This window comes from Schistocerca piceifrons, chromosome 3 (assembly GCF_021461385.2).
Source record: "Schistocerca piceifrons isolate TAMUIC-IGC-003096 chromosome 3, iqSchPice1.1, whole genome shotgun sequence".
NCBI classification, from domain to species: Eukaryota; Metazoa; Arthropoda; class Insecta; order Orthoptera; family Acrididae; genus Schistocerca; species Schistocerca piceifrons.
In genome coordinates, this window is record NC_060140.1 from 703635799 (window position 1) to 703779977 (window position 144179).

General features: G+C 40.6%; 1 protein-coding gene across 1 annotated transcript; it reads left to right on the forward strand.

Annotated features, from left to right (window-relative positions):
- The first annotated feature begins 1407 nt into the window (after nucleotides 1–1407).
- LOC124788237 (E3 ubiquitin-protein ligase parkin) lies at nucleotides 1408–65905 on the forward strand. The gene is made up of 10 exons (XM_047255420.1): nucleotides 1408–1708; nucleotides 19936–20107; nucleotides 21180–21370; nucleotides 21483–21631; nucleotides 26971–27169; nucleotides 42946–43083; nucleotides 57851–57976; nucleotides 64765–64849; nucleotides 65215–65335; nucleotides 65498–65905. Exons 1-9 carry the CDS (start codon nucleotides 1451–1453, stop codon nucleotides 65322–65324), a joined length of 1428 nt encoding a protein of 475 aa, XP_047111376.1. The 5' UTR covers nucleotides 1408–1450; the 3' UTR covers nucleotides 65325–65335; nucleotides 65498–65905.
- The last annotated feature ends 78274 nt before the right edge of the window (nucleotides 65906–144179 follow it).

Consider the following 144179-nt stretch of genomic DNA (forward strand, 5'->3'; position numbering starts at 1 on the left):
CAAAGTAAGAGACATTCCATCTACTTCCAAGGTAGAGCGAATTGATCTAGTGACAAAAAATTAAATAACATAATTTGTGTCACGAGACATAGACGATACTTCCAGTGTAGAAGCGTGGTTTTACGAGATCAACACTGTCAACAACCCATGTAAGTCACAAAATGTGAGCAATCTACGGAATTCACTCCTGAGAAAATAGAATTTGTTCCCATTCAAATGAGTATTGCTCAATGTGAAGTCCGCCCGCTCGCTTCCCATGCAAGTGGGCCCGGATTCGATTCCCGGCCGGGTTGGAGATTTTCTCCGCTCGAGGCTGAGTGCAGTGTTGTCCTCATCACCATTTCATCCTCATCACCGGCAATGGCGCGCAAGTCACCCAATGCAGTGTCGACTGAAATAAGACTTGCATTTGGCGGCCGAACTTCTCCGGATAGGGCATCCTGGCCAACGATGCCATACGCTCATTTCCATTTCTTTTTTCTCAAGGTGAAAAATAAGCCCTGAAGTAGATAAAATGAGACCCCTTGTGTGTATGTCAAATTTAGCTGAAACATTTTTCGATGCTTGGTTTTAACAGATGGAAGAACCAGATAGGACATTGTATTGTTCATCGCACAAAGACAAGGCAGAGAGAGAAAGAGAGAAATAATATATGTACGAAAATTAAATCGGAGGAAAGCTCAAGTGTATATGGTAGTGAGTGGTGCGATGCAAGAGGTACAAGCTATTTCTTTTGTAGAACTTGAATTTATTCTTTGCTCTATGTGGCGCAGAGCTGGGTTTTTCTCTTTTTTTAAAAAAAATCTTTTTTCTGCTAACCTCAGTAAAAAACATCTTTGGTATTTCGAGAGCCAGTAATATGCAATAAAAAGAGAATTCGTGTTACTCAATTTTGAAATAAGCTTTCTCACTAGCAGGGAACAAGTATTTAATGTATTATACGTAATAGGAGAGTCCCTTTTTTAAAATGCGTTTAATTTTACTGCGTTTATATATTCTTCTAATGACAATGCAGTGTAGTAGTCGGGTATAAAAATCCTGCATGTTGGCCGCCACTCAAAGATTCGTATTTCCCGGGCAAGTTCTATCGCTTCTTGAGCCGTAGTTGCACACACACGAGCTAGACACAAGTGTTATCTTAATCTGCATAAACATCTCTGTGACATCATGATGCATTGCAGTCGTGTTAAACAGTGCTTTTTCCGTAGATTCCTTCGCAGTTTTAGAAACACAATTACAACATTTGTACATTTCTGCGGTGTGTTAAGTACTCATTTTCCGTAATTACTATGTGTTCATGTGATATAGCTGCAACCAAAGAGTTTTTCCCCGGTTTATCATTTAAATTTTTTTGAAAGACGTGTGATGTGAGGTTGTATGCGCGATCTTTGTATCCGGACGCCAACAGCAATAACAATATCTTTGCCGTGTTATTGTTTTTCTCTTTACTATGAGTTTTATATTTGCTTTTTTAAAACGTATTTTGCAAAGCATGATACAGCTTCTGACTTTTGGCAAGCGTGCAGTAACAAACACGCTAAATATATATATTAAAACAAATACTGGAAACACGCTGTCAATCGATTTGGACCCGAAATGGGAAATAAAGAACGTGAAAGAAATTGTTGCAACCGAGTTAGGACTGACACCAGAAGAAGTAAAGATAATATTTGCTGGGAAGGAACTGGATGATTCTATTGTAATAGAGGTATGTTCCCAATAATATATTTTCAAAAGAACCGTTGATTATACTGATGATGTGAGAGACCTTTAATTCATAATATTATTGTTTGTGTGTCATCAGAGGGCATTGTCAGTACATGTGTAAGGCAGTATGTCAGTTGAGTGCCGTGTTTTTTATATACAAGTGACTCATATAGTGCAATCCCTGTCATCACCCACAGTATCAGTGTGGTTTTTCTTTGTGTTTCGGTACTGATGTGACTGAGTTGTGGAATGATGGAATATTTACAAATGCAAATTTTTTACTTTGGACGCAGATTTCAGTACTTGTTAAAGAATTGCATCTCTTTGTGATCATTGTTGTGATAGGCAACAGTAATGCTTAGCTGTCAGTTGTGTTGGTTTGTTGCCATCGTTAACAAGTAACAAAATTCTATAGAAAGCGTCTTACTGGCTCTTATAGTATAACAAGTATAAACTATGATGGATGTATAGTTTAAGATTAGTAAATTTAATTTGTAAAATACCCATTGTTGGTAACCAATCTTTATTAAAGAGTACAGCCTCCCACATACTTGTCTAATCGTAGTTAGTGTTCAGTATCTTAAGAACACCTTGTAACATGACATTACATTCTAACTTACATTCTTTCGTCTGAAGCTTGTCACTGGTCCATCTTCAGCTCTTCCAAATTTCGCAGAAGTCTTCCCCCCTTTTACATATAGATTAAAGAAACAGCAGAGACTTTGATTTTGTGGTAAATTCAAGATTAATACTATAATGACATGACTTACGGTTTGACAGAGCAGTCTATTTGATGTGTTTAACGTATGTTACTAAATTGTAAGTTGGTCTGTTTGTGTTTCTCTGGAAGTGTTAAAAACAGCACAAGGGAGGGAGAAAGACATAGTGAATTGTTACCTTTATTTCTTTCACTATTTGTTTACGTTAAATAACATGTCAAGTACAACAGACAGTTAAAAATAAAGTTATGACATAGGTACACTGAGTGAAATGACAGAAACTAAACTTACTTACAGGCCAAATACATTATCTCACTGAAATATTTGCTCCATATAATTAGTAATGTCAGTGGAAACAGTTATAGTAGGAAATAGTAATCCTAACTTTGAAATTCAGTAGTTGTTCCTCAGAGAGGAAAGAGAGATTTGATGGGGAATGTTGGAAAGGGATTCAGACCTTCGACTTAGAGTGGCCACAGTTGTAAAGAAAAAAGGGAAGATCACATGAAAGAGAAGATTGCAGTGACAGTAAAAAGTTAAAACTATTACACTTGTAAACACTTTATCAGCTTCAGGTCACAAATGATCAAGAGTAAAACAGTGCAAGGTATATGGTTCAAAGAAAGAGAAATGGAAAATGCAGAGAATAATGAAATTAAGTAATAGGAGAAAAGCTAAAGAGGAATGTAAATAAATAATTAAATTCTACCATGTACCAAAGAGAGGAAAGTAGAGGATGATTGTTAACAGACTGTATTTCCAGGAGGGTAACAAGGTAATGCAATATGTTGGAGAGCAAATTCCCATCTCAGGGTTCAAGCAAGCTAGTAATGGGAGAGGAATCTTAACTGCCTTTGTGGACAGCAACCATTCAGTTCTGTTGATGTAGATCATGATCTGCAGCTTAGTTCCAGATGTTCCTCTTGTGTAGCCACTGATTTACACCCTCTACTTGACTCCAGACCAAAAAGCCCCAGCGAGTTCCCAGAACGTTCTAGAAATTACCATCTGAGTTGCGATTCTACAAATGAGCCTAGTGGTCTTAATCACTTCTGACATTCCCTGGAAGCATGTGAGAAGAGTCTTGGATCCCAGGTGATAGATATTGTCAATGTCATTCTGAGTAATGATTTGCAACTGATTATGAGCTTTGCTTTCGATTGCTCCTGGGATGGTGCCCTCCACCTGGCAGACAGTTTCTCTCAGAATACATTCAAAGTGCATGTTCAGTCCTTCCTGTCTGTTTACATAACAGGGTTTACTGCATTCTTAAAGATTGAATCATCCATAGGTAGTAACCTCTTTCCTCTCAATTTCTGCCCAGTGTTGATAGAAGAGAGTTTGTAGCTGAAGCAGGGAAACTTTTAATCATTAAAAATGTGTGGCTGGTTGCTGTCCTAACACCATCAGCATTAAAAAGTGTACTTTAGGGATCCTATGCAGTGGCTTATTTTAACATAATTTCTGGAATGAAACCCTCTTGGAACATTTTTCCATCACAAAGTGTCTAACCTGAGGAAGGTAAAGAGGTACAAATTGGGTTGCAAAACCACACGTTCTTTGAAACACTACATTGACCCTGTACTACTCTGCCGCAGAATATGCGTCTTCTGTGTAGAATAGATCAACCAATGGTAAGAATGTGAATGAAGCTTGCATGTTAATCACTGGATGCCTAAAACCCGCACATGTTGATAATGTGTCCTGTCTTGCTGGCTATGCACCTCCAATTACTCTTCAAGAAGTTACTGGTGATACAGAATCACTGAAATTTGGAAACACTGAAGATCGTCCACAGCTTGGCCATCGATAGTCTCAATCTAGATTGAAATCGAGGAAAACTTTCCTCCAGGCACCAAAGCCTTTGGAAGCACCCCTGGATAAGGCAAGACTTTCATTATATAAATCTAAGCACCAAAACTGCATGGATCCATGTGAACATCTACCATACGCTACAGTGTGGACTACGGTGTTTGGAGGTGACTTAACTGAATGAGAATTAATGTTGGCAGGGCTAAGTCATTGCTTAAGTCAAGGGGCTTCACAACAGAGGACAGCAAGTGCAAGTGTTTCTAAGAACAAATAGTCAGCCAGAAGAATAATGCCCTCTCTGTCCGGTTTCATGCTCAGAACAAGATTTATTGCTTACCAGTGACAGTGCACTAAGTTTAGCTCTGTTTTGGAGAGGTTTGACCTGAATGTAGGTTTGATCAGTTACTTTATCTCGTTAATTTTTTTAAATCTGGGTACAATAACTATGATCGTTATGTAATCATGTATGTATTTAGTTATTTATATATTTAGCATTCTTGTGATGCAGTGGGAAAAAACATGCACTCCAGGGAAGTTGTTCAGCAGTATCCTTCTCCAGATTTAATCATTTGACAGTGACACTTATGCCAAACTGAAACTACCTGCTATGATAGAAAAGCTCATGTGAATAAGTTTTCTGCAACCTCATAAACTTATAAAGAATTTTTAAAAAATAGTAGTTGGCACTAAAAAAAATTCAATCTCCATAGCCATACACATTATGAAGTAACTAAGTAACGGTGTTGAGAGCTGATAAACATAGTGGGATCTGCGCATTTGAGACTTTGTGAACATGTTCTACTATTTGCTACAAATAATGATAATATTGATTAGGTTTATTATCAGAAGGAATGTGAAAAAAGCTTATGCATTCAAGTTGTAAAACAGACAGATAATCCCAAGGGTTCAAAACTCGAAAACGCTTATACCTGTATACAGTTGTACTTTTTTCTTGCATTATTACTCCTGTTCTGAATTATTACTCCTGTCCTGAATTCTAATTTCACTTCCTTCATTACATCTTCAGCTTGAAACTAAATCCATAAAGACAAGAAAATCCTGTTTTTCTTCATTCACTTTGTTGTACCTATTTTTCTTTAGTGACCTTACATTCCCAATGTCCTCCCATAGTTGCTTGTGGCATTCCAAATAATTTTGTTGCCTAATACGTTAGATTTTTATTTTTTCTGTCTTGTATTGTTTACCCAACATTTTAAACAAAAGAGGGTGGCGAACTGGTCCCGCGTTTACAAAGTGTCAAGCTCAAATCCCATCCTGCCATCCAGAAATAGGTTTAATGACATTTTTGTAAATTGATTAAGGTTAATGTTGGGATGGTTCCTTTAGAAAAAAATGTAGTTGCTGTCTTTGTCCGATCAGAGTTCGTATTACACCATGAATGACCTTGTCAACAACACATGAAACCCTAATCTATTGCCATCACTGTTTTTGAGTGTGGTATCAACTTGATAATGTAAAACAGTTTATCTGCTCACTCCGTCTTTGGCAATATTAGAAAAATTAATTTCTAGTAGTTCAGTTTGCACATATGTTATAAATGGACATCAAGTTCAGTTGATCTATCCTGAATCCTTCAACAATTACAGTGACCCTAAATATATCTTCTTATTTTAGTTTTTTCCTCGTTCAGTGGAAAATATGCATGTTGTCTCAACGTGATGCAGCACGTGCTGAGTTAATATGTAAGCTACTTCTTTTACGCATTTCTGTGGTTACATAGTGCTCTTTTATATAGATGTCTTAAAAGTTTTTTGCTGTATGATTAATATAAAAGCCCTTAGTTATTGGCTTAACAGTGCAAAATGGAGTGGGAGGGAACCAGAGACAGAGACTCTTATATGCAGTAATATATGTGATAGATTTTGATGTTTAAGGAGTCATATGTTGATTTGTTGCCCCTTAGACTCTTCACATCATTCGGCAAATTATCAAAAATTTTTGTAGCCCCGCAGTTCTTTTTTTCCGCCTGTATCATTGTTAAGGTTGGTTAATGGACACTGCATCTTCCATTACTGTATTTAGCAAAGTTAATGTTTTTAAACTGTAAATTACTATAGTGGGTACTAGGATTGAAATCACAGATATAGCTTGTTGATTTACACTTTACTTGCTTTCCTTGAACTACTAGAGGTGAATGCAGGAATAATTACATAGATCAGGCCATAGCTGACTTCCTTTGTATTCTTGTGAAATCCAAGATTGTGGTCTGTCTGTAAAGGCCACATCATAAACAGGATGGATCTTATTGCCTTGTTGAAGTGTACGTCAATCAGTAGTCTGTCAAATGCAAGGGCTTTAGGTTGATTTCATTTTTATGTAGTCTTTATAATTTTCTCTTTTTGTTGTTTTTTTGTTCATCCTTGTATTCTTTTTTCCATTTATTTAGTATAACTTTATTTGCCCCACCCCTTTACAACCATCCGATTTATTGTAATATGTCCCATTCTTCTTCAGATGAACATCTTATTCAAGAGCTTTTGTTGGTCATGGCATGAAATATGTTTATGTAGTACTTTCTATGTATGTTGTCTCTTCATAGTTACTACAGTGAACTTAGTTACATTCTTTATCATGAGTGGATCATGATTCATGCTGATATGTGGGCTTGATAAAGTGTTATTTGTAATTTAGTTAACATTCACTGCAATGCTGCTGCATGATCATTGAACAAGTCTCAATATTAAATGGATAATAAGTCAATTCATTGAATATGTAAATGGATTAATAATAATAATAGTATTGCTGCTATTGGGCTATCAGATATTCAGGAACTTGCAGAAATTCCACTATATATGGATGACTTCAAAGTGTACAAAAACTAATGCATGTTAAAAGCAGTTTTGTTGACAGAACTATCTCCGCATACCGCCAAGGGGGCTAAGGGAGAAACGTTTGTTGACTTGTGCAGATTTGCCCAAGAGTAATACAGGGTGATTATAATTAAACTTTCAAAACGCTGTAGAAATAACACCACTGGTCAGAATGATGACAAATTGCAACAGAATATTATCAGAGAAGAGGGAAAATGTATGGCAGAAGAAGAAAAAAGTGTGAAAATTGATCAATAGATGTTGCTGTATCTGTCAGAATACATCAATGAAAACACTTTTTATGCGCACGACCTGTTGAAGTTAGTATAAACATGCCGGGTACATGGTTTTTCCTCCTTTTGCGTCTGTAACTTTCGCCATTACTTTCTCAATGCAGGATCGTGCTCTGTTTGTAAATCTGGTGATTGTGCACATGTTGCAGAAGTTCCAGACACTGAAGGGTTCGAAAAAAAGGCGTTGGTCCGATGACTGCCGTGGGTCTGGAGAAAATGATTTGGAAATTCTAAAAGACTGATTCTTTTAGTGTGCAACCTGGTAGAGGGAGGAAACAAATTGATTCAATGTCAGTGGAAACAGTGGCAGCAGCAGTGCAGGAGGCGAGTGGTGGTGTGCAAATGTATAGTGCACGGAGAAGTGCCCAAACATTGCACATACCCATGAGCAGAGTTCGTAAAATCCTACAAAACATCCCTCTTCGCTATCCATTAAAAATTACTCATGTACACAAGTTGCTTCCTGTTCACCTGCCAGCAAGAGAGACCTTTGCTTCAGAATTTCTTGCGCGCGTGGAAGTGGACAATGATGGGCTGTGGAAGATTTTGTGGATAGACAAAGCCCACTTCCATCTGACAGGAAATGTCAATACACAAAATTGATGAATATGAGTAATGGAAAATCCACAGGCAAATTGACCAGTACCACTTCATCCTGAAAAGGTCACTGTGTGATGCAAGTTTACAGCATCATTTATCGTAGGGCCGTATTTTTTCAAAGAGACAAATGCTTCTGGCCCTGTTACCTGTACTGTCACTGATAATCGCCGTGACTGTCTTATGTGCAACCATGTTATTCCAGCTCTCCAACAGTGTGGATGTGTGGATTGGATCATTTTTATGCATGCACAGTGCAGATCCGGTTAAGCAGCTGCTGAAGTGCCATTTTGGAAATAATAGAATTATCAGTCGCCATTTCCCTACAGCCTGGCCATCCCTATCACCTGATCTTAATTCGTGTGACTCCTGGCTGTGGGGCTGTCTGAAAGAGTCTGTGTTCAGTGTTCTGATTGCAAACTTAGCTGCATTGAAAGCTCACATTGCGCAACACATTCTGAACATGATGCCGGAAACACTTCGATCAGTTGTGGAACATGCTGTTTCTCAATTTTAACTTGTTGCAGTGATTGATGCTTTTTATGCGGATTTGACCTCAAGACAATTAAAAACTGATTTTTCCCATCCAATGGGATATGACCTTGCCATGGTGAATGGGCTTACGTAAGTAACAGTATGACACCTGTACACCCATGCACACTGAGTTGTACAGTTTGTTTAACATCTAACATACACCTTAGGCATTGTTGTATGATTCTTTTCTCGTTTGTAATCGAGTGCTATTAAATAATGATGCTTACAGTGCCATCTATTGCTACATTTTGTAACTATTTATTTTTCTTCTGCTGTATGTTTTCCCCATTCTTCGATAATATTCTGTTACAATTTGACATCATTCTGACCAGTGGTGTTATTTCTATAGCGGTTTGAAAGTTTAATTATAATCACCCTGTATTATAACAGCTGAAAGAGCTGCTGTACTTTCACCCAGGCAGGATACTGATAATGTTATCTTACGGGGACATGAGCAATGTAATGATTGTGTGGACAAGCAGAATTAAATTCAAAAGAATCTGCGTTTACTGTCTGATCCACCATATCGCACACTCGTTGCTGAGCCAGCAAAAAGGGGTTGAGAGGAAAACTAACTACCTCCTGAAGAAAAATGCTGCATTGCAGGAGAATATCGAGATCCTTAACACTTGACGTGCTGTCCCTTCTAGTTGTGTGGCATTCTATAGATCCACAAGGCTTATGGTCAGTAACATTTTGGCATATTGTGTTGCAAAATACCCAGTTACCGGTACTCTGTTGAACCCACTAGTAGATCAGTGTGTATATCACATTAGAAACTCTGTGAATTTCTTACATCATTTAGAATTATTCGATTTGAATGACTGATGTTTTAGTAAGTTTTGATCTGATCTCTCTCTTCACTTGCTTTCATCTGTCGGATTTGTTTTGGTTAATTTAGATTAGCTTTGGTGTTGAATTAACTAATCTGTTTTGACACATGTTGACTTCCATTTATTTTTTATTAAGAGATTAGCTGTATGGGCAGATACATGGAATTGTGATGGGGAACCCTTTGTCACCTACTGTATTACTGTCAATCTGTTTATGGAAGATTCTGTTGAATGTTCCCTGGAATTGGTGGCATTTAAACCTGCCTGCTTTATCAGATATGTGGACGGTACTGTTGTTTGGCCTCATGGCAGTGAAAATTTGTGTAGCATTTTAGAATACCTGAAGTCATTCCACCCAAATATTCCCATCCTTATAGAGGTGAAAAAGGATGGCTATCTTCCCTTCTTTGATGTATTTGTTAGAAGGCAGGTTGATGGTATGTTTGGACGGCTCAAGAGGAATATTTGATACTATTTGTTCGCTTTGACCAGTGATGTAATGTTAATGGCTGCTGTGACATCACTGTTCAGAGCCAATGATTACCATCAAATATTCCTCATTGTCTGAGAGTTGCCACCATCTGGCTCAGCATAAAGGGGTACTGTAAACTTTAGTTCATAGTGCCATGTCACCTCAGACATTGAAAGTTTGTCAGCTGAGTTAACCTACCCAAAATCACCTTTGCCAGAATGATTATGGTGAAAAACAGATGAGAAGTGTGTTGTGCTGTCAGCTAACTGTGAACCTGGTGAATGATGAAAATAACTTGGTGGTACCTATGTCAGCGGCCTTTTTGACATCAGCAGATAGTATTTCCAACAGGATTGGTCACATTCTGCAGAAACACTGCGTGAAGTATGTTTTTCGGCAACCACTTAAGGTTACAGCCCTTTTAGGGTCTGTAAATGGTCTTGGTTTGTGTAAAGTGATTGTTTACTGTTTCCCTTATCCCATGCAGTTGAGGTCTGTCGTACATTGATCAGAACATCAAGGCTGTGGAAGACTGTTGTATAGAACACAAGTATCACACACGCTTACTACAGCCAAATGAATCTGTTGTTTCAGAACATTACCTTGATACCAGTCATCACCTGGAATATAAGAGCACAGAGATTCTCATGCACACTTCTAAGTGTTAGGATGTGTTATTAAGGAAACAAGTAAGTGATCTTATAAGAAGGGATGGAGATTTTTGCTTAAATTCTGTGTGGAATTCTACTTCTTCCTTGGTTAAACAGCAGAGAGACAGAGTTAATGCTACTTACTTACACTCTGGTAATTAATAAGCACTATTGATAGCTTCTCACATTGATCATCTTTCATTGTTTGGTGGCATTAGTGTTATGGTGTTTGTGTGTTTTTTTCTGAATATGCTATATTATAGTTCTTGATCAGTGTAGCCCTCTCCCTACCCACTCCTCCAAACCAAGGGTTTAAATTTCCTCACGCACCACTCTCTTGTTGCATTTGTGCCTTGAAAATGGCGAGGTGTTCACCTTATGAAATGTTGGTGGTTGTCAGAGATGTCACCCAGCTACATTCTCGCAACGGAGTGAGGAGGTGCAGTGGTTAGCATACTGGACTTGCAGGACTTGCCGTCGTGATGACGATGGTTCAAACTTGCATCCAGCCATCCTGATATAGGTTTTCCATGATTTCTCTAAATCGCTTCAGACAAATACCAGGATGGTACCTTTGAAAGGACACAGCCGATTTCCTTTCCCCATCCTTCCCTAATCCGAGTTTGTGCTCTGTCTCTAATGACCTCACTGTTGATGGGACATTAAACACTAATCTCCACAGGGGACTGATGACCTCAGAAGTTCAGTCCCATAGTTCTCAGAGCCATTTGAACTAATCTCCACATTCTTGTAAGTTGTTTGAACATTTTATGCACCAGTAGAAACTCCAGTTTGACGCCATCCACAGAGTTGGATCGAGTTTTAAAGGCATTGTGAAAGACGACAGCATCATCTAGACCATGAATACCTTGGCTATACCTTAGGTCAGATAGACTGTTAAAATTGAGAAGCTTGACATAAGCAGAGCTTGTGTAGGAGAACATGAAAACTCATTTTGATTTACCATTGATGTAGATATGTTGCATTTGCCCAGAAAACATGGTCAGAGAGAACTTTTGGCAGGCAGATGAAGAAGGAAAAACACACATTAGCAGACTATTAAAGAAAGTGAGTAACCTCTCTGATGGAAGTCAACACCCAAAAGCTGTTGAAAATACAACTAAGCATCAGTATCAGAAAACAGCTACACAAACTTAATAGAACGATGAAACAGGAATGAGAAGCACAAGAATTAGCCATTACATCAACTGCTATCAAAGCCAGAGAAATCAGCAGAAGATCTCAGGTATGGACTTTGTAAGCAACATGTCCAGAGCTGTTTTATAAAGAATGCAATTGCAAATTACAAGCAGGGACAGTGATAGACTTCAAATGATACATTAGAACTAATGCCAGAAATACTATCTGTCATTAGCAAAGATCTGGTGGGATCATAAGCCAGAAAAAATAGACAACACCGAAGAAGCCAAACTGATCTGAGATTTCCAAATTCGCACTCACAGAACACTGGAGAGTACCATCATGGCATGCATTTTTTATTTATTTATTTATTTTATTGCTTTCGCAGTATTATTCTGACCACAGGAAATCACTACCGTGAAAGGAATAACTATTTGCTCTGTCATCGCTCCTAATAAAAATACTACTTTCTTCCTTCTCTTACCTAAACTATATACAGTATATACAGGGTGATTATAATTAAAGTTAATCTTTCAAACCACTGTAGAAGTAGAAATAACACCACTGGTCAGAATGACATCAAATTGCAATGGAATATTGTCGGAGAAGGGGGAAAACAAGGCAGAAGAAATATAGTTACAAAATGTAGCAATAGATGGCACTGTACGCATCATAATGTAATAGTGGTCTGCAACAAATGACAAATGAATCAAACAACATTGTCTAAGGCGTACGTTTGACATTAAGCAAACTCTACAACTCAGTGTGCATGGGTGTACAAGTGTGATACTGTTAGTTACGTAAGCCCATTCACCAAGCCAAGGTCATATCACATTCAATGGTAAAAATCAGTTTTTAATTGTCCTGAGGCCAAAAACCGCATAAAAAGCACCAATCAAAATCAAATCGGATTATTAATTTCCATGTAACTGGTGCAAAACATGTTCATTATGCTGCCCACCATTTTCTGCAACAACTTGAAATCGAGAAACATCATGTTCCACAATTGATTGAAGTGTTTCGAGGGTCATGTACAGAATGTGTTGCGCAATGCATGCCTTCAATGCAGCTAAGTTTGCAATCGGAATACTGAACACGACATCTTTCACGTAGTCCCACAGCCAGAAGCCACATGGATTACAATCAGGTGATCGGGACGGCGAGGCTGTAGGGAAATGGTGGCTGATAATTCTAGCATTTTCGAAATGGCACTTCAGCAGCTGCTTAACTGGATTTGCAATATGCAGAGGTGCACCATCTTGCATAAAAATGATTCCATCCACACTGTTGTGAGCTGAAATGACATGGTTGCTCAAAAGACAATCATAGTGCTTACCAGTGATGGTACAGGTAACAGGACTGGAAGCACCTGTCTCTTTGAAAAAATGTGGCCCTATGATAAATGATGTTGTAAACCTGCATCACACAGTCATCTTTTAAGGATAAAGTGGTATCAGTTGAATAGAGTGTGGATTTTCCGTTGTCCATGTTCGACAATTCTGTGTATTGATCTATCCTGTCAGATGGAAGTGGGCTTTGTCCACAAAATCTTCCATGGCCAATCATTGTACTTCCATGTGGGCAAGAAATTCTAAAGCAAAGGTCTCTCTTGCTGGCAGGTCAACAGGAAGCAACTGGTGCACATGGGTAATTTTGAATGGATAACAAAGAAGGATGTTTTGTAGGATGTTCAGGCAATTCTCCATGCACTATGCATCTGCACACCACCACTCATCTCCTCCCACCCTGCTGTGGCCACTGCTTCCACTGACATTTAATCAATTTGTTTCCTCCCTCTACCAGGTTGCACACCAAAAGAACCCGTCTTTTCGAATTTCCGAATAATTTTCTCCAGACCCACAGCAGTCATCAGATCAATGCCTTTTTTCAAACCCTTCAGTGTCCAGAACTTCTGCAGAGCAACATGTGCACAGTCATCATTCTTGTAATACTGCTTTACAAGCAGAGCGCAGTCCTGCATTGAGACACTCATGGCGAACGTCGCAGACGTGAAAGGAAGAAAAGCTGTGTACCTGGTGTGTTTATACTTACTTCAGTGGGTTGTGCGCATGACAGGTGTTTTCATTTACGTATTCTGACAGATACAGCGCCATCTATTGATCAATTTTCACACTTTTTTATTTTTCTTCTGCCGTACGTTTTCCTCATCTTCTGATAATATTCCATTGCAATTTGGCGTCATTCTGACAAGTGGTGTTATTTCTACACCGTTTTGTGAGTTTAACTTTAATTATCACCCTGTACATTGAACATGAAAATTCTTATACAGTATGCATATTTTTAATCCTTGTTATTTCAAGTGAACTGAAGTGTGACTGTGGACATGTTATAAATACTGTGAATAAAAACATATCAGTTACATAAATAATCAAAATTTGCAAATCTAAAACTGCAACTCTGTTAATAACTGTGTGGTAGACCTTTCAAAAATCCAATATACCACGTTGTATCACTGCTTTTTCACTGTCTAACAACGTATTCTATTACTGAGAAAATAAGTTATTTAATGAACTATTTGACACCCAGGATTTTTGTTTCTGCAGTAATCTTAGTGGGCTTTAATGGAACATAGGGGAGATCAGTTGTCCTAAAAAATCTGATCATAAAATTAGAACTCAATGTCAAAGCCATTTAAAGAATGCACACCCTACAGTTAATCAAAATAACTTAATTTACCAGTGTGTGTAAGTATTATTGCAATTCCAGTATTTTATGTCACTATTCAATGTGTGATTTATGTATGTTGTAATGTTTTACAAGAACTTTCCTAAGCGAGTCTTTAGGTAGGTTCTTTGGGTAAGGCCAGAGTCAGTCGCTGTTAGGCCACAGTCAGAGTACGTCACCAGAAGGCAATAATCATTTAGTATGAAACATTTACAGTTAGTCAGCACTATGCCACAATCAAGCTAGATCTTCGATGAGATTCATTGATTCGTGTTCAGAATTACTGGTAAGTTACTGTCAGAGTTAGTCTCCACTTCCTCTTCATATTGTTAATAGTGGGAACCACAGCCATTAGTTTTTTGAATGAAGGCAATGTTTTCCCTCATAGGCTGAATATTTGTTGAAGCTCTTCTTAGTTACACAATCATTCTCAAGTGTTTACCGAGAGCAAGGTGTCATAGACAAACGTCAGCGATCCCACACGAAATCCTTCTGTTCGTATTGGTTTACAAACTATAGTAGAAGTGCTAATGAACATATTGTTAAGAAACTGAGCACCACAGCCATTAGTTTGTTGAATGAAGGCAACATTTCCCCACATAGGCTGAATATATGTTGGAGCTCTTCTTAGTTACATAACCATTCTCAAACGTTTACCCAGAGCAAGATGCCATAGACATGAAAATGGCAGTGAACTCATATGAAATGCTTCTGTTTGTGTTGGTTTACAAACTGTAGTAGAAATGCAGTTGGACATATTGTTAAGAAAGCCAGTGTTAATACTACCACTTGTATAAGTAGAGTAGATTCAGTGGAGTGTATGTAAACTAAAGACCTTATTTTGAATAAGCAGTGGATCTTGAGAAATGCAAACTAAGCATCATGAGTATATGTGTAGGGAAATGAATGTAAATTAACTGCAATTTAAATATTTTCAGTGCTTCCTTGTTCTTTGAAAGTCATTGCCATTCTCTGTTTGTACACTGAAGTAGAGAAGGTATTCTACAAGGCACTTAAAGGACATTAATTTTGCAACCTGGGTAACAGAGTTAGAAATGAACATGAATGCTTGGTACAGATGAGTAGAGTGCACTGTGTTTCTAATTGTATATGGGATGGTGCAGCTTTGGTATACTGTTGACTTTGTCAACATGCCATGAAGGATCATTTCAAGCTTAGACCGTATAAGCATTGTCACTTCATGGCTAGAAGGATTGTCTGCATGGGAAGCTTCCCATTGAGTAGGTGCAGCAGTTAATGACTGCTGTGTGCAATTTACGCATGAGATGGAGCAACACAGTATTGAATATTACTCAACAGCAGATTTTGATTTCACATAAGTGCACCTTCGAATAGACTGCCATTGTTTGGGTTATTGTTTCATTTTTGTTTCACAGCTAGTTGAGTACCCAGCATTGCCCAGGTATGTATTTATTTCAATTCTAGTTGTCCATCTCCTCCTTCCTCCTCTCTGCCCATCTTCTTCTCCTCCTTCTCTCTGTCAACCTCTTCCACCCCCCACCCTCCACACTCTGTCCATCTCCTCCTATCCCTCTCTCTCCATCTGCTGTTTCCTCCTCCCCTCTTTGTCCATCTTGTCATCTTCCTCTCTTTGTCTCTCTCCTCCTATCACTCTCTCTGTCCATCTCCTCTTTCCTTTCTCCGTCCATCTCCAGTCCCCTTCCGATCCATCTCCTCCTATTCCCTTTCTCTGTTCATACATTCACCGGTATATGTGGGTACTATCTGTTTTATGTGTTGCCAGTAGAGCTAATAGTAAAGAAGTAAAAAATTTAAACATCGTGACAATCATGCATAATGTGACAGTTTTACTGCATAAATAGTGAAAATGTAGTAGGCAATAACTTTTTTTTTTTGGGGGGGGGGGGGGGGGTTGTAAGTGAGAGAATATTTTGTAAAAGTTTTAAGTCATGTAAAGTTTGTTGCACGTCACTAAGTGCTCCCAGTCTCAGATACTGGATAGTGCACATAGTAGCTACACATTATGCATTGTGCACATTATAGAGCAAATAATTTGGAAATATGGATTAAACACATTGAAAATTGTATAAGAATTGTATTCATTACTTTGAATCATATGAAGTACCAAATATCAACCAATAAAAGCATTTACACAAATATGATAAGTTCAAAAGCCAAAGAGTAAACAGCTGTTTCAAAGAGTAAATATTTTCCCTGATTTTCATAATATTCTCCACATCAATAAATATCTTGTACGACCCACTTTCTAAAGTAGCCTGTGTTCTTATTGAAGCCGTGTCATTACCAAATTCCATTGAATTTGGTTCAGAGAGTTAGTAATAAACTGTGGGAGTCACAAGAAGGATGTCTGTGAATGCACAGTAAAGCACAGGATTATTTTGTGGCAACAAGTGCACAGACAGGCTGCATTACTCTTTGATTTTTATGAGTATTCTTTGTACTGACTTAGATTTTTCAGTGGATTCGTGTGTGAGCTTAAAGAAATAAAATGTTATTGCCTGACTGCTTCGTTGGATCTCTGTAGCAGACAGAGATAAGCTGTAGTTGGCCAAAAATCAGTTTAAATATTGTACCTGTTGTAGCAGTTTTTCATGCATCTCAATACTTATGATGTCATATACACTTAACTGTGTGTTGTACATTGATATATATTTTTGCAGGTACATTTAGTGGTATAAGGGAACACTGTCTGCAAAATGAGTCACAAATACAGTCAGTAATAAAGAAGTCATAAATTAAAACGTCATGCCTGATGTGAAAATGAACAGCAAAAATGTAGTATGCAGAAAACTTTTTTCATTTTTTCCTTTTTCATTTGTGTTGGGTGTCAGTGAGAAATAGTTTTGTTAAGGTTTGAAATTATATGTAAAGTCTGTTGTATGTCACTAAGTGCTCGCATTCTCGAATACTGGATGAATAAAATCTGGGTATTCAGGTGTTGTGGCCTACATGCCTTTTTACTTGTACCCAAACCCTTTGACAGCAATTCTTTCCAACCCTCCAACCCTACAGCAATTCCTTTCAGACAGTGAGTGATATGTGTACCAAGGTTGCTTGAAATCAGTGCAGTGGTTCCGGAGGAAATGCAGACTATACATAGATACATTTTTATTATATGTAAGGACACTTTTTTCACGATCTGATTTTGATGAAATAAGGTCTGTACAGTGCCAAGAAGCTGTACTCAAATTATCTGCGAAATCCCCAAGAAAGTTTGGCCAGTAGTTTTGTAGATTAGCATTTTCAGACAGACAGACAAGAAAATTTTAGTACAACTTTAAATTACGATATCTTTTTTTCTGTGATCCTATTTTTATGAAGCGCTGAAGTTAGCAGTGAGAATCCCAAAGAAATCTGTCCAATAGTTTTGGCAATTAAGGTTTTCAAAGACAGACAACAGTTTTACAGTTTTATTATTAGAACAGATAAAGTATTTTTAAGATGTATTCATTCAGTTCCTCCTCCTCCTCCTCCTCTTAAATCCACGCACAACTTCAGCTTAGCAGTCAATGCAGCACTTATTTTTGAGCAGTTCATAAATTACAGTCAGTGCTTTCTGCTTGCTGATAAATTTTGTAAAGAAATTGACTTTCATACCAATTTCTAAGCTTCCTCTTAACTCTTTGGAAATTTCTGTGTGTTTTATTGGCTGGTGGCAAATGTAGTGTTTGAGAAATTAACAAACTTTGACATGCTTATTAGACAATAGGCCATGGCATAATTCCCGAGTGCTGAGGTGACACTTATGAAAGGCTGAATATTGGTTTCAGGGATGCTACAGTAAATATTAGCACAGTTTAGATGCTTGCTTTGATGTTGATAGTTACAGTTACACTGTCTTTGCTGACTGTAGAGGGAAAGTTGACAAAGTTATTGCGAGCATTTTAGTCCTTAAGACAGTGGGGGTTACTATTGTTGTTAAATGGTTTATGTAAAAGCTGTTGTAACGTGGATACTGTAAGAACAGATTGACCATAGTAGAAACATATGGTAAACAATAGCCACCAACCACTGCACAGAATTAAAAAAACAGAAAAGGTAAACATTTTGAAATATAGGTTCACTTCTTTGAACCTGAATTGAAAAGGGAAAAAATCTTAAAAACAAGCAGTATGCAGGAAATGTGATTGCAAGCATATTTTGGGATCATTTGGATGTGATCCTCTCGAATATTAACAAAAAAAAAGAAGAAGAAGAGTCAGTTTCGTGCAGTATGCCAGCATCCTGAAGAAACTTAAAGCTCATCTTCACCCACCAAAACTGCTGCAAACTACTAGCAAGAGTGCAAAACTTAGATGGGAATTCTCGATTCAGTCACCATACAGGTCACTCTGAAAGTACTATTTTTTCACAGTATTAAACATGATTTATATGTTTTGATGTATTCTGTAACCATGAATTTCTGACTTTTAACATTCCCTTGTAAATTAATATATTTCAGTGAAAATTACGAGTGTAAGTCAATAAATAAGTCATAAAATGGCATAGAGGCAGTAGTAATAATCATAAGTTCCCGAAATTTATTTCACTTTTTTACATATTCACTTGTACATTCAGATGTGTGTTGCAGTCAACATGTAACGTCTTTGGTCATGAAAAATGAGATTTTATAGGCCCAAACAGATGAAAGTCACTGGAGGCTAAGTCAAGACTGTAAGGACAGGTGTTCCAAGCATTCTCAATGAAATATTCATAAAAACACCTTGTGTTTTTGTGTGTAAGGACGGGCATTGTTGACTGAAAGACCACTTCCTTTGTCAAGAGGTCACATCATTTGTGGTGAATGGCCTGTTAAAGTTCCTGCAGAGTGGTGCAGTACAATGAGAGGCATTCACTATCTCACTGTGAGGCTGGAATTTGGTTACTATGTCCCCTTGCATGACACAAAACATGATGAGAAGAACCTTGCAGGTGGAATGGTCTTGGACCTTTTCATTGTTGGGGACATGGAATGTTTCCATCCTGTGGACAATCATTTGGTTTCTATTTGAAAGTATTGAACCCAAGACTCATCCCTGGTAACAATTCATGCCATGAAATCCTTTCCTTCTTCAGAGAACCAAATGAGGTTCTGGAAAGACAGACTCATTCTCTTCATTTTATGTTCATCGGTCAACATGCAGGGCATTCACCATGCACAGACGTTCCCACTGCCACAAGACAAAAAGGATGTTCTTGATCTCTGAGGTATGCCTTTCCTTGTTAACTCCTGGATCCAGTTGGATACAGCTTTCAATGATAAACAGGTGTCACCATACATGGGGCACATTTCTTGACACACTTCTTGTGCAGAGTCCTTTGGCCCACAAAAACTACACAATCACATACTGTTCTACTTGGGTACACTCATTGAGCACAACTGCCATCTCACACTGGCTGCCATGTGATGTCCTGCAGACTCTTCTACGGACATACATATGCTGCTATCTGCTGGCAGAATATGCATGTGGAGTTTAAACATTCTAATAGAGAAACTGTTGTGTGCAACTTATTTATTGACTTACCCATGTATCTCTACATTTCTAGGAGTTTTTGTAGCTATTTGTGGAAAACCTGATTTGCCCTCAACACCTTAGCATACATGATATTGCCCGAAACATCCTGCATTCGTCCTCCTGTTGTAAATAAAGTATGTAATATGGTCTTTCATTTCTTGAAGGAATGTGATTTGGGAGAACAAAGCATCTTGCATGCTGTGAAAGTACAACCATCTCCCAGAGCTGATGGTAGCAAAGGAAGGTCGCACAGCTTGGCAGCTAAGCCGCTAAACGAAACTTTAGTGGATCTTCAACTTAGTGGCAAAGACCGCCAAGAAATGGTGTCTGAAGAAGGTATCAATAATAATAATAGTAATAATAATAAAATTAATATTTATCCTTCACCCAGGTGATTTCTATACTTCCTAGATAGATTATTTTCGTTCAGTTTGAGCTACATGAATAATGTAGAGTTGTAGTATTAAAAATTATCTTGTTGGAAAATAGATCACGGTAGTTCCAAAGGACAGAAAGTGAACAAATACTTTTCCACCTCAGGAAATCTCTTTTTTCAGTTTTTGATGTACAATATTTAAAAAATGACCAGTACAGTATTTTTATCTTTCTTTATTTCTAATTCTCTGTATTTGTAAAAATGGCTCTGCTTCATGAATCATATTTAATTGTTTCTCACCATATAGAGGAGGCATTGAGTCACAGATAGGCATATTGCAAAAAACTGCCTCAGCTCCCAGAGAGAGAGAGAGAGAGAGAGAGAGAGAGAGAGCATATGTGTGTGTGTGTGTGTGTGTGTGTGTGTGTGTGTGTGTGTGTGTATGTGTGTGTGTGTGTGTGTGTGCGCTCGTATGTGTGACGAGAGAGAGAGAGAGCTTAATTTAAAGGACCGCTATTCTTTTCCCCCTCCTGGCATCTTATCTTCCTTTAGCAGCTTCTTGATTGTAACTAGTTCACTGACCCAAAACTTAAGGTTGCTAATCAACTTAGAGTTTTTAATGTGCAGGAGGAATGAAGAAACTTACTCAGTGCAACCAGGTGATGAGCATACTAAAAAATCAAAAACCAGATTATGCTTCATCTGATATTACAGCACATTATTGCATGAATCCCTCAAATGGAGATCCCCCCTCCTTTCCACAAAACGTTCCATCTAATAATCACCTAGATAGTTTCTTTTATAGTTATAACACCTCCATTCCTGTTAATGTTGATGTCAACAGGATGTGAAATACCAAAGAAAAGGAAGGAAAAAAGAAGAGGGAAAAAAATGAGGATCTTGTTACTAACTGTTCCTGTGATTTATGTAGATTTGTGTCTAATCTACAACTGTAACAGACATTTATAGATAAAATCAATGCTAATACTATTTTTTATCCATTCAATTATTTATATATGTTTCTGTTTATAGATCATGAAAAGAGACGAGCACATTTCTATGTGTATTGTTCATCTCCTTGTAAAATGATGAAACCCGGGAAATTGCGGGTGCGCTGTGCATCATGTAAAGGTGGAGCTTTCACTGTGGACAGAGATCCTCAGTGCTGGCAGGATGTACTGGATAAAAATAGGATAACAGGCATTTGTGAAACTGATGGCTGTGTGAGTAATTAATTGAAAGAGGGAATATCATATGAATGTGGAAGAAATAGCTATAATGATAAATTTTGATCTTCATAGATAACGCAGTTGCTAATGTATATTTATTTTTCAGACAGGTGGTGATGAAGGGCTCACATTTGCACAGTTCTATTTCAAGTGTGCTGAACATCCATCTCAAGGTGAAGATGATGAGGCTGTTCCTTTGTATCTTATCAAATCAAACATACATGACGTTCCATGCCTAGCTTGCACCGATGTTAAGTATGTATTTCTCCAGGGAATTAAACACTTTTCTTAACTGCCATGTTATTATACAGATGATGCATTTTCTTTTCTTTCTTTCATTACTATCACGTAGGAAATGCGCTGTTTGGTTTTATGCTTACTTCATGATTTTTATTCTTCATTTTGCTCTTATTCATCCCATGTACAACATTATTACATGTGTTGATGTAAAGGTAATTGTAAACAGTATTATTTTGAAATGTTTGGAAACATTGTTAACATTATAATCTCCAAAAAAATACGAATATGAGAGTATTTCATTGTTAGTATGAAGATTATTATTATTATTATTATTATATTATTGCTACTTTTTATTTCTTCTACTGTCTATCTAATCATTGTCTTCAATCACCATAAGTACAGAAACACATTACCTTATGCCGTGACGTCATTGTTAATTTCTTCTTCGTTTGCTGTTGAAGTTTTATACACCTGAGGCAAAAATTACATCATCATCAGCAGCAGAAAAACAATGGTATCCCATTGACACACATTCCTTCACCGCAAACAAAGTGGTAAAATCATATTCATTAGCCTGTTCTGTAATTTCTTTGAGATCTAGTAAATGGTCAGGTGTGGAATATGTGCTTCAAAAGTCACCTTTTTCCTTACTGAATTAAAATTCAATGTTTCTTCTGTAGAGTCGGTGGTAATTTTTGTGCGTATCTTGTATATTAAAGAGAAAAGACTGATAGTTCTGTAGTTGCATATTTCTTGTCTGTTTCCTTTATTCTGAAGTATAGTAATTAGAATATTATTCCAGTGTTGGGGAATTGTCTTTCTGCATAGACATTCTGCAAACAATTTAGCAAGTTCCTTTTGCATTATTTATTTCTTGACTTGTACAATCATACTTCTGCAGTTTTCTCTGTTGTTGGTTGCTATGCCCTCTTAACTGATGAGGTGTGATGTACCTCCAAGGCCTGGACTGCCACTGTATATTTCTCCAGCAAGGCTATGACTTTCAAAATTGAAGCCCTGAAATCAGATCCTCATTCCCTGATATCCTACACACACACACACACACACACACACACACACACACACACACACACACACACACCATCTGCTGCCACCTGCAGTTGCCCTCCTAACCTCTGCAACATTCTTGTCAAACCATATTTCTACCTTTAGGTTCCTATTCCAAAATCATGCATACTCTGTATACCTGCCTTACGCACCCACTCACTGTCATCTACTCCAGCCCCAAAATTGGTAAATCCTACAGTATCAAAGTCAGAGCAACTTCAAAAATCATATATGTGTTTTATCAAATAATGATCATAATTTAGCTGTCAAAGTACATGAATGGGTGTAGAAGAACTGTCTGCCTTGAGACACCCATTATCCAGTTGCTGAACACAATCTGTAGCATGACCCAAAGGACGTGAGTGCATTCTATGCCAAACAGGCTATTTATAATCTCACACCTGATACTAGTTTCCCTGAACTCCAGAGGTGTGAACTTGACATCCAACATACCCTCCTGGACTTCACCTCCATTTACTCATTCCCCCCCCCCCCCCCTTTCTCTTTCATAATGTTTTTTTAAAATTTATTATCAGATTTCATTATTTTTATTATTATGTTTACTTTTTAGAGTTCTGTGCCTCAGTTGTTAAAAATGGAACCCTTATAGGATCACTTTCTTGTCAGTCTGTCTGGGTGTCTGTCTGATCGTTAAAAATCATTGTTCTCAGAAACAGGTAGGCGTATTAAGTTGAAATTTATGTCACATACTGAGGTCTATATTCCTTTGATGGTATAACAAACATTAGATCCAAATCAATGCAGTCAAAAGATAAGGCTATTTATGACACATATTTTGATAACTCATCAAAACCTATATGATACTTTAGTTTATCACTTTGATGAAACTTGGCAAGAAGCAAGATTTCACAGTACAAGTAAAGGAAAGAAATCTGAAAATTGTTAATTTGTAATTATATCCCACGAGAAAGTATTTCTTTTTTCATTTGTTACATGACGTCAAACTTGAAATTAAAACAATCGGTAGTTCTGCACTCAGGCTGATTTTGTCGCAATGGTAAGAATCAAATCTCAGGTGAGAAATGACTTAATTGTGCGTGTGACACATTTCGGAATTTATCCACCATCATGTAGCCAGGAGCTGTTACTGCACATAAATATGACACAGAATAGTCTTCAAATGTTTGTTTCACATACAACTTGATGCTTCACAGACAACTTGAAATGCCATATCTATGTCCAGTATTTGCTCCTGGATATTTGATGATGGATTAATTCCAAAACATGTCATATGAGCAATAAAATCATTACTTGCCTGATGTTTAACTTTTGCCTTTGTGACCCTGTCAGCCACAATGGATAACTGCTGACTACAAAATAGTGGTCAGCTGCCTCCTGCATGACTTTAATGTGACATTTATATTATTGAAATTCAAACATTCTCTAAAAGCTTGGAATCCCCAGAACCAGTGCCTTGCCAGTATCAGTGTTGATAACCGGTTAAGATGCTCGAGATTGTCAATTCCCAGAATGGATGAACTGTCAGTATACATAATTAAGTTTGTATGAAACCCTCAGTGTGCAAGTCCTTCTCGCATCTAGTCAATTTTTTACCTTCCTTCTCTTCCCTCCCTTCTCTCTTCTTATACTTGTGTTGATACAACCTTCATTTTTTAATATGGTAAACTAGTTTTGTGATTTAATATGGTGTACCCTTATTCATCGTGTTCATAAATACTAGGGCTGCTGAAAAGCAATGCCTCTGCATTTTTTATGCTGTTCTCCATACTAGGTGAGGTATTGCATGTCATTATTATATGTCTGCTACTTGGTCAGTATTCCCCGTTCAATGACCCAAGTTGCAACCCTCGGCTGCTGTAAGGCTCCAAATTGTAGCATGTAACATGGCAGTGTTTGATGTAATTATTTTGGTGTGTGAGAAACAGCATGCTATAATTGAGTTTTTAACTTGTAAAATCTTGCCTCCAACTGAAACCCATAGAAGTTTGAAGGCTTTTTACGGTGATGATTGTTTTGACATCAGTACTGTACGACATTGAGTTATTCATGCTGATAATGAAGGAAACGGTGGTACTAACCTCAATGTGCATGAACAACTCAGAATGGACGACTGCTTATGGTAGCCAACAAGACTCATTGTAACGGTGTTGATGAACTCATCAGAGAATGTCATTGATCATTCTCCATACAGTCTTGACTTGGTCCCATCAAATTTTCGTCTGTTTCAAAAGTTAAAGAATGCCTTTGATGACATCACTTTGCCATTGATGAAGCACTTTGAACAGAATTAAGGTTGTGGCTCCATCAACAAAGTCAAACATTCTACAGTGACAGTTTCAACAAATTATGTTGAGAAGTAAGTATTTAGACATGAAGAATAAAGATGTAGAATCTTAATAAAGTTCATTTTATTTTGAGTGTTTTTGCATAAAAAATTTGGAGCCATTACTTTTCAACATATGCTCATAAATTCATTCTTATCATCTACATTTCAGATTTCAGTTTTTGAGTCTCTTTTAGTTTCACGTGTATTTTTACTTTGCATGCTACAAGTACATGAGCACTTAAAACTTCATACTGTTGTAATATGTCTCACCCTGCACCATTTCTTTATTGTTTGATAAAATGTTTCAGTTTCGCTTTTAGTTCCATTTGGCTTGCCTTCCATGCAACGACAGTTCTATGCCAGAAATTTGATTCCGGATCTGTTGGTCATAGATTCTCAATTCCAGACCACACAGTGTTCTGCTATACATCTCACTCCAAAGGAATCTCGTTGATCACTGATGATTTATTGATCCTTACTATATATTTTTCACTTTTCAATATATTATGGGAGTAACAGTGATCAAAGTGTTAAAAATATTTATTATCAAATAATGTGAAAGGAAAAATATATATTTATTATCAAAAACAGTCTTGATCACAATTTATTTATTACGGTGACCGGTTTCGACCACTACTGTGGTCATCTTCAGACCATATCTACTTCTCTTTTACTGTGGAACAACATATAGGACTTCATAGCATTCACTACAAAACTGCCAATCACAATATTGATTCATTTTTACAGATGAAGCATGAATTTATTGGTTAGAAAGGTTGTGTAATGAAAAGGTAGACATTCGATAAACTGCAGCATTAGTTAGGCTAGTGTGCTGTGAACCCTTGCAGTCTTCAGATTCCATTCATTGTTGTCATTCCTATGCAATATTTGACATTTATCATTCACTTTGCACGAGATTTGGAGCTGTAAAGAGGATGATACAGTGCCTCCCATCCAAAGTGCTGTAACAGTATTGTCCCAACAGCTCAGAATTCAAATATCCACCTGGGCATCTCGATTTTACCAAGCGAGGTGAGATGGTGGTTAAGTCATTGGATCCCCATTCGGGAAAAGTAGGTTCAGTCCCTGTCAGGCCATCCAGACTTAGATTTTTTGCAATTTCCATAAATGACTTTCCTCTCCATCTTGTCTTATCTTAGTATGTGCTGTGTTTGTTATGAAGTCATCTACATCTGCATGACTACTCTGAAATTCACACTTAAGTGCCTGGCAGAGGGTTCATTAAGCCACTTTCACTCTGTTTTTATAGTGTTCCACTCTCAAACAGCATGTGAGAAAAACACCTTAACCTTTTCCGTACGAACCATGATTACTTTTATTTCATTGATCAGTTCTCCCAATGTAGGTGGCTGTCAACAAAATATTTTCCCATTCAGAGGAGAAAGTTGGATGATTGAAATGGCATCAAAAGATCTCACCACAATGAAAAACACCTTTGTTTTAATGATTGCCACCCCAACTTGCATATCGTATCTGTTTCCCTAAGTCATCCAGAGAATTGCTAAAATGATGGTTAGCAAGAACATGCAGTTCCTGTACCCCATACTTCATTAGTCCACCTCTTGTCTGCCTTTTACCAACTTTTTACGATCTCTTCAAACCATAGTAGCACGCTGTCATGATATATCTGTTGAGGCTTGGGTCAGATTTTCCAGTTCAAGCATTAATGCCTTAGTGCATTGATGAAATTAATATTTGGCCCAACCTAATTGCTCTTTCAAGAAACAAATAGTACAAGTGCTATACTGTAGTTTGCACCACTGTTCAAAACAGGAGAATTTTTTTGGTTTTTCTCAATGTCTTTCAATAGCACCACTATCAACAGTCTTTGAAATGGCTACTACTTTTCATTTAGTTTGTTTATAATTAAGTCATTTTGTTCATAACCTATATGAAAGTACAATATATTTGAATGCTGAACATTGCTTTGATAGTTTACGATGTGTCTGAATTCCAGGGACCCAGTTCTTGTGTTCCCTTGTGATGCAAGTCATGTGACTTGTCTGGAATGTTTCCAAACATATTGTGCATCTAGACTGCGTGATCGTCAGTTTTGGTCACATCCTGAGTATGGATACACACTACCTTGCCCAGCTGGTTGTCCAAATTCCCTTATCACTGAAGTTCATCACTTCCACTTACTTACAACCCAGCAGGCAAGTAAAAAAAAAAGTTTCTGTCTTTATAAAATATATATATAAAAAAACCTAGTGTCACATGTTTTATACAGTCACAATAAAAAAGGTTATTTTTCTGCATGTAACACACCTGATGGAGCATCACTTTTTCAAAGCAGTGATAGGTTCAACATACTATTTTGTGCTACGTGGAATAAATATACTTTGAATTAGATAGAAATATTTGAAAGTGACTGTGGAAGGTGAAATATGGCATCCCTGACGAGACACAGTTGAAATATGGTTCCTGGCTAAGACACAAGTTGAAAATATGGTCACTATTTTTATTTACTTAAATTTGCCATGTTTCGTGACAGTACCTTTTCCGTTAGACGTTTGCAAGGCGATATTAGTCTTGGCTTCAGTTGTCTAAGTATGATTCCACAATGCATCTTTGTCGGTTGCAGAAAAGACGTGGTTCAACGTGTTTGCCTCATTTTGATGTTTCAAATACCATTTCTTCAAATGAATTTCTTTTTTTATAGTTAATACAAAAAAAATAGTAACATAATTCAAAATTATTTATCACGGCGACCTTCACATAGTTCTTCCGTCAACACACACCAAGAGTTAGCTGCCGACTGACTATAGCCAAAGACGACTCCAACGTCAAAGATATTTTACACAACACACAAGCTTCCACTTGTAATCAGTCTCTTTGCTAATCTTCGATACATTTTCTAATAGTAATCAATATGCTTTCACTCTCAAAAACAGAAGTAAATTAACATATAATAAGACAAATTATAATAAATTCTGACAAAAAATATAAGAAAACATTTACAATTCGGTATCGACAAATACGGTAAAAAAAAAAATCTCCCAGATCCATTACAACTGCTCCCCAGGGCTTGTGTTGTTATGGACATATACAACAAAATCGCGACCACACTCAGTGATGGATCTGAATTACACAATTAGTACATTAATGATGCAGTCTGATAACCTCTTCCAAATTTGGACTCTTTGAATCTGTGGACTTGTTACTGGCTGTTGTTGCAATGATACTTCCCCATCAATCTCATACAAAAAAATTCAAGTAGAGAAATTATTTGACATGACAAATATACATGGTATAAAACATACATGAAAAATATTCTAACATCCAGCATACAGATTGAAAATAATAGGAAAGTAAAACTCATTTCCTAGAATAAGATTTAAATTTTTTTTAAATATCAATGTTAATTTCATTATGCTTACATATTGTACAGTAAAAATGATACTGGACATATATAGTGTAGTGTTTTTTTTTTTTTACTTTGATTTTTCTTTTAATTTTTTTTACTCATGGGTTTTTTTGTATATTTTTTTATTTATGATTTTCTTTTTAAAAAATTTTTTTACTCTTTTTGAGTACAGCTAAAGATACATCAGTATTATCTAAATTTTCTGCAATTATTTATGTACACTTGCCTCTCTACTACAATATTACTACAAGTCACATTCTTGTGAAGAGTACTTTTGCTCCCCACAACATCAGTATAAACAATAATAAACTGCTCATATATCATGAGGCTTTATCTAAAATTGGTTTTGAAACTTATACCTTTGCATGCATGTCCTCACATGCATGCCTTCACCCACAGGGAAGACTTAGCTTCCAAAAATTAGAAAAATTCAGAAATGCTCACTATGGAGACTTTTTTTGTAAAAAAGTAAAAATAAGTCTTTCTCTCATTCTTTGTTACAACAGTGTTTTTTCATCAATTTCAATTAACATGTGACTTCAAATTATTAATTTATACATGCAAATATACATACTTGGTTGTACAGGTAGTTTTGTTCTAACAAGCATATTCCAGTGGAGGACTTTTGTTTTAGATGATAATAGGTTATTTAAATTTTGAAATTATGATTTCTGTTTATATACTTTTACTCCACCATCTTTTTTCGAAACCACTACTAGAGGATTATTATATGCACTGATATTCCTTTCTATTATATTACATCCTTCTATCTTTTTCAGCTCTTTCTCAACAGCAGGTCTTTTTGATATTGCAATACTGTATGGTTTTATGAAAAATGGTTCATGAGGTTTTACCTGAAGCTCACACTGATAACCCTTTACCCTACCAGGTAAGTCAGTGAAAACATCACTGTATTCCCACAGCAGATTTTCTAACTGTTGTTTTGCTCCCCAGAAATTTTCAAATTTACTAAATTCCCAAATTCAACTTCATCAGTATCAAATCTATGAGTTTCAATATTCTCCAATCTATTTTCTTTTAGTAAATTGATACTGTCAAAATTTCCATTACTCTGATCACCAAGTGTGTTCACAAAATTTGTCTGAATGTATTCCCTTTCACTAGTTTCTATCAAAAGTTTTCTTCCAACCCAATCAAATGCTGTATTTACTTTTACTATCCAATTCATACCCAAAAGAAAATCCTCATTAAATTCCTGAATTACAAAACATCCATGTGTGAACAACTTGCCTTCAATTAAAAATGTCACTAAAGCCTGGCTTTTTACCAATTTACTGCTCTTCCCAGTAGCACCTTTTATCTTTACCCCAACAACTGGCATTTCAACATAATCTTTCCCCACTTTCAATTTCTTGCTTAACCTTTCAGATATTCCCGAGATCTCACTTCCTGTATCAATTAAACATTTACCAATCCATGACCCAATTTGAACTTTTATATAAGGACTGCAAAATTGATCACTTTTCTCAGAACCTGTATCCTCATGTAATAAATCACTTTCAATTTCCCCGAACCTATACTTATCAGAATCATATGGTATATCATTACATGTATTATTTGTCACAGTTATAAAATTTGCACAAGATACAAAATTGTCATTAGTACTCTCTATTATCTCAAATAGCCAAGAATTTTCATCCAAATCACATTGTATACTATTGAAGTACTTATCCTTCAGCTTTTCAAAAATAAAATATCTCATCTTTTTCCACCACTCAGGACAAAGAGTTTCACATACATTAATAAGCATCTTTCTAAAGTTCTTGTCAAAAGAAATAGTTTCACTGTTCAGCCATATATTCATAAGAAATGTGTGTGTGTATCATTAGTATCTGTAAAAGTTTCACTTAGGCTAGAAGTTATACATGTGTCATCATTATTTGTGTAGTCAGATTCTTTACCAACATCAAAATTCACACTTTCACCTACACCCAGCTTGTGAGCCTTATTCATCCTGGTAACATCCCTGGGAATTTCTATAATATTCTCACTATTTAATCCATTTTCAACCATGTGTATACCCAACTCCCTATTTAAACTAATGAAATACCTTTCCTCAACATCATCATCAATACCATTACCATCATTATCAACTTTATCATCAACATCATTATCATTACACATATTCAGGTCATACACATTCAAATTATCCCCCAAAATATAATTTCCCCTTTCTAAAGTTACCAGATCCCTTTCACCAACATTTTCATTCTCACAGCATGCATTCTGTCTTTCATTCACACACATCTCTGAACTACTACAAATTACATCATCTGACAAAGTGTTGTTCTTTTCTGCCCAAGTGTAAAACTCTGTTAAATTAAATGAATCACAATTACTTTTATCTACTGTATATTCTTGTGTACTGAAAATTTTATCTTTATCAATATCATCATCATTTTCCTCTTGAAATTTCTTCAATAAGTAACAACTAATGACCTCATGTGATAGCTTAGGTTTGGAACTGTCATGTTTGGGTTTATGATAGTCACATCCATTGGTCCTTTCATCATGCTCACCTTCTGCCTCAACCTTGTGGACCTTCAAGGGGGCGTCTACTCATTTTTTATTTCCTGAATTACAACTGGTTCCTGTTTGAACTGCTGATTGTGGTTCTGCCAATGTCTCTGAACAACATTTCTGTTCCCATTGATATGCCAAACATTACCTGATTGTTGGTAGTTTCTATTGTACTGATCTCTAACAAAATTTCTGTGATTTTGATCCCTAAAGTGTTCTCTATTTTGTTGATTATTACCGCGAAAATCATGTTCTTGTTTTGGATAAAAACTATGGTCCTTCTTCTGAAAATTGTTATATCCCCCTGAATTTTGACTGACGCCATGATAAATGTTTTGTTCCCTTTTTTGAAAGTTGTGATTTCCCCAATTTTGACCATTACCTTTCTGAGTAAACCCACTGTGTGTTCTTGTTGTTACCCTATCCAACTTTTCAATATAAGTGAGAAACTGCTCTACCTTACTATCAGGACAATGAACTAAACTCAACTGCATTGCTGATGGCAATCTTCTCTTTAAGGTATCAATTTTGATCAAGTCATCCAAAGGTTTTGTTAAATGAATAAGTTTTTGAAGTTCACTTTTGCAAAATTGTTTCATGCTCCCATCTGATTCTCTATAGTTTCTCCCATTCAAAAATTCACTTTTGATTCTAGTTTGTTTAAGATCATCCCAAAAATTTTCCAGAAATTTTGATTCAAATTCTGAAAAGGTCATCCCCAAAGTTACAATCTGGTTTGCCCAAGTCAAAGCTTCCCCTTCCAAGAATTTTTTCACAAATTTAATTTTCGTATCATCTGGTAAGTGAGGTAAAAAACACTCCTTACAATACTGTATAAAATCAACGGGATGTAAGGGCCCATCTACCGAAAAGTGCTTCACTGGAATATTAGATACAAGATTGCATGTGTTGACATTGTGATTTTTGCTTTGAAATTCAATGTCAAAACCTTCAAGTTTTTCACTAAGTTCTCTGACACATTTTTTGTTTTCTAAATCATTGCACTCTACTTTTTTTTCTAGAGTAACCAAACGATTGTCAGTTTCTTGTTGTACATTTTTAACTAAAACTTTTGTATTCTCATCCAAATTTTTAATTTCCCCTTTTATCTCATTAAAATCAATTACATTTCTTTCCCTATCTACCAGTAACTCATTTTTACAGTATTAATTTCACCGCTCAATTTAGCATCAATTTCATTTACTTTTGCTTCCACAGATTCAATTTTTTCCTCAACACTGCCAACTCTGTTCGAAAGATCACCCACTTGGGTATTGACTGCTTGGACTTGCAACAAAATGTTATCAATTTTTTCATCCCAGCAAGTCTTATTGTCGTCAACTGATTGTTTAATTTCTTTCGTGAAATTAACAAGAAAACTTTTTAAATCAAATTGATTGGTTCTTTCTGTTTCATTTGACCTGTCCTGATTTTCGAAGTCTATTAAATTACTACTTTCTACTTTAGGCACAATACTCTCGAAAATCTCATAAGTCATTGTGAAGAACAAAAATTTATACACAACAATACAAAACAAGATAAAAATATTGTTTTAACAAAATACGAGGGTTTCGTGACTTATCTGGAACACTCTTCTACTGCTGCAAAACCACGTTTTCCATCCATGTGATTGTTGACTGAAATTCGTGAAGTATTTTCTTCTTTCGAAAATTATATTTTTTTGCCGAAACATTTCTTCTCCAAAACTTTTACTTCCCGATGAACACAAATACTGTAACACACGTTCTGAAGAAACTGGTATTAACACACAAAAATTTTCTTCCTCGTAGCACTGTTGAAGATCTCGTGTACACAATATCCTGGCTACAGTCCCCAGTTGAAATATTGTATCCCGGCTGAGCCCCCAGTTGAAATATGGCATCCCGGACGAGACACAGTTGAAATATGGTTCCTGGCTAAGACACAAGTTGAAAATATGGTCGCTATTTTTATTTACTTAAATTTGCCATATTTCGTGACAGTACCTTTTCCGTTAGATGTTTGCAAGGCGATATTAGTCTTGGCTTCAGTTGTCTAAGTATGATTCCACAATGCATCTTTGTCGGCTGCAGAAAAGACGTGGTTCAACGTGTTTGCCTCATTTTGGTGTTTCAAATACCATTTCTTCAAATGAATTTCTTTTTTATAGTTAATACAAAAAAATAGTAACATAATTCAAAATTATTTATGACGGCGACCTTCACATAGTTCTTCCGTCAACACACACCAAGAGTTAGCTGCCGACTGACTATAGCCAAAGACGACTCCAACGTCAAAGATATTTTACACAACACACAAGCTTCCACTTGTAATCAGTCTCTTTGCTAACCTTCGATACATTTTCTAATAGTAATCAATATGCTTTCACTCTCAAAAACAGAAGTAAATTAACATATAATAAGACAAATTATAATAAATTCTGACAAAAAATATAAGAAAACATGTACAATTCGGTATCGACAAATACGGTAAAAAAAATAACATCTCCCAGATCCATTACAAAGGGTAAATCCCCATAATCAGGTGTCTTTAATATCCTAATTACATGGTGGTGGTGTGACATTAAGTTTTTACTTTTTGCGTACTTTTAGCCATGTGCCAGTTTTGACCAGACAGTGTAATTTTGAGGAAACTTATAAGCATGTGATTAACTTTCTCATGCATTTTGTGTGGAGGTGAAATATTTTTCAGATTGTCTATTTACTCTTAGTTGATACAGTTTCCTAAGAAGCGGTCATACCACTTTTGTAATCACTTAATTGATCAATAGATGCCCCTTCATTTCTTCTGATATACCACTAATTTTTCAGAAACTGTCAGATGCATTTGTTTACATTATGTCGTATGTTATTCAAACAACGTTACTTCAAACAACTGATCGTGCTTTGGTCAACAGCAGCATTTAGCGTAATGTTCGTACTGATGAGCTACATTTTAAGTTTTCAAGACTGCCATCCTGAAGCTACCTGTAGAAAAATAGCAAGGTTTCACGCTCAGTATAATCAAATCGTGGGAGGAGAATATGTTTAGTATTGATTGATTCTGTTAGGTCTGTATATTCACAACTCTGTCAAAATTCATTTGTTCCCATTCTCTGAGCAAAACATCCACATCATACCTTGCGGAGCTACTTTACGTGTATGCTGATACTGTCTATTGATAATGAGGATTTGGTTATCAATTTCCTCCTACTTTGATGTACATGTGTAATTAAAATTGCAATATCATTTCGAATGCTGCTGCATGGAGTAAAATAATATCTTCGTAACAGAAATACCATACTTGTTAGGCAGATGTAAGGTTTCCTGGAAGTATTTTGTGAAAGCAGTAATCAAGGATAGTTACTATGCAGTGCTTGCAATATTCTTCTTTTTCTTGGGATGTATTATGGCTCAAAAAAACTAAAAATCCCCCCACCCCACTCCATTATTAATGAACAGGTCAGGTCAGAGGGAGGCAAGGACATAACTTCCTCCGATTGGGCTTTGTCTGTTAAATCATAGTGCTTTGTGGTACAGACTGAAAATAGTTTTATGTTAAGTTCAGATACTACCTTTAAACCAAGTCCTCCTGCAGAAAACAATTTCAGGTTGGAGGAAGGTAGTTCTGTAAGAGGCGATCAAAAAGTTTCTGTTTGAGGGCGTTGCTGCATCATATATTCTGCAGCATATACAGGGTGATTCGCGAAGATTTGAAAATATTTTAATATGTTATTCCACAAGTAAACTAAACAAAAAAGTTCACATAAACATAGGTCCGCAAATGTTTAGTTATGGAGTTACGGCTAATAAAAGATTTTGCCTGAAATTTAGCAAATTCGCTAATATTAAGCAATCGAAAAACTGTATGAGGTTAAAGCAAAGCATGATTTCCATTTATTTTGTTGTTCTTGATCTGGTGAATCTAATAAAACATGTCCCAGATGTGTATCTGCAGTAGTTTCCAGAACATCCACAGAAGCAAAGACGTAATTCTGTAAAAATTTTATTTTATTAAGTACTTCGTCCAATTTGTTTTTTAAATTCCAGACAACTGCACAAAGTTTTCAACAGAAGTTGTAGAGAATTTAATTTTGGAAAAATGATGGTAATAATGTTAACAGAAACTGTATAAATGTGTCAAATAATCTGCTTTTATTAATGTCATACCACAGGTAAATTCTTGTTACTATGTGGTTTCACTTAAATACATTGTTGTTATTATGTTCTTTCAATGAACAAAACAGAAAACTAACTCGTTTCAAGGTTATGAAACAACTCACTAACAGTTGGCAACAATGACATAAATGTTTCTACATTCTTAATGGAAAGTAAACACATTTACTTATATAATAATCTTTGCTGCTCAGGATGTTCTGGAAAAAATTGGGTTTTCTCTTGGTAATTCACATTCTGCTTGCACGACATCTTGATCACGTAACTAGCAATCTGTATCCGGTGCTCCCTCTCTCTGAATCCAGTGTGTAATGGGTCCAGTATTTATGCCTGTGCGGAGTTAAGTGTTCCCTCATCGGTCCACGCCATGCCAGGTACTCCATCTGAGATACATGCCTGTCAGTAGCAGCAACCATTGTATTTGCTAGCCGTAGCAGTTCTGACTGCTGTGCATGTACTTTTTGGATGTTACCAGTTACTAATTTTGTCATGTGACATTCTGTTCCACCTCCAAGTTGTGCTATGTGCTCACTCTTTTGATTGCCATCATTTAAGCTTTCCTGCGCACTGTGCTATTCTATTACTGTAGCCAGCCACCTCAGGTTCTCCGTCTGAGGTCCGCACCCAGTAGGGGCGGTTGTCAGATTATTTTGTGGACATTGGTGTTCAAATTGCCATTCATTCTCGAAATGACTGTCCTTCAGTACTTGATTTGCTGTCTGAAGTATCACCATATGTGCACCACATGTTGTGGTGGGTTATTTGCTCTGTCATCATTTCCAAAGTTATTTCCTCCAGAGTTTGAATGTTGCTTCCATAGTGTCTTTAGGAAATTGAGCGCTGATTTCGAGGCAGAGCAAAGCTTATTTCCATGTGATGGTTGATAAGATTCTGTTCTTGTTGTTGTTGTTGTTGTTGTTGTTGTTGTGGTCTTCAGTCCAGATACTGGTTTGATGCAGCTCTCCATGCTACTCTATCCTGTGCAAGGTTCTTCAATTCCCAGTTCCTACTGCAATCTACATCCTTCTGAATCTGTTTAGCGTATTTATGTTTTGGTCTCCATCTACGATTTTCACCCTCCATGCTGCCCTCCAATACTAAATTGGTGACCCCTTGATGCCTCAGAATATGCCCTACCAACCGATCCCTTCTTCTAGTCAAGTTGTGCCACAAATTTCTCTTCTCTCCAATTCTATTCAATACTTCCTCATTAGTTATGCGATCTACCCATCTAATCTTCAGCATTTTTCTGTAGCACCACATTTCGAAAGCTTGTATTCTCTTTTTGTCTAAACTATTTATCGTCCACGTTTCACTTTCATACATGGCTACACTCCATACAAATACTTTCAGAAACGATTTCCTGACACTTAAATCTATACTTGATGTTAACAAATTTCTCTTCTTCAGAAATGCTTTCCTTGCCATTGCCAGTCTGCATTTTATATCCTCTCTACTTTGACCATCATCAGTTATTTTGCTCCCCAAGTAGCAAAACTCATTTACTACTTTAAGTGTATCATTGTCTAATCTAATTCCTGCAGCATCACCTGATTTAATTCAACTACATTCCATTATCCTTGTTTTGCTTTTGTTGATGTTCATCATACGAGGGCGGTTCAGAAAGTAACCTCCGATTGGTCACAGTGCGGGTTGTGGGGGGAGTAGCGACGCCATCTGTGCGTTCACGCACTCAACAGGTCAGTCGGCATCAAGCCGTGGTCGAGTGAACGTCGTACCTGCGCTAGTTTAGTTTTTGTGGCAGTTTGAAATGTGTGCTGCAATAGAAAACCCCGCCAAATGTGAAGTGCGTGCTGTCATAAGGTTTTTTACAGCCAAAGGATATTCTGCAGCAGCTATTCATCGTGAGCTTTGTGCCATGTACGGACCAAGAGTTATGAGTGAAGGAGTTGTCCGTGAATGGGTACGTTTATTTAAAAGTGGACGAGAAAACGTTCATGATGAAGAGAGGAGTGGTAGACCATCATTGGTGACTGACGAACTCGTTCAGACAGTTGATGCAAAAGTTCGTGAAAATCGACGTTTCTCAATGTTGGAGTTGTCTACTGGTTTTCCACAGATTTCTAAGACTCTCTTGTACGAGATAGTGACAGCAAGATTGGGTTACCGTAAGTTCTGTGCACGATGGGTGCCCAAAATTCTTACCGACCACCACAAAACTCAAAGAATGGCCTCTGCATTAGACTTTCTGTCACGTTATGAGGACGAAGGAGAACCATTGTTAAACAGAATCGTGACCGGTGACGAAACCTGGATTAAGTACATGAACCCTGAGACAAAAGAACAATCAAAGATGTGGGCACATTCAAATTTGCCTACCAAACCAAGAAAAGCCTCGCAAGATTTCTCTGCCAGAAAACTGATGGCAATGGTGTTTTGGGATGCCAAAGGGGTGTTGTTGGTTGAATTCATGGAACGTGGTACGACCATTAATCAAGACGTGTACTGTGAAACAATAAAAAAGTTACGACGGGCTATACAGAACAAACGCCGTGGTATGCTGACTTCCGGTATCGTTTTTTTGCACGATAACGCCCGTCCTCACTCTGCTCGCAAAACAACGGCCCTTCTTGACTCCTTCAAGTGGGACGTTATCAACCATCCACCTTACAGCCCAGACCTGGCGCCAAGTGATTATCACCTCTTCATGCATTTGAAGAAATGGCTCGGGTCACAGTGGTTTGATGACAACGAAGAGCTCAAAGATGCGGTCACAGGCTGGCTCCAGGCACAAGCGGGTGATTTTTATGCAGAAGGAATTTCAAAGCTTGTGAAGAGATACGATAAGTGCCTCAATCGCTATGGAGACTATGTAGAAAAATAGTACAAAGATGTAGTTGTAAGATGTATACATTAAAATATTTTTATTTAACTTTGTGTATTTTTTTAAATCAACCGGAGGTTACTTTCTGAACGGCCCTCGTATATATTCCTTTCAAGACACTATCCATTCCATTCAGCTGCTCTTGTAGGTCCTTTGCTGTCTCTGACAGAATTACAATATCATCGGCGAACCTCAAAGTTTTTATTTCTTCTCCCTGGATTTTAATACCCACTCCAAACTTTTCTTTTTTTTCCTTTACTGCTTGCTCAATATAGAGATTGAATAACATCAGGGATAGGCTACAACCCTGTCTCACTCCCTTCCCAACCACTGCTCCCCTTTCATGCCCCTTGACTCTTATAACTGCCATCTGGTTTCTGTACAAATTGTAAATAGCCTTTCGCTCTCTGTATTTTACCCCTGGCACCTTCAGAATTTGAAAGAGAGTATTCCAGTCAACATTGTCAGGAGATTTCTCTAAGTCTACAAATGCTAGAAATGTAGGTTTGCCTTTCCTTAATCTATTTTCTAAGATAAGTCGTACGGTCAATATTGCCTCATGTGTTCCAACATTTCTACGGAATCCAAACTGATCTTCCCCAAGGTCGGCTTCTACCAGTTTTTCCATTCATCTGTAAAGAATTTGTGTTAGTATTTTGCAGCCGTGGCTTATTAAACTGATAGTTCGATAATTTTCAGATCTGTCAACACCTGCCTTCTTTGGGATTGGAATTATTATATTCTTCTTGAAGTCTGAGGGTATTTCGCCTGTCTCATACATCTTGCTCACCAGATGGTAGAGTTTTGTCAGGACTGGCTCTCCCAAGGCTGTCAGTAGTTCTAATGGAATGTTGTCTACTCCTGGGGCCTTGTTTTGACTCAGGTCTTTCAGTGCTCTGTCAAACTCTTCACGCAGTATCATATCTCCCATTTCGGCTTCATCTACATCCTCTTCCATTTCATAATATTGTCCTCAAGTACATCGCCCTTGTATGGACCCTCTATATACCCCTTCAACCTTTCTGCTTTCCCTTCTTTGCTTAGAACTGGGTTTTCATCTGAGCTCTTGATATTCATGCAAGTGGTTCTCTTTCCTCCAAAGGTCTCTTAATTTTCCTGTAGGCAGTATCTATCTTACCCCTAGTGACATGCGCCTCTACATCCTTACATTTTTCTTCAAGCCATCCCTGCTTAGCGATTTTGCACTTCATGTCGATCTCATTTTTGAGACATTTGTATTCCGTTTTGCCTGCTTCATTTACTGCATTTTTATATTTTCTCCTTTCATCAGTTAAATTCAGTATCTCTTGTGTTACCCAAGGATTTCTATTAGCCCTCGTCTTTTTACCTACTCGATCCTCTTCTACCTTCACTATTTTGTCTCTCAAAGCTACCCATTCTTCTTCTACTGTATTTCTTTCTCCCATTCTTGTCAATCATTCCCTAATGCTCTCCCTGAAGCTCCGTACAACCTCTGGTTCTGATTCGGTGTGGCTTTTATTTTAATGGATTCTTTAATAACACTGTCCCAGTAGCTGGGTGTCTGTGTCTGAATCTTGACCATCATAATTCATTGAATGATTTAGTTCCAAGCAATGTACGGTTATAACTGACTTGGAAGCCTATTTGGGTCTGGTATACTGTTAGTGCATCTTACACCTGATGTCAATGCAATGGTCTCAATAGTGTGGCCAATATATGACATACCACATTGACGTGGTATGTGATAAATGCCCAGTTTCTGTTGGCACAGATCCTCCATTACACTCCCTAACAGAGCCTTAATCTTGGTTGATGAGCAGAAAATACTGAGACATTATATTTGAGAAGAATTCTGCTGATTTTGTCAGATACCAGTCCAGCATGTGGCAAAAAAGCAACCTTCTTTGCTTCTTCGTGTACTTCTGACAATCTGGCAGAGAAGCAGGGTGCAGTGCATTCTGAATATCAATGTGATATTACATATATCGATCAGACCAACAGGATCATTGATATCATGTGTAAGGAGCACCAACACTATGCCAGACTCAAACAGGCTTCCAGGTCAGCTATAGCCAAACATTGTTTGGAACTAAATCATTTTATGTATTAAGATGATGTGAAGATACACACACCTAGATACTGGGTTGTGTTATTAAAGATCCATTTAAATAAAGGTCACACAGAATCTTATCAATCATGACATGGGATATCATCTTAGCTGTCCCTGGAATGCAACACTCAATCTCCTGAAGATGGATTGGAGGCAACAGCCAAACTCTGGAGGAAATAACTTAGGAAATGGTGACAGAGCAAATAACCCACCACAACCAACACATGGTGCACAGCTGGTGATCCTTCAGACAGCAAACCAAATACAGTAGGACAGTCATTTCAAGAACGAACGGCAGTTTTACACCAGTGCCAGAAAATAATGTGACAGCTACACCTAGTGGGCACAGACCTCGGAATAATCACCTGACATGGCCGGCTACAGTAACAGAACAACAGTCAACTGGAAAGTCTAAATGATGGCAATCAGAAGACTAAACATCCAGTCCTAACTTGGAGAGGGAACAGAATGACAGATTACAAAATTACCAACCAGCAGCAGCCAAAAAGTACACACACAGCAGTCATAACAGCTACGTCTAGAAGGTTGCTGCTACTGACCACACGTACCTCATACAGAGCAGTTGGTGTGGTACAGACCAATGACAGAGTGCCTAGCCCCACATAGGCGTAAATATTGAACCCATTACACACTGGATTAGGTCTCAAGGAGCACCTTATGATGACTGCAAGTTACACGATCGAAATATCATGCAAGTAAAATGCAGATTACTGGCAGAAAACCTGATTTTCCAAGTTGACAAAGCCTCACCGGGAGAGCCTGGTAGACCTACAGAAACAGTGTTGTTATAATAATTGTGGTGTATTTTCATTTAATTAGGGGCCTTAATTTATCTGTTTACTTCAGCACATAATGTACAGAGCATATACAGATGATGAGAGAAATCTGGGATGAAACTTCCCTGTGACTTGTCTCGTGCATAACCTGCAACTGTGACTGTGACTGTGTGTGATATCTGTAGCAAATAATTAGCACAGGCACTTAAAACAGAAGCCACTTCCTGGCAATGGTAGGTACAGTCTTTATTGCTAAGAAGTGTTAACATATCAGTTGGCAGGAAGAAGCAACTCACAGCAAGTGTTATGAGCGTTGTTAGGAGGTGACCATTTGGATTTTATACGTTCTGCTCAGGAGGCTCATTGGCCAAAAGGTCTACTGTCAAAATTATTTTGTGTAACAGTTTTGCACTTACGAAATAGGGATTCAGTCAGCAGCCCATGCAAGGGCAGGACAGGATCTTAGGCTATGGCAAGTGGAACTGTGATTTTAAAAGTGTTCCATGTATTAAGTTGGATCTTTCAGTGGTTAGTAAAGATGTTATACTGTTATGGACAACTGAAAGAGTTGGCAAGTGCGGTTCCCATGTGTGGATGTGACAAGTTCACTGTTTTTTGTTTTTGTGTTTAATGAATGAACACTTGCTCAGTGGACAGAAGTCTCATATCAGAATATGGAGACATCAGTAGCTGCATGTAGTCTTCTGTGACAACGAGGCGAACTTGACGAGGTCCAATAGATTACAGTAAATGCTTTTGTTCCATTGGGAACTTCAGTTGTACGTTCTTTTGTTTTTTTCCTTTTTGACTGTAGGGTGTCATCCTGTGTTGTTTTACGGAGGAGATGCTAGAAAGTGGTTGAAGATGGAGTAAAGAGGGTTTGCAGTGCTTGTTTTCCAATTCAGTGGTTAGGTCTGAGAACCTTTTCAAAGTAGCTGGATTGCTAAGCTGCATTGTCTAGCTAAGTAGAAGTAACGATTTTAACTTTGTTATATGTGTAAAAATGCACAGAATTAATTTGGGTGAAAAGTTTTTAAGGAAGTCTATGGAGCAATATGTCACATATAATTTGCCTCACGTGCCACACATCATCAAGAATATGTCAATTCTGCCTGTGGCCACAGATGTTACTTCACACAACACCAAGGAAGCTCCTTGGACTAGACAGAAAGAATGTTACACCCATCTGCAACTGAAGAAATTTCTCCGGAATTGAGCTGTTTTTAAAACCACTTTTATATCTTTATTACCATATTGAAAATTATTCTCAGATTCTTGCACATTATCTCAGTTACTTGTTTTGCACTGTCTACACTTCTCCCAGCAAGTTAGCAGCAGTAAAAATCAAGCTCTGAATTATGCCTACAGTAACAGCACTGCATATGAGTTCAGACTCACAAACCTACTCCTGCAAAAATTTCGCTTTTTATTGGGAACTGACAGTATCTCATATGTTTTTGGAACTAATTTTCCATTGCAGCTTCTCTCGATAGTGAGATCATACTATACACCTTATATGAAATAATAACTACAGTAATAATTGTACTGGTATATCAAATTCTGAAGTATACTGCATACTGGGAGTCAACTGTACTCACAGTCCATTCTTTGAGATTCCAGAAAGGAACAGTTAATATACTGCCATTTTATCGTGGTAGAACTTTAATTCATTGAGGCCACAAACATAATTTTTGTTGTACACAGTTTATAATACAAAAATCACCAAAAACAGCATCTCACCTTCAGAATATTGATATGAAGTATGCCATGTATACAATTTGTGCTACATTAGCTTATCTCAGCACAGTGGTAATGACGTGTCTTTTGTCAGAAGTGATTAGTAATGAAAGTAACAAATAACAAATATTTAGTAATGGATAAATAGCTCTGTAGTGCCAACACTGACAATACAAAATTTTGTCATCACTTAACCGTAATTATAAGTTCATGTTGCAGCTTTTTTTAACTTCACAGCAGTGATCTTGTGCAATCAGATATGCATAACACAAAGTAGGGCTGCTCAGTAAATTTAACGAATTTTAATTTTTCGTTTTCTGATTAATGTGCTTCAGGAACCTGAATATGTAGGTAATCAGTTCTGTTTTCTAAATTCCTGTGTATTTATGTTTTTTTCAGTATGCACAGTATCAGCGCTTTGCTGCTGAAGAGTATGTGCTGCAAGCAGGCGGTATCTTGTGCCCCCAGCCAGGTTGTGGTATGGGCATATTGGCTGATCCTGACTGCAGACGTATAACGTGCACCGGTGGTTGTGGGGTGTGTTCCTTAATTTTATACAATATTTTTATTGTCACTCTGTCCATTTCTTTCTATACAAAACCAGGGAATGAGCTATAATGACAAGATAAAATAAACAAATAAATAGTTTTCTGAAAGTAGAAACAGAGAGGGAACTCAGTGTACTCCATGAAGACATAGAAGCAGGACAGACATGATAAATATTGTAAAACATTTTAAGAATTTGAACTACAAGAATTGGGACCTTCATAATTGATAACAATAACTAAATCATGAGTGAAAATGAAATGTATCCCAGAAATATGCATCTAAAAACTTGTCAAATAAATAAAAGGGATGTAGTTACCCACCTAATCCAAAACTCAATTTGATACCACTTTGGGAACTTGCTAAAGATTTGGAACATGGATTTATTGTTGCAGGTAATTGATACTGCAAAATTCAAATTCCTTCCTAATCGGTCGTGCTGTTAATGCATTGTGGATTGGAGAATTGTTTGTTATTGGTTCCTTGCATCTTATTTATGATAAATATTGTGATACAGAATACATGACATGTTCCAGGTGGTTGTAATTACAGTGTGGTGACTCAGGAAGATTCAGTGCGAGCTGTAATTATCATATGGCAGTTAAGCTTAGTAGATATGCTAACGATTTAATGTGGAACCAATTTACACTGGAAGAAAATTAGTTCAAATTTTGACCACCGGATGCAAATCTGGCACTGTAGAGATTCTTGTCGACACCTCCGGTGCTCGTATTGAACTAACTGTGTAAGCAGCAATATCTAGATGTTGTGGGTTGGGCAGCTACCCCTTGTTACAGATGTTGGATGTCGTAGGCTGGGCAGACAGGTAAAACAGGACAGGTGGTGAACTGTCATGGCGCTAACATCAGACTTTACTCCTGGACAGCGTACAAATGTGTCTGAACACAAACACTGCACCGAACACTCATAATGGTAGGCCTCCACAATTGACGACTGTGCATGTGCCAATGTTAATACCACGAGATCTGCAACTACGACTGAAATTGGCACGGGACCATCGGCACTGGACATTGACGCAGTGGCAGAACGTTGCATGGTCTGGTGAACCTTGATACCTTCATTATCATTCCAATGGCAGGGTGCGAATCTATCGTATTACAGGGAAAGCTCCTTGACACCTGTACTGTGGGACAGCAAGCTGGCGGTGGGTCGATTATGTTCTGGGGAACATTCACATGGGCATCCATGGGTGCAGTGGAGTTCGTGTGAGGCACCTTGATGGCCAAGGACTATCATACTCGGGTGCTTGCAGATTACGTATACCCCTTCTTGACGATCATGTTTTCCGATGGCAGAATAATGTGCCATGTCATAAGACCAAGATTGTGATAGAGTGGTTCAAGGAAAACAGTGGCGAGTTCCAATGTGCTGGTCCCCTCATCTTGCCAGATCTAAACCTGATCTGTCACATCTGGGACGTTATTGGACATGGCGTCAGAGCTCATTGCCCCCTCCCTGGAATTTACGGGGATTAGGTGACTCGTGTGTGCAGATGTGGTGCCAATACCCTCCAACCTACCAAGGCCTCATTGCTTCCATGCTACAATGCATTGCTGCTGTTATCTTTGCCAAACATGGACATACCGATTTTTGGTAGGTAGTCATAATGTTCAGGCTGATCAGTGTATACATCTTTGTTGCATTCACAGCCCCAGATTTGCACCTGGTGGCCAAAATTTGAACTAAGTTTTTTCCAGAAGCATAAATAGCGTCCACATTAATGCATTAAAGTATGTATCAAGTTTTGCTGCTGTATGATAATTACAGCCCATACTGAACCTCTGTTAGTAGCTGCACTTTAATTATAACCACCTGCTATCATTTCTAACGTGTTTCATTAACATCAACATATGGGTAAATTTGGATCTTTTACAGATACATGATCAGTTATTTATTTTGTTCAGGAATTTGCTTATGATGTAGAAATGTTTTATGTGATGAGTGAGGAAAGGCAAGCACTCACCTATAGATAGGAGGGATGGAAAGGGCTGGACCAACTAGGATAAGGTGTGGGGTATGTGGAGCAATGAGAGGTAAGAGACATGGAGGCAGATAGCTTTCAGCATTCAGTTAACAATTATGATTCAATGGAGAGATCTTATGACATATGAGTAATTTGGGGGGGGGGGGGGGTGCAAAGTTGCTACTCAAAAAGAGTGAGATGGAACATGATGAGAGAGGAAAGTGTGAGCAAGGGACGAGAACATCGGTAACTAGTGGGAAAGACATGACTGAGCATCTGAGCATGGTAGCTAGCAGAAATAGAAGCCACAGGAATTGGAAGAATTGAGGGTATAATGGAGGGAAAGTTACCTCCTGTACAGTCCAATGCAGGTGGTTTTTATTTTTAGCAACCGATGGACAACTGTGTTCTTAGGCATAATTTTGCAGTTGTATTTATCTGATGGATAGCTATTTAGTGTGAGTGTGGCTTCAGCTGCCAGAGACTGTAGTCGTGTGTGTGTGTGTGTGTGTGTGTGTGTGTGTGTGTGTGTGTGTGTGTGTGTGTGTGTGTCATCTGTTTTCGATAAAGGCTTTGGCCTTTTTGGCTAAAAGATTATATTGCGACAGTCTCTTTGTTGTGCCTCTCTGTGACTCAGCATCTCTGCTATACGGTGTGTGGCAACTTTCCTTTTCATAATATTGTCGCATTCCATCCTGGATTTTCCATTCTTTGATAGCTATTTAGTTGTCACACTCACACGGAAGACTTTGCATTACTTTGAGCACAGCTGGTACTAGACATAGCTGTTTTCTTGTGTGGTAATGTCTTTGATTGAATAGGAATTAACTCTGAGTGGAATGCAGTTGGAGATGCTGAATGTTTCGTGTAGAGCAAATCAAGCACTTGCTTGTCCACAGGAGAATGACCCTATGGAATGCAGGGTTGGGAGTAGCAGTGGTGTTAACATTGACGAGGCAATGTATCTTATAGCAAGAAGGAGTAATGATCCAGAAACAGTGAAACATTATAAAAACTATTGCACTGTATTAAAAAAAGTTATTAAAAAGTCCAGAAGTATGTGCATTATGCCTGAGATTAGCGCTTCTGATAATAAAATTAAAACAATTTGGAATATTGTTTAAAGGAAAGAGAGCAACCGAAAGCACAGGAAGATTGTATTTCTATCAAACTCAGTGGAAAGTTTGTCAATAGAAAGTCAGAAGTAGAAAACATTTTAATAATCATTTTTAAGTGTTGTAGAGAAAATATGATCCAGCTATTCATTAGAAAATGCAAGGCAGCACACGAAGAGGCAATACCTATACAATTTGATAAAACTGAAATTCAACCCACCTCTCCTACTGAAATTAGGAAGAGGATAAATTCATTCAAAAGGAAAAGCTTGCATGGAATTGATGGGATTTCTGACAGAGTACTAAAAACTTGTTCCCAGCAGATAAGTAGGATTCTCAGCCACATATGTAATGGCTCACTGAAACAGGGCATTTTTCCAGACAGATTGCAATATGCTATTGCTAAACCAGTGCATGAAAAAGGGAATAGGTCTGATGCTAACAACTTTGCCCAATCTCACTTCGGACAGTTTTATCCAAAATGTTTGAAAACGTAATGTATTCCAAGACTGGCATCACATATTTGTAAAGTTGGAGTTCTAACAAAATGTCAGTTACGTTTTCAGAAAGGCTTTTCAACAGAAAATGCTCTTATGTGCTTTTACTGATCTAGCATTAAATGCTCTGAATAACTGAACATCACTCATTGGGATATTTTGTGATCTCTCAAAAGGTTTTCGACTGTGTGAATCATGAAATTCTTCTAGATAAGCTTAAGTATTGTGGTGTGAGTGGGACAGTGTACAAATGGTTTAATTCATATTTAACTGGAAGAATGTTGAAGGTTGAAATTAACAGTACAGACATTCTGCGAAACTCAGCAGAGTCCTCTAACTGGGTAGGTATCAAGAATGGTGTCGCACAGGGTTCAGTCTTGGGGTCCCGTATTGTTTTTAATGTATATTAGTGACTTGCTACTCTATATTCAGGAAGATGAAAAGCTAGTTCTTTTTGCTGATGATACAAGTATAGTAATCATAGACAACAAATAAGAGTCAGCTGAGGAAATTGTAAATAATGCCTTTCATAAAATTATTAAGTGCTTCTTTGCAAATAGACTCGCACTAAATTTTGAGAAAACACAGTACATACAATTCTGCACAGTAAATGGCATAACACCATTGCTAAATATAGACTTTGATTAGAAATCTGTTACCGAGGCAGAATATTCCAAACTTCAGTGTGTGCATTTATGAGAAATTGAATTGGAAGAAACACATTGATGATCTGCTGAAATGTTTAGGTTCAGCTACTTATGCTATTAGGGTTATTGCAAATTTTGGTGATAAACTTATCAGTAAATTAGCCTACTATGCCTGTTTTCATTCTCTGCTTTCATATGGCTTCATATTTTGGGGTAATTCATCATTAAGAGAAAAAGGTATTCATTGCACAAAAGCATGTAATCAGGATAATACACTCCTGGAAATTGAAATAAGAACACCGTGAATTCATTGTCCCAGGAAGGGGAAACTTTATTGACACATTCCTGGGGTCAGATACATCACATGATCACACTGACAGAACCACAGGCACATAGACACAGGCAACAGAGCATGCACAATGTCGGCACTAGTACAGTGTATATCCACCTTTCGCAGCAATGCAGGCTGCTATTCTCCCATGGAGACGATCGTAGAGATGCTGGATGTAGTCCTGTGGAACGGCTTGCCATGCCATTTCCACCTGGTGCCTCAGTTGGACCAGCGTTCGTGCTGGACGTGCAGACCGCGTGAGACGACGCTTCATCCAGTCCCAAACATGCTCAATGGGGGACAGATCCGGAGATCTTGCTGGCCAGGGTAGTTGACTTACACCTTCTAGAGCACGTTGGGTGGCACAGGATACATGCGGACGTGCATTGTCCTGTTGGAACAGCAAGTTCCCTTGCCGGTCTAGGAATGGTAGAACGATGGGTTCGATGACGGTTTGGATGTACCGTGCACTATTCAGTGTCCCCTCGACGATCACCAGTGGTGTACGGCCAGTGTAGGAGATCGCTCCCCACACCATGATGCCGGGTGTTGGCCCTGTGTGCCTCGGTCGTATGCAGTCCTGATTGTGGCGCTCACCTGCACGGCGCCAAACACGCATACGACCATCATTGGCACCAAGGCAGAAGCGACTCTCATCGCTGAAGACGACACGTCTCCATTCGTCCCTCCATTCACGCCTGTCGCGACACCACTGGAGGCGGGCTGCACGATGTTGGGGCGTGAGCGGAAGACGGCCTAACGGTGTGCGGGACCGTAGCCCAGCTTCATGGAGACGGTTGCGAATGGTCCTCGCCGATACCCCAGGAGCAACAGTGTCCCTAATTTGCTGGGAAGTGGCGGTGCGGTCCCCTACGGCACTGCGTAGGATCCTACGGTCTTGGCGTGCATCCGTGCGTCGCTGCGGTCCGGTCCCAGGTCGACGGGCACGTGCACCTTCCGCCGACCACTGGCGACAACATCGATGTACTGTGGAGACCTCACGCCCCACGTGTTGAGCAATTCGGCGGTACGTCCACCCGGCCTCCCGCATGCCCACTATACGCCCTCGCTCAAAGTCTGTCAACTGCACATACGGTTCACGTCCACGCTGTCGTGGCATGCTACCAGTGTTAAAGACTGCGATGGAGCTCCGTATGCCACGGCAAACTGGCTGACACCGACGGCGGCGGTGCACAAATGCTGCGCAGCTAGCGCCATTCGACGGCCAACACCGCGGTTCCTGGTGTGTCTGCTGTGCCGTGCGTGTGATCATTGTTTGTACAGCCCTCTCGCAGTGTCCGGAGCAAGTATGGTGGGTCTGACACACCGGTGTCAATGTGTTCTTTTTTCCATTTCCAGGAGTGTAGTTAGCCTATCCAAGATCACGTTGCAGACATTTATTTGAGGAACTTGGGGCATTCACAATACCTTCGCAATAAATGTATTCACTCATGAAATTTATTATTAACAACCTACCCCAGTTCAAACATGATAGCAAGGTGCTTAGCTACAACACTAGAAGAAAGGATGATCTTCACTATTCTGGGTTAAATCTGACTTTGGCTTAGAAAGGGGTGAATTATGCTGCCACAAAAATCTTTGGTCTTTTGCCAAATAGCATTAAAAGTCTGACAGATAGCCAACCAGCATTTAAAAACAAATTAAAAGAATTTATTAATGTCAACTCCTTCGACTCAAAATATGAATTTTTAGATACGAAGTAGCAACTGTAAAAAAAAAATTATTATTATATTGTGTAAAGAAAACTTATGTTAAACTGACACATTCTACATCACTACAAAATGTAATATTCATGATCTATTGAACGAGTACTCATGTAGCGTAATGTAATTGATTACAACTCAGGGGATGGGGGTACGGTGTTGGGTGTGTTACTCCTCATCTTATTTCGTGGCATGATAAAAAGTTGCACAGAAGCCTTTTTGAAATACAGTGATGATTCAAAACATTATAACTGCCTGCTTAACAGCTTGTTTGTCCATTTTTGGAATGAAATACACCAATGATTCTGTGTATCAGGGGTCCATCAGAGTGCTAGTACGTTTATGGAGGTATGTGGCATAAGATGTCTATGCACAGATTACGTAATGTGCCTGAATAATCAGCCACTGATATGCGTATGCCATGATGGCATCTGTTTGCGACCCAGATAGTACAAATTTGGTCGCCAAGACATCAATGTGAGTTCAATATAATGCTCCTCAAACCACTGTAGCATGGTTCCGGCTCCAAGACATGAACAATTATACTTCCAAAAGATGACATCGCCATCAGGGAAAACCTCTAGTGTGAAGGGATGCAGCTGTCAGCTTGTCTTTGATTACTAGCACAGGTCCCATGCAAGCACAAAAGAATGCCTTCTGTAACGTAACACTGCTTCCACCACCCTGCATCTGTGGCGTGCTGCATGTTTTGAGCCACCATTCACCTCGATGAAGGCGTTTATGGAGATGACTATCGATCTAGTATAGCAAAAATGTGATTCATCCGAAAAGCCGACACGTTTCCATTGATCAGCAGTCGAATCCTGATGGTCCCATGCCCACTGCAGTCATAATTGATGTCCTCAGGGGCTCAGCACTCATTTGCTGGGTACGGGCTTGGCGATCTCGGGATTCCTGAGCTGGGGACTGGTAAACTCCGCCAGTCCCTTGTCACCATAAGCTCTAGGCTTGCTTCAGTGACCACCGTGCGCCATGGCAGTGGAACATTGTGTTTCAGGGAACGGAGATCTTGGCTTGGCCACCTGGATTGCAAGGACTGAGTAAACCTTTATAAAAGAAAACCTCAGTCGCAAGATGTGCTGCATGCTGATGGGATGCATGGCTGTTGAGGTGGAACAGTCGTTAGTGGGCAACCTCTGGGGAACCTGCCAAACCTCTGTTGCATAAGGCTTACTCAGGCATGCGGGGCTCTGTCCAAGTGGACCCTTATTTCCCTAGCTGCTCATGGGACCAAAATGGATCCTCTGCAATCTTCCTTTACTCCTCCCAGTGGCAACTGTAGGCCGCTGGAAGGTACTAACGTCCCAAATAATAAGTGGGCTCGGGTAGACACAAGAATAAGATACGAGAATAAGGCAGCACACAGCAGTGAAGAGTAACAGAACACAGGCTAATAATCAGTATGTGCTTTTAATGATAAAAAGGAAAGAAGGAAGTTTTGAGAAAGTCTTGCTTTTTTACATCCAGAAAGGCTTAGAAGGAAAAGCCGGCACTTTAAAATCTGTAAAGCGGTTGCAAAAGGAGATGTTATTGGTTGAAGCATCCAGTTCCCTATAAGTAACCTACAGAGTGCTAAGTGCCAGGATGAGTATGCCATTGATACAAAGCTCCACAGCACTTTGAACTTCAGCAAAGCATTGCATCATGTAGGGACCTTGTTGATCTACTGAATTGAAGAGTGAGTGGGCTCCAGAGGGAATTGTGGATGTTCAGAACATTATGAAAAGGGTGGATGGGAAACTGGTAAAATCTGACTCCTTCATTCTTACCTTCAACACCCCCAAACTCCCAGATAATATCAAGGCAGGCTTCCTTTGCCAAAACATACAGCTGTATGTCCCAAATTCAATGCACTGCTTCAAATGCCTGCATTTTGGGCATACAACCATAGGGTGTAAAGGACAAGCGACATATGGCAACTGCAGTAAGGCTGCTCACGAAGGAGTTGGTTGCTCATCTCCAGCCAAATGTATCATTTGCTCTGGGCACCACCCTGTTTGGAGTAGGGACTGCAGAATCTTTCTAGAGGAATACAAAGTACAGGAAATAAAAACAGCCAGCCCTATGGTGAGACCAAAAAGTCCATGCAGCCTCCCACATTTGTTACATTTTTTGCATCAAGCGTCAATGCTTCAGAAGTCTACTGTGAAAGCTGATGCCTCTATGCGAATAGGGATGGCAAGTGTTGGCACTAACACCTGGATGTGTCAGTGCACTTGCAAGGCAGCAAGTGTTCCAGAGCCTGTAGCCTCCCACCCCCACCCCCCTACAACTGAAGGAAAACGTACAGTGGCCAACGTGGCTGAGCCCCAGGCACCTCTAATGGCTGAGGCTGTTCAGAAGCCCAGCATGGCCATTACCACTCCTACTCCAGTTCCAGCAAAGCCCACAAAACTGTGAGAAGCTACTGTAAAGCAACAACAGCAGGTAAAATCAAGTCATGAACCATCCGACCATGTTGATGTGATTCTACCTGATGTTTCGTCTGACTCTTCCCCAGAGCTGATGGAGTATGAGGTCTGTGTGGAGCAATCATCTTGCCCCACAACTGAACCTCCACCCGCTGCAGTCTCCCCACACTGGTGGAGAGACAGGATGAAGGTGCTACCCCCATGATAGATGGCTCCCATACTTCAGTGGAATTTGCAGGGGGTTCAGGATGCATGTGGAGGAACATCATCTATTGTCCTAGGGTAGACCACTGTGTTTATGTCTCCAGGAGACTAATTTCCATACATCATACACCCTGAGCCTCAGGGCTACGTTCTCCACAAAAAGTAAGACCTGAGTGAAGAGAGAGAGCTAGAGGAGGAGTAGGTATTTTCGTCAGTACCGACTACCACTCTTCGTCTCTCTCCCTTACAATGACTTTACGAACATTGGCCATATCAGTGTACGTGCATCATCCATTGACAATATGTTGCCTGTACTTACTGCTGCATGATGTGCTTGACGAAGAGGCACTAAACGGCCTTCATACACAGCTAGCCCACCCCTTCATCTTCTGTGGTGATTGGGGCTCTGCAAATACCTGTCCCAGGGGTAGAGCATTTCACAGGCGTCTCATGTCATCGTGTGCTAAATAAGAGACAGAGCACGCATTTCTGCACTGCAACAGGGTCATTCTCTGCCATCAGTCTCTTGCTTTGCTCTCCAGCCATTGCTCACATGGCTCATGGGAAGTGGTCAACACCTTGCACGGCAGTGATCACTTCCCAATCTGGATCCACTTGCCAGACAGGGTGGAACCCGAAAGGAAACTGCCATGATGGGTGCTCAGTAGAGCACATTGGACACTTTACAGGCATCTAGCCCAGTTCTAACATTCTGCCAAAGTCGAAGCATGGGTGGAACATTTTACCAAAATGATCCACCATGCTGCTGCAGCATCCATTCCACAGTTCATGGGAAAACAGAATAGGCAACCTGTCCCTTGGTGTAGTGACAAATGCCGCTCGGCAATCAGACTAGGTGTGCAGCTCTGCATAAGTTCAAGTGTCAGCCAACTGTAGAGAATATTGGGGCCATTCAGGTGGTGAGGGCAAAGTGTTGCCAAATTATTCGAGAGAGCACAAAGAGGTCATGGCAATGGTTCCTGAACACTATGAATCATTCCACAAAGAGTTCTGTTGTGTGGGAGACCATCAGGAGAATTTCTGGGAGAGGAGGTAGGTGCTCCATGGCTGCTGTTGTGGGGAATGGCACTTTCCAAACCAATCCATGAGACATTGCCCAGACGGTGGTGGCCTATTTTGTTACAGTTGCTGCAACCGCCAGTCAGGATCCAGGTTTTCAGCACCATAGAGTGGTTGCTGAGAGGAACCATTTGGATTTCTGGTCCACCTCTGATGAAGATTACAACTGCCCATTTTCTGTGTGGGAGCTGGATTCTGCATTGTCTGCAGCTCTTGACACATCCCCTGGTCATGACAGAATCCATTACAGTATGGTGCAGCACCTCACCAGATGACACAAAGCTATCCTCCTCTTACATTTCAATGCCATTTGGACATCAAGTCACTTTCCCGACTCGTGGTGTGAGGCCATTTTGATTCCTCTTTTAAAACCTCGGAAAGACCAAACATGTCTGAGTAATTATCGTAGTGTTGCTCTCACTAGCTGCAAGGGAAAGACCTTGGAGCAGATGGTCAACCGCCACCTTGTCTGGATCTTAGAATCCAGGCAACTCCGTAGACACTTTCACCCTGTGGGTTTAGGAGGTGTCGCTCCACTTTTGATAACCTGGCCCTTCTGGAGGTGGCTATACTACAGGCTTTCCTGCACCAGCATCACCTAGGTATATTTTTTGACATCAAGAAGGCCTACAATATTACAGCATTTTGTCCTAGAGCAACTTTATGAATGAGGTTTTTGTGGTTATCTTCCCATTTTTATTTGGTCCTTTATCTTGCTGTGGTATGTTCGATACCGAGTCGGTGGTGTCCTGTCTGATCGCTGTGAATAGGATAATGGTGTCCCTCATGGTAGTGTTTCAAGTGTGAATGTCTTTGCCATAGCTATTAATAGTATTACATTAGTAGTGCAAAGTCCTGTTCATTGTTCGTGGATGACTTCTCTGTGTTTTGCTCTTCTTCCAGCCTTGCAAGGACAACACGTAAGTTGCAACCAACTCTTCAATGTTTGGATGGAGGGGTGCAGAAGACTGGATTTAAGTTTTCAACCAAGAAGTCGGTGTGCGCTCTTTTTAACTGTTCTCATTCCATTCTAAACTTTTCTGAGTTGTGGATGAAGGACACTGTTCTTAATTTTAAAGACACAGTGAGGTTTCTGGGTCTCATATTTGACTGTATACATGGTTGGCACATCTTGAGAACCTAAAGAAACAGTCACTTAAGGCTCTCTGTATTTTAAAATGTCTTAGCCACAGTACATGTGGAGCCGATAGGACTTGTCTGCTCCAGTTTTACAGGGCATTTGTGCAATCTCAGCTTGATTATGGATGCATGGTGTATTGGTCTGCGATGGCATGGTGCACCATGAAGGGATTCAGTTGGCCATTGGGGCATTCAGAACAAGCCCCATATCAAGTATCTGTGCAAAGGCTGGTGAACCACTACTTCATGTCAGGTGACGGCTACTCGTGCCAAGTATGTAAAACACTGTCCATACCATACACACCTGCATACCATACCTATTCTCGGCTTCTACTGGCAGGGCTTTTTCATAACTGGCAACAAGCAATGAGGCGCTATGGGATTCGCGCACAGGATTGCCTTTTAGAAATGGGTGTGGCTCGTCTTAATGTTTTATGTCCAGGTTGGAACAGATTTCCACCTTGGCTCCTCCAGAAACACAGACTTATTTTAGATTTTACTAATTTTAAGAAAGATAGTATGCTGGATTTTACATACCAATCTCTGTTGTTTGATGTTTTAGATAAACATCACAGTTTCACAGTAGTTTAAAACTGATGGCTCCAAACAAGAGAATTCCCCTGGCTGCTGTGCAGGGTTCCCTGACCATGTCACAAGATTTGCCTTCCTGAAGAGTATACCATTTTTACAATGGAGCTCCACACAATCTGGAAGGCACTGGAGCTGATGCGTCATATTCGGGGCAACCGGTTTCTCATCTGCTCCTGTTCCCTTAGTGCCTTACAATCCTTACGCAACCTGTACCCTGCTGAGGAGTTGGTCCAGCTGATATATGACCAACTATACTTGCTCCAACAGCATAGTAAGCAGGTGACAGGTCAAGTAGGGATACAGGGAAATGAACAGTCTAATCGGACTGAAAAGGAGGCCTGCAGAAGACAGAATGTGGCACAGTGTCCTATTTCATTGCAGGCTGTCATTTCTGCACTACACAAGAAGTGTATGCAGTTGTGGGATGAGGAATGGCTGGCAGTGATGGCCAATAAGCTGCGGTTGGTGAGGTCAACACCTGCCATTTGCTCGGGCGGGATGAAGTGACCCTCATTTGTCTTGGAATTGGGCACTGCCCTTTCACACACAGCTTTTTACTCTGGCAAGAGATCCCCCGTTTTGTGATGCTTGTGGCACGCACATCTCTGTCCGCCGTATTTTAACAGAGTGCATTTTATACCGTGATGCAAGGGCAGAAGCAACTATTGGTGGGGATCTGCCTTCTATTTTAGCTGATGGCGAGACAAGTGTGACTAAGGTTTTAAAGTTTTTTTATGTGTCTGGACTCTGGCCTAAACCTTTAGGCTGAAGGTTTTAGTGTGTTGCAGAGTGGCTGGCTCCTCCTTTCTTAATCTTGAAGTCAGCCAGCCACATCCATCTGCCATATTATTTTAGCTCCTTATACCAGCTTCTTTCTGTCTAATGTTTTGATGCTAACACTATACTTCGGTCCTTGCTTCTGTGCGGGTACACACATAGTTTTCCAACTTTTGTTACCTGTGTTTTACATGCTGTTTTGTCTTCCTGTTTTGTGTATTTTACTGACTCCTGTCTCAATCAGTTTTCACATGGATGCTGAAGACCTTCCTGTCATTCACCCATACAAACATCTCCATCCATCCATAATTTATGATGTCCTTGGGTCAACATGTGAACACGGAGGGGTGGTCTGCTGCAGAGCTCCATGTTCAGCAATGTACGATGAATGGTGTGCTCTTTTGGTAGAGATGCCACCGATCACCATCTATCCTCCTTTACAGAGCAGACAAACATTTGAACCTCACATTCTACCAGCAGTTGTGGATGCCAACCATTTAGTGCCTAGTGGTAGTTTCACTGTCCTTCTACCTTTTTCCGTAGATGGTCATGACAGTAGCACATGAACGTGCGACCAGCTACACCATTTTTGAGATATTCATTCACAGGCTCTGGTAATAATAATTTGCATTTTGTCAAAGTCACTTATATCAATGGATTTCCACATTTGCAGCCCATATCTTTGCTAGGTGATCCCCCATCTGTGTCTGCTCTGTGTACATACTTTTGTTACCTCATGTGCCCGCAACGCCGCCAGGCAGCATCCGATGTCTTGGTAGGCAGTGATCATAATGTTGTGGCTGATCAGTGTAAGTTACTGATTTGAAAAGATGTTGCTTTGCAGTGTCACGGGTTTGTTAGTGTCACTGGAAGAAATAACATGGGAAAACTCATTTTGGACTGGTTGGAGGAGATACTGCCCATCTGTAAAGACCACAGAAATGTTGTTAGCATATTGAGGTAATTTCTGTTTCCTATCCCACCTGGGTACCACTATTCCAAGGTAGGGACATTTGGCATGGAGTGTGTGCCAGTTAACAAATTTGAGGGACTGTTTCATATCAACAGAGGATTTTGTGAAATTCCAGAATTAAAAATCAACATCCAGGATAGTAGCTCATTGAACTGAGGAGACCCAAACGAAGTGGATTTGTGACTAGAGTTGAGGTTCTGGCAAAAAAAACGCCTGTCTGCCAGGCAGTTTATATTTCGGACTAGATTATCATTGATTTATGTAGGTTTGTCCTTCACGTCTTTCATAGCCCAAAGTTAGATTTGGTAAAAGATAGAGGTGATCATTTTCTTCCTATTGTCATATTTTTTATTGCTACTGTTGAATTGACATTGATTGCTGACAGTTTAACCATAGAAGAAATGTATTGTGGGACTGTTCAAAATATTACAAAGTGTTCAATATATGCGATATATGCATGAGACGTAGAGTTCTCTCAAAGTATTACATGTTCATTTAAGACTTAAGACATAAATTGGCAGATGTGTGATATGTGTAGAAAGGTAACAAAAAGTAAAATAAGAGCATATAAAATAAATATATGCTAAGCACTTTGTGTTCATGCTGTACACAGCGCCTAACACTGGATGATGTATCTTGGTAAACTGTAGGGTTACAGTACTGTTGATACAACCTTACCAGGTTGGAATGTGAGAGACTGCAGCTTGAAATTACATATGCAGTTATAGAGTACCTTCGCACATGTGGAATTATGTCCTGTTTTGTATCCCATGCAGAACATGATGGCCCAAATGAAAATTTTTCCAAAAGTGTTTAAAACAGTATTGAAATTTCTGGGAAAACTGTGTGTATGTTAACAAAGAACATGTTTTGAAAGACACGATTTTCCGTCTTCTTAGTGAATGAATGTAGTTTTGCACTTTTGAACAAACTTCATATTTTCCTGAAATACCTCCTAGTAAAGAATTAATACATTTTAAAGTTGAAATATCAACATTGTATAATTAAAGCTCTCAGAAATTTGTTTCAAATTGATAAGACTTCACATGTTTCAGAAATACCTACCAGCAAGGAATGAACACATGCAAAAGCTAAAACATCAAGTCTTTACAGTAAACACTCAGTGATATTAGTCTCCTTTTGAAGTACTAAAGTGCCCTCTTACAAATGTTACAAATTTGTGTGTTGCACAGTTTAAATATAATATTACACTATATGATTCAATGACATTTTGTTGATGTTAACATAATGCCTCTTTTCCAGTTTGTCTTCTGCCGTCAGTGCCTGCAAGGTTACCATATTGGTGATTGTGTCATAGATGGCGAGAGTGGAAATGCAGGCAACAGTGGTGATTGTCAGTATAATGTGGATCCAAATAGAGCTGCTCAGGTACATGATATTCCGTATTTTGGAGTTGTGAAAGAAAATTACTGCAGCACTGTTTATTATCATATTCACTGCCTGTAATAATTACAAACTATAATTATATGAGAAACAAACCATTTGATCTCATGACTAGCATTATCTTGGACAGTGTAATGTTAATGCACATTCTGTTGTTTGAGTGTCGTATTATTGTGGACTATGTAGGCTACAATTTTTGTGGTTGCTGCTGGCAGACTCTGTTCTCAAAGGTGTCAGGTCGATGCCAGCTGAAAATCTCAAAACACCAGTCACTAAGAAGTAAATTCATGTTCTGCTTCTCTGTCGCATATGTATTTTACCTCCTTTATATACACTCCTGGAAATTGAAATAAGAACACCGTGAATTCATTGTCCCAGGAAGGGGAAACTTTATTGACACATTCCTGGGGTCAGATACATCACATGATCACACTGACAGAACCACAGGCACACAGACACAGGCAACAGAGCATGCACAATGTCGGCACTAGTACAGTGTATATCCACCTTTCGCAGCAATGCAGGCTGCTATTCTCCCATGGAGACGATCGTAGAGATGCTGGATGTAGTCCTGTGGAACGGCTTGCCATGCCATTTCCACCTGGCGCCTCAGTTGGACCAGCGTTCGTGCTGGACGTGCAGACCGCGTGAGACGACGCTTCATCCAGTCCCAAACATGCTCAATGGGGGACAGATCCGGAGATCTTGCTGGCCAGGGTAGTTGACTTACACCTTCTAGAGCACGTTGGGTGGCACGGGATACATGCGGACGTGCATTGTCCTGTTGGAACAGCAAGTTGCTTTGCCGGTCTAGGAATGGTAGAACGATGGGTTCGATGACGGTTTGGATGTACCGTGCACTATTCAGTGTCCCCTCGACGATCACCAGTGGTGTACGGCCAGTGTAGGAGATCGCTCCCCACACCATGATGCCGGGTGTTGGCCCTGTGTGCCTCGGTCGTATGCAGTCCTGATTGTGGCGCTCACCTGCACGGAGCCAAACACGCATACGACCATCATTGGCACCAAGGCAGAAGCGACTCTCATCGCTGAAGACGACACGTCTCCATTCGTCCCTCCATTCACGCCTGTCGCGACACCACTGGAGGTGGGCTGCACGATGTTGGGGCGTGAGCGGAAGACGGCCTAACGGTGTGCGGGACCGTAGCCCAGCTTCATGGAGACGGTTGCGAATGGTCCTCGCCGATACCCCAGGAGCAACAGTGTCCCTAATTTGCTGGGAAGTGGCGGTGCGGTCCCCTACGGCACTGCGTAGGATCCCACGGTCTTGGCGTGCATCCGTGCGTCGCTGCGGTCCGGTCCCAGGTCGATGGGCACGTGCACCTTCCGCCGACCACTGGCGACAACATCGATGTACTGTGGAGACCTCACGCCCCACGTGTTGAGCAATTCGGCGGTACGTCCACCCGGCCTCCCGCATGCCCACTATACGCCCTCACTCAAAGTCCGTCAACTGCACATACGGTTCACGTCCACACTGTCGCAGCATGCTACCAGTGTTAAAGACTGCGATGGAGCTCCGTATGCCACGGCAAACTGGCTGACACTGACGGCGGCGGTGCACAAATGCTGCGCAGCTAGCGCCATTCGACGGCCAACACCGCGGTTCCTGGTGTGTCCGCTGTGCCGTGCGTGTGATCATTGCTTGTACAGCCCTCTCGCAGTGTCCGGAGCAAGTATGGTGGGTCTGACACACCGGTGTCAATGTGTTCTTTTTTCCATTTCCAGGAGTGTACATTCCATGTTAGATTTTACTATAGCATATGACTTGAACAAAACTCACAATACATATATGCCTTTGTCATTTAGCTCTGTTTGTCTTCTCCGATTCTCCCTTGAAAACTGACTACTTGGCCATTATCTTGTGCAGTGAGGTACTGTGGTCCACAGCGAATCTCCGAGATGAGGCGGCTTTTTCATAGAATGACTGTCCCGGTGAGCAAGTATCTACAAGTGCAGGAATCCAAGTGCCCATTGCCTCCGCCTTGCAGATATGCTGCCTCCACTTTCACTCTAATGGCATGCACAAAATAAACAAAAATTCCTGCACAATATACAGGCCAAAACAAACACGTACTTACTGAAATAGAAATGCTTGTTCAAGGTCACAACTACCTTATGCTGGAGAGGGAGGGGGGATAACACATCACTTTCTTCAAAGTGATGTGCTACCCCTCCCCCCCCACTCCACACACACACACACACACACACACACACACACACACACACACACACACACACTCTCTCTCTCTCTCTCTCTCTCTCTCTCTCTCTCTCTCTCTCTCTCTCTCTCTCTCTCTCTCTCTCTCAGACAAGAATGTCATGACAAGTCAATTATCCAAACAACTAAAAATGTTTTTAACTATTTTACAAGTGATAGACAATAATTGTTTCTCTGCAATACTTGTGTAACTACTTTTTTTAAAAAAATAAATTTGCAGTATATCATTTTTAGTGTTTTAGAGCTCATTTCAAAAGAAGAACATAGCTCAAACTAAATCGATTTCAATGCTTCGTTAAGTAACAGGTGGTGTTTGGTGAAATTCACAAGAAACTTCCTGGCAAAGGTCCCCGAGTTCGAGTCTCGGTCGGGCACACAGTTTTAATCTGCCAGGAAGTTTCATATCAGCGCACACTCCGCTGCAGAGTGAAAATCTCATTCTGGAAACATCCCCCAGGCTGTGGCTAAGCCATGTCTCCGCAATATCCTTTCTTTCAGGAGTGCTAGTTCTGCAAGGTTCGCAGGAGAGCTTCTGTAAAGTTTGGAAGGTAGGAGACGAGGTACTGGCAGAAGTAAAGCTGTGAGTACCGGGCATGAGTCGTGCTTCGGTAGCTCAGTTGGTAGAGCACTTGCCCGCGAAAGGCAAAGGTCCCGAGTTGGAGTCTCGGTCAGGCACACAGTTTTAATCTGCCAGGAAGTTTCATATCAGCACACACTCCGCTGCAGAGTGAAAATCTCATTCTGAAAAGTAAAGTTATTAGAAATCCTCTGAAGGCTTTTAAGAAAAGCAGAAATGTTGGAAAGCCAAAGGTATGTGTTATTACTGTAAACAATAAAGACGATAACCAAGTGAGTGAACCTAACCTCTCAAGTACACCTGCCCATAGCAGTCAAAGTGGGAAAGAAAATACTTCACAGAAGAAGCTTGGTTCAATGAGTGAAAACTATGAATGTTTTATGGGCGAATCGGATGTGAATGAAATATTTGATATGTCGGTTCTCAAAGGAATTTTTTCAAACTGTGTAAGATGTATTCATTGTAGTGAAGTTGGTCTGGAACTCTCCATAATAAAGCACGTAGGACTTGCTAGTGAAATACAACTGAAATGTGATAAGTGTTCATACATGACCACCTTTTGGAACAGTGTTGCAGTAACTGCAACTGAAGAAAATGGTAGCAAAATCTACGAACACAACAACGAGCGATGCTTGCTTTAGACAAGGAATGCCTTCGGGCTGCAGACAGGGCTGTAAAGAGTCTAGAAATACAAGCAAGAGTAAACAGGAGGAGGAACAAGAGGAAGCTGGAGGAGGAGTTTGCAGAGGATGAAGATAATCCATCCTATGGACCTGGAATGCACTAAAAAGTTAATCCAATCTTTGTCGCTCGATTCCCAAAACTTTTATTTTCTCATACTAATTACATGTTTTCTAAGGATCTTCCAAACATATTTGTTTCAAACTTTCAGTAAATGTTACACAGTACCTTCTGCATGATTTAACACAGCCTTTTTCCAAAAAACTGTATATTTTTGAATATATAAATAAAAAATTGCAAAAAAATGTTGTGAATTTACATTACAATTGAAAAAAAAATCATCTTTAATAACTGAACTAAAATTTTGTAAAATCCCTGTGTTAAGTTGCAGCCCATATTCCAGTAAATAATCTGTAAAAAGTTCAACTTCCTACCTCAAATACTTTGTGAGGAAAGATGTAATTTATAAGCGTTATTTTAACATTGCAAGTATAGGGCGTTTCGGAGCCCCTTAATGGAAGCCGACATAATGGCATGTGTGCCACCAGGGCTGCCTGCAGAAGACAGTGTCAAACCATTGATACAGACACATCCACACCCATTGCGGTGCTCCAGCATCGCGCCAATGCTGCGGATGAAGTTGTTCTGTCCATTAGGGCCAAGCAGACACGATGGCAGTCATCTCGCACTGCATTCACATTGTGGTGTCAGCACTGTGTACCGCCCTCTTTCTGCAGTGGTTCCATGTATGTCTCACAGTTGAAGCAGCATTCCCTGTACAATCCCCAGTGTCATGGAATAACAGACCTGCCTACCGGAAACCAGTCATTCTGCCCCATTTGAATGCTTTCACATGTCAATGTTTCACCCTTTGGTGACAGTGAGGTATGGTTGCACTTGGTTACACATTTCCATTTCATATGATAGCTCTGCACTAACAGTATGTTGCATAACACTGACCTGTCTAGTCACACAAAAGAGGGTGCTGTTGGGCCCATGTGCAAACCACCTCCATGCCATTTTAATCACTTATTATGGTTCCACTGTTCTACACATCCTTGTATTATGGTGTGTTGCAGAACACTGCTTGTGAGTGATATTTCTTTCTTTCTTCCCCCCCCCCCCCACCCCTCTCCTTCCCCCTCCCCTGCTATCGTCACATGCTCCTTTGTCAGTTTAAGGCACACACATCGTACTAACACACATAAATCCACCTAATGACACAGTTTTAAACCATTGAAATGCATTGTGGATATAACTAAACAGTGACCAGTAACAGTAAACTCGTTGTTTCATTCAGTATCAATAACAGTCACACTAAAGCCTGAACTAAATTATTCACATTTAAAATTGTTCTTATTTTTGTTGTCAGCTTAATTCTAAAAAAACTGGTTGTATACAGCTCTTCAAGCTAGGGGCACTGATGAGCGCACAGTTAAGCACCCACAAACTGAACATCATCTTCAAGCTAGTCTATTCTGTGCAGTTGTTTTCTTATTTCCATAACTAATGAACCTGCATACACTTAATAAAATTGTGTGTTAATTTCCTTACTCTGTGATTTCTCACCGAGCGAGGAGGCGCAGTAGCTAGCACACTGGACTCGCATTTGGGAGGACGACGGTTCAATCCTACATCTGGCCATCCTGATTTAGGTTTTCCGTGATTTCCCTAAATTGCTTCAGGCAAATGCCGGGATGGTTCCTTTGAAAGGGCACGGCCGACTTCCTTCCCTGTCCTTCCCTAATCCAATGAGACTGATGACCTCACTGTCTGGTCTCTCCTTCCCAAAACAACCCAACCATCTGTGATTTCTTTCAGAACATCTTCTTTAGCTATACAATCTACCCATGTGATTGTAAGAATTCTTCTGTGCAATTTCTTCAGCTTTGATATGCAGTTCATCAACAATATATTATTGGCAAACTCTTCATCTAAATATCTCTCTGGTGATAATGTAATCTGTCTGAAACCTTCAAATGTCTTTAGGTGTCTTCCATTTGTACAAGATTATTTCATGATTCTTAAACCAAATGTTAGCAATGATTAAATTCTGCACAGTGCAAAATTCTATCATGCAGCTTCCCCATTCCTTTCACCTTGTTCATGTTCTCCTGCTATTTTTACTTCTCTTCCTTGTCCTAGTATTGAATTCCAGTCCCCAGTCACAACTGAATTTTCACCTCAGTTAACACACTGAATCATGTATCTTATTTTCAGAGTGAGGGCATATATACCTGTGCTACTGTGCCTGCCTTGACTCATCTTACAGTATGCTGTTCATAATTGATTACCCTCATCCCTATTTTCTTCTTACAGTATGCTGTTTATAATTACTTTCCCTCATTTCTATTTTCTTGAGTATTATTAAACATGCCTCTGCATTACCTTTATTGGATTTTGTATTGATACCCCTGTACTCACCTGACCAAAAATCTTCCTGCCAGTCCCGTTCACTAATTCCCACATCATCTAACATCAGTCAATCTATTTATATTTTCAAGTTATGTAACATACCTACAAGATTAATGTAAGCAATATTCCATCCTACCAACCCTTAGAACACCCAATGTGTTTTTTTTTTCTGATGTCAATATCATTCAGAATAAAACCCACTCTGAGATTTGAATAGGGAATTATTTTACCTCTGGAGTAGTTTATCCAGAATGATGCCCATACAGTAGAATTGCATGCCCCCAGGAAATGTAAAAGCTGTAGCTTCCTTTTACTTTCAGCTAGATGAGCTAGTGGATGGAAAGAGTCAGTGAAATGCAGTGTAGAAAGAATTACAGTGCTTAATATAGTCACTGACTAGATACATGTATTGTAAGAAGAACCATGGCTATACCCATGGTAGCAATGTTTGCATACGTAAATGATACAGATTTGTGTACAATAGATGCAACCCCATTGGAGGGGTATCTTTTTAAAGACCAGATTAAAGATATTAAAGGCCAGACTAAGACATAGTGCCTCAATACGGGGGAGCAGCCATTTAAAAAAAGTAGTTGCAGTGAAATAATCAGGGCGATTGATTGATGTGGCCTCTTATAGTTAGTTACCTGGTCTCTTATAGTTAGTTACCTGGCCTCTTATAGTTAGTTACCAGGGCTTGGTATTTTTCAGTGGAGCCGGACTGAGGTAAAGTGCTATGCACTGACCAAGGACTAGTTGACTTGAAATGATAACAATCCAAACAGTTTCTTTTTAAAAATGCTTTCTGTAAACTATCTTAAGTATTTCAATGCATTAACATGAGCATGCTGTTCACAGGCAAGGTGGGATGAAGCAAGCAAAGTTGTTATAAAAGTGTCAACAAAACCTTGCCCAAAATGTCGTACACCTACTGAGAGAGATGGTATGTACCCTTTTTGTCTTACTTTAGCCATAGTATTTTTAGTTTTTAAATTAAATATATTGTTATATAAATATGTTTGTTCATTTGTGCCATGTAAGTCTTTGCATTGATTCATCATTTCCAAGAAATTAAAACATTTTAATAGATGTCCTGCACTGTACATAAGAGATAGTTATTTGGTATTTTCTCAAAAAAGAGAGAGAGAGAGAAATGATAATTTTCAACTTAAGTATGAGTTCGTTCGTGTTTAATTAAGTAATTGAAATTACCTAAGGATGTTGATCATATATCTGAGATGTTCACATTTTGTTAGCGATTTTACTGGGGTCAGTTTCAGAAAGATTCATTTCAAAACTATATTTTAGGAGGCTGCATGCACATGGTTTGCACCAGGCCAAATTGTGGCTTCCACTGGTGCTGGATCTGCCAAACTCCATGGTCAAGAGAGTGTATGGGAAACCATTGGTTTGGATAGCACTTCAACAAGTATATTTTTGCATTTTAATGTAATTCAGTAGAATGCTGGTTAATTTAATTGACTTAGCAAATACTTTTGAGAGCCTTTTACAATTATAATCACCTGAATAACTCTATATGTACTTACTTTATGGGCACACATGCTTTATAATTAAGTTATTTTATTTTCAGGTGCCATATAGTGCTTATGATGCATATCCTTAGTGTGTCTTCAGTTGTGATTATCAAACATATTTTAACCCTCTCTGAGAGATGGACAGAAGTTATTATATGACTGGAAAGTTGCATTTCATTTTATTGACTTCTTTGGTAGAAGTCAAAGTACTACCTGTATCAGAAAAATAGAGATACCCAGTACACAAATATTTATATTATTGTACTACTTTGAAGAAATTAAAATAATGGGAAAATTGTTTGTCCTTGTATCTCTTTTTCAACTTCTACATTAACAGAAATGTGTTGTCAATGTTAATGTACCATTAAAACAAAATATTTGTAATTTTCCTGTGATAATTGCAAGACTGACAATTCTTTCATTAAAGAGGAGCTGAAAATAAAATGTGATATTTACTATATATCTGCATGTCTGTAGCTTTACATGAAATGTAACAAGAAATCTTATAGATTGAACTAACACGCGACTTTATCTTTAAAGTGATTATTGTCACTTTAACAATTCATTATTTGCTTTCTATACATGATAAAAATGAAAGTTCAGAATACCAAGAAATTATTTTTATTTATTGTGGTCATTGCTTTATTTATGGTAGCCCTTAATTTCTTTCAGTTTACTCCTCTACTTTCACCAGTGTAAAGTGTTCTGTGTCAGAATGAAGGGCTAATGGTGAAACAGAATTTGTATGTATAAATAGATGTGTTATTTTTGTGAGGAAGGTGTAGTACTGACCACCATGTCAAATGAGGTATTGGAATTAAGATTGCATTTACCATATTTGATATTGTTATTAAATTTATTTCTTCTATACATGATCCTGAAATGAGAGAAGTTAGGTTTATACCCATGTATCACCCATGACTGGAACAGGACACGGAAACTTACATTGTGTAATGCTGTCAACAGTGCTGGGTAGCATCGATCCCAGTGGTGCATAATAGTGAACAGGAGTAGACTTGTCAGGGCAGCGGTTATGACCCATTCACCCCAAGCAAGTGTGTTCTTTAGTGGGAGCCAAGCACATTGAGTCACTGTCAGGTTTATTTCTCAGGTACAGCAGAGATCAGAGAGCCAATTAATTCCCAGACAGGGTGGATGTTGTACCCGTGGTCCTTAGTGGCATCGTGTAATATCCTCACCAGCAGCCAGCTTGGCTCAGAATGGCCCAAAAGCAGAATGACCTTGTGAGGTACACATTCCTGACCAGTGGTAGAGCTAAGTAAGGTGCTGACATTTCAGGCCAGCACAGAAATGCCACTTGCACGAAGCAGCTATTGGTGAGAAGACCTGTAGCATCCAGGAAGCAAACCCTGGCCCAATGTCTGGCTAGCTGCACCTGGCAATGGTAGACGCTGAGCAGGTCGGTGGCTAGAAGGGTCCTTGTTTGATTTTTTTTGCCCATCAGAGCTGATGTTGGTCCATACGGAGGGCAGCCCCAATGGATGGCAAATGATGAAAGCTGCACCAGTGGACCGTGGTAGAGCAGTGATGCTTCTCTGGGCCACATGACAGTTGCCCGCTATGCAGCAGCCACCAGTTTGATGCCTCTAGCAGGTTGTATGGCCACAACTTGTACCCGCCAGAGTCTGGTGTGTTGACATGAAGGTACACCAGACACTGCATTACTCCCCCGACAGTGTTACAGGAGCATTGTGGATATTGGTAACACACCTGACTGCTAACCAAGTGGTCATAACAATGTGTCTAGGCCAGCAGTGATTGCAGAATGTGGCACCAGCTGATAACTGTGGTCACTGTGGCTACATGGTGGTGGCCCGTGGTAGCCACAACACTGCGACAATTGCTGCATTATATACCCTGATGCACGTAGTGCATGGTGGGTTTCAGAGTCCAGATTGTTTATAAATGCAAATGATTCAACAACATATTTACTCTGATATCATAAGAGACAGTGCTTTAGTTCTATTAGACACGGATGCAGGACCATATCAACCATGGCATGTCAACAGGGATCCTGGGTACAGTATATAGTGTGACCTGGCGAAGATTGCATCAGCATTGAAGCATACTAGTGTTGAGTCTGTATCTGTTCTTGGGCGCCATGACCGACCTCATTTGAACTCTTCTGTCAAGAGAGTTAATTTGGAGCTGGAACGGCTGCTTATGTCGGGTGCAGGGTCACACATTGGTGTGGTTCCTGTTGATTCTCTCAGTAGGTGGGATTATACTAGGCATGGCCTTCACCTCGAAAGGAAGGGTAAATTGGCTGGAGAAATAGCTGGAAAGTTAAAGGGGCAAGGCACTGTCATGAGTGGTAAAATACCAGTGGTTATAGGGTTCAGAAAAGACCCTTTTTAGGGTAGGGAGGACAGAAAGAAAGCAAATTTTAAGAGAGGTTAGAACTGAGACAAACCTTCAGTTTGAGAAAGAAATAAAAAAATATAATTCCAGCTTATTACATCAGCAGAAACAGCTATTGGTTAAGAATTTTCAACGGTCAGCAGATATTTTAACTCTGCCCAATTTTAACTTAGTCAATGTGAAATGTCAGCTATCTTTATTGCATCAAAATATTCGAGGACTGGGAAATAAAATTAATGAATTAACTATCTGCATAGATGAATTAGAGTCTTCAAATCCAGCTGACATTATCTGCCTCTCTGAACATCATGTGACCACTGGTATAGAACTTTTAAGTCTTACAGGGTTTAGGTTAGCATCTCACTTTTGTAGATCAGAAATGGAGAAAGGAGGAGTTGCCGAGTTGCCACATTCATCAGGAACTGTCATAAATTTAAGAACATAGACATTCATAAATTTTGCCTAGAACAGCATATGGAAGCATGTGCAACAGAATTAGAATTTCACCAAAAAAATCCTTCATAATATTAAGCGTATATCGAGCACCTGCAGGTAACTTTAATCTGTTTGTAAACCACCTTGAAGCTGTACTGGCCCATTTAACAACCAAAAACAAAGAAATAGTGGTTGCTGGTGATTTCAATGTAGATTTCCTTAAAGACTCTCCCAATAAGAACTTATTTGAGTTAGTAACACTATCAATCAACTTAATTCCCACTGTTAAGTTCCCCACTAGGGTAGCCACTTGCTCACAAACAGCCATTGATAATATCTTTATAGAAAAGTCCAATGAACAAAATTATATTACAAAACCAATAGTCAATGGCCTCTCAGACCATGACATCCAGTTCCTTCTGTTAAATGTTAATACTGAACAGGATATAAAATTGTTAAATCTGAGCTCAAGAGGGTAATCAATAAGCCAAAAATTGGTTATTTTAGGACACTCCTCTGAGACATTCATTGGTCTGATGTTTACAGTGCTCATGGCATGAATGAAAAATATAACACTTTTGCTAATAAAGTGCTTACCTTATTCAAACACTGTTTTCCCCCCAAAACTTACCAAGGTTAGACCAAAGTCTACAAAGAAGCCATGGATTACTCGAGGAATAGGGGTATCTTGTAAAACAAAAAGAAAACTGTATCTGTCAATCCGAAACAGTTCCAATGTTGATGCTATAGCACATTACAAGAAATACTGCAAAATATTAAAGACTGTAATACGGATGTTAAAGCAAATATATTACAAGGGAAAGATAGTCATATCAGATAACAAAATAAAGACAATATGGGATATAGTGAAGGAGGAGACCGGTAGAACCAGACATGAAGAGGAACAAATAGCATTAAGAGTAAATGATACATTGGTGACAGATGTGTATAGTTGTTACTGAAAAAAAGGGGTTGTCAGGTTCGGTAGATGCTGCTATGGAATACCTCAGACCAGACATTTCAAGTAACTTCCATAATACGAATTTGACCCTCACTACCCCGACAGAAATAATGTCCATCATAAAATTTTTAAAATCAAAAACATCTAGTGGGTATGATGAAATATCAACAAAGTTAATTAAAGAATGTGATTCTGAGCTAAGTAACATATTAAGCTATCTGTGTAACCAGTCGTTTATCAGTGGAGTATTTCCTGAATGGCTGAAATATGCTGAAGGTAAGCCACTGTTTAAGAAGGGAGATAAAGAAATAGCATCAAATTTCTGTCCAATTTCACTGTTGCCAGCATTCTCAAAAATTTTCGAAAAAGTAATGTACAGTTGGCTTTATAACCATCTTATCTCAAACAACATACTGTCAAAGTCACAGTTTTGATTTCTAAAAGGTTCTGATATAGAGAAGGCTATCTACACTTACAGTGAAAATGTTCTTAATTCATTAGACAAAAAATTGCAGGCTACTGGTATATTTTGTGATCTGTCAAAGGCATTTGACTGTGTAAATCACAATATCCTTTTAAGTAAATTTGAATATTATAGTGTAATAGGAAATACTGCAAAATGGTTCAAATCTTATATATCTGGCAGGAAACAAAGGAAGTTATTAGGGAAGAGACATGTATCAAACTATCAGGCATCATCCAACTGGGATCTAATTACATGTGGGGTCCCACAAGGTTCCATTTTGGGGCCCTTACTTTTTCTTGTGTATATCAATGACCTTTCGTCAGTAAAATTACCAGATGCCAAGTTCGTTTTGTTTGCCGATGATACAAACATTGCAATAAATAGCAAATCAAGTGTAGTCTTAGAAAGATCAGCTAATAAAATATTTGTGGACATTAATCACTGGTTTCTGGCCAATTCTTTGTCACTAAACTTTGAAAAAACACACTACATGCAGTTCAGAACTTGTAAGGGGTGTCCCACGAGTAGATGTCTAACATATGATGACAAGAAGATAGAAGAAGTGGACGGTGTTAAATTCTTGGGATTACAGCTTGATAATAAGTTCAACAGGGAGGAACACACCACAGAACTGCTGAAGCGTCTTAACAAATCTCTGTTTGCAATGCGAATTTTGTCAGACATAGGGGATATAAAAATGAAAAAGCTGGCATATTATGCTTACTTTCATTCCATAATGGCATATGGGATTATTTTTTGGGGTAATTCATCAAGCCAAGCTAAAGTTTTCTGGGCACAAAAACGTGCAGTAAGAGTTATATGTGGTGTGAACTCAAGAACATCCTGTAGAAGCCTGTTTAGGGAACTAGGTATACTAACTACTGCTTCTCAATATATTTATTCCTTAATGAAATTTGTCATTAAAAATATATCACTTTTTCAAACCAACAGCTCAATTCATGGAATCAATACCAGAAATAAGAATAATCTTCACAAGGGTTTAAAGTCATTTAGTCTTGTACAAAAAGGTGTGCATTATTCAGGAACACACATTTTCAATAACTTGCCAGCAGCCATAAAAAGCTTAACAACCAATTAAATTCAGTTTAAGAGAGGCCTAAAAGATTTATTGGTGGTCAACTCCTTCTACTCCATTGATGAATTTCTCAGTTAAACCAACGGTTATAATAGAGGGAAACATTCCACGTAGGAAAAATATATCTAAAAACAAAGATGATGTGACTTACCAAATGAAAGTGCTGGCAGGTCGACAGACACACAAACAAACACAAACATACACACAAAATTCAAGCTTTCGCAACAAACTGTTGCCTCATCAGGAAAGAGGGAAGGAGAGGGAAAGACGAAAGGATGTGGGTTTTAAGGGAGAGGGTAAGGAGTCATTCCAATCCCGGGAGCGGAAAGAAACAAAGATGATGTGACTTACCAAATGAAAGTACTGGCAGGTCGACAGACACACAAACAAACACAAACATACACACAAAATTCAAGCTTTCGCAACAAACTGTTGCCTCATCAGGAAAGAGGGAAGGTGAGGGAAAGACGAAAGGATGTGGGTTTTAAGGGAGAGGGTAAGGAGTCATTCCAATTTCGGGAGCGGAAAGACTTACCTTAGGGGGAAAAAAGGACGGGTATACACTCGCGCACACACACACATATCCATCCACACACACATACATATATATATATATATATATAAAATAGAGGGAAACATTCCACGCGGGAAAAATATATTTAAAAACAAAGATGATGTGACTTACCATACGAAAGCGCTGGCAGGTCGATAGAAACACAAACAGACACATACATACACACAAAATTCAAGCTTTCGCAACAAACTGTTGCCTCATCAGGAAAGAGGGAAGGAGAGGGAAAGACGAAAGGAAGTGGGTTTTAAGGGAGAGGGTAAGGAGTCATTCCAATCCTGGTAGCGGAAAGACTTACCTTGGGGGAATATATATATAGATATATATATATATTGATTGCTAAAGCTAGAATTTTGTGTGTATGTATGTGTCTGTGTTTCTATCGACCTGCCAGCGCTTTCGTATGGTAAGCCACATCATCTTTGTTTATATATCTGTGTATGTGCGGATGGATATGTGTGTGTGTGCGCGAGTGTATACCTGTCCTATTTTCCCCCTAAGGTAAGTCTTTCCGCTCCCGGGATTGGAATGACTCCTTACCCTCTCCCTTAAAACCCACATCCTTTCGTCTTTCCCTCTCCTTCCCTCTTTCCTGATGAAGCAACAGTTTGTTGCGAAAGCTTGAATTTTGTGTGTATGTTTGTGTTTGTTTGTGTGTCTATCGACCTGCCAGCGCTTTTGTTTGGTAAGTCTCATCATCTTTGTTTTTAGATATATTTTGCCCACGTGGAATGTTTCCCTCTATTATATTCATATCATTAATTTGAACCCAACAATTACGTTTGTTATTGTCACCGTTGCATTTCGAAATCTTTTCTGTCGTCTTATTTTCTCTTTCTGTTTTTGCCAGTAGTTTCACTTTGTATTCACCTTCTCCCTTTTACCGTAATCTACTATACAATTTTATCCCGCCGATATATACTCAATAATACGTAATAATACGTAACCCACTTCCAAACCATAACAAAAAAAAATTTTTTTTTTTCCACTTTCAACACTACCGCTGCTATAAAATCCACCGTTTCTAGTTCACAAACAGTTCCTTTCACCTATTAAACAACCATTTCGGCTAGTCCTAATAACTTTTGCTTTATTTCCATTTCGGTTTTTCTCACATCATTGATCATTTTTAGCCGCTTCCCACAGGTTTTAACGTCATTATTTCTTCGTCAGACAATTGTTAGCCTCATTTTCATAATCTGCCACCACAAAACCACTCCTTTTAATACATTTACACATAGTTTTTTCGGAATTTTCCCAAATTTCTCCACCCTTTAACGTGTTTTGGCGGCAACACAACCACCTAACCTTTATGCACATCGTTGTCTACCTACACAAGTTCACCACAGATTCAACATAGCCCAGCTCTAACCAACACTTTTTCGCCTTTTTTTTCACACCAGATCTCCAGTTGCTTTCTAGTTCACCTTTATCTCTCCCCATATATTTTTATTTTCATTTTCATTTCAGCCTCATGTTACACTTTCCACCTTCTAATACCATGTCACCCTCACAACACCCCCACAACGACCCCATTAAGTTTTATTTACATTCCCTCCGCAAACATGCCTTCGCCCTAGCCAGATTACACTCCCATATTTTATTTTCTCAGGCTTGTCTGACATTTGGCATTACCCCCAAAGGCCCATCTCTGGCTGCAACCCTTCTTTCCATCAGTCCCTATACCAGTTCCAAACTGAACAATCCATTGCCCTCACCCACCTAATCCTTCACCTACACATCAACTCAGCCATTGAACACACCCGTCAACTCCTATCCTTAATAAAAGTCCTCAATCTTTCCTCTCCCACATCCACACCGGCTGTTCAGAGCATCCTCCTACAGGCCAACTGCAAATTAGAACAGCATGCCACCCTCCACCTTAAAAAACTATCCAATCTCCTGGTTTCCCACCTCCGGAAAGGCAACTCACTCACCCTTCACAACCTTTCTAGCAAACCTCAACCTCCTCTCATTGCACACAAACCCAGTCTCTCCCATCTATTCAATCTCCCACTTCCAGCTCCACTCCCTCCAAAACCTCAAAATTCCAGTCAACACAATCTGGAACCACAACACCCTAATTCAGTAGTTAACCTTTCCTCCAAACCTCTCTCCCAATCCGAAACCTCTGTCCTATCCAAAGGCCTCACCTTCAGCCCCACTCCCAGATTCAACCAAACAGCCCTCGTCAAAGATTTACTGTCCTACACTCGTACTCTCTGCTGGAGATATCACTTTGCCACGAAGAAACTGCTTGTGTCTGTGTATGTGCGGACGGATATGTGTGTGTGTGCGTGCGAGTGTATACCTATCCTTTTTTCCCCCTAAGGTAAGTCTTTCCGCTCCCGGGATTGGAATGACTCCTTACCCTCTCCCTTAAAACCCACATCCTTTCGTCTTTCCCTCTCCTTCCCTCTTTCCTGATGAAGCAACAGTTTGTTGCGAAAGCTTGAATTTTGTTTGTATGTTTGTGTGTCTATCGACCTGCCAGCACTTTTGTTTGGTAAGTCTCATCATCTTTGTTTTTATATATATATATATATACCCCGGGAGCGGAAAGACTTACCTTGGGGGGAAAAGGGACGGGTATACACTCGCGCGCGCGCACACACACACACACACACACACACACACACACACACATATCCATCCACACATATACAGACACAAGCAGACATATTTAAAGACAAAGAGTTTGGGCAAAGATGTCAGTCGAGGTGGAAGTGCAGAGGCAAAGATGATGTTGAATGACAGGTGAGGTGTGAGTGGCAGCAACTTGAAATTAGCGGAGATTGAGGCCTGGTGGGTAACGGGAAGAGAGGATATATTGAAGAGCAAGTTCCCATCTCCGGAGTTCGGATAGGTTGGTGTTGGTGGGAAGTATCCAGATAACCCGGATGGTGTAACACTGTGCCAAGATGTGCTGGCCGTGCACCAAGGCATGTTTAGCCACAGGGTGATCCTCATTACCAACAAACACTGTCTGCCTGTGTCCATTCATGCGAATGGACAGTTTGTTTTGATCGTTCCCACATAGAATGCATCACAGTGTAGGCAGGTCAGTTGGTAAATCGCGTGGGTGCTTTCACATATGGCTCTGCCTTTGATCGTGTACACCTTCCAGGTTACAGGACTGGAGTAGGTGGTGGTAGGAGGGTGCATGGGACAGGTTTTACACCGGGGGCAGTTACAAGGATAGGAGCCAGGGGGTAGGGAAGGTGGTTTGGGGATGTCATAGGGATGAACTAACAGGTTACGAAGGTTAGGTGGACGGCGGAAAGACACTCTTGGTGGAGTGGGGAGGATTTCATGAAGGATGGATCTCATTTCAGGGCAGGATTTGAGGAAGTCGTATCCCTGCTGGAGAGCCACATTCAGAGTCTGGTCCAGTCCCGGAAAGTATCCTGTCACAAGTGGGGTATCAAGTTATGAGTAGCCTACTTAATTATTACCTTTTACTAAATACAGTGTTAACATTCATGTTTGATTTCACATAGTACAACAAGTATGAAGTGTAGATATTAGCAAAACTGTAGATTGCCTGTTATCAGTTTATTGTTGTCACATTAATTCTATTGTTTGAAAATCAGGGTAAAAATAAGATAATGCATTTCTTATGTGTATAAAGATGTGTTTTTGCAAATGATCAAATTGTAATTGTGAGAGTCAGTCATTGATCAGGTGTTTGGGTGGAGAAAGAACAAGACTCCCCAGAAATTACACAATGGGTTGTGTGCACATTTTCATAGTTAAATAAAATGTGGGAATCAACAAATGGGGTATCAAACTGACCATTGTGAGGTTTAGTTTTGCAAAGAAAGATTTAATTCCTTCAAAGTTATCACTATAATTAAGAAAAAGTTAATTATTGATCCACGGAAAAATGAAAGATTTCACAAACGGCTGCTGCCAGCTATGAAAATAAAGTGTAAAAAGATATCATATTGATGCACCTGTCTGTGACTCTTGAAACCATACAGCAAGTGAGGTGACAATTGAGAATAAAAAGTTCATGTGTAAATCAGAATCTTAGAATTTTAAAGACAACTTAGGATATGTGTCTGGTGGAGTTCTACTCAATGGTTTCATTACGTGTCTGATGTATGAAAATATCAACTGCTGTACATATTTTTGAGCATTATTTAAAGGCACGTCAAATGTTTCTGTAATCTGTTTTATTTCTTATTTTCAGAAAAATCATTTCACATAACATTTGACCTTTTTTCAAATTGTTATTATTATTATTCATATTATTATTATTATTATCATTATCATCTTCTTGATCATTGTTAATGCAACAGGTAGTTACACACTCCATTGTTCACTTCCTTGAAATACAGATGACAGTGGTATCCTTTATGAATAATAAGGGGCAGTTTCAATTGGCTCAGCATAAAATATTCTTTCATTATTAGCCTGTAGCGGAGATGGGAATGCTTTCATGTCATGAATTTTTCAAAATTTCAAAAATTTATTCATCTGAAAGCTTTAAGCATTTTCAGTGGGCTTCTGGAAATTTTCTCCATCTCATGTTGAGTGGTTTCTGAAAATTTAAAGGGAAGAAAATTATTAAAGGACTAGGATACAAGCAGAGAGTGATTTCATTGACACAGAAAACCATTTGAACTGCCTATAAAATAGTTTGAGGAAACAATGATATTTATTCGAGGACATTGTAGCTACACTACAGAGTGACCTGCTGGCTGTGTCCGAAATTCTGTGTGATTTCTTTCAGTCAGGAAATTTTTGATGTCACTCTTTCATAAATGAGTAAAAGGAAACCTATGTACCTATGTTAAATGGTGGAAATAAATGCTGAACAGATACCATGAAGCAAACTTTAAAAATGTTTCTGGCATAACTAGTGTTAATGAAACGTGGATTTACCAGTTTTATCAAGAACATCCTGTAATACGAATCATTCCCAGGGCCAGTTCGAGACCATCTTTCCACATAAGTGACATATTAGTCCTTCTAGTCTGGTTGGGCACTGCAGCCTCGATAAATTTGAAGGAGCACATTATTCCACTGGACTGTGTAGTGCAAAATAAAGTAATTTAAAATACAGCCCAGTGGAATAATGTCCTTCTTCAAAAGTGACGCATCGTTTGCCACCCCCGTCCTCCTCCACTCTCAACATTAATGGTGTTTCATTGGGTATAACTCATTTTTTCTCATTTTACTCATGATATTTTATTCGTGTTTTAAATGTAATTATCCTCCTCAATAGCTGGATAGTAGCATTTTTTATTCGTGTTGTAAATACACTGCTGGCCACCGTAAATACAACACCCTGAAGGAAGCATCCGAATCAAGTGAAATTTACACCATGGGTTTGCAGCAATGAGATATGCAACTGATTAGAATTTCAGCACAGACGCACATCACGCGCGCCTGTGGCGCCACCTCATAGCGCCATTTAAGGCTTGGCGATTTCGACGAATGTACATTCGGCACGTGTGTTTACCTTGTGGTTGTTTCACAAGACGATCAGTTATGCCTCGTAGTCAACAGCGAACATCGTTTGATCAAGTATCCGAGTTCGACAGAGGAAGGATAGTGGCTTACTGAGATTGTGGATTATCATACAGAGAAATCGCTAGTCGTGTTGGACGAAACCAAACAACTGTAATGCGGATATGTGACCGTTGGATGCAGGAGGGTACGACGGACCGACGTGGTCGATCGCATTCACCTCGGTGCACCACTGCACATGCTGATAGGCAAATTGTGTGCATGGCAGTGACGGATCGCTCAGTGACATCCCGAACCATAGCACAGCACATTGCATCTGTAACGCATCATCCAGTGTCTGCGCGTACCATTCGACGCCGTTTACAGCAGAGTGGCCTGTCCGCAAGACGTCCATTGCTTCGTCTACCATTGACGCAGAACCACAGACGTCTCCATCGCCAATGGTGTGATGACAGACGGATGTGGACGGCAGAATGGAATGACGTTGTCTTTACTGACGAGGCATGCTTCTGTCTGCAGCACCACGATGGTCGGATTCGAGTGTGGAGACACCGTGGAGAGAGGATGCTGGACAGCTGCATTATGCACCGCCACACTGGTCTTGCACCGGGTATTATGGTATGAGGCGGTATTGGATATTACTCTCGCACGCCTCTAGTACGCATTGCCGGTACTTTAAATAGCCGGCACTACATATCCGAGGTGCTGGAGCCAGTTGTCCTTCTTTACCTTCAGGGCTCGGCCACAGCCATATTTCAACAGGATAATGCGCAACCACACATGGCACGCATTGTCCAAAGGTTCTTCGTCAATAACCAGATTGAATTGCTTCCCTGGCCGGCTCGCTCTCCGGATCTTTCGCCGATAGAAAACATGTGGTCCATGGTTGCTCAACGAGTGACCCAGATTACATCCCCAGCTGCCACACCAGATGATCTTTGGCAACGTGTGGAAGCTGCTTGGGCTGCTGTACCCCAGGAACACATCCAACGTCTCTTTGACTCAATGGCGAGACGTGTGGCAGCGGTGATCTCCAACAATGGCGGCTACTCTGGCTACTGATTCTGGCAGGAACCACATGTCACAGATGTCTGTAAATGTAATCATTTGATACTTGGTCAACATGTTACCTACAAAATAAATTTTGTTGTGCTACCTCTTGTCTTTCTTGGTGTTGCATTTACGGTGGCCAGCAGTGTATAATTATCCCCTTCCATAGCTAAATAGTAGCGTTCATGCTTTTAATTCAGTGGAGCTGTGTTTGATTACTGGTAACAGCACCAATGTAAACTTATGTGTACCAGTTAGTATGGTGTCAGATGAAAGTATTTGATCCAAGCTGTGAGCTTCAGAATATTTATTATTTGTTTACCCATAAACATTTAACTTTTCTTATTGGAAATAATTTGTGGATCACAATAGTAATTAATGAAATTGTTATAGGGGACTGGAATTCGTTAGTATGTGAAGGAAGAGAAGGAAGAATAGTAGATGAATATCGACTAGGGGTAAGAAATGAAAGAGGAAATTGCCAAGTAGAATTTTGTATAGAGCATAGTTTAATCATCACTAACACTTGGTTTAGGAATTGTGAAAAAAGGTTGTATGTTTGGAAGAGACATGGAGACACTGGAAGGTTTCAGATTGATTATATAATGGTAAGACAGAGATTTAGGAATCAGGTTTTAAATTGTAAGACATTTACAGGGGCACATGTGGACTCTGACCACAATTTATTAGTTATAAACTTTAGATTAAAATCGAAGAAACTACAAAAAGGTAGGAAATTATCGAGATGGGACTTGGATAAGTTGAAAGAACCAGAGGTTGTAGAGAGTTTCAGAGGAGCATTAGGGAGTGATTGACTAGAACACGGGAAAGGAAAGGAATGCAGTAGAAGAAGAATGGGTAGCTTTGAGAGATAAAATAGTAAGGGCAGCTGAGGATCAAATAGGTAGAAAGAGAAGGCCTGGTAGAAATCCTTGGGTGACACAGGAGAAATTAAAATTAGTTAATGAAAGGAGAAAATATGAAAATGCAGCAAATGAAACAGGCGAAAAGGAATACAAATGTCTAAAACATGGACTGATAAAGTGCAAAATGGCTAAGCAAGATTGGCTAAAGGACAAATGTAAGGATTTATAAGCATATCTCACTAGAGGAAAGATAGATACCACATACAGGAAAATTAAAGAGGCCTTTGGAGAAAAAAGAAGCAACAATATGAATATCAAGACTTTAAATGGAAAACCAGTCCTAAGCAAAGAAGGGAAAGTTGAAAGTTGGGAGGAGTATATAGAGGTCTGCACAAGGGAGATGAACTTGCAGGCAATATTATTGAAATGTCAAAGGAAAGGATGTAGATGAAGATGAGATTGGAGACATGATTCTGCAAGAAGAATTTGACAGAACACTGAAGGACCTAAGTCAGAACAAGGCCCCAAGAGTAGACAATATTTCATCAGACCTACTTACTGACTTGGGAGAGGCAGCGATGAAAAAACTTTTTCATCTGTTTTGTAAAATTATGAGTCAGGCAAAATACCCTCAGATTTTAAGAAGAATATAATCATTTCAATTCCAAAGAAAGCTGGTGCTGATAGGTGTGTATGTTTGCGAACTATCTGTTTGATAAGATGGTTGCAAAATACTATATAAATTCCTTGTAGGAGAATGGGAAAACTGGTAGAAGCGGACTTCAGGGAAGATCATTTTGGATTTATGAGAAATGCAGGCACATGTGAGGCAATACTGACACTACGAATTATCTTAGAACATAGATTAAGCAAAGACAAACCTCCATTTATAGTGTTTCTAGACTTTAACAGAAAGCTGTTGACAGCCAAGATACAAATGAATTACTACATGTAGCTGCTAGTGGCCATTGATTTACATCAATAGTGAAAGTTGAAAATTTGTGCCAGACCGGGATTCAAACCCAGGTCTCCTGCTTTCTAGATGGATGCTCTGACCACGTAGCTACCTGGACACAGTGTTGACTGGAACACTCTCTTGGAAATTCCAGAGGCAGCAGCAGTAAAATACAGGGAGCAAAACAACTTGTACAGAAACCAGAAGGCATTTATGCGAGTTGAGGGCCATGAAAAGAAAGCAATGACTGAGAAGGGAGTGAGACAGGGTTGTAACCTATTCCTTGTGTTATTCAATCTGTGCAGAGCAAGCAGTAAAGGAAACCAAAGAAAAATTTGGAGTAGGAGTAGGAGTTAAAGTTCAGGGAGCAGAAATAAAATCTTTGAGGTTTGGCAGTGACATTGTATTTCTGTCAGAGATAGCAAAGGACATGGAAGAGCGGTTGAACAGCACACACCGGGTCTTGAAAAAAGGATATAAGATGAACATCGACAAAAGCAAAACAAGGCTAATGGAATGTAGTTGAATTCACTGTGTTGAAGCTGAGGGAATTATATTAGGAAACAAGGCACTTAACTTAGTAGGTGAGTTTTGTTATTAGGCAGCAAAATAACTAGTAGTAATAGGCAAAGTGAAGAGAACATAAAATCTATATTGCCAGTGGCAATAGAAGTGTTTATGAAGAAGAGAAATTTGTTAACGATGAATATAGTTTTAAATATTATGAAGTCTTTTCTGAAAGTATTTATATGTAGTGTAAAAGTGAAACATGGACAATTAACAGTTTAGACAAGAAGAGAATAGAATCTTTTGAAATGTGGTGCTACAGAAGAATGCTGAAGATTAGCTGGGTAAATCATGTATCTAATGAGGAGTTACTGAATACAATTGGGGAGGAAATAAATACATGTCACAACTTACTAAAAGAAGGGATCAGTTGATAGGACACATTCTGAGACGTCAAGGGATCACCACTTAGTATTAGAGGTACGTGTAGGAGGTAAAAATTGTAGAGGGAGATCAAAAGATGAATACGGTAAGTAGATTCACAAGAATGTAAGTTGCAGTAGTTATTTGTAGATGAAGAGGCGTGCACAGGATAGAGTAGCATGGAGAGCTGCATCAAACCAGTCTTCGGACTGAAGATGATAACAACAGCTTGTAGCATATTAGCTTCAGAGGACGGGAATTACTGGTTGTATGAGAGAAGAGACATGGCCCAGTACAGAGATTGTGTTGAAATTAATAAAATTTGGTGTTTCTTATGTTGGTGCATTTTGTGCTGTAATACAAATCAAGTATCAGTTTGATGTAGAATGTATGTGCTGTTTAAAGCAGCAGTGTTTTTTTCATTATGGTGAACAAATGGAAAAACTTGTGCCATCATAAAATTGATAGATTTGAATGTAGCAGTGGATGTTTATCGCAAGTTCTTTAATGTTTACAAGAAGTCTGCTTCTTAATTTTAACTGTCGAAAAATGGGCTACTGAATTCGGACATGGCTCTCTTGAAAATGATCCACATGATGGATATCCTGAAACCACAACTAATGATGAAAACATCAATGAAGAGCACAACATGGTATTCAGTGAATGATGTTTTAACATGTCAACTACTGCTTTCTTAGTGATGGATGTTCACCACCAGGCTCGTAGCATTAGGCATGAGGCCCTGCTGTGGCTGCTTGAGTGGAAGTAAGAATACACGTTTTAATAAAGAAGTAACTATGAAAAGACTTTGTGCAAAACACATGCACATTTTTTAACTTTAACCAGAAGAAAATGCGAAAATAAACCGCTCAACATAGTTTGGTCTACATTAGACAGAATGCAACTTTTTTTTTATCTTTTAGTCAACAACAACCAAAGTCTTGGATAGAAAGTTACTGGCCATTCACTGAATAAGATTAAGTTAGTTTGGCATAAAGGTGAGGTAATATATTTTTGGGCGTACAAAAGCAATTCACTATGTTGATGCCTTACAAAAGGTAGAGTAATGGGTGGTAAATGCTATTTGAGTCTTCTGGACTAACTGCAGCAAAACATACCAGTTGGATTCCCTCTCCAAGTCCCTCATCACATGATATAAGAACATTGAACAAGTAAGACCAATTGACCATGACCCTGTTAACAGCAGACTGCTCAGAAAACCAGTGGCACTAAATAATCAGTGAGTGGACTAGAGAAGGCAAAATGGTTGAACTTCCTGATAAGCTCATGGCTCTTCCTGACATGTATGCTTTTGTATCTACATTCTGAGTAAGCAAAACTCTTGCTTCTTGGCCGACAACTGGAGTACATTAAATCATGAACAACAGGAGTGCTGCTCATAGGCATTTCAAATAAAATCCCAAGTCTGAATGTTACAAAGAATACTGAAAGCTGACAACAGGGTAAAGCAATACATTTCCAGTGATAGAATGTGGTGCACCCGTCGAGTTCTGCGCAGCAATGAAAGCCGTGTTGTTCTGTGGAACGTTGAAGACAAAATCAGAATATATATTTCAGGTCTCGGCTGATGAACTGAATGAATGTTTTTCAGTACCAGACAGCCCCAAAGAACTATCATCTGCAAGAATGGCAAGAAAACATATCTGACCCTGACATCTTCCATGTAAAATACTTTAAAATAAACACAGTAAATGGAGAATTCCTTGTGAAGCTATAGACAATGACAATATGAGCATTACGTTCAGCAAGAAATCACAAATAACTTAGTACTAGTGTTGTCAAACATATTTATTTTCTCTCTCCTGAATGAGCTGTATCCCATTCACAGGAAACAGGCATAGCCCTAAGAACAAAACACACACTCATCTTGTGATTACCAGATAGTTAACATCTTACCTGCCACACCAACAGCACAGAAATTTATTAATCACAACCAAATTACTGAACATTTATGCAAATTTAACATATATGATTATTGTCAGTCCAATATTTGTTAACATTAAAGGAAATATACCCTCAGTAACAGACTTTTGCAAAGCATTTGATGCATTAAACTGTTCAGGAAAATGCAACGCATAAAATTTTCTGATAGTGCGCTGAAATGCTTTTGAAAGGAGGGACAAACAGCAATTTGATGTTGATCTGGATGTATATACTAATTACTTCTTAGATAAACCAGTTAACGTGGGAACAGACCAAGTATGTGCTTTATGTAATACTGGGTAAGTATTCACTCTGCTACAGTAAATAGAGCTGCAGTTTATTAGGTTTTCTGTTGGAGTTGCACATAATATTTTTATTAGTATCAGTTTGGAAGATTTTTGCTCATTCTCAAACCGTTACCTACATTATAAGATACACTGCTATTAACGAAACATGATATATATATATATATCAAAAAACAAAGATGTAGTGACTTACCAAATGAAAGTGCTGGCAGGTCGACAGACACACAAACAAACACAAACATACACACACACATATATATATATATATATAAACATTCAAGCATTTTGTGTGTACAGATTTCAGTAGTGCTATAAATCTTTTATAACATACCTGCATTTCTAATGTTTGACTGTACATAATATTTTTGTTTTTACTCCAGATCAATATAACAAATGTTATTTGACTGTATTAAGATAGTCTTGGTACATTAAAAAAAGTAGCTGTCTGTAGTTGTTTAGACAAAAATTTTGACAGGCACCTTCAGCTGTGTATGTGTGGTCATATGCTCTGTCTCTCCAAAGATCATAAGCTTACAATTAAACGTAGTAATACTGTATTGATAAAGGTCTTGGACATTGTTGGATTATTGTATAAACTACTGATATGTCATTAGCTAACAGCTTTGCTAAATCATGAATCTTTTTAAAAAGACCAAGATAATTAATTTATTTAAATTTGGACTCTTCATTCACCAATTTGCCTGGGTCCTTCATCTTCTGTTTCTATATTTCCCATTCTTCATGTATATCTAACTTCATTCCTTTAGGTGCTATTTGTGAAATGTTCATAGTACTTTCAGTACTACATTCTTATGTTTTGTGCTTTACAAATGATGGCCAACAGCAATCTTGTAGTCTTGTTGTGTGGGGTGATATGTTTCTTGTATCTAGTTATAAAATTCTGACAAGTTTGACCTATATAAAAACAATCACAAGTTCTGCATTTCAATGTATATGCACCAGGTGCATAATAATATTTTCATTTTTTACAATTTCATGTCTTAGTTGTATGAAATGATGTTTTGTACTATTTAAGGAAAACGTTCATTGGCTTTTCCATAATAGAACCATAATAGTTCAATATAATAAACATTTTTCTTCTTTATATTGCCTTTTTCCCCCTTTTGTACTTTTTTGGAAGCTTGTAACTAAGTTTCTCTTAAAACCATTGTCTACTGCTACTTGTTTGAGGATCCATAACTCTCATTGTATTTCTGTTTCATTTAACAGAAGCTTACATAGGCGCGAGAAAATATGCCTTTTTATGTTGTGGTTGGTGGCAATGGAAGTAATGGTTTGATAGTGAGCAGAATTACTCAAATTTAATCACTAATAAAAATATTATACACAAATCTGATGGAAATCATAATTAATAGATTACAAATATGTTGAGTTGCTGATTTTGATACCCTCACAATGTTGGAATTACATAACTGGAGTTGTGCTGTAAATAACAGTAGTGCACACTTTTTCAGCCTTAACTGGAATACATGGGACATGTCTTGGGCAAGGATGGTAGGCAACCAATGGAGACACATTCCAAATCATTCACAACTGTACTAAACCTTGGAATCTTTAAAGAAATACACTCAGTACTTGCAATTAACATTTACACATTTTTCATTATCATTACTGCACCACTGGAGAAGCTTCACAAAACGCATTCATTATGAATGGACTTCAGAAGAGGAATATGCCTTAGCTACCCGGAAGCCACCTACCTTGACTCACCCATTTTATTCTGTTGCCTCTCATTCTCACTACAAACAGATTCCGTTATAACCTGGCACAGTGATGTCATCCATCAGACAGACCAGAGCATCCAATGTTTGTGTGTTGAAACCCCTGTTATTGCCTTGAACTATAAAGCCCCCACTCTCATTTGTGATATTCAAAAATTCTCGGGATCATTTTTGGCACTTTACTTGAACAATTCACTAATCGTAAACCCTATCTGACACTTTTTTCCTATGCCACCACATTTCATGATACATTGTTAAATTATTACAGAGCTGGGCTGTCTTCATCTGTGGAAGTCAGTTTAAAATCCCATTTCTACCTTCAGTGTGCCAATGTGCATGCTCTCTCATAGTTGCTAGTTAGGCAATATGAAGTTTTCAGCTCCTCTGCACACTGGAGACCAACCCTAGCAGCCCTTATTGACCTACTACTAACAACCTCACATGTAGCAAAACCAGTACCCTAGCTCAACTTCTACAGTGTGTAAGTGATTATGCAGGCAGTGGCTGTCCTGTAGGATTTGGGCCAATGACCAAACCAACCAAGTTCAAAAACCTAACAGTGGAAACTCCAGGTAGGAATATCAACACTGCAGCAAAAGATAGACACTAAGTGTCTTTTAACTCTAAGAGTGTTATCTTTACAGTAAGTAGCAAGCTATCTTTTCCTACATTTTTTTAGAGATCAAAAACTTGTTTTACTTCTGCAGTAGGCTTTGGGTAAGCCAGAAAGTACTTTTGCTCTCTGCAATGGCTGAAGGCAGTAGTGATGTTGCACAGGTCATACAATCTGACTTCTAAACACTCCTCCATCCTAACCAACATTACACAAGTAGTTAATGTATTTAACAACCATTTCCTAAGTGTAGGAGAAAAAATTGCTGAGAACAGTTCAAAAGAAAAAGCCAGGCAGTACATGGAAGAGTCTGTTTTGAAAAAATTTACTCAGATTAAGTTTCACCTAACAACCTCTTGTGAAATAAGTAAAGTTATTAAATCTTTGAAAAATAAATGTTCTGTTGGAGTAGATGACATCTCTAATAAGATATTAAAACTGTGGAGCAATTACAGCTGATGTTTTGAGTCACATATATAATGCATCATTAACTCAAGGTATTTCTCCAGACAGTTTAAAATATGTCATTGTAAGGCCGCTCTACAAAATGTGGGACACCACAGATGTCAATAATTATTGGCCAGTATCCTTGCTTACAGCATTTTCAAAAATCTTCGAGGAAGTAATGAACTCGAGAGTGGTTAGCCTTCTCAGCAGTAATGGGATACTTAGTAAATCACAGTTCAGATTTCGAAAAGGCTGTTCCACTGAGACAACAATATACAATTTTACTGTCCACATAAGAGTCTTTAAATAGTAAAATGTCTCCAATAGGAATTTTCTGTGACTTGTCCAAAGCATTTGATTGTGTAAACCATGACATTGTGTTACAGAAATTACAGTTCTGTGATATACATGGAGTAGTATATGAGTGGTTTAAGTTGTATCTACAAAACAGGAAGCAAAAACTTTCCTTATATGGGTAAAGTGATTTAAATAAGTTTGCCGCTTCATCTAACTGGGGTGAAATTATATTAGGTGTTCCACAGGGTTCAATCATGGGTCCCTTTCTGTTCTTGATATACAGGGTGTTACAAAAAGGTACGGCCAAACTTTCAGGAAATATTCCTCACACACAAAGAAAGAAAATATGTTATATGGACATGTGTCCGGAAACGCTTACTTTCCATGTTAGAGCTCATTTTATTACTTCTCTTCAAATCACATTAATCATGGAATGGAAACACACAGCAACACAACGTACCAGTGTGACTTAAAACACTTTGTTACAGGAAATGTTCAAAATGTCCTCCGTTAGCGAGGATACATGCATCCACCCTCCGTCGCATGGAATCCCTAATGTGCTGATGCAGCCCTGGAGAATGGCGTATTGTATCACAGCCGTCCACAATACGATCACGAAGAGTCTCTACATTTGGTACCGGGGTTGCGTAGACAAGAGCTTTCAAATGCCCCCATAAATGAAAGTCAAGAGGGTTGAGGTCAGGAGAGCGTGGAGACCATGGAATTGGTCCGCCTCTACCAATCCATCGGTCACCGAATCTGTTGTTGAGAAGCGTACAAACACTTCGACTGAAATGTGCGGGAGCTCCATCGTGCATGAACCACATGTTGTGTCGTACTTGTAAAGGCACATGTTCAAGCAGCACAGGTAGAGTATCCCGTATGAAATCATGATAACGTGCTCCATTGAGCGTAGGTGGAAGAACATGGGGCCCAGTCAAGATCTCACCAACAATGCCTGCCCAAACGTTCACAGAAAATCTGTGTTGATGACGTGATTGCACAATTGCGTGCGGATTCTCGTCAGCCCACACATGTTGATTGTGAAAATTTACAATTTGATCACGTTGGAATGGCGGTGAATCGAGGAAGTACAGTACATAGTGACGAAGCTAAAATGAGCTCTAACATGGAAATTAAGCGTTTCCGGACACATGTCCACATAACAACTTTTCTTTATTTGTGTGTGAGGAATGTTTCCTGAAAGTTTTGCCGTACCTTTTTGTAACACCCTGTATGTGAACGACCTCTCTTCATGTCTGAAACAGGAAACTGAACTGACACTGTTTGCTGATGATACAAGAATCATTATTAATGCGGTAAAAGAAACTCCAATCGAAAATGATACAAATAAGGTCTTTGGAAAAGTCATTCAAAATGGTTCAAATGGCTCTGAGCACTATGGGACTCAACTGCTAAGGTCATTAGTCCCCTAGAACTTAGAACTAGTTAAACCTAACTAACCTAAGGACATCACAAACATCCATGCCCGAGGCAGGATTCGAACCTGCGACCGTAGTGGTCTTGCGGTTCCAGACTGCAGTGCCTTTAACCGCATGGCCACTTCGGCCGGCGGAAAAGTCATTAATTGGTTTTCCGCAAATGGGCTTGCTCTAAACCTTGAAACAACACAGTACATCCAATTTTCTGCTGCATAAAGTACAGTTCCTTCATTAAATATAACACATCAACAGAATTCAGTTGACAGGGTACAGCATACTAAGTTTTTGGGTATACACGTAGATAAGAATCTTAATTGGAAAATTCGTATTTTGGATCTTCTAAAGCTTCTAGGTTCAGCAAATTTTGCACTCAGAATAATTGCCAATTTTGAGGATATATAAATTAGTAAGCTAACACACTTTGCATACTTACACTCTCTGATGTCATACGGAATAATATTTTGGGGTAACTCAACATTTAGAGGAAAAGTATTCACTGCTCAAAAGAAAGTGATTAGAATAACGTGTGAGGTTCATAGTCGCAAATCTTGTAGGCATCTTTTTAAAAGATTGGGAATATTTACAACAGCTTCACAGTACATTTACTCACTAATGAAATTTGTTCTCAACAGCATGGACCAGTTTAAAAACAACAGTGGCATTCATGATTATAATACCAGAAAAAAGAAAGACTTACAATATCCTTTACTCAACCTATCTTTGGCACAGAAAGGGGTAAAATATGTTGGTATAAAATTTTTTGACAAATTACCGGATGAAATAAAATGTCTGACAGACAGCAGTAATAGCTTCAAAAATAAATTGAAATCATATCTCCCTGACAACTCCTCCTATACCATAGATGAATTCCTGAATAGGAATAAAGAAATCTATAAATATAGTATATGCATTTTGTGCCATTTAAGGGAATGGTGTAAATAATAGAAATATTAATCCTTAACTCTGTATTGTGTGTAAATATACATAAAACTAGGCCATTGAGACATCACCAGAGCATGATCAAAGATGTCATTGAGATGCCACATGTTGTAAAGTGTAACCAACAACCTGTCAGCAGTTTCAGTTTTAGGCTATCACTACTGGATCTTTTGAATCAACTGCATATAAACTTTACAGGCCCATTCCAGCAAAATAAGTAGATGTTAGTGACTGAGATGTCACACTTACAATATGTCGTCAAAATTCTCCACCTCAGCAGAAGCCACCACTCTGGCATTAACCTGCATATTTACATTAAGTAGTCTTCCGAAGTTCATTACCTCAGAAAATGGGCTCCAATTCTGAGTGCAGATATTCAAAAACTTCTGTGCTATTAATGGTATCTACCATCTGCAATATTTCAGCTCTCTTCAAATTGTCCAACAAAATGCCTAGTACGGATTTCCGAAATGCAAATTACTTGCATTTTTCAGGAACCGAACAGGGTGACACTAACACCTTTATAAGCACCAACCACATCACATCTATCTAGGGGAAGCATCGAACTAAGTAGCTACGTGTGCACCAACAACGAACAGTAGTTCTCCTACTTCAGCCAGACGACTAACAACCATCGTCGAGTGCCCAGTTGGGAATCTCGATACAGGACCCAGTTCTAGTCCAAGGGTTTGGGCGCCACCTCACTGGGTATATGACATCATTATGAGCTGCAAGGTATGACTATGGTCACCACAGGTACTAAGGCAGGAATCATCCAGTAACACACCAACAAGATGCATCACCAATAGGTCCTTTTATTTATTGAATCACCAACGGTGCTAGCAGCAGGAGAGCTGATCTTGAGCTTCACGCCCAAAGCTCACCACCAGCAGTGGAATTTGGCTTTTATGTGGGGATGTCAGATTCTCATAACTTAGTACCAAGGTAAACTCATGGCTGACTACAAACTGTCACTGCGAATTTATGCCTGCAGATGGGAAAACTTTGAGCCATCTACTACAAAAAGAAATTGAAAAGATTAACCTAACAACTAGCTAAGCATTTCTCTTCTTCCAGGTGCCCACAAAACATTCTCATGCACCATTCTTTTACCAGATTAAAATTGAGGTGGATACGATGCATACAGTGTTGCAAGTCAGTTCACTCAGTGGATTTTAAAAACTGATCAGTTTATTTGCATCAATCTATTTGAAGTACTTCACGAATGTGGTGAGACTGATGAAAATACTCTAAAGTAAAATTCGTGGTGAAGTCATCGAGTATAGATTTAAGTGTCAGGAAGTCATTTCTGAAAGTATTTGTATGGAGTGTAGCCATGTATGGAAGTGAAATGTGCACAATAAATAGTTTAGACAAGAAGAGAATATAAGCTTTTGAAATGTGGTGCTACAGAAGAATGCTGAAGATTAGAAGATTAGATGGATAGATCACATAACTAAAGAGGAGTTATTGAATAGAACTGGGGAGAAGAGAAATTTGTGGCACAACTTGGCTAGAAGAAGGGATCGGTTGGTAGGACATGTTCTGAGCCATCAAGGGATCACCAATTTAGTAATGGAGGGTAAAAATCGTAGATGGAGACCAAGAGACGAATATACTAAGCAGATGCAGAAGGATGTAGGTTGCAGTAGGTACTGGGAGATGAAGCAGCTTGCACAGGATAGAGTAGCATGGAGAGCTGCATCAAACCAGTCTCAGGACTGAAGACAACAACAACAGTAAACTATCTTCACTCCTTTACAGTCTGGTACAAGACAAGATCATCAACACTTAGCTGAAAGAAATAACCTAAATAAATGTAACAACAAAACATAAACAAATCAACATTAAATACCTCACCTGTGCTGCTGACCTGCAAAAAATACTGTGATAACTGAATCAGGAAAGGTTGCCAAAAAGAAGAAAAGAAAAAATAAATCAACCATGTACGAATAGTAGCTATAAGTCGTGTAACTTAGGTAAAGCGGCACAGTGTAAGTGGCTTTCATTAGTCCATTAAGAGGTCATATCCATTAGGAAACTGTTGATTTCACATGCAACAATTGTGAATTGGACGTAAAAAGTGACACAGTCACATCCCATTTGTAAGCAAACAACACCAAACACCCTATGTAGAGGCCGTTAAACACCAAGCAAGACAGAGTTTGGGAGTTCAGTAAACGACAGCAGCCTCAGATGTGTAAGCCTACAGCAAATACTATATAAGTAAGCCGTCAGACTCAGTTAACTTTATGCACTAAGGAGAACTTGAAATAGCTTGCCTGTGTGTACCTCCATGCGAGGGTTATTGGTTTTCATCACACATTTGCTTACATGAACCTATGTCTATATGTCACTTACATTGTGATAAGTACTCAAACCTAAGAGTTTGATTAGAACAATAGAATTTGGGATCTCTGTGGTCCATGGTCTGTAGTTACCATACATTACTTTATATATCTGCATCTTAATCAAGTTGTTCTGGTAATTGGTTACAAGCTGCATCTATGCTTTACACTTGCTGAAGTTATAAACTGGTGTCTGTGTTCTTTTGCATGTACCTTCTTAACACGGGAAGAAGCAATAAAAAGCAGGCCAGTAAATCAATCAAGACTCTCATTTTCCCTATCAGCAACATATCTACCTCTTGAGCCTAACATCTGATTCATTCCGTACTGTCTCCAACCACAGAGACCTGAAAAATATCAGCTTGACACTGTCACTGTTTCATTACTGTACACAGCCACATGCGTACAAAAGCGTGGATGACAAAAAATCCCACTCACCTCTTTTCTGAACACAAGCTTCTAAAGAAAGTACACTACAAACTGTGTCATGTTACAACATATAAAAATGGTGTCAGGTGAGGGGACCAGGTTTCGATTCCTGGCTGAGTACCTTTACTAACAAGTAAGGGCCTTAGAGTATGAAAGACAGGTTTTTCTTTTAGGAGAACTAGCAGGTCCCGTTTTAGGATGAACTATCTTGAGCTTCTAAGGTAGATCAAGTACGGTCCACAGGCAGAACAGCCATTTCTAGTTTACAGCAGGAACAAGGCAAGAAGAAGTCAGTGTCCTGTGTTGAAGAATTATGAGACAGTGCCTTGCAACAGTAACCAACACACGATGCTGTTAGAGCAGTTCTAACAGCTGATGTCGGGGCCACTGAGTCTTGAATCAGCGCCAAGTGTGTGCTGACTGCACCGAATTCCATCCTAGTGCCTGCATGATACATCAGCACAGCAGAACGCCTGACTGAAACACAGAGTGAGTGGATCACAACATAGTATGGAAACAAGGTCTACAGCAGTGAAAAAGGTCGAAAAAAACATCTAACTCAGTCTAGAAGGTAGTGAAGATCCCATTGAGCATATAGTCTTGTCTGATACACTTAATTGCAAGAGCTTCTGATGGACATGAAGATGAACTTAGGGAATTCATAGACAATAGTGGTCCAACATTTGAACACCAAGCCATAGTCATAATGTGGTATTAAAATTTTTTTAAACTAGAACTGTGGGGAGGGGATGGGGGGTAGCTCAAAGCAAACTATTCATACATGATTTGACAGCAACTTGAACAGATACACTCCTGGAAATGGAAAAAAGAACACATTGACATCGGTGTGTCAGACCCACCATACTTGCTCCGGACACTGCGAGAGGGCTGTACAAGCAATGATCACACGCACGGCACAGCGGACACACCAGGAACCGCGGTGTTGGCCGTCGAATGGCGCTAGCTGCGCAGCATTTGTGCACCGCCGCCGTCAGTGTCAGCCAGTTTGCCGTGGCATACGGAGCTCCATCGCAGTCTTTAACACTGGTAGCATGCCGCGACAGCGTGGACGTGAACCGTATGTGCAGTTGACGGACTTTGAGCGAGGGCGTATAGTGGGCATGCGGGAGGCCGGGTGGACGTACCGCCGAATTGCTCAACACGTGGGGCGTGAGGTCTCCACAGTACATCGATGTTGTCGCCAGTGGTCGGCAGAAGGTGCACGTGCCCGTCGACCTGGGACCGGACCGCAGCGACGCACGGATGCACGCCAAGACCGTAGGATCCTACGCAGTGCCGTAGGGGACCGCACCGCCACTTCCCAGCAAATTAGGGACACTGTTGCTCCTGGGGTATCGGCGAGGACCATTCGCAACCGTCTCCATGAAGCTGGGCTACGGTCCCGCACACCGTTAGGCCGTCTTCCGCTCACGCCCCAACATCGTGCAGCCCGCCTCCAGTGGTGTCGCGACAGGCGTGAATGGAGGGACGAATGGAGACGTGTCGTCTTCAGCGATGAGAGTCGCTTCTGCCTTGGTGCCAATGATGGTCGTATGCGTGTTTGGCGCCGTGCAGGTGAGCGCCACAATCAGGACTGCATACGACCGAGGCACACAGGGCCAACACCCGGCATCATGGTGTGGGGAGCGATCTCCTACACTGGCCGTACACCACTGGTGATCGTCGAGGGGACACTGAATAGTGCACGGTACATCCAAACCGTCATCGAACCCATCGTTCTACCATTCCTAGACCGGCAAGGTAACTTGCTGTTCCAACAGGACAATGCACGTCCGCATGTATCCCGTGCCACCCAACGTGCTCTAGAAGGTGTAAGTCAACTACCCTGGCCAGCAAGATCTCCGGATCTGTCCCCCATTGAGCATGTTTGGGACTGGATGAAGCGTCGTCTCACGCGGTCTGCACGTCCAGCACGAACGCTGGTCCAACTGAGGCGACAGGTGGAAATGGCATGGCAAGCCGTTCCACAGGACTATATCCAGCATCTCTACGATCGTCTCCATGGGAGAATAGCAGCCTGCATTGCTGCGAAAGGTGGATATACACTGTACTAGTGCCGACATTGTGCATGCTCTGTTGCCTGTGTCTATGTGCCTGTGGTTCTGTCAGTGTGATCATGTGATGTATCTGACCCCAGGAATGTGTCAATAAAGTTTCCCCTTCCTGGGACAATGAATTCACGGTGTTCTTATTTCAATTTCCAGGAGTGTATAAAAGGAATTTTATCGGTAAGATCGGTTCCCATCAGATCACCAAAGCGAGCTTGGGTAGTCCTTGGATGGGTAACCAGCTGGGTGTGCCGAGCACTGTTGGCAACTGAGGTGTACTCAGCCCTTGTGAGGCCAATTGAGGAATGCTTGACTGAAAAGACGAAAATTGACAACGGCTGGAAAGTGGTGAGCTGACCACAGGGCCCTCCATATCCGCTTCCAGTGACGCTTATTGGCAGAGGATGACACAGTGGTCGGCTGATACCAATGAGTCTTCCAAGACCTGTTCAGATGGAGTATGAGTCAAAAGCGACTTTGGAGTACCATTATTATTCACTAGCAGACACATAAGGGCCGAAAGTATGGCAAAATGGGCAAGTATTCGGATAGGCATGCCATAATTGGGAAGTGGCGCAAGCAGTATTCATACAGGGAACCAAAGTTGAGAGGATTAAAACAGTGGTGAGAGCAAGAGGCGAGGATTTAGTGGTAGCACAAGTAGTAGATCTCACATTAACAGATGAAGCATCCATTACATTGTGTAAAGAAAAGTTCAATGAATCCAGTCACATGAGAGATTATTGTTCTAGCTGTAAGAAAGGAAGCTATCATGTGAGGAATTACACTATGGAAAAACATGTCAGAAAAATATATGCCATGCTGCCGAATTGTAGTGGAGCAGAGAAATGAGAACACCATCCTCCCTCACCACCAAGAAGGTCATCACGAGGAAATGGGAAGCAAACAACCAACGGTGTGTCATCAGTGTGATCTTCAAGGGCGTCTAGGGCTGTATGATAAGGCTAGACCCTTGATATGTTACATTTGTAAAGAACCACAACACTTAATGTGACAGTGTAATGTCAATGCTAGACTAGCGAACATGAAGAATCAGAAAGCGGGAAACAAAAGTATGGCATGAGTAAGCAGTTGATCCATACCACAAAGTTGTACTCAGTAGACTGCAAGGGCAGGAATAATTTTGTAAGTATATGACACGTGCGGGACCCACAAGTTTCATTGTAGATAGTGCTGCTCGGGTGAGCATAATAAAGAAATTGGCATTGAAGAATGTGGTGGGCAGTAACGCCAACAAAAGAATAAAACTTAAAGGGATCACTGAAGATAGATGACGATGTGTGTGTGGGGACCCAAGTTTAGATAGTGGAGGATGAGTTAGGTGTCCCGCATGAAGGAATTTTAGGCAGAGACTTCTGTGACCCGTTAAGGATAGTAATAGATTATTCAGTGAAGATGCTATGTGTAAAGAGCAGACCTCTACAGTTACCTAACTGTCAAATAGCCGAGAGAAATAAGTTGACGTACCAGTAGGAATTCAGGTATGATTAAACTTAAGAGCCGAAAGAGGAGAGAGACCTCCAAAGTACGGAACCAGGATAGATAAAAAGCGATAGGGTGCCGCATCCAAGGGAAACACAGAACAAAGATGGACAACTGATGGAAAGGAAAAAAAAAAAAGTCTGTGTGATGTAATATGACTAGGCCCAGGAGAAGAAAAGATTTTAGGGATGCAAGTACTGATAACTGATCTGACTACAGAAATAGTGGAGAAGTAGCAGCTGCAAATGGGAGTGTACGGGTATTTGCCTACAGTCTTTGTGACCATGCAGAGAGGTACCTGCATCACAAGTATTTTGAATGCCACAGAAGAAGTACTTATAGTCGAACATCTTGAAGTGAAGGCATAAGCAGTTCCTGACACGGGAGAAGGTGAGGAATACCGCATATGAACTATAGTACCAGCGGATCAAGAGAAGAGTTCACTAATTAGCAGAATAAAGGAAATGGTTCAAATGGATCACTTAAAGAAAAAAGAAAGGACTTAGATTGTTGAATTGTGTATTGCATATCATGATGTATTTCACATCTGCAGAGACTGATTAATGTGCACTGAGACAGTGAAGCATGAAATTAAGTTGAAACCAGAAGCACAAGTAAAAGTAATAAATATCCAACCATCTCGACTGTCAGAGGCGCGAAAGGAAGACCTCCAAAACAAGACAGATGTAATGTTAAGAGAGGATACAATTACACCCCAAACATAGGTGGGTGGAATTTCGCGTTGATGATTCCAAAAAAGGTAGGTGCCTCCAGAAAGGGCAAGTGCAGAATATTCGTGAAGTACAGGAGACTGAATGATATTTCACTTAAGCACTGTATTTCTGCTATCTCAAGTTGTTGAGAGTTTAATTAGCTTCGGAAAATCCAAGTACTTCATCACTTTAGACTCTGCAAAGAGGTATCATCAGATACAGTTGAATGAGGATGATACAGAGTAAACAGCATTCTCTACTCCAGAAGGACATTATTAGTACAGAAGGTTACTGATGGGAGTAATAGATAGTGGAGCCAGTTTTCAAAGACCGAACACACTATTAACCAGACTTCAGAGACACAAGATGTTTGTATATTTAGATATTTGCTCTTTTTTGGAGCTATGTTGGAAGAGCATAATGCCAGACTTGGAGAAACATTTGAGAGGTACCAATTACACAATTTAAAATTGTTGTTGTTGTGGTCTTCAGTCCTGAGACTGGTTTGATACAGCTCTCCATGCTACTCTATCCTGTGCAAGCTTCTTCATCTCCCAGTACTTTACTGCAACCTACATCCTTCTGAATCTGCTTAGTGTATTCATCTCTTGGTCTCCCTCTACGATTTTTACCGTCCACACTGCCCTCCAATGCTAAATTTGTGATTCCTTGATGCCTCAGAACATGCCCTACCAACCGGTCCCTTCTTCTTGTCAAGTTGTGCCACAAACTCCTCTTCTCCCCTATTCTATTCAATACCTCCTCATTAGTTATGTGATCTACCCATCTAAATTACAGGTTGACAAATGTGAGTTCCTACAAAAAGAGGTAACATAAGGCACATAATTATGACAGCAGGATTAAAGCCTGACCCACATAAGATGAATGTGATAAAAGAGTAACCAAGACCCAGTCCCATGATGCAGTTACAAAGCTTTCTATGGATAGTGTCATTTTATCTCCAGTTTATCAAGGACTTCAGTTGGATAGCAAAATTGTTACATGAATTACTGAAGAATGGAGCAAACTATGAGTCATTGATTCAACAGGAAGCAGCTTTTCTGGAACTGAAAGAGAAAATAATAAGTCCCCCAATCTTACAGTATCCTGATTTTACAAAACAGTTCATAATTACAAAGAGTGGTAGCAAGCAGTCAATCAATGAAGTATTGAGCCAAGGAGGATTAGGACAGGATTTGCTAGTAGCCCTTCTATCTAGAACACTGAACTGTGCCAAAAGAGAATATAGTACGATTGAGCGACAGCTCTTGCCCATAGTGTGAGCAGTGAAACACTACAGATCTTACATGTACAGAAGAAGATTAATTGTATGCACTGATCACAAACTCTTGAAATGCTTGGCGCATCAAGATTAATGAAATTCAAGATTAAACTGGTAGAATACAACTTTGAGATAATATGCAAAAAGGGAATGCAAAACATAGCAGCAGACAGATTGTTACATATACCAGTGGACCCAGGTGCAGCCATTAGGAATGTGGAAGAGGTAAATGAGGAAGAACAAGATGCAAATGCAGTATTCCAATTAAAGACTATGTAGTTCAAAACAGTGCATGTCAAGAGACTAAAATAATTAATTTAACTTTAGATTTTGGAGGTTATGATAAAGTCGAGTTGATAAAATATAAAGGAGAAATAATAAGCTAAATTCTATCTTAAAGGTGACTGAGAGACTTGCGCTTAGGATTCAAAAGGTATAGGTGAGGAAGACATTGTGATCTGTCCTCGGAGACAGGTTGCCTCTGTTAGCCTAATCCTGGCAGCAGTAACAAAGAGGAAGAGAGGGCAGAGAAGGGAGATATCAACAAGAAATGTAAAAGTTAGAAGTTCAGACATCCAGAGAATAAAGAAAAAGGACATGACAGTGATGCATGAATTAGAAAATAAGTTAGCATTACATGAAAGAGTAGTGGAGACTAAGAGGTCCATGTGGAAAACATGGGTTTCTGTTTCTGTATCAGCGACCACCACCACTCTCGTAACTGTAGGAGTAATGCTTAGACATTGCAGATGCAGCACCTAGTACAAAAAGTGGAAAGAAGAGAAGTGATATGACCATGTGCATGTGAATTGTTATCCAGCTCGAGGACAAATCTCACAAGAATCCTCCCCCCCCCCCCCCCTCCCTCCCTTCAAATGACCAAGTGATGATATTCCCAAACCCAGTGCTTCGCCTTACACAAGAATGCAGATGAAGAATGGAGATGATGCGATTACATACTGTACATATTAGTGTTCCCTGGATGTATTAATTGTATCTATGGAATCTATTATGTATATCTAAAAAGAAAGATGATGAAACTTACCAAACAAAAGCGCTGGCAGGTCGATAGACACACAAACAAACACAAACATACACACAAAATTCTAGCTTTCGCAACCAATGGTTGCCTCGTCAGGAAAGAGGGAAGGAGAAGGAAAGACAAAAGGATATGGGTTTTAAGGGAGAGGGTAAGGAGTCATTCCAATCCCGGGAGCGGAAAGACTTACCTTAGGGGGAAAAAAGGACAGGTATACACTCGCGCACACACACACATATCCATCCACACATACACAGACACAAGCAGACATTTGTCTGTGTATGTGTGGATGGATATGTGTGGACATTCACACAGCACAGATACCTGCCAGGATTGTCGTATTGTAAGGGCAGCAGTGGCAGATCATACAGCTACCACAGCACAGAGAAGAAGGCTTGTGAGCCCAGACAGGTCAACATGAACTGTTGCAAACTGGTTATTAGGAGTGGGATTATGGGCGTGCACACCTCTAGCCCATCTTTCACTCATACCACAGTATCACTGTGCACAGTACGCCTGATACCGTCAGAGGAAACTGTGAAGAGGGAACGGCACACCATCGTCTTCTGTGATGAAAGCAGATTCTGTCTGCATGCAAATGATGGTCATTTGCATGTACGATGTAGACCTGGTGAGTAGTGTCTTCTAGTGTGTATTTGTCCAAGACTCATTGGCCCCATCCTAGGCCTTATGGACTGCAGTGCGATAAGCTAAAACTCTTTTTCATCTCTGGTGTTTCTGGAGGGTAAGCTAACCAGTACTCGGTACACGCAGAATGTTGTTAGACCCATTACTGTGTCATTCTTGCAACAGGAGTGATGCTTGCCCACATACTGCCAGTGAAATTTAGCGTGATCTGCAAGACGTGCAGCAACTTCCGAGACTAGCTCAATCTCCAAACTTATCTCAAATCAAGCACATGTGGGATATGATAGGATGAGAAGTGACTCATCTAACACATCAACCATCAACTTTTACAGAACTAGATGAACAGGTCAAGCACACATGGCATAACGTATCGCAGGCTAGTATTTGCTATCTGTACAATCAACTGGATACCAGAATCCACGCCTGCCTTCCTGCCCGTGGAGGCTATAACACATACTAATATGGATGTTTCAGCATGGGTCGATATCTGTTACCTCAGAACTGCTTGTGCTATTTATCTGTAAATGTAAAGATTTCATGTACTCCATATACACTGATGCAGCTTCTAAAGGGGTGTGGAAAATAGAAATGAAGTCCCATGCTTCTTGACAGAGTGTAGGGGAATGATGCAGGAGACTAGGCAAGGTCCTAATGGAGGTGGTTTGCTGTTGCCTTCCTCCAACCATAATGGGGATGAATGATGATGATGATGATGATGACAACACAACAACACCCAGTCACCTTGGGACAGGTGAAAATCCCTGATTCCCGCCGGGAATTGAACCCGGGACCCCGTGCTTGGGAAGCGAGAACACTACCGCGAGACCATGAGCTGTGGATGCTAAAAGGGTATACTAATTTTCTTCTGGCTGTGAGACTTATAACTTAGGTAGATGCTCACAGTACAAGCTGCTTTTGTCAGTCCATCCGCATTGAGAAACTGTTGATTTCACACGCATTGGAGGTAAAAAATGATGCAGTCACATGCCATATGGAATGGAAGAGCACCAAACACCATACATAGAGGCCCTCAAATGCTAAGCAAGGCAGAGTTCAGAAGTTCCAATGAGTGATGGCAGCCTCAGATGGATGAGCCTACATTTAATACTATGTAAGTGAACAGTCAGACTCAGTTAACATTGTGCACTAAGGAGGGCTTGCAAAAACTTGCCTGTATGTACCTTTGGGCTGGAGCTAGTGTTTCTATCATACATTTGTCTACATTACCTATGTCTCTATGTCACTTACATTGTGACAAGTAGAACAACAGAATCTGGCACCTCCATGGTTCATGCTCTCTGGTATCGTATATTACTGTGTACACCTGACTCTTAATCAAGTTGTAGGCTGGAGTGGCCATTTTTTCTGGGAACTGGTTGTAAGCCTTATCTATGTTTTATGCTTACTGAAGTTATAAACTAGTGTCTGAGCTCTTCTGCACATTCCTTGCTAGCACTATAAGAAGCAATAAAAAGCTGACCAGTAAGCCAACCTGGAGTTGCATTTCCCCTATCATCACCATATCTACCTCCTTAGCCTAACAGGCAAGTCATTCCATACTGTTCCCAAACACAGAGACCTGCAAAGTCTCACCTTGATCTTGTTGCGGTTTCACTCCTGTTTGTAGTTGCTCACATACCAAGAAACAGACAACCAAAAATCATACTTTATCTCTGATCTGAGTGTGAGCTTCTGAAGTATGTCCTGATTCATGTCAGGTTACGATATTACCAAGACTACCAATGAAGGTAGACATGCCCTAGAGAGTGATTTAGTTGCATGGAAAAGACGTATGAAATTTTATGGACATATGGTAAAGCACAAAGAGATGACTAATGATCAACCAAGAAAATCTTCCATATCATAAACAGGGTAAAAAAAAGTACAATGATCAATGCTTAGCTGATATCCAGAAACATCTCACAGAAGTTGCTGTGGACCCACTAGCAAATTCACATTCTATATGCAGGCAGAAGGTATACTGCCATAAGTTCACATTGAAACAACTTAGGGAAAAAGAGTCCAAAACTCAAAAACTCTTGAACAATAAAATGATGACTGAACTGTAATAGACTGGAGATTTTGGAAGATAAGAACAAGACAACTAAAGATAAATAGCAGTGCTAGATAGAATGGGCCAAAACCTTTACAGTTTCATTTTTCCCATTTATATTTTATGTTGGTTGCTGTTATATCTGGTCATCTTCCTTGACTGACAACTATATGGCTTACAAACATAGAAAAGTTTTATGTTAAATGTACTAAGTTAGGAACACTTTTCTTACAAGTAATTTTCCTGTCATATTTACTGCAGGGCTTAATCACAGTCATCTATATACAGGTTGTACATAAAGTCTGGAACACTTTCAATTCTTTATTGCACAAGAACCAAGCATTATACAGATATCATACATATGTCATTTTGAAGAGAAACCCTGAAAGTTTTTTTCATGTATAAGGCCACAGCATAGTTTTGTAATTTGCCGATAGTCAGCGTTAGTCGCAAACATAGTGAGTTCTGGTGCTGAGCAAGCTTTCTGTGTGTTGGAGTTTGACAAAAACAAGTGTGCTACAGCTGTTCAACAGAAGTTTAGAACCAAGTACAGTAACAAGTCACCAACAAGGAAGACCATTTACCACTGGCACAATAAATTCGTTAGAACGGGTTGCTTGTGCCTGGCAAAGAGAAGTGATTATCGTAGTGTGAGTGAAGTGAATTTGGAGCGAGTACGAGAGGCTTTCATAAGGAGTCCAAAGAAATTGGTGCATCGTGCATCCCGTGAACTTGAAATGGCTCCATTGGCAGTGTGGAAAGTTCTGCAACAGAAGCTGTCTATGAAAACATTCAAATTAAAGCTACTGCAGAAGCTCAATGACGACGGCAAAGGCAAGCATTGTGAGGTTTGTTTGCAGTTGCAACAATTGAATGAGAATGGGGATGGCATTGTTGATCTCTTAAGGAAGCCACATTCCACACTAATGGGAAAGTGAACAGGTTTAATTGTCGAATCTGGTGTAGAAAGCATCCACACGAATGCACTGAATTTGAGTGTGATTCCCCAAAGGTAAATGTTTTTTGTGCCTTGTCACGTCGAAAACTGTACGAACCATTCTTCTTCGCCGAGAGCACTGTCACTGGATATTCCTACTTGGACATGTTGCAGCAATGGCTAATGCCTCAAATGCAGCTGGACTCTCCGTTCATCTTTCAGCAGAATGGGGCTCCACCCTATTTTTATCGTGAAGTTCGTGGGTACCTGAACACAGAGCTGTCGCATTGATGGATCGGCCGTGCTATAGAAGGGGACAGCCTGTTTCATGAAATGGTCTCCCTGATCACCAGATATTACTCTGTGTGACCTTCTGTGGGCACACTTTAAAGATCAGGTGTATCTACCGCCTCTACCATGTAATGTAGCAGAGCTCCGAGAGAGAATACGGGAAGTGACTACCACAGTCGATGAAGCAACCATGCTGATTGTTACACTACCACCGCTGGGGCGGGTATGGCAAGAATTCGATTAGCGTATTGACATCTGCCGGGTCACTCATGGTTTGCGTATAGAATGTTTGTAAAAAAAAACTTTCAGAGTTTCTCTTCAAAATGCAGTTTGTATGATATCTGTACAATGTTTAGTTCTTGTGCAATAAATAATTGAAAGTGTTCCCGAACTTCATGTACACCCTGTACAAGTAGTCTGAACAGTATTATGCGACAGCTCTCATCTAGTCGAACACTGCCGCCTGCTACCTTCAAAATATTTGGAAACCCCTCTAACTTTCATGCTACGCTCACAAACTTAAATCTACAGTGTCGAATCACATTGTCTGGGAGACAGTATCCAAAAGTTCTCGAAATTGGAATTTTATGCACGAATGGTTGCGAGTACGTTGAAGTACCGCTAGTGGCACGCATCCTTCTTCAATCAGCTTGGATGTGGGCAGCAAACCATGTTTCTGTAAGATAAGGTCGTGAAATAAAGTTTCGAAAACTGGTCCAGAAACGCACCACATGTTGAAGCAAGTTTTTGGAGACAATGCTTTAGTTCAGGCACAGACTTTATTTCCAGGTGGCCGTCAACTGGCTTCACACCATAATATGTTCAGAACGTGAGGATTGGTTCAGTAAGATCGTAGACAGACCATCCAAGATCTCTGCAATACTCTGGAAATAATTTGTGGCTCGTGTGAAGGATTGCGACGAAGTTTGTGCCACATTCGCTTCAAGACGAAGAGAAACAACACTATGTGGAAATCTGCAAGGAACTGCTTCGATCAATCCAAATTTTCTTTCGAAAGTTATAACTGGCAATGTAACTTGAATTTATTGTGTTGACCACGAACAAAGCACCATCGCCGCAGCGGAAAAGTCCTTCACCTCAGCAGAAAGCTCAAGTGTCAGAAGTAACATTAAGCCCATGTTGATTTGGATTTATACATATACTCGTATGTTGACAGAATTGTTCATAAAGGGTTTAGACAGCCAATACATGGTTGTGTCGCGATGTTCTGTGACGGCCATAAAAGTGACGCACAATTGCGTACGGCCTTCATTATTCGGGAATTATTTACTACGAACAAGATGACAGTTGTTCCCCATTCGCCGTAGTCACCAGTCTTAATTCAGCGAGCCTGCTTTCTCTTCCCCAAGATGAAAATTAAATTGGAGGGGCCAACATTGTGATACTATGGAGGAGACTGAAGCAGAATCGCAAAGGCTACTAAACACCCTAAACAAAGGAAAACTTGCATGATGCATTTCGGAATGGCAGAAGCGTTAGAATCGTTACATTTGGTAGTGCAGTGTAAGATCTAGGTAAAAAACAGTAATTTTAATTAACATCTCTTGGGAATCTTTGGATGCTACCTCATAGATGCAACACCTACAGCACAAAGTTTGCGCTATATGGCACATGATGTGCACTGACAAAGTCTTATAGTAATAGGTGTCTCTCTCAGAAGTTGCCAGGGGTCTGTTTTCCAGTTTCTCAGTCGGTATTTTCAGTTCCGTTTTATGTAATGTGAGCGGAAGGAGACAGTGATCCTTATGTGTCTTATGCTGCATCCATTGTCGATGGGCTCTTATTTGAAGTGCCCAGTAGAGAGAGCAGCGTCAGATTTATGTGACGCGATATGCAGAGCAGGGATATTTCATTGGTGGCAACAGAAAAATGCGAAGTGTAATCGGTATTCTACGGAGCAGCTGAGTAACACGTGCTTATCAATATCAACAAAAGCCACGACGCGCTGCTTTCGCAGCACCGTCTGGGGTTGCGGTCACAGTGGCACCGATATCGGTGGATTCCTAAGACGACCGATCTCATCATCCAAAAGTACAGACTTCGGGCGACAATCTGTGAAATTGATTTGAGTTTGTTTTCTTTTGTCAAATCAACCGACTCACTCACACACGAATATAGACTGTGAGAAAATCAAGTTTAGTCCAAGAAAGAGTGAGTTTTTGTACCCACAGGATGAAAATACCACAATCGGGATAGAGTTCGGAATCAATGGACTGAAATCGCAGGTTTACTGGTAAACACAGTAGGCAAAGTCTTTATCGGAAATTTCATGCGTACATTACTATCCCAAAAAACATTTCGTTCAAGTGAGAATGGTGGTGTACCTTATGCTGATAATTACTGTAATCGATCTTTTTTGGGTTGTCATTGGCAGGTATTAACTGTCTACAAATTTGTATTACTGCTTACTAGTGTTTTTGTGCAAGTAAGTTCGTGATTCTGTTACATGAAGTGGTCTTCGAATGTGGCGTATGTTTTTCCATTTTTCATTGCTTTAGGTGTTCAGGGTATCTTATTCTAAGCTTTGTCATTCACACATGTGCTGGATGACAGTCATTGAAGGTTACTCAAAAAACAAGATTACCAACGTGCTCCACAACTTCAAATAAATTCAGCAAAACTGACACATGTCAATTAACTTTCAATGGCTGTCATTCATCATAGGTACAAGAGAAGGACAAACATTTTTTTAAATAGGATACTTTGTAGTTCACGTAAAGTACCGTACTGAAAAGTAGAAAAACATAACCATATTTGCAAACCACGTCAGATAATGGAATCACCACCGTACTAGCATAAACACGGCAGTAATAAAATTTGTAGAGAGCTACTGTCCACCTACCACAACCAAAAACATACCCATTAAAATAACTTTAAGCATTTCTCACTCCAACAAATTTTGTTTACTTGTGGTTTCCAATAAAGTAGCGATCTCAGTCCATAGATTCCGAGCTATATCCAGCACCGGATTAAGCAAGAGCGGGCCCGTAGCAAATTCTGACAAGGGACCATTGGTTTGTTTAGGTCGTATGGTTTAGGATATAAGGTTGTTACAAATAAACTTTTCTCGATTTAATTTCGGCAAATTTAGAAGTAATAAAAGTTAAACAATGTCTGAGCAAAACGTATTCAATGTTGATTATACTGAGGTCATTTAGACGTTCCTGTCACATCGTATTTCTTAATTCATTTTTAATGCTCTTTAACGTTGAAAAAAACCGTTCTCCACTGCAGTTGGTGATCATTAAAGATAAGTAAACGCATAAGGCTATTTCTTCATTTGGAGAACACGATCCTAACGAATTTTCCATTAAAATTTTGTAAATTTGCGGTCCCGAAGCCTCGTTCTTTCTTCTGTCATTTGCAACAGCGATATCCGTTTTCAGAAGCTTAGCGAACTGTACCTGTTCGTTGCCTAGCGATTCTTCTAAATCATCTGGGTAAGCATTCACGACATTAGCAGTTCTTTTCAAGATCTCTTCTCCTGTAAGAGATTTAAAGTCACGTAATATTCCAAAAACATTAATCAGGTGATGATATTTTTCCATGTGTTTAGATAATGCAGCCAGTACGTTGTCAATTATCACAATAAACACCTGAAATTCAAAATGTTCTCCAGGTCTTCGATATTCTACAAATACATCGACTGTAAATGGCCCACTAAAACGGACGTACTTTGTATTTCGCTTGTGTCGTCTTGAAGTTTGTTGATAATATTCTTCACAGCCAGTCAGGGATTTGGCTTTAGCCTCAGTTTCCGAAAATGTGAACCTCATTGCGTGGGTATATTCACGTAAGGATTTATAAAGTGCATACCCGGTGCTCAGATATTGATCAGACGACTGCAGCTAAACGCCAGTCGCTTGCAAGCGTTCTAGGATTGTGTTCCAAGCGACGCACATTATTCCCGTTTCCAACTTATTCATTTTCAAAACCAGTAAGTAAGTCTAATTGCGGCACTCTACCTTTTGATGCATGTTAGTAGATATGTCACTCAAAACTTGTCTGATCGTACGAAAACCAAATAAAAGCGCCTCTGTAGCATCAGCTCTGGCCGACCATCTAGTGTCCGATAACCTTTTCAAAATCGGAATTTTAGTACTAAATTTTAGTACTATCATTTTTCAGTGCTTTCAGAAGAAGGCCTCATCGATAGGTAGAAGCGGAAAAAAGTGTAGAGGCTTTCAAGTAAATCAAGGAAAATGGATGCTTTTGTACAACAGCACACTTGGCGTCCAAATTTAGCGAATGTGAAAAACAGGGAATATATTCAGTGTACTTATTTATATCTTTAATTCGTGCTTCTAAGCTGTTGTACCTGCCACTCATTGGCAATGTCATAGCTTTGCCCATGAGAATCTTTGATATTAATTTATTTAATCATATGGCTAGGGCCCCCGTCGGGCAGACTGTTCGCCGGGTGCTGGTCTTTCAATTTTTCGCCACTTCGGCGATCTGCAGTCGATGAGGATGATAGGATGATAATGAGGACAGCACAACACTCAGTCCCAGGGCAGAGAAAATTTCTCGAACCAGCCGGGAATCGAACCCGGGCCCAGAGGATTGACAATCCGTCACGCTGACCTTTCAGCTACCGGGAGCGGACTTTGATATTAATGCCATCCTCTGTTAAAAAAGATAGTAAGCTTTGGGAGAGTTGTTCAGGAGTATGACCTTCCATATCCAAAAACTTCACTTCTGTAACTGCTGCCAGAGACATCTTTCCTTTGTACATTTTTATACTGCGACTAGCCTTTAACCATGACTTCATCTGGGCATAAAAGACGCCAGCGCAGGCGGCGGCTCACAAAGATTTGCCGTCCTGCTGGCACGTTTCCACTGGTCCGGATCGTAGGACATAGCGCACTATCAGAGTCAGTTGATCTACATGAGATATATCTGGAGTAGAATCCAATGGGATTGAATAGTGTTTGAATCTCTTAATTACGCAAATAACATGATCCAGTATGGCTGATGCAATTAGATGGAGAAATTTCTCACACATTGTTTCTGACAAATATGATGTATGTCCCTTTTATTTCCACGAATACGTATGGGTTGGGCCAGAAGCACCACAAATTTGGCTAGTAATTCTTATAACCCTAAATAAATTGCATTGTGGGGTGAACCAACAGTTTCATAACTACCTCGACATGCTAGCCCTTGCTCAGCTAAAAAACTTATACAATTCGTTCTCAGTGTGTTCTCCAATACTTTAGTTCGCTATCAATTTGGCTTACAAGTTGAGAATCGACACTGTTCACATGCTTTATTAGCCTGTAACTAGTGCCAGAACACTGTTAGTGTGCTTTATTAGTCTGTAACTGGTGCCAGAGACATCTTAGCTTTTTACATTATTATACTGTGGTATCATATTTTAAGAATGAGATTTTCACTCTGCAGTGGAGTGTGCACTGATATGAAACTTCCTGGCAGATTAAAACTGTTTTACTCTGCCAGGAAGTTTCATCACATTTTAAGTTAGATCTACAAAAATACAACTGAAAATCGCACCCAAATCTGTGCATTAGTTTTTACATGGTGTGCGTAAGTATTGGGGCAAGGTGGGTACAACCCCAGGTGGGTACGGCCCCAAAGTACCATTATCCAAGATGGCGGTGATGATGTCACCCAACCCCAAGGTGAGTACGGCCCCAAACTACCGTTATCCAAGATGGCGAGAAAGTGTCATGTCCCTCTGCCACGCCCCTCCCCCCCACCATGCCCCCCTGATGCGAAGTTCAGGTTCCATCAGGACAATGCAACCTCTGTTAAACTAAGAAAGTGGCAGGAAAGATAGGTCACTTGTGCTATCTCTGCTTACCTAAGGAAATGGCGGAAAAGAAAGGGCAGTTCAGCTAACCTAAGTCTCCCAACCGCCACCTCCTCCCGGTAGGGATTGGCTGGGGAGAGGACTCGACCTGTTCTGGACGTAAGTCTTTATTATTCTGCATGCACTACTTACTTAAACAATATGAAGCAGTACACCCATCCAGTGTGTTCACCATGAGGTCGGGACTCCAACTGACTCAGTACACAGTACCACCACCAGAGAGTGCTATCATTCCTCTCATCTGTTCAACCACTTTCTCTCTCCTGCGATACTAATGGTACTAATGCAATGTGTGTAGCCTGCACACACATAGTGACATCACAGCTTATATCCCGCACACACATACTGACGTACCACCTATATCTAAATAAGTGTCAAGTCGTCTTCTGGGCCACGGGTGTGCATGTTCACTGCTGCTGATGTCATTCTCGTCTCTGCCTGCAGTCCAGAAAATACCTATTTGCAGAGTGACCCACCCTTGCAGACACTATAGAAAAACTGTTCCACCGCTTGTGACATATGTGTGTGATGTGCATATTGACATCACAGATCATGCAATGGAATTCCGTGCCACCACTCGCGATTCTAACGGTATTCATGTGACATGTGTAGCCTGCGTGTGCATAGTCACATCACAGTGTATAACCCGCACGTGCATACTGACGTCTGCTGTATCCTGTCCACTAGACTGCACAGGAGGCTACCGACAGCCACACGAAGTGAGGTGGCTGTCAGCTTTCAAATCACACACAGCTGCCTGTTTGCATCCTACACGCATGAGGCGTCAACATCCCTTTCATACTTGGTACCTGAGAAATTCCTCTCAAAATACATGTTCACCTAGACATTGTTGCTGACATGACCATTCAGGAGCGACGATGGTGCAACGAACCACTGCCTGATGTAAGCCAGCATGACCCATCTCTCTCTCACTGCTGCCGACGGCATGTGAAAGTTTACTGTTCCTGGCGCGATGACGCATAGCTGCAGTGTGTGTCCAGTGGGACCACCATTCGCAATTGTTTTTTGCAGACGAGACTTTCAGCACTAAAATTATTTTGCACAGATCGCTAAATTGCACTGACAGTTAAACCTAGAAAAGTTGTCTATGTATCATCAAATACGTACAAGACTCACAAGAATATTGGAAGCCAGGAACATATTTAACAGTGTAACTACAATTAAATATTACGATTACTGCTGAAGTCTGACATCGATTGATGTACAGGCAATGTCTCATCTTGATGACTGTGGTTCTGGAACAAATCGCAGTATCTATAGCTCACATAATTTTCCACATAAAAAATCTCTCTCATACTCTCGCCATTATCAATGTGCTGAATCTATATGTCCCTCATGATAGGACACACACTCATCTTCTCTGGTCATGCCACAACATAAGCCACAGTAACTTTACAGTGAAATATATACACATTATACACAAACAGTGCAGTTATCTTTTATATCTGAACAGCACCCACAAAAATTATGGTGTACCTATGCTCACACTGGCTATATGTCTCGATTCTCCTCAGTCCTAGGACATTATCTGACAAATTCTTACAATCAGCATTTCTGGAAGATGCTACATCCTGCCAAGATTCTCTCAAACAAACGTTTTGAAGGACAGGTGTCAGGCACTATGTGATATAATGAATACTGAATGTGCAGATGTAATGCTTGGAAAGACATCACTGACGCGGGTTGCTGTACTGTAATCATCATCACTATCGATAGAACAACAAGGAAAATGCGAATTCGTTCTTCCTCACAGTCCTTACATAGCACCCCGTCCATCATATGTTACCCTCCCTGCTTTCAACATACACAATCGTTCTCACCGCTATGTAGAGACCCCTATATCCCAGCACAATGGATGTCTTGTGAATGAATGTGGGATTATGATTGGCTCTTATCAAATTTATCCACCAAATTACTGATGCTGTTGGTGTGGAAGCACAGTCCACCTTTTCTTTTTCTTTCTGCAGATGAGACTTTCAGCGGCAAAAAGCTATTTTACACTGATCACCTTATTACACCGGCAACTAAACCTCGCAATGTGCCATATGTATCGTCAATTATGAAAGACTCTTACTCAATTACACTGCCCTCCAAATGAGGACAGGAGCTTGAATATTAGAGCATGAAACCGATCTCCAACCCAGCAATATATCACTGCTTACTGTGTCGATGTAGTATACATACAACTCGTATCCTATGCCATACAAAAATCGCCCCTTTTACATCATTCGTACATATACCAGGAAGACAGGCAGCACCGTAGATATACTCACGGCACTAGATATCTCCGTGTGAGGTCAGTGGTCATCCACTCCCAACGGGTGACCACAGCACCCTCAGCGGGCCGGAGTCACTCTCAGAACTGTTCTACAAATTCGGGCTCGTTCCTCCTGACACAAACACATTACTGTTTCTGGTCAGGACCTGCTTCCCTGCTCGCTTTTTTCTACACCCATCTTCAGACTCTGGGATTACAAGAACAAATATATTTTCACATGGTTTGCACACAGTACTATCATACCAATCGCTCACACAACATAATTCCGAAGACGCAGACTGGGAACTATTTCTCAACAAACACGTAATTTTAGCTAGGAGGAGCATGCTCTAGACCACTGAGTAACTAGAAACAAATAGAGAAAACTGATATTTCCACTCACGAATACTGATGTTGTTGATGTAATAGATTCCAAATAAACCCTATAATTTAAAAACTCAACTAAGGTGTGATTCTTGAAGTTTTCCCGGCGGACATAATGTTCCATCATCTTTCGGGCTTGCACTCGGGACAGCGACAATTCTTCTTGCGAAGAATGTCTAGAGGACCAGCAAATGTATCTTCCATCAGCTATATGCACACAACACAATCTATATCCTCTCAACTAAATAAAGCTGGGAATGGGCGGAAGCAGTCAACTGAACAATTTACATGGGAGGGAATAAAGGTCCAGTGCAAACGCACCTCCATATTCAATCTTCTCAAGTTTCCATGCGATCACCAAAGCTATCCAATACACAGTAAGTATTAGTCCGCTATTCGGTTGCCTCCATTCACATGGCCTCTGCTGTTAGCTAGAAATGTGTATCATTCCCACCACAGGCCATGCATATGTGGAATCATCCTACGTAATTGGTCACATATATATTTGATCACTATACTTACTATTAAATGTTACGATTGTGGTTTCAGGTGAACGACATTCGACAATCAGCGAAGTACCGGAAATTCGTCCTGCTGACGAATGTGGCTCTGGAAATAGAAACATCTGTACCATTCTTATGACTTGACATACTCTTCCCTTTGCATATTTTGGAACACAAACACACACTTTATAAGCCTGATGCTCAAGGTGAACCTATCATGTAGACCCTACTACTACCAAGTATAATACTTCGTCAATAACTGATTGCCTACGATATGAAATAGTGCTGAGCGAAAATCAGCGATGGGTGGACATGTTAAATAAATTTTTCTTGCGAGTGCTACCACTGCTTCTTAGAAACGGAGTCGTAATTGACCAGATGTTAAAAAACCCGATGGCAACAACTACTGTATGTTACTGTCGCAAGCGGTTGTGGTTCTACAGCGGCATACAAGTATCCAAGTTAAAAGCCATACTGGCTTTGTAAATCGAAGTTCGACATTACCTCTGAATGAGCTGGTTTTTTCTGGACAAATACCGAGATGGTGATCGTAGGAGCATATTGTATCAGACCAACACTCCGGTTACACAGGGCCCATGATACAACCTTCTGATACAATTACCGCATTTTGAAAGTGATTTGGCCAAGGAACGTGGTATGTAAGCGGTATTTGCGACTCCCTCACACTGCCCTAGCTAGATGTTTCTATAGTACACTACTGGCCATTAAAATTGCTACACCAAGAAGAAATGCAGATGTTAAACGTGTATTCATTCGACAAATATATTATACTAGAACTGACATGTGATTACATTTCCACGCAATTTGGGTGCATAGATCCGAGGAATCAGTACCCTGAACAACCACCTCTGGCCATAATAACGGCCTTCATACGCCTGGGCATTGAGTCAAACAGAGCTTGGCTGGCGTGTACAGGTACAGCTGCCCATGCGGCTTCAACACGATACCACAGTTCATCAAGAATAATGACTGGCGTATTGTGACCAGCCAGTTGCTCGGCCACCATTGAACAGACGTTTTCAGTTGGTGAGCGATCTGGAGAATGTGCTGGCCAGGGCAGCAGTCGAACATTTTCTGTATCCAGAAAGGCCCGTACAGGACCTGCAACACGCGGTCGTGCATTATCCTGCTGAAATGTAGTGTTTCAGAATGATCGAATGAAGGGTAGAGCCACGGGTTGTAACGCATCTGAAATGTAACGTCCACTGTTCAAAGTGCCATCAATGCAAACAAGAGGTGACCGAGACGTGTAACCAATGGCACCCCTTACCATCACGCCTGGTGATACGCCAGTATGGCGATGAGGAATACATGCTTCCAATGTGCATTCACCATGATGTCGCCAAACATGGATGTGACCATCATGATGCTGAAAACAGAACCTGGATTCATCCGAAAAAATGATGTTTTGCCATTCGTGCACCCAGGTTCGTCGTTGAGTACACCAGTGCAGGCACTCCTGTCTGTGATGCAGAGTCAAAGATAACCGCAGCCATGGTCTCCGAGCTGATAGTCCATGCTGCTGCAAATGTCGTCTAACTGTTCGTGCAGATGGTTGTTGTCTTGCAAACGTCCCCATCTGTTGACTCAAGGATCGAGGTATGGCTGCACGAACCGTTACAGCCCAGCAGATAAGTTGCCTGTCATCTCGATTGCTAGTGATATGAGGCCATTGGGATCCAGCACGGCGTTCCGTATTACCCTCCTGAACCCACCGATTCCATATTCTACTAACAGTCATTGGATCTCGACCAATGTGAGCAGCAATGTCGCGATACGATAAACCGCAATAGCGACAGACTACAATCTGACCTTTATCAAAGTTGGAAACGTGATGGTACGCATTTCTCCTCCTTACACGAGGCATCACAACAACGTTTCACCAGGCAACGCTGGTCAATTGCTGTCTGTGTATGAGATATAACAGTATTTCTATAGCGTCTGCGAGGATGACTCGCTCTGCAAATAGGTCTTCGTTGGACTGCAGGTAGAGATGGGAATGACGTCAGCAGTGGTGAACATGCACGCATGCGGCCCAGAGGACGACTTGGCGCTTATTTAGTATTTCTATAACGTCTGCGAGGATGACTCGCTCTGCAAATAGGTCTTCGTTGGACTGCAGGTAGAGATGGGAATGACGTCAGCAGTGGTGAACATGCACGCATGCGGCCCAGAGGACGACTTGGCGCTTATTTAGGTAGAGATGTGACGTCAGTATGTGCATGCATGCTATACGCTGTGACGGCACTGTGCCTGCATGAACTACACACATCGAATGAGTACTGTTAGAGTCACGGGAGAGGGAAAGCTGTCGAACAGCTGAGAGGGATGATAGTGCTCTCTGGTGGTGGTACTGTGTACTGAGTCAGTTGGAGTCCCGACCTCATGGTGAACACATTGGATGGGTGTACCACATCATATTGTTTAAATAAGTAGTACATGCAGAATAATAAAGACTTATGTCCAGCAGAGGTCGAGTCCTCTCCCAAACCAATCCCTATTAGGAGGAGGTGGTGGGTGGGTGACTTAGGTTAGTGGAACTGCCATTTCGTTCCCGCCATTTTCTTAAGTTAGTAGAGGTTGCATTGTCCTGATGGAATTTGAAATTCCCAAGGGGGCGTTGCAGGGGCATGGCAGGGGGACGTGCACTTTCCCGCCATATTGAATAAGGGCACTTTGTGGCTGTACCTGCCTGGGGCTGTACCTGTCTTGCCCCAATACTCACATACAAAACTATGCGCAGTACTGAATGGTTTTCGCTGCCAATGTCTTGATTAGCTGGGTGGACGTCACTCCAGATCACCATCCTTTGAAAAATTGTTAGAGGTACCATTAAAGGAACACTTCCTTTGAATTGTAAGGCTGCCAACATTAATGTGAAGTACAGATCCAAGACCTACACCATTCTTAAACGCTACTGGTTTGTAAATCGAAATTTATTAACCTGTTATTAAAACAATTGTTTGTGCTTCAACCTTTCCATTAAAAGTGTACTACAACGTGCTAATGCTTAAAATGTATGTCACGGATGGTCAAAGCTGCACACTATCAAAATCATTGATCACATTTTGACGCAAAATCGTTTGCAAGGTTGTTACTTCACCATTGTTCTGTTTTCTGTTATACACTCCTGGAAATTGAAATAAGAACACCGTGAATTCATTGTCCCAGGAAGGGGAAACTTTATTGACACATTCCTGGGGTCAGATACATCACATGATCACACTGACAGAACCACAGGTACATAGACACAGGCAACAGAGCATGCACAATGTCGGCACTAGTACAGTGTATATCCACCTTTCGCAGCAATGCAGGCTGCTATTCTCCCATGGAGACGATCGTAGAGATGCTGGATGTAGTCCTGTGGAACGGCTTTCCATGCCATTTCCACCTGGCGCCTCAGTTGGACCAGCGTTCGTGCTGGACGTGCAGACCGCGTGAGACGACGCTTCATCCAGTCCCAAACATGCTCAATGGGGGACAGATCCAGAGATCTTGCTGGCCAGGGTAGTTGACTTACACCTTCTAGAGCACGTTGGGTGGCACGGGATACATGCGGACGTGCATTGTCCTGTTGGAACAGCAAGTTCCCTTGCCGGTCTAGGAATGGTAGAACGATGGGTTCGATGACGGTTTGGATGTACCGTGCACTATTCAGTGTCCCCTCGACGATCACCAGTGGTGTACGGCCAGTGTAGGAGATCGCTCCCCACACCATGATGCTGGGTGTTGGCCCTGTGTGCCTCGGTCGTATGCAGTCCTGATTGTGGCGCTCACCTGCACGGCGCCAAACACGCATACGACCATCATTGGCACCAAGGCAGAAGCGACTCTCATCGCTGAAGACGACACGTCTCCATTCGTCCCTCCATTCACGCCTGTCGCGACACCACTGGAGGCGGGCTGCACGATGTTGGGGCGTGAGCAGAAGACGGCCTAACGGTGTGCGGGACCGTAGCCCAGCTTCATGGAGACGGTTGCGAATGGTCCTCGCCGATACCCCAGGAGCAACAGTGTCCCTAATTTGCTGGGAAGTGGCGGTGCGGTCCCCTACGGCACTGCGTAGGATCCTACGGTCTTGGCGTGCATCCGTGCGTCGCTGCGGTCCGGCCCCAGGTCGACGGGCACGTGCACCTTCCGCCGACCACTGGCGACAACATCGATGTACTGTGGAGACCTCACGCCCCACGTGTTGAGCAATTCGGCGGTGCGTCCACCCGGCCTCCCGCATGCCCACTATACGCCCTCGCTCAAAGGCCGTCAACTGCACATACGGTTCACGTCCACGCTGTCGCGGCATGCTACCAGTGTTAAAGACTGCGATGGAGCTCCGTATGCCACGGCAAACTGGCTGACACTGACGGCGGCGGTGCACAACTGCTGCGCAGCTAGCGCCATTCGACGGCCAACACCGCGGTTCCTGGTGTGTCCGCTGTGCCGTGCGTGTGATCATTGCTTGTACAGCCCTCTCGCAGTGTCCGGAGCAAGTATGGTGGGTCTGACACACCGGTGTCAATGTGTTCTTTTTTCCATTTCCAGGAGTGTATATAAAGGGTCGAAGGAACACAACTCTGAAGCCATGTGTACAGACACACAACAGAGATGTCAAATAGATGTAGCAACACCAGTGATCCAAGCGGTTACATTTCACATTGAACAGAAGACGAACGACTTTTATGATCAAATCTACGCCGAGATCCTAGATTTGATCATATTTATTTGACGACAGGTGAGATTTGACTAAGTTCCACATGACATTATCAAATTTCTTTGACATAACAACTTTGACAAAGAAATATGATAATGTAATACTGGACTAATTGTTGTGCTGTGGGGCGTTGGTTGCATGCAAGGGGTTTGTTGCATGAACCAAATGTCACTAAGAAGCTATTGCTGACCATCTAGGTTACCTCCAACACGCCGATAACCCTATTCTTCATCGCGACGCCAAAAGCATTGTTAATCACTTGGCAGAATGTTGCGAACTTAACCAAATGGTGAGATAATTCACCTTTTTCAATAGTCTACTTGCAACAAATAACTGCTGTACTCGAAATGACTGTCAAAAAAAGGAAAGAGACAAAAAGAGGTCCTCTAATTTGACAAGAGTTTTCGCGCCCAGTCCCCCCCCCCCTACCCCCACTCCAATGCGGGGCCCGTAGCATGTGCTACGTGGCTAATCCAGCACCTGCTATATCTAAATTACGATATTTTTCATCCCCAGAATGCCACAAACTCTCTCTGCCTTGGACTAAACAATTTCTCACAGTCTGTATTTCGTGTCTGAGAACGTCGACTGATAGGACCGAGAGAAACAAACTGATATGAATTTAACCATTTGTAGTGTGAAGCCAGAACTTCTGGGCGATGAGATTGTCTACAGTGTGACCGCGCACGTAGTGGCAGACTTATTAGAAAAGATCGCCCGTATTTGACCGATGTCGGTCGTCGACGGAATCCAGCGACATCGGTGCCACAGTTTCTCGCTCTTGTTTTTTCAAATGTCTTATATTTTGCATACTTTACTTTGGCTTTTATGTAAATCATGCTCTATGTTGCTAAGGTATCGGCTTCAATACGGCCCTTTAATTCTGAGCACTTCGATCTTTACGAGAAATGATTTCCTTTTTTAATCAATTCAGTAATTTACACCATTCGGCGATGGCAACATCTCCAAAGCTGCTGCCTTTTTATCCTATATTAATGTTTTAATTTCAACGTTCCGGAGTCTTAATCCTCATCTGGAGTGTTTGTTTTTCCTGGTTTCCTGTAGTTCAACAGCAGTAAGCGTCATTATTTCTTTGATTCTAATCCATTCTTCATTTATGTTCTTGTTTACAAAATATTATTGATACTTCTGGTTGAGTCGATTCTGATACAAAAGTTTGGTACTGTATTCATATAGGAAGAGTACTTGGAAATTTTCTGATTCGGGTTGAGACTTTGGCAACATCCTTTCCAGTTCTTCAAGTATGCAACAGTGCATCTTACCAAGAAATGATCTGATGATGCATCGAAATCTCTTTTCGTTTCCTAGGACGTAATCGATAGTATTATCGATGCTGCACTTGAGCTGTCCATGTGAATTTGCGACTATTGCGATGCCTGGGTAAGGTATTAGCAATTCTAGGTTTATTATGCGTAGCAAACTATTGACTTCGTAGCGGTCGAAGTTTGAAGACCGCCCCGGTGATGAGGTGAGCCATTCTCTCATCGGTCAGGGTAGCATAGCTGTTCCCCATCCTGGCGTTTCGTACCCAACGGCGGTCGTGTAGGTCTGCTTAGGCTGAACAGACGTCGCTGTTTTGCCGGGACAGTGCGGGTTTTCACGCTAATATCCTGGTGCCCCGAGAAAATCATTCGGGACACAGAATGCGTGCTATAATATTACTCATTTAATTACACGTTTGTGCAAAACAAATTTGCTAGAAGTAGAACGCTACAGAAATATATGAACCATGGACCTTGCCGTTAGTGGGGAGGCTTGCGTGCCTCAACGACACAGATAGCCGAACCGTAGGTGCAACCACAACGGAGGGGTATCTGTTGAGAGGCCAGACAAACGTGTGGTTCCTGAAGAGGGGCATCAGCCTTTCCAGTAGTTGCAGGGGCAACAGTCTGGATGATTGACTGATCTGGCCATGTAACACTAACCAAAATGGCCTTGCTGTTGTGGTACTGCGAACGGCTGAAAGCAAGGGGAAACTACAGCCGTAATTTTTCCCGAGGGTATGCAGCTTTACTGTATGATTAAATGATGATGGCGTCCTCTTGGGTAAAATATTCCGGAGATAAAATAGTCCCATATTCGGATCTCCGGGCGGGGACTACTCAGGAGGACGTCGTTATCAGGAGAAAGAAAACTGGCGTTCTACGGATCGGAGCGTGGAATGTCAGATCCCTTAATTGGGAAGGTAGGTTAGAAAATTTAAAAAGGGAAATGGATAGGTTAAAGTTAGATGTAGTGGGAATTAGTGAAGTTCGGTGGCAGGAGGAACAAGACTTTTGGTCAGGTGAATACATGGTTATAAATACAAAATCAAATAGGGGTAATATAGGAGTAGGTTTAATAATGAATAAAAAATAGGAGTGCGGGTAATATACTACAAACAGCATAGTGAACGCATTATTGTGGCCCAGATAGACACGAAGCCCACGCCTACTACAAGAGTACAAGTTTATATGCCAACTAGCTCTGCAGATGATGAAGAAATTGATGAAATGTATGATGAGATAAAAGAAATTATTCAGGTAGTGAAGGGAGACGAAAATTTAATAGTCATGGGTGACTTGAATTCGACAGTAGGAAAAGGAAGAGAAGGAAACATCGTAGGTGAATATGGATTGGGGCTAAGAAATGAAAGAGGAAGCCGCCTGGTAGAATTTTGCAGAGAGCATAACTTAATCATAGCTAACACTTAGTTCAAGAATCATGAAAGAAGGCAGTATACATGGAAGAACCCTGGAGATACTAGAAGGTTTCAAATACATTATATAATGATAAGACAGAGAATTTGGAACCAGGTTTTAAATTGTAAGACATTTCCAGAGGCAGATGTGGACTCTGACAACAATCTATTGGTTATGAACTGTAGATTAAAACTGAAGAAACTGCAAAAAAGGTGGGAATTTAAGGAGATGGGACCTGGATAAACTGAAAGAACCAGAGGTTGTATAGAGTTTCAGGGAGAGCATAAGGGAACAATTGACAGGAATGGGGGAAGAAATACAGTAGACGAAGAATGGGTAGCTTTGAGGAATGAAATAGTGAAGGCAGCAGACGATCAAGTAGGTAAAAAGACGAGGTTTAGTAGGAATCCTTGGGTAACAGAAGAGATTCTGAATTTAATTGATGAAAGGAGAAAATACAAAAATGCAGTAAGTGAAACAGGCAAAACGGAATACAAACGTCTCAAAAATGAGATCGACATGAAGTGCAAAATGGCTAAGCAGGGATGGCTAGAGGACAAATATAAGGATGGAGAGGCTTATCTCACGAGGGGTAAGATGGATACTGCCTACAGGAAAATTAAAGAGACCTTTGGAGAAAAGAGAACCACTTGCATGAATATCAAGAGCTCAGATGGAAACCCAGTTCTAAGCAAAGAAGGGAAAGCAGAAAGGTGGAAGGAGTATATAGAGGGTCTATACAGGGGCGATGTTCTTGAGGACAATATTATGGAAATGGAAGAGGATATAGATGAAGATGAAATAGGAGATATGATAATGCGGATAGTTTGACACAGCACTGAAAGACCTAAGTCGAAACAAGGCCCCGGGACTAGACAACATTCCATTAGAACTACTGACAGCCTTGGGAGAGCCAGTCCTGACAAAACTCTACCATCTGGTGAGCAAGATGTATGAGACAGGCGAAATACCCTCAGACTTCAAGAAGAATATAATAATTCCAATCCCAAAGAAAGCAGCTGTTGACAGATATGAAAATTATCGAACTATCAGTTCAATAAATCACAGCTGGAAAATACTAACACGAATTCTTTACAGACGAATGGAAAAACTGGTAGAAGCCGACCTCGGGGAAGATCAGTTTGGATTCCGTAGAAATGTTGGAACACGTGAGGCAATACTAACCCTACGACTTATCTTAGAAAATAGATTAAGGAAAGGCAAACCTACGTTTCTAGCATTTGTAGACTTAGAGAAAGCTTTTGACAATGTTGACTAGAATACTCTGTTTCAAATTATGAAGGTGGCAGGGGTAAAATACAGGGAGCGAAAGGCTATTTACAATCTGTACAGAAACCAGATGGCAGTTATAAGAGTCGAGGTGCATGAAAGGGAAGCAGTGGTTGGGAAGGGAGTGAGACAGGGTTACAGCCTCTCCCCGATGCTATTCAATCTGTATATTGAGCAAGCAGTAAAGGAAACAAAAGAAAAGTTCGGAGTAGATATTAAAATCCATGGAGAAGAAATAAAAACTTTGAAGTTCGCCGATGACATTGTAATTCTGTCAGAGACAGCAAAGGACTTGGGAGAGCAGATGAACGCAATGGACAGTGTCTTGAAAGAAGAGTATAAAATGAACATCAACAAAAGCAAAATGAGGATGATGGATTGTAGTCGAATTAAGTCGGGTGGTGCTGAGGGAATTAGATTAGGAAATGAGACACTTGAAGTAGTAAAGGAGTTATGCTGTTTGGGGAGCAAAATAACTGATGATGGTCGAAGTAGAGAGGATATAAAATGTAGACTGGCAATGGCAACGAAAGCGTTTCTGAAGAAGAGGAGAAATTTGTTAACATCGAGTATTGGTTTAAATGTCAGGAAATGGTTTCTGAAATTATTTTTATGGAGTGTAGCCATGTATGGAAGTGAAACATGGACGATAAATAGTTTAGACAAGAAGAGAATAGAAGCTTTCGAAATGTGGCGCTACAGAAAAATGCTAAAGATTAGATGGGTAGATCACATAACTAATGAGAAGGTATTGAATAAAATTGGTGAGAAGAGGAGTTTGTGGTACAACTTGACTAGAAGAGGGGATCGGTTGGTAGGACATGTTCTGAGGCTTCAAGGGATCACCAATTTAGTACTGGAGGGCAGCGTGGAGGGTAAAAATCGTAGAGGGAGACCAAGAGATGAATACACTAAGCAGATTCAGAAGGATGTAGGCTGCAGTAGGTACTGGGAGATGAAGAAGCTTGAACACGATAGAGTTGCATGGAGAGCTGCATCAAACCAGTCTCTGGACTGAAGACCACAACAACAGCAACAACACTCACAATATACCGCATTTGGTTTAACTCGCGTTATGCCTAAAGAAAGAATAGCAGGTATTACCTACCCCCGTCACTAACTTGCTGGCCTTCCACTTTATTGCCCTCAAGACAAGTAAAACCAAAACCAAAGGAGGTATAAAGGAGCATCACTTAACCCGTTTCTCCGAACGGGACTACAGTCATATGGAAGATAATTTTGTGACCTATGTGAGCGATGCAGCGTGCTTGTCCTGACAGTCTGCAGCCAAACGAACGGGCGGCGCATTGTTGGCAGATTTCACTCAGTGACAGACCTTCCACTCTACTGAGTTTTGGGGACAACTGAGAACAGTGCTGACTTACAAGTGAACGTCGGAGGATGATCAACTGCGGACAAAGTTACTACCTACTATTTTTAGTAGTCAGTAAGTGTGACTATTAAACTCAGAAAGCGTGGTATCTGGTGAAAATGCCCAAGCGGAAGTGTTCATTTAATGAAACGTTAAAGGATGAATATCCATTTCTTAAAAAAAGAGACAAACGATAAAGCTGAGTGTATGGTACACACATCGGTATTTTCAATAGGGCACGGCGGGAGAAGCGATGTGAATGATCACCACCAAAAGAAGAAGCACAAGGAAGTGTCTTCGGCGTTACAAGAAACAAGAAGATAAATTCGTTTTTTAAGAGAAACAGTCCAGGAATGACAGAATTAAAACTGTCTGCTGAATAAGGTACATTTGCGTATCAAATCGCCTATCACAATCGCAGCTTTGGATCAAATGACTGCACTTCTTTGATTCGTAAGCTTTTCGACAGGCCTAAATATTCTTGCAGAGGGTCCGGGATACATTCGAAGGACTTAAGTCAACTTTTTGCCCCTTGACAACTGACATCAGATTTTGCTAAATTTCTTTTCTAATAGCTCTCCCCATTATGGTTGAGATTTCTACCAGATCAGTTAGTAAATTTTGTTGCTACTATTAAATAAATTGAGAATGAAAATATCTCACTCACTGAAACTTCTAATTTGAGAGACAATCGTATACAAGAGTTAACTTCTAGGAAGGTCAACAGTTTCATAGCAACAGCAGTTGAAGAAATGTTGAAAAATCTTGTGGAAGATGGAATTATTACAGAAAAATAATTCTTCAAATCATTCAGACCATTGTCGATGGACTGTGCGAATTACATAAAAAATTGGATCTTGGGTTAGTGTTCAGTAATTCAGTATCTATTTTGGATTCTTTGTGATGGTCTGCCTCACTGGATTCATGTGCAGGATTCTCTTAGTTTTTGTCTCAGTATGGTATTCTTCTGTCTGCTTTCAATGACAATTAATTATGTTAAGAACGCAGCGGAACAGCATATCAAACATTGGGTAACGAAGAAATTGTCTCTAGAAAAAACATGGACTGCAGTATTTAAAAATGTGAAATTTGTCATGTTTGTTTGAAAAATGTAGAGAAAATTTTTAATTTTGCTTTATGTCTGCTAGATACAAATGTTTCAGTAGAAATGGTTTTCAGTTTGATTAACATGTACTAACCTGATGAAAAAGGTCGTGGTACTTTTGATACAATGACAACTATAATTATTGTGAAAACTCATTTCAGTCTATCTTACACAGAATTTTATGATTCTCCTCCTCCTAATAACGAACTGATAGGATCAGTTCATTCCTCTGATAAATATAGCGAAGGAAAATCTTAGGATGAAATGTATAATTTGTATCTAATTACTGATTAATAATATTTCATAGCTTTTAGGATTAATAAATTGTACCTGTTTAAAATATTAAACGATTAACACTGCAGAAAATACATACAGGCTGTTATAGTAAAAATGTGTGTAGAACTCTTTTTTATTTCTGACGAAAAGAATTTTGTCTATGGGTAATGTCCTACATTTTCCTTTTCACTTCACAAAATGAAGATATGTGCTATAGATTTTTCATCTGATGCATTGTCATATGGCTATTATCTATTTCAAAACATCATGTTAACTGACAAGAAAGGTAAGCATAAGTGAACAAATGAAGCTAAGCGTAAACACAAGTGTCCGGGTTTTTGTCTGTTTTAAATCTTGTAACCCTAGGTCTGTTTTCACTACAAGGGTCTGTTCTCAAAGAGAAGAACGAGAGCTCCCTTGTTCCGAATTGCTAGAAGTCCGTCGACTTCGGTCTCCTCATGTTTTGTGGCCGGCCGCTGCCAACAGGAGCAGTCTAATACTGAACCTAGCGTACGTAGCCATTGCGAATTAATTGTTGTGGCTTATTGCGCTGTGTCGCACATTAATGCTTATACTGATGAGTGACGAAGCGTTTTATGTAACTAGGTGGCAAATGGGATGGTTCCTTTGAAAGGGGGCGACCGATTTCCTTCCCCGTCCACCCCTAACCGATCTCGTCATCCGTCTCTGGTGATCTCGCAGTCGACGCGACTTTAAACACGAATCACCTCCCCTCCTCACGAAGCGGTTCCTGGTCCATCACGGCCAGTGCCAAATACCCTTTCCACTCCTCGGAGAAGGGCAAGCTGTAGTCCTTTAAGGATTGGAGCAAGAAAAATGATTAATAATGTCACTGCATGTTGCGATCAGGAGAGTAAAAATGAAAAGTTGCTCCACCCTCTCTCTCAGCCGATGGTACGAATAGTAAGCTTCAGAGCTACGAGTAACACTGGAAATTTTGCGAAGATAATCCTGCGAAACCACGAGGAACTCCCGGCAAAAAGAGCAGGGCTCAGTTCAGGTTTTTCACTTCGACAGAGCTTTGAAACTGCCTCCCCTTTGTTTGAATTACTTTAAAGTGGTAACTTTGTTTGTCCTCGTATAATCTCCGTTATTGGTTCAAATGGTTCAAATGGCTCTGAGCACTATGGGACTTAACTTCTGAGGTCATCAGTCCCCCAGAACTTAGAACCACTTAAACATAACTAACTTAAGGACATCATACACATCCATGCCAGAGGCAGGATCCAAACCTGAGACCGTAGCGGTCGCGCGGTTCCAGACTGTAGTGCCTAGGACCGCTCGGCCACCCCGGCCGGCTCCCCATTATTGATCGCAGGAATCCCTGGAAGCGTTTCACTTACAAGGAGACGTTTTGAAACCACATACGCGGTTGTGTATGTTAGGATCCCAGTTATCACACGCTGCAATTGTTTACCCAGGTGGGCCCTCGTTCACAAGTAATCAACGAAAAAGAATTTCCTGTTATCCGCCACTTGACTAAAGGGCAACAACAAAGGCGATTATTGCCAGAGTGTTTTACTACTGGCTATTTAAAAAAAATGGTTTAAATGGCTCTGAGCACTATGGGACTTAACTTCTGAGGTCATCAGTCCCCTAGAACTTAGAACTACTTAAACCTAACTAACCTAAGGACATCACACACATCCATGCCCGAGGCAGGATTCGAACCTGCGACCGTAGCGGTCGTGCGGTTCCAAACTGTATCGCCTAGAACCGCTCGGCCATTCCGGCCGACTTTTTAATTTCGTATTGGCAATGACGACTGGTACGGACTTAGTTTCATGCTGAATAACAGTGCTTGCTACTACTGTCAGTTTCGATTTTACGAGTCCTATAAGCTTTTCTTACGCCACTGTCTCAGTTTTTACTTTCGCAGACGTGCAATACGTAGCAGCTGACAGCTGCCAATAGATGGCGCTTTCAGTGGTGCTTGGAGCATAGAGTGACTTTCGAGCGCAAGTGTAGTGCCAGCTTTGCGTGGCTTGACCCCTCTCATTGCTCCTCATCTTTGGTAGCGTGTGCGCTGTGAGTCGGTTCGGAGCTTGCTTCTTCCGTTCCCTGAATCGCCCTCAGCCTTGTCCTTATTCCTTTTTAGGTCGCTTTAGTCCTGTTTATTTCAGTACGATTTCTCCCCAGTAGATTAACTGAACGGCAACGATCCTCTTACATTTAAGTTACATTTAAGCACCTATACGGAGATGGAAAGATAATGAAGCTTTCGCAGGACAGACTAGTATAAAGAGTTGCATCAAACAACCCTGGCCTATCAGAACGATTGTATCGAGAGTTGGGAACATTTTATGCGCACAAGAATATGATCGTTTTGTTGGTCCGGGTGGGGGATATAATGTTGAATGGGTGTACTGACCTCCGAATCGTTGAAAATGATACACTCAATGCTCAACGTTACCGTGACACTGTATTCCTTCCCCTTGTGCGTGACACTGTATCCTTCCCCTGATTTCATTCTTTATGGGTGAGAATCCCCCCCCCCCCCCCCCCCCCATGAACCATGGACCTTGCCGTTGGTGGGGAGGCTTGCGTGCCTCAGCGATACAGATAGCCGTACCGTAGGTGCAACCACAACGGAGGGGTATCTGTTGAGAGGCCAGACAAACGTGTGGTTCCTGAAGAGGGGCAGCAGCCTTTTCAGTAGTAGCAAGGGCAACAGTCTGGAAGATCGACTGATCTGGCCTTGTAACAATAACCAAAACGGCCTTGCTGTGCTGGTACTGCGAACGGCTGAAAGCAAGGGGAAACTACAGCCGTAATTTTTCCCGAGGGCATGCAGCTTTACTGTATGATTAAATGATGATGGCGTCCTCTTGGGTAAAATATTCCGGAGGTAAAATAGTCCCCCATTCGGATCTCCGGGCGGGGACTACTCAAGAGAATGTCGTTATCAGGAGAAAGAAAACTGGCGTTCTACGGATCGGAGCGTGGAATGTCAGATCCCTTAATCGGGCAGGTAGGTTAGAAAATTTAAAAAGGGAAATGGATTGGTTGAAGTTAGATATAGTGGGAATTAGTGAAGTTCGGTGGGAGGAGGAACAAGACTTCTGGTCAGGTGACTACAGGGTTATAAACACAAAATCAAATAGGGGTAATGCAGGAGTAGGTTTAATAATGAATAGGAAAATAGGAATGCGTGTAAGCGACTACAAACAGCACAGTGAACGCATTATTGTGGCCAAGATAGATACGAAGCCCATGCCTACTACAGTAGTACAAGTTTATATGCCAACTAGCTCTGCAGATGACGAAGAAATTGAAGAAATGTATGATGAAATAAAAGAAATTATTCAGATTGTGAAGGGAGACGAAAATTTAATAGTCATGGGTGACTGGAATTCGAGTGTAGGAAAAGGGAGAGAAGGAAACATAGTAGGTGAATATGGATTGGGGGACAGAAATGAAAGAGGAAGCCGCCTGGTAGAATTTTGCACAGAGCACAACATAATCATAACTAACACTTGGTTTAAGAATCATGAAAGAAGGTTGTATACATGGAAGAACCCTGGAGATACTAAAACGTATCAGATAGATTATATAATGGTAAGACAGAGATTTAGGAACCAGGTTTTAAATTGTAAGACATTTCCTGAGGCAGATGTGGACTCTGACCACAATCTATTGGTTATGACCTGTAGATTAAAACTGAAGAAACTGCAAAAAGGTGGGAATTTAAGGAGATGGGACCTGGATAAACTAAAAGAACCAGAGGTTGTACAGAGATTCAGGGAGAGCATAAGGGAGCAATTGAGAGGAATGGGGGAAATAAATACAGTAGAAGAAGAATGGGTAGCTTTGAGGGATGAAGTAGTGAAGGCAGCAGAGGATCAAGTAGGTAAAAAGACGAGGCCTAGTAGAAATCCTTGGGTAACAGAAGAAATATTGAATTTAATTGATGAAAGGAGAAAATATAAAAATGCAGTAAGTGAAACAGGCAAAAAGGAATACAAACGTCTCAAAAATGAGATCGACAGGAAGTGCAAAATGGCTAAGCAGGGATGGCTAGAGGACAAATGTAAGGATGTAGAGGCCTATCTCACTAGGGGTAAGATAGATACCGCCTACAGGAAAATTAAAGAGACCTTTGGAGATAAGAGAACAACTTGTATGAATATCAAGAGCTCAGATGGAAACCCAGTTCTAAGCAAAGAAGGGAAAGCAGAAAGGTGGAAGGAGTATATAGAGGGTCTATACAAGGGCGATGTACTTGAGGACAATATTATGGAAATGGAAGAGGATGTAGATGAAGATGAAATGGGAGATATGATACTGCGTGAAGAGTTTGACAGAGCACTGAAAGACCTGAGTCGAAACAAGGCCCCCGGAGTAGACAATATTCCATTGGAACTACTGACGGCCGTGGGAGAGCCAGTCCTGACAAAACTCTACCATCTGGTGAGCAAGATGTATGAAACAGGCGAAATACCCTCAGACTTCAAGAAGAATATAATAATTCCAATCCCAAAGAAAGCAGGTGTTGACAGATGTGAAAATTATCGAACTATCAACTTAATAAGTCACAGCTGCAAAATACTAACACGAATTCTTTACAGACGAATGGAAAAACTAGTAGAAGCCAACCTCGGGGAAGATCAGTTTGGATTCCGTAGAAACACTGGAACACATGAGGCAATACTGACCTTACGACTTATCTTAGAAGAAAGATTAAGGAAAGGCAAACCTACGTTTCTAGCATTTGTAGACTTAGAGAAAGCTTTTGACAATGTTGACTGGAATACTCTCTTTCAAATTCTAAAGGTGGCAGGGGTAAAATACAGGGAGCGAAAGGCTATTTACAATTTGTACAGAAACCAGATGGCAGTTATAAGAGTCGAGGGACATGAAAGGGAAGCAGTGGTTGGGAAGGGAGTAAGACAGGGTTGTAGCCTCTCCCCAATGTTATTCAATCTGTATATTGAGCAAGCAGTAAAGGAAACAAAAGAAAAATTCGGAGTAGGTATTAAAATTCATGGAGAAGAAATAAAAACTTTGAGGTTCGCCGATGACATTGTAATTCTGTCAGAGACAGCAAAGGACTTGCAAGAGCAGTTGAATGGAATGGACAGTGTCTTGAAAGGAGGATATAAGATGAACATCAACAAAAGCAAAACAAGGATAATGGAATGTAGTCTAATTAAGTCGGGTGATGCTGAGGGAATTAGATTAGGAAATGAGGCACTTAAAGTAGTAAAGGAGTTTTGCTATTTGGGGAGCAAAATAACTGATGATGGTCGAAGTAGAGAGGATATAAAATGTAGGCTGGCAATGGCAAGGAAAGCGTTTCTGAAGAAGAGAAATTTGTTAACATCCAGTATTGATTTAAGTGTCAGGAAGTCATTTCTGAAAGTATTCGTATGGAGTGTAGCCATGTATGGAAGTGAAATATGGACGATAAATAGTTTGGACAAGAAGAGAATAGAAGCTTTCGAAATGTGGTGCTACAGAAGAATGCTGAAAATTAGATGGGTAGATCACATAACTAATGAGGAAGTATTGAATATGATTGGGGAGAAGTGAAGTTTGTGGCACAACTTGACCAGAAGAAGGGATCGGTTGGTAGGACATGTTCTGAGGCATCAAGTGATCACCAATTTAGTATTGGAGGGCAGCGTGGAGGGTAAAAATCGTAGAGGGAGACCAAGAGATGAATACACTAAGCAGATTCAGGAAGGATGTAGGTTGCAGTAGGTACTGGGAGATGAAAAAGCTTGCACAGGATAGAGTAGCATGGAGAGCTGCATCAAACCAGTCTCAGGACTGAAGACCACAACAACAACACAATGGGTGAGAATGTGCGACTGCATCGAACAACTCAGGTGACGGAGCTCTCGGAATGAGAGGATATTCGGCAAATGAACTGGTCTGCCGATTCTTCAAACTTTAATCCCATCTCACATGTGTGGGATGCACAGGGGAGAAGTATTACAGCGTATCTACATACACTCCTGGAAATGGAAAAAAGAACACATTGACACCGGTGTGTCAGACCCACCATACTTGCTCCGGACACTGCGAGAGGGCTGTACAAGCAATGATCACACGCACGGCACAGCGGACACACCAGGAACCGTGGTGTTGGCCGTCGAATGGCGCTAGCTGCGCAGCATTTGTGCACCGCCGCCGTCAGTGTCAGCCAGTTTGCCGTGGCATACGGAGCTCCATCGTAGTCTTCAACACTGGTAGCATGCCGCGACAGCGTGGACGTGAACCGTATGTGCAGTTGACGGCCTTTGAGCGAGGGCGTATAGTGGGCATGCGGGAGGCCGAGTGGACGTACCGCCGAATTGCTCAACACGTGGGGCGTGAGGTCTCCACAGTACATCGATGTTGTCGCCAGTGGTCGGCGGAAGGTGCACGTACCCGTCGACCTGGGACCGGACCGCAGCGACGCACGGATGCACGCCAAGACCGTAGGATCCTACGCAGTGCCGTAGGGGACCGCACCGCCACTTCCCAGCAAATTAGGGACACTGTTGCTCCTGGGGTATCGGCGAGGACCATTCGCAACCGTCTCCATGAAGCTGGGCTACGGTCCCGCACACCGTTAGGCCGTCTTCCGCTCACGTCCCAACATCGTGCAGCCCGCCTCCAGTGGTGTCGCGACAGGCGTGAATGGAGGGACGAATGGAGACGTGTCGTCTTCAGCGATGAGAGTCGCTTCTGCCTTGGTGCCAATGATGGTCGTATGCGTGTTTGGCGCCGTGCAGGTGAGCGCCACAATCAGGACTGCATACGACCGAGGCACACAGGGCCAACACCCGGCATCATGGTGTGGGGAGCGATCTCCTACACTGGCCGTACACCACTGGTGATCGTCGAGGGGACACTGAATAGTGCACGGTACATCCAAACCGTCATCGAACCCATCGTTCTACCATTCCTAGACCGGAAAGGGAACTTGCTGTTCCAACAGGACAATGCACGTCCGCATGTATCCCGTGCCACCCAACGTGCTCTAGAAGGTGTAAGTCAACTACCCTGGCCAGCAAGATCTCCAGATCTGTCCCCCATTGAGCATGTTTGGGACTGGATGAAGCGTCGTCTCACGCGGTCTGCACGTCCAGCACGAACGCTGGTCCAACTGAGGCGCCAGGTGGAAATGGCATGGCAAGCCGTTCCACAGGACTACATCCAGCATCTCTACGATCGTCTCCATGGGAGAATAGCAGCCTGCATTGCTGCGAAAGGTGGATATACACTGTACTAGTGCCGACATTGTGCATGCTCTGTTGCCTGTGTCTATGTGCCTGTGGTTCTGTCAGTGTGATCATGTGATGCATCTGACCCCAGGAATGTGTCAATAAAGTTTCCCCTTCCTGGGACAATGAATTCACGGTGTTCTTATTTCAATTTCCAGGAGTGTACACCAACGGCTATCCAACAGTTGTCAGCCACGCTGGAGGAGTAATGGTATGCCCTATTGTTTACCAACCTTGTGGCCAGTCATGGGAGCTCGTAGCTGAGCATGCACTTCCATCTGTGGTGATCACACATTCTCATAACAACCATGCCCCACCTTTAGTAATGTGTGGGGAACCATCATGAGTCACAGTGCTCAATGTAATTACTGTGTTTGAATAAAAGTTTCATTTCTGTTCCTCTCATTGTGTATGTCTGTCAGTTATCATCTCTACTGCACTGTACTGCTTTATATCAGTTCTTTCTACATATGGTTCAAGTTTCTTCCCGCTAGTTTAGACAGCAGTGACACACCTTGCAAAAGTTACTTTCACCCTTACATTTTCCACACCAGTGTATTTTTACTTTATTGAATATTCTTAAGGTCATCTATATTGAAAAGTTGTTTGTGTTTTTTTCATTTCAACTTTACCCAATAATTTTTAATCCCCACCTCTGCATACCAGTTTTCCTTATGAAGTACAATCTTACACATATCACTGTAGTTTACTGAATGTAGCAGAGCCTCACCTGCTTCGATATAGTCCATGTGGTCGTAAACATTTATTACTAATAAATTTATACGAGCCCACGAAAATTATACCATGTCTGTTGCACTGCTCCCTGATACAGTTGTTTACTTTGTCTATGTATTTGCCTCTCACCAGTCTTCTGTGTAAGATACCATTCAAGGTTAACTCTGGTGTTGCATCCACGTTCTTCGCCGTCCAGATCAGATTTCGTGCTTCATTTACGATCTATACTTCATTGCTGTTCTAAAGTGATTTCATCCCCACCGAAAGAAGGTAAGCAATGTTGGCTTGCCCTTCTGAACAAACGAATGAACTCGTCCAGCGCTTTGGACGAAAATTGTCGCTGCGTATCGACCACCACATCCTGCGCAGACTCTAGCGTCGAAATGGCATCAATTCTTCAAGAAAGAATGGCCACAATTTTCTTATCCAGCAAAAGCCACTCATTGACAGATAGCTCTTAATGAGCTGCCACGGAGCAGGGATGTTGGAACTACGTTCCATCCTCTGTTCTAAATTTCCCGAGACATTTTCTCTGGGATTAATATTAGACGATTCAGCGACCCAGTCGAGATGTGATAGGGCGCCTGAGTGTTCATGCAGCCACGAACATACGTGTGCAACCGTATGATCACAGCTGTAGTCATCTTAGAAGATATGAGTGCCCATAGTATATCATCACGAAGATGTAGAAAAAAAGATACATTCGGTCACAGAGAATATTTAAATAAACAGCTTGGTTTATGTTCAGGATAACCTTAATGACTGGACCCAACGCATAGTACAAAAAACACCACAAAACATCATAAGTCGACCTCTGCCCTGAACTACACTCTCCACACATCGCAGGTTAAACACCTCATGTGGCCTTCAGTGTACTCTATATGTTACTTCATGAGAAAAGGGCAAAACTGTGACTCAGGGGCCGACACTGCACACTTCTAATCAGCAACAGTCCAGTTTCTGTGTTGTTTGGCCCTTTGAAGACGTGCAGCTTTAATTGCCATTGTGAGCAATGGCCCTTGTGCGGTACCCAACTCCAGTTGTCAGTTGTGTGGAATTTTCTTCGCAATGTCCTCACGGAAACCGATAGAGATTGAGCTATACAGTATGTAATATTTTCGGTACCATTCTGTTCTTGTTTATTGCATGCCATATTTAATACTCCTGGTAACTAACAATATTACATGCTGCTACTATCATTCTTTAATTCACTGTCCCTGGGTGATAAGGGACCTGTTCTTAAACATTACATCCTAAAATGAGAAAAACCAGAAGAGTTGATGAGTAAAAAATTGATGACATAAACACAGCAGGGCAATGAAGCAGCCAAGATGTTGGCAGTTAATATGCTGAAGAAGACTAATAAGAGGGAGAAGAAGAAGATCTCCTAGAAGTGATGATGCTGTAGATCTAGATTTTGAAAGAAAGAAATACTGTTTACTTTGATAACGTAACGTGAAACTTATATAATGAGCCAATAACAAAAGACATTTGTGGTATGCTATTTGAGGTGAATAAGTCTGCATTATTGTGAAAGATTGTACATTTGTTTTAACAAATTACTTTTGCAAAAAAGACGTACAAAAACAACAGGGCAGTCTACATTTTTTTCACATACACTATGTGCTTAAAAGAATCCGGACACCTGGCTGAAAATGGTTTACATGTTCGTGGCGCCCTCCATCGGTAATGCCGGAATTCGATATGGTGTTGGCCCACCAGCTTCCACTCTCGCAGGCATACCTTCAATCAGGTACTGGAAGGTTTCTTGGGGAATGGCAGCCCATTCTTCATGGAGTGCTGCACTGAGGAGAGGTATTGATGTCGGTCGGTGAGGCCTGGCACGAAGTCGGCGTTCCAAAACATCCCAAAGGTGTTCTATAGGATTCAGGTCAGGGCTCTGTGCAGGCCAGTCCATTACAGGGATGTTATTATCGTGGAACCATTCCGCCAAGGGCCGTACATTATGAACAGGTTGTAATGTAATAAAATAAAAATTTTATTTATTTGTCACTATTAGTGTAATGTAATGAAATGAAATATGATCCGTGACTTCTATAAAAAAGAAACACACATGAATGCAATGGCTCAGCATAAAAGAGAAATAACTAATGTAGGAATATTATTAACAGTGTAATATGTTGTTTAATTTAGCCCGACGTGTATGAGCTCTCAGTAAACTAACTCAGTTCTCAGGGTAGTTACGTAATCGTCGACAATTAATTGGTCTTTTCTTATTTCCCAACACCAGAGAATATTTGCCAAGTCTGTTCGATGTACACTACCGTAATACGTAACTTCATAGTGGTTTCTTCTCGATTCCCCAATATAACAAGAGTAGCATCTACAAATGAAATCCTATAATGGAACTCGAATCCTGTGACCAGACCTTTTCTGCCTGGGATGTTATCTCGTGATATAAAGAAAATCTGTAAATAAAATTGTTGAATTATTAGTAGCTGCGTCCGGTCTCATGGTATCTGAAATTAAGTTAATTGTCCTAACCGACGGCACGTCTCGTAGATGAGCTAAAAGAAAAATGTTAAAGATTTTTCTAAGATGGCGCCTAACAATTAAAATTCTTTGTTAAGGCCCATATCTACTTAAGGCAGTCTAGGTATCAGATTCACAACAGATTGACCACATACACAAATTCTTTTGACAAAATAACCATTATATTTTTCGGGTTTTAAGTACAACTTACATTATAAGCTGGTACAGCAAGATGAGCTTTACACAAAAACGTCCTTTTAGGTCCCAGTCGAAGCGAATGACAAAGGAAAGATGATTCATGCATAGAAGCGCAAGTGTCCATGGAATAACATGTCCATTGTAGTTCTGTCTCTTCTTCTCTGGCGTACTTGTCGATTATTTATAAAATTTATCGTATTGTTTAGTTTACATTTTTTTAAACCCAAGTCCACCCAGGAGAAAAAGTACAAGGTGCTCCATCGTGTTGAAAGATGCAACTGCCATCCCCGAATTGCTCTTCAACAGTGGGAAGAAAGAAGGTGCTTAAAACATCAATGTAGGCCTGTGCTGTGATAGTGCCACGCAAAGTAACAAGGGGTGCAGGCCCCCTCCATGAAAAACACGACCTCACCATAACACTACCGCCTCCGAATTATACTGTTGGCACTACACACGCTGGCAGATGACATTCACTGGGTTTCGGTAAACCCACAATCTGCCATCGGATCACCACATTGTGTACCGTTATTCGTCACTCCACACAACGTTTTTCCACTGTTCAATGGTCCAGTGTTAAAGCTCCTTCCACCAAACGAGGCGTCGTTTGGCATTTGATGTGTGGCGTGATGTGAGGCTTATGAGCAGCTGCTCGACCATGAAATCTAAGTTTTCTTACCTCCCTCCTAACTGTCATAGTAGTTGCAGTGGATCCTGATGCAGTTTGGAATTTCTGTGTGACGGTCTGGATAGATGTCTGCCTATTACACATTACGACCCTCTTCAACTGTCGGCGGTCTGTGTCAGTCAACAGACGAAGTCGGCCTGTTACGCTTTTGTGCCGTATGTATCCCTTCACGTTTCCACTTCACTAACACATCGGAAACAGTGGATCTAGGGGTGTTTAGGAGTGTGGAAATCCCGCGTACAGACGTATGAGACAAGTGACACTCAATCACCTGACCACATTCGAAGTCCGTGAGTTCCGTGGAGCGCCCCATTCTGCTCTCTCACAATGCCTTATGACAACTGAGGTCGCTGATATGGAGTACCTGGAAGTAGGTGGCAGCATAATGCACCTCTTACGAAAAACATATGTTTTTTGAGGTGTCCGGATACTTTTGATCGCATAGTGTACATGTCGCCACTTTCCGCTGAAACTGATGTAGTACCCACGGGAAACAGCCAAGTCTTATGACTTCAAAACATAACACAGGAAAAGTTACGAGACAAGAGATACTGCTCGCCTAGATGCGACAACAACCAGACCTTGGAAAGAGGTCACATAAAATGTCAGAAGCTCCTAGATACATCAGGGAAAATATTGACCAGAGGCGGCAGGGTAGCGACAGTCGCTTATAGTGTAACACTATAAACTGGAAAAATAAGAGTGATATAACTGCAAATAAGGAGCGAGAGTAAGAGAGGGCTAAAGGGAGAGAGTATTTTGAATGGGAGATCTATACATCACGAAGAGCCTATAACAGAGCTAAGATATAATTTAGCCACAAACCTCTACCTCCTGCCAATCAACCTCAAGAATAGTGCACAATTAGAGCCAATGAGATGACGAAGGTCCTTCGACAACATGCCATGTCAGAAACTAGCGGGGGTGTGGAGGAAAACCGAATAAAACTCGGAAGCAGGATACTTCGAAAGGGCTCTTGCTATCAGAGTAGGAAGTTGGTATTAGTATCACCAGGAACAGCCGAAAAGAGTACCCAGGCAGGGCTAAGCAGAGTTACCTGCAATAGCTGCAGCACAGCTGATGGTACCCTAGTCATTTAGCTAGGGACTTCTACATGTTGGGTCATGGGTGTGGACTCAGTTAGTACTAAATGTGGCATTTTCAGTAGACGGATAGGGGTGAGTTAGTCTACGTCCCTGTATATAGACTTTGTCTTTTTGTTGGTGCAATTCGTTTTTGAGCAAGCGTTATCAGGAGCTGATACTGTTTTATGAATAAAGTTAGCAATTGTAACACACACTTAGTGTGATATTCTTCGTGCTACAAATGGTTCACATGTAGAAGTGTATTGATAAATAAATAAATTCTTTGAGATGCTCTACAACGCTGTGCATTTTTCCTTGTTGTATCTACTGTGGTTTTTTCCTGGGTCTTTTAAATCTGGGAGGTTTGAGTGGGACACCCAGTATTTTTGCTTCTATGTTGTTTAGATGTTTTTTCGACGGCATACTGGGAACATAGAACGTATTTATGAATTCTGTTTTTTTTTTTATTTCTAGAGTTGTAATCTCACTGAATCAATCTTTGTTTACTTAATTTCTGTCCATAATCAGATAGACTTTTTCGAGTTATTCCTCTGTTTGCACAACTCGTCCGTTAAGACGATTTTGCCGGTGAGCGGGTCAGTGCAATATGTGCAGTATCAAAGAACCTTCCAGAATATTCGACAATATTCGTTAACATATGGGAATATTCCTTAAACCTCGAGAATATTAAAGAACAATCTCGAACTTCTTCCCCTGAAAGGTTGAAATGTACACTGATGTGAAAGAGAGTCGAGTCTCTACAACCACAAGAGTTGCCAGAGAACGTTCACCATATTGTATAACAGGAGAAGCAAGCATTGCACCAAATACAGAACCAATGATTGGGAATGATTTTGGTAATATCGCCAGCATCACCCACAAAAATTGACTCTGATATAACAAGCTTTCCAACTTTCCGTGTTAACTTCGTTTCACATTCACACAGTCAGTAAGGCTATCAGTCCAGAGGCTTTAAGAGACAACGCTGAATCACTATCGGATGACTTTAGGCCACAGTATATGTGCATATAGGTATATATTAAATCGATCATTTCTGCATAAAAGTGCTAGAAGGCTAAGTTCTTAATTAGGCACTAACAATTTGAATTCGTAACGGACCTGCAGTTATTACCAAGATTTTTCAAAGGTATCCATGCTTATAGTTAAAGCTCCTTCCTGATTTTACACACATATCACCTATTTGATCTGCAACACATGGGAATAAGAAAAATAATAAGTTATATACGATTAAGCTTGTAGAGCTTTCTCTATACTGTCTTTAGATCGACTTAAAAGCACAAAAGTAGAAGCCAGTTAATAATTTGACATTATGTTATCGCTGATATCCGTTGTGTATAATGTCGTTAGTACTCAGTACTATCAACCACATTATTACACAGAAAATTAAAAAAAAATGTACAAGACCTGTTTCAGGTATAGAGTACCCACAATCAAGTGTTCCATTTTATACAGCTAACTGGTGTCTGACTCAGTTTCTCTGCATACCGATGTGGGCAACGTGCGGAGCGTATTGGCGGTACAGGATACCAGGCATCTGAGAGCTCTTGGCTGAACGGTGCCCACCTCCATCTCATGATGCCACAGCCAGCGCGCAAGTGACGGGCACTCCTACGCCAGGGGTTCACAGGTAAGATGTGGCGCAGTGCATCCCCCGCCGCCCCTTGGCTGGGGTACACCGTCCGCGCCACCAATTGTTTGAAGCATGTGCGTGGCGGCGAGGGCACCACTAAGCTTTGTCGCTGTTTCAAAGGGATAAGGGAGGACTCGTTCCTGCAAGTCAGAAAAAATGCAAAGGGAATGCTATTGTGACCGCATAGTTTCACACCCCTTCCCTCTTCTGATGAAAAATAAATAAAGATCAAAGATGCTGGCGGCGAACTGCAACGCCAGTAGCTTCAAAATGAACCTTTGTCATTCGAGGCATTTATTTGCTTTGACCGGCCATGCCGGCATTGTATTTACATACAGGAACCACGTTGGGGAGCAGACATAGACAATCTGAACAAAAATATTTGTAGACTTTATAACGGATATTAATATGGGTTGTGTCAGCCATTGGCCTTATGTCGTCTTTGATGCGGATACTTTCAATAAGGTACCTCAACGTATGTCGAGGAATGGCAGCCCAATATTCCTCTAGAATACATGTGTGGAAACATGATCTCTGCTATGCTGAAAATCCACCCTAGACAGCCTCGGAAATCATGGTTCATGTGCAACCTCCGACATATTATGGATCCATTCGTGTTGCACCAATAATCACCACACGTTCGGAGCCGGTTAACTCACGATGTACTGCCATGTTCAATAATCACCTATCGATATCGACTGCTCAGACATCCTGTCTACACTCGCACCGTTCGCCACGTCCAGCTAAAGCATTCTGGCGTCTTTCACGGCACTTCTTCAAAAGGGAAAAGCCTTCCCGTGACTTTTGAATAGTCGGTTTTTATCTACATATCGATTTCACACGTCAGTGCGTGGCAGGGGCCACAGTACTTATTAGTGATTCCTTCTCATGTTCCGTTTCCTAGAGTCTAAGGAAAACGTAAGATATATAACACTTTGTATGAAATAATTTTTGCTGATTCAGTCACTTTTTATTAATATTTATCTGCACGACTCGTTTCGGCAGCATCAAGTGCATTATACAGGGCGTCATGGGTGTAAGTGTAAATATTATTACCATTGCTACCGTAATATGTAGCCATTTCAGTGTGTCACTTGTTTTTTTTTTTTTTTCTCTGCGTCTAACAATCTTCCCGGATACATATTACATAATTTACTACCTGATGGTTTCTGTTTGGTCGTAACTGCACCGCTAAGTGAAGCTACACCAGACAGTAGACTAACCGTTTTGTGCCCTTCATACACCACGCGTAAGATTTTCATTCTCGCTCGTTACAGGTGAATTATTAGTCCTACAGAAAAATTAAGAGGACGTTTTCGTAGGATATTTAATGTAGTTAAATTTTGCATTGTGATACCTGTTCACTAGAGGCGGAGTTTGCGAGTTATTCAGGAATAATGCACGAAACATACCTCAAACGCACCCTCACTCCCACAATCAGCTGCCATCAGTTAGGTTTCTAGTATGCTGTTCGTGGCACTCCTTCCTACTACTGTACAAATATATGCGAATGTACGAATTATTTCTCACATTCAACCTATTTATGTCTTTCATAAATGGTCCTATTACGTCACCGACTTAGTCGAGCACTTCCAAATAGTAAAATTGACGTTTCAGTAAATTTTACCTAACAATTTTGTGAACTAAAACCGACGTTTCGCCCGAATTGCAACGGCCTTCCTCGTGCCCTGAGGAAGGCCGTTGCAATTCGGCCGCAACGTCGGTTTTAGTTTATTAGTGTTGTTAGTTTTTAGCAATAACGCGGCATAATACCCAGAAGAAATTTAATCGCTATGACACCGGCCTCAGAAACCTACGTTCTTATAATATTGTGAATTTTAGCAGCATAAAATAAATAATTAAATCGTTGTTTTTGTCAGGCTTTCTGACTACTAAACTACTGTGCTTGTGAGTGTTAAGTTTGGATCGAAATGTCAACGTAATTCAATTTATCATAATATTTTCTTAAGTCCCTTTTCGTTCATTACCCTCATGGCACATTTAAATTATTAATGTTTACGAAGTAGTCGGCTTTGCTGGTGGCGTAACAGTACAATTAATACACATAAAAAAAGTTGAATATCAGGAATAGTTCATATGGTGAGTGTAGGGGTGGAACTACCTTTGAAGTCACTTTGGTACGTTTTTCTGGTATGTTCTTCTATAAATAAGTCGAAAACCGTAGACTCCAGCGAAAACGAATCCTAGTACAAAATTTAATTACATTAAATTTCCTATGAGAAGGTCCTACTCATTTTAGTTTGCACATAGCGAGCGAGAGAATATAAAAATATCGCGTGTGGTTTTTGAGGCCCAGCTGTAACATTGCGAGCTGCATAAAACGACAGCGGTAGGGGCAGCTGAGTTACCCTGTACATGCAGAGATAGATAATTTAATAAATTATTTTCATTTACTCAACGAAACATGACTAAAACTTACATTTTATATTTCCATGCAATAATGTTTTCGTATTATACTTTTAACAGACTATGAATGCAATGTAAATATCTTTAGGTGAAGTATTACAAATTAACAACAGTCGGCCTTTTTCTTCACTTGCGCTGAGAAACTTTGGTTATTGGCAAATTTCATGATACTAGGTCCATGGGACGTACCCTATAAGTTTTAATGAGTGAGTTTATGAGTATCAAAACATGTGACATAAATGGTCATTTATTATAACTGCCTTGACTTGGAAGCAAGAAAACGTAGATCTTAGGATGTGATATAAATCCGAACCTGCTTGACAGTTCCTGAGAAAAGCGGGTTTTAGCAGACGGACAGACAGATAATAAAAATTATAACAATATTTTTTCGTGTGATACAATTACAAATAATCATTTTTCGGATTTTTTATCCTTTACTTTTGCCGTGAAACCTTGTTGCTTGCCGAATTTCACTATTATAGGTCAACGGGAAGTACTTTATAGTGAACTACTACATTTGTCTACCAGAATTTGCACGTATGAATTATTCATACAGTAAAGATGTAAACGATGCACGTGTGCAGATACTCTGAGTTAACTCACTTAGTTTGCTGTATCGATCCTTAAAACCTCAAGTCTACAAGATAAATGTAAACACTGAGCTGAAATCGTTCGTCCGCTATTTTTCTTCTTCCGATGTTTCGAATAATCATGGTAAATTCGTCTTCTGTGAGTTATCTTGGTGAGAAACCGCAGCCATTCTGCTGCGCTCTTGTAAAGATCCCTATGAAAATCTTTTCTTTATACTGTACAATGTCAAAAATCGTTGTGACTTTCAGTCATATTCTAAATCTCTTCATTTCTCTATGTTTTTTTAATTATATAATTTGTTCTCAGAGAAATGTGGCTGGAACAGGGGAGTCGACGGCACATTGTTAGTGGAGGTTCATGGCCGAACACTCATCTTGTTCCGTCATTGCTTTTCATTGCTTACTACACAGTAAGTCCCTGAGATATTGTAACACTCCACCCGTCACTTAGCTGGTTTTGGCGTGTGTTCACCCCAACTAATTGACTAGCAGATCAACAGAAAGTGCAAAACTGCCGCAATATCGGATAACGCAAAAAGTAATATGGCCCTGTGACTCCTGATTGAGCTGCGGTGGCAGTGTTGACATTAATTTATTCAGAATTGATCACTTTTAATTAAAAAGGGGTGCACATTGATGTTATATTCAGCTATTTAACACCAGATGCAAATGTTGAACATAAAATTAATTAAGAAAGTGACTTGGGATTTCAACTACTTGATTGAAAACAGATGCAGTCGATTAGCACAAATTTATTTTAACTCCCGACCTTCAATCATCACATTACAAGACTCTCCTATAAGGCAGTGGTAATAAATTGCGTTTGCGTGGAGTAAAGCGCGATAACTCAAAAGTAATTCCTATCGACTGACCCAGGCGTAATGCGAAGTGCGAGAAGAATTCTGCAATACACGGCCCCTGAAACCCTCATGCAAACTTTGCCGATGTGATCCAACAAATTAACCAGTGGCCGCAGCGGGCGCAATATTACCGAATACAGCATGGCGGAGCGGCGTCGTTGTGTGGACGTCGACCGACCTCGTGGTGCCGCAAGGCTGCGCTCGTCTATTCACTCCTAGCTATCTTGCTCAGTACATAGCTGAACCAAAACTTTCTATCTACAAGCTCAATCGTTCCATTTGCTAAGTCCTAAACTGCAGAGATACTCTTTCTCAGGCAAACTGAGTAAAGAACGCCACGTCCGCACTCTAGGCAAGCTGGGAACGGAAGACCTCTACTGAGACTTCTGCCAGTCCGGTCTTTGCCTCGGTTTCCCCTTCAGCAAAATCACTTACGCCAATTGCAGCGCAAGTCGCGTTAATTATGCGTCGCTTCCCAGCACCGACCAATGCCTGCTCTGGGAAGTGAACAAATTCCCACAAAATTTCCCTTCCTCTCCACTTCTTCTATTTAGCTCCCCCCAGGCCACCCATCAAGGTTAGCATCTGCACAAACACCAAGTTTTCCGGAATTCTGACTCTTAGAAGAGTACTTCAAATTCCTTGGTCCTGCGTTCCCAACGGAAGCCGGCGTATTTCATTCTGTCGCTTTTCACCTGATTTACTTCAGACTCTGCGGACCATGAATTCAGCATGAAGTTGCTGTAGTCACGAACACGCATATTTTGACCTCTGTTGACCGCTCCACCGCAGCTTTGCACGGCTTTCTCGCATGTTTCACTGAAAATGGGACGACGGACATTTATAAACAGGCGTACAAGTTCCCGGTACACCAGCATGGGGTCAACCACCTACTCACTGTCACTCATCTTAAGGCGGCTGGAGGCCGTGCCGCGTTAGCGTTTTCTCAAGAGTTTGAGCTGCCCTAAGCTGCCTATTGTCACTTCCCTTCGCCGCTCCCCAGCCGCGCACCTCGGTCAACTCTGTATACTTCCCTGGGCTAAACTAACCTCCAGTAAATCGACAAGTTGCCACAAAGTTTTTCATGTCATGTGAATTACTTTAAAACCATCACCCAACATTAATTATTCCATTATGTCCATACTATACCCTCTACAAGATGCATTGTGCCTTGTCAGTCAATTTTGTTCAGCCCTACTGTTCGCTCAACGTGAGTTAGGTGATCTTTAATGACTTCATGTAAGGGGCATAGTTCTTGCCATCTTACAGTATCTGCACCGGTCATTTCTTCTATTTTGTGGAATTTTTTCGTTCAAGCCATATATTGGATAATTCGGTCATTTGTCCTCTAACAATGATGTTATCTTACTGCCTATACCAGTCGGACACAGGCTCCCACACGATTAATACCGTACTTGATCCGCTTCTCGCTGAACTGGGCACGAAGCCTCGACTGATTTTCTTCTCTTTTTTGCGCTGTGTCGTACGTATTGCGGACGACAACACGCGCGCATCTACAATCTGGTGACGCCCAGAACGATTACCATTTTTTTCCAATTTGTATCAGATCTCAGAAATTTCAGTTTTAAAATCCATTTATATAACCGGGTAGTAACGTGTCATCCTGGAGCCCAACGTGGGGCAAGACAAAATACTCGTAATTTGTATTGTACTAATACGTGCTTTGTTTTATGTTTCATGTACCACGAGCGGAGAAAGTAAAAACAAAACTACTGTAATTGTCAAGAACCTGACCATTGATGAGAAATTGGTTGGCCGGCGAGAAAAGAAAATGTTTTAATAATTCTGGTCTCTCGCTGATACGGCGCTGTACGACATATGTGCACAAAAGGTAAAAGACATCATCGCGGTGGCCGAGCGGTTCTAGGTGCTACAGTCTGGAACCGCGCGACCACTACGGTCGCAGGTTCGAATCCTGCCTCGGGCATGGATGTGTGTGATGTCCTTAGGTTAGTGAGGTTTAAGCAGTTCTAAGTTCTAGGAGACTGGTGACCTCAGAAGTTAAGTCCCATAGTGCTCAGAGCCATTTGAACATCAACGTGCTCTGCCTGCTATGGTGTTTGGCTACTCTAAGCCGTTGCTTAATAATTCAAGTTTCGGCACTTTTCAAGTAAGTGTGTTAACTTCCTTTATAAATTTAATACTCATTGTTGTACTGTGTTGTCAAGCATGTCCGCCTTTGCGCTGTGTCACGACAAGATGGCATTTATTCATTCTAATATTTTGTTTTGCCCTTCAGGCATCCATCTTCTCTTTTTCGCCTAACATTATTACAGTTACGCGTAATTTTCAGTCATCCTCACTTTGTCATTACGCAGTTCAAGTTCATTTGGATTTATGATAAAATATTAAAGTCTTTTTTTCGTAAATGACAAAATACGGTAGATTTCCAAACATGGATACCGGTGATGAAACAGTAAGACAAGTACATGTCGAAGAGGGAATGCTGCCGTCCCACCAATTGCGCGCAAGGATTCAGTAACGGGCGTTTCCGGAACTGGAGTAGGAAACGTTACCAATATTTTTGACTCACAGGAGGTGCAACCGGAAACGAGATATGAAACAGGTCAAATTGAGCAACCGATTGCAATGATTTATACCAGAGGCTAGCCTCTATGTTGACTGTTGGTATTATAAAACAAAGTGCCGATTTGACCGTAAATGTGTCAAGAAACATAGGTGAAAAATTTGATGAACAAGGCATGAATCAGACGCAGAATTTGAGAACTTATCTAAAAATATGCTCGAGAAGTTTCCTAATGTAGTGACAAATCTGAACGATCAGTTAAATGCTAGTCTCTCCCAAATCGCGAGTCCCATGGCGGCTTACCGAGAGACTTCTCAACGAGTTAAAACGTTATCTGAAGACGTAAAAGAATTAAAAGAAACTCACACAGCTATTGAGTCAAGAGAATCAAATTTGTCACAACAGTTTAACGATCTCTCCCTTGAGTGAGATAATAAGATACAGGAAAATCTCACTGCTCAAAGTGAAAAATTTAATAGAGTGTTTGACGAGTGGATTGTAGAACGCAACACTGATACACCTCAGAAAGCGGAGAAGGAAATACGGGCCCTAGCGCAAGCTGCCGATGCGGAAGTACTGTCAGAACCGGGAACATCAGGCGCACCACTTCGTAATGCACTCGGTCAGATACAAAATACATTAACAAATGAGTTGCCTGACTGGCGGCAACAAGTCGTCGAGTTAAAGCGTGAACTCCGATTAATACTAGGTTCGCCGCAGGTGGAAACATTTCCACCGCCATTTTAGTCTGATAATTTGGCGGGGGCGAATCAAAATAATGCAACGTTATCTCAACATACTAGACTTTGCTGTCAGTATTGAAATAACCCACTGCAACCCGTAGGAACGGCAACAAATTTAACCGCGATGTTGTTACCCAAATGGCTTCTGAAACCCAGCCATTTCATACTTTTATTTCGAAAAATTCACACACCCCGTCGTGCTCATATGAAGTTTTAGGGGAGTTTTGGCTGCATCCTAGCCAGATCGTCAAAAGACAATTTACAGCAGCTACATGCAAGATGAATCTGCGATGTCGGCCACAGCAACAGCGGAACTGTGTTCTGCTTACGAACAGTTCGAGCAAGAAACTTCCTGGCAGATTAAAACTGTGTGCCGGACCCAGACTCGAACTCGGGACCTTTGCCTTTCGCGGGCAAGTGCTCTACCAACTGAGCTACCCAAGCAAGACTCACGCCCCGTCCTCACAGCTTTACTTCTGCCAGTACCTCGTCTCCTACCTTCCAAACTTTACAGAAGCTCTCCTGCGAACCTTGCAGAACTAGCACCCCTGAAAGAAAGGATATTGCGGAGACATGGCTTAGCCACAGCCGGGGGGATGTTTCCAGAATGAGATTTTCACTCTGCAGCGGAGTGTGCGCTGATATGAAACTTCCTGGCAGATTAAAACTGTGTGCCGGACCGAGACTCGAACTCGGCCCACAGTTTTAATCTGCCAGGAAGTTTCATATCAGCGCACACACCGCTGCAGAGTGAGAATCTC

Excerpts from the sequence above, each read along its gene's own strand:
- LOC124788237 (XM_047255420.1), top strand. The coding sequence starts at position 1,451 with ATGAGTTTTATATTTGCTTTTTTAAAACGTATTTTGCAAAGCATGATA. Across the intron at positions 21,632-26,970 it reads CTAGCTTGCACCGATGTTAA|GGACCCAGTTCTTGTGTTCC; the intron begins GTATGTATTTCT and ends TCTGAATTCCAG. Across the intron at positions 43,084-57,850 it reads CGTGCACCGGTGGTTGTGGG|TTTGTCTTCTGCCGTCAGTG; the intron begins GTGTGTTCCTTA and ends CCTCTTTTCCAG.